Source organism: Clarias gariepinus, chromosome 28 (genome assembly GCF_024256425.1).
Source record: "Clarias gariepinus isolate MV-2021 ecotype Netherlands chromosome 28, CGAR_prim_01v2, whole genome shotgun sequence".
NCBI classification, from domain to species: domain Eukaryota; kingdom Metazoa; phylum Chordata; class Actinopteri; order Siluriformes; family Clariidae; genus Clarias; species Clarias gariepinus.
In genome coordinates this window covers 7,006,164-7,150,342 of record NC_071127.1, presented here as the reverse complement: position 1 = coordinate 7,150,342, position 144,179 = coordinate 7,006,164, and the positions used below count along the sequence as shown (strand labels likewise).

Genomic DNA, 144,179 nt, shown 5'->3' with positions numbered 1-144,179 from the left:
TACACATAATATTTTACAAAGATTTTTGCCATAATTACAATTTACAAACTGTAATGATCTGTATTGTTAGCTCAGTCAGTTCTATTCATTGCATAATGCCTAGCAATTTGTAATTTAAATTTAAATTTAAGGCTTGAAAAGTTCCACAAATGACACACTGTGACAGTTTTCGCACTTACACCAGTGTAGGTCTTACACGAAACATCATTGGAAGTGAGCTCCCAAAGTTGAATAAGTTCAGTTTGGGAGGGTGGGGGGTTAAGATCAGTGCGGAGTGATATAAGGCTAGAAATGACAAACATTGAGGATGAAGTAGTGGTGAAAAGTATGCTTGTCCAAAGCCAAATTCAAAGTCGTTTACAACACGTAGAATGGGTAATATTTTATTGCTAATATTCCAAAATGTTGCATAAAATTTCACCTCTGGATAATTTTTTTTTTTTTTTTTACCTCCTCACTACATCAGTATCGCCATCATTTTACCATCATTACTGAGGATAATAGATCTGATCTAGAGACAAAGTTAGGCTTTATTCGTTTAATTAGCAACATGTAGATACTTACCGTAGCTGACTCTAGCTAGGACTGCTAAGTGTTTATATTGGTTTAATGTGTGTGAAACAGCAGTATGATACAACAGGATTTGTTACCCTACGCAAAACCGATAACGGATACCTTTTTATTAAATACCTGTGCAAATCTAACCAAACATAAATACCCAGCCATGCAGGAACTCATCATCCAGCCTAATAGGCGTAGGTATAAATAACACAAAAGGTCATTAAAACTGTGAGCTGAGATTTTTAGGTCACAAAAAACAGTAATGGAGATGCTTGTTATTTTATACACACTATGGGAAACCTGGGAATGACATGACAAACTACATACTGTAGGATCAGTTAGTATTGTGTGGATAATATGGTGATCCCATTGAAATTTCGTTTTAAGGTTGATGCTACATGTAAATACATTCATGTGTAGCTACTTGCTATATGTAATTTTAGTCCTAGAGCTATTTCTTACTAATGTACCTACACATCTGAAAAAATTACATAACTGATAATATTGTCGCATTTCCACTGTCATTCCTTCCTTACATTAGCATTAGATAGCTTAACTCTTAGTATGAATCAGTGGCTAGTTACAGTAACATCATCCATATTTCCCAACTTCATCTCAGGTGTGTTTTCATAAATGTATGCGCTTGAACAGCAGCCTTTCAATGTTAAAGATATCAATATAATTAGAGAAGCTTAAAAAAAAAATGTTTTAAAATAAATTAACATAATTTGTTTTAGTTTTTTTAATACCATTTAAAATAAAAACATATGCTAACAACAACAGGTTTAGCAAAAATCTAGCATTAGCTAAAAGTAACATAATGCGGTCATAAACATATTAAGTTTTACTTCATTCATACTTCATACTTTCCTTACCGAATTATCATATTACTTGTCATATAAACATGGATATCAGTTTTATAACTTACTAATAGTTTTATCAATGAAGTTTATTGAAAAAAATATTTTATTAGATAATGCCTGCTAGTTCCTTAACCACATACTTTGAGTTGTTAAACAAGTACAGTTCCTGTGTATGAGCAGACTCAGCTGTTAACATTAACAATTCATCATCAGATTTCCTCCTGAGTGCTATAAATGTGTAACATACTATCATTTAATACAACAAGCAATTAATATAAATATTTATTCAATTGTTCATTCTCCAATCCTTCCCATGAACTTGTTCCAGGTGGTTAACAGGTGGTAAATAGATAGAAACGGTTCTGTGCTTGACACGCTGATGTACAGACTAAACATGTCACCATGCTGTACTGCCTAACAAAGCATATGAACTCATTGGAAAACCATGATCTAAACAGAACTTTCTAGAAGCCTACACAAATATTTTAGTCCAATTCTGACTACAGTGATATTATAGATTAGCGCTTTGATCATTTTCCAGTCCAATATCTTTTTAGTGGTCATGATATAAAGACATTGATGTTAATTCACAATCTATACCACTTTATCCTGTATACAGGGTCGCGGGTGGGGGATGGCTGGATTCTATCCCAGGAGGCTCATTCACACACTATGATTCAATTTGGGAACACCAATTAGCCTAACCTGCATGTCTTTGGACTGTCTGGGGAAATTGGATTACCAGGAGGAAACCCACCAAGCATGGGAAGAACATGCAAACTCCACACACTCCAAGGTGGGAATCAAATCCAGACCCTGGACATGCAAGGCGACAGTGCTAACCCCTAAACCACCCTGCTGCCCCTGTAATGTTCAATCAATGAAATACATAATTATTCACAGCCAGGTTAGAGGGACATTATCCATGATGGGGTGGCATGCTACCAACTAGGGAGGGGGAGGGCTAACTTGTGATTCCTCCATTGCATGTAAAGCCACCGTATCTTTCCAAACTAATGCTCTAGGTTTGTCACAGGGCTACATAACACACTTTGTTATTCACCATCGTTTGATTTGGGTAGTGTTGCTAAGATTGAAAGGGGAAAACGAACACTCTTTTCCACAGAACAAAGTTTCTCTCACCATTTACATTGAAGTAACTATAAACAGATCGTTTCCCCACCAGACGCTTGTTATTCTCTCTTTTAAAGACAAGAATGTTACTTGTCATATTACTAAGGAAGTTAAGAGACTCCTCAAGTTTCTGCATGTTTAATGTGACTGTCGTGAAAAGGATCAATAGACTTGTATACAAGCTCACTGGCAGATTCTTAGACCCAAGATCCTCAGGCCTATGTTTTTCTCATCTAAGTGGATCATTAATACTGTTAAACAAATTGTCAAATAAGTGAGAGATAAGTAAGATGAATGGTGTAAGACGTGAACAAAGAAAAGTACACTACTTTGACTCATGTAGGTCGGACAGCCTGAAAGACTTCCTCGTCTTCATCTTTATTATGAAGACCAATTATCATTCCATCTGGTCTAGACACTCCTGGGGTGTATGCGATTTACAGGTTCATATCACACACACACACACACACACACACAGAGCGGCGCGGTGGGTAGTGTTTTGCCGCTTCCCAGCTTCAGGGTTGCTGATTTGATCCTGAGTCTGTGTCTGTGTGTGTTCTGCCCACTTGTCCAACAAATACGCTGGTATGTGGAATTGCCCCAGGTGTGAAAGTGTGCACGTGGTGCATTGCACTGGACTGGTGTCTCATCCTGGGTGTGTTCGCATCCCATGTCCAGCTTTCCTGGAATAGACTCCAGATCCACTTGAGCATTGACAAAGGATAAAGGGCTCACTGAAGAGGCAAGAATGTCTCACACACACTCTGTTGGACATCTTTTTAGGATGTGGATTAGTTTGCATGACCTACTGTTGTACAACATCCTCTTAGCAGTGAAAGAAAGGAATTTGTTATGTGACCAACTTGTCTGGTTTAAGCAAGACACTGAAATATCAAACATGTAACACGATTTAAATATACAGTATGCACAAAGAAAAACATCTTAAAATATATAAAATAGTAAATTCAAATAATTTTTTTTTTATTAATAATAAAAAAAATTGTGATTGTTTATAATATAAAAGGCCTCAGAAAACATTATTATTATTATTATTATTATTATTATTATTATTTCTTATAAATGAACCTTTATAATAAGTTATTACCCCTATTATTTCAAGCCACATGAGGTGTGTACGTGTGTGTGTGTGTGTGTGTGTGTGTGTTTGTTTTCCCTTACAGCCACTCAAAAAAGTGGCCTGGCTTTCAAAAAGACAAACAGTGTAATAAAAAAATATATTTTTTATTTAGGCTATAATTTCTTATTTTTCTACGAGGGTTTTTAAATACTTCCATTACCTTTAAGCTAGTTGTATTAGCTAGTTAGAGTTATAAATAAATAAATAAATAAACAATGTTAAATTAACTTAAATTTTTGCGTGCGACTGCTATGATTTATGGACCAGACTGATAATTACCCAGTGAATAATCCATTATGAGAACATTAATGAAAGATCAACATGCTCATCTTTCTAATATGTTATTAGCCTTTTATATCTAAGCAATTTGCCTTTTTTACTGCAACAAAGACATTTTTACTTTCTTTTTTTTTCTTAAAAAAAAAAATAAAAATTTCTTCCCAGGCAAATTTAAAAGAACAAACTTCCCCATCTTTGTTGTAGAACTTAAAGTAACAGCTTTAGCTCTGACGGCGCTGATACTGGAGGCTCCTTCCCTAAAATGTTCAGCATCTTATTCTCAGAAAGCACACGGCCATGTGAATGATTTGCTATACAACCAATATTGCATTAGAATGAGGGCAATAATATAAGGCAAATGCTATTTGCACCCAGGTGTCCATAGGCAACAATGTCATTTGCACCTGGAGTGGATTTAGGCCATATGGCTATTCGTAACCATACTATTTACACCCAGATGTTATATAATCACACCCCAACCCTATTTGCATCCTATTTTAATGGTAAACACACTTTGATTGGGTGAGGGAAAGACTCCATTTATTTATAAATTTCAGTAAAGCATCTGTATATATGCATGTCACTAAAAACACCCAGAATATCTACTAACCCTAATTCATTCTCTTCTTTCTCTGGGGGAAATGGAGTGGGTGTAAATAGCCGATAGCTGCTGTGTGGCTATTCTCACCAGGGTGCAAATAAAGACTCCGATAATTTAATGGACTATAAACCTGTGGGCTGCCACACAGCTGGAACTGCTGTTATATACAGAAAAAATAATCAACCGCTTCTGACCAATCAGAATTGAGGACACAACATAACTCAAATACAGAATTGAGTTATAACATTACACTTATAATAAATAAATAAATAAATAAAATGTGAAGGAATAAAGAATGTCAGCAACTGAGCAAACATTTTTTTAGTGTTATACTGTAGAAGTGTTTAACCTGCACATTTGCTGTACAAATATATTTTATGGCATGTGTATAAATAGTAAAATAATAATTTTGCATTAGACTTTACCTGTAATAATACAATTGTATAAATAAAAAATAAGAATGATATGATGTATAATTAAATACTATTGTATTATTAAATGTAAGGTCTAATGCAATTAAAACCTAATGCAAAATTTTATTTTTATTTTTTTAAATAAAATTTTGTAATTTAATGCATTTTTTTAATGCAACTAATTTTTTTTAAGTTTAATTGAATTTCAGTTTATTTTTTTTCAAGCTGTACACAAATATTTTATAGCATGTATATGCCAGCTTAGAATATTGCATTAGACATTACATGTAATAATACAATAGTGTAAATAAATAAATAAATGAATATATAAATGAATGAATAAATAAAATGTGATGACATAAAGGATGTCGTACTTAACTGAGCAACTGAACAAACATTTTTTTAGTGTTATAGAACTGTTTAACCAAAACATTTAAATTTTCCAAATTAAAACTGTTCATTTATTTTATATTAGTTTTTTTTACATTTGTACAATAATACAAATGAATATTATAGCATCTATATACCAGTTTAGAATATTGCATTAGACATTACATGTAATAATAAAATTGTGTAAATAAATATACATTATTAATTTGTTCATTTATTTTTTACCTAAATCTTAAAAATAAAAGCTTTAAATTTTCAGAACAACTTAAATGTTTGAAGGTGTTTACTGGCACCCTTGAGAGTAAAGCTCATGTTCACAGCTTTTAGGCTTTGATTGACAGCACTTGTCGTCTCACTGTCTGGATGCCATTAAACATTGCCTTCGGCTCAGCTCCTGTTTCTCATTAAACGGAGGAAAGTGGTGATGATTTAAACCCTGAACAACAAAACACTGCACTGATCCACAGCAGATCTGCAGTAGTATATTCAGGAGGTTTTCATATGAGGCAGATATTTAGAAATTCCTTTGAGATTAAGTGTTAAATGTAGCAATGCTGCGCTGATATATTCAATAATTTGTAATTTGTTTTACATCTTGCGGATGCTGCTTATAATATTTATACGACTGTTTTCAGGCACATGGTAATTAGTGTATATTTTAAGCGATGTTAAAATCTAGGTTCTGATGGGTCAGAAGGTGTTGATTAATTTTCTATAACAGCTCGTCTGATTGTGGTGCTGCTACAAATAGCATGTTTATGTTAATGAGCTCTTTTGAATGCAGTATTGCTTCCATAGTAACAGCTTCCACCTGGACTCATAATGTGCCCCCAGTATCAGTGTGCCATTTGTATGCAACGCACAACAGAATTTACATGCAACATAACCTAAGTTATGCAAAAGTATGGCAACCAAATAAAAGCATTCGGGTAAGCTATTTAAATGCAAGAAAAATGAAAACAGATGGAAAATCTGTATGGAAAAAACACTGTATGTCAAAGTTAGAAGTGATGTCTGTGGATGCTGCATTGACAGTCTGTTTTGATTTTTTTTCCATAAAGCTCTAACAGCAAGTCATGTTAACTCTATTTATAGTTAATCTTTCTTTTAACTCAATTTAGATTGAAAATAATATTCTGATTGAAATTAATCATGTACTAAAAAGCAGGCAGACTGGAAAACTTGTACCTGCCATGTGTCTGTCTGTGGTATTAAATTATAAAAGAACCTGTGAATAATAATAATAATAATAATAATAATAATAATAATAATAATAAATATCTCTGAATAAATCTAAACAAAAGGGTTTATTTTTATACAATACTTAGATCTGATATCTAATTTTTAATTAGACAAGCAATGTTAATATTCCAGTCTTTTAGTGTGAGTTAGCTGGACTACATGAAGTGATTTAGAAACTTTTTTTTGAATAACATTATTTATAAGAGTCAGTTAATGAATTGGGTGGGATGTACAACTTAATATGAAACATTGATAGCACTTGATATGAGCAAACAGCCTCCAAATCAATTCTGTTAGGGAGTACAGAAAGTGTTTGTTGCATGACAACATTTGACTCTAAATGCTGTACATTTGAAGAATTAAAATTAGAGTACACAAACGTAAAAACACAGTCTTCAATCACAGTTTGTCAGTGCTGTCAGTGCTGTTGTATAAAAGCAATATGTGTTCATGGAGTTGTTAAAGGAGATCCCTATCCTACATCCATTTTTTCATTCATTTATCTACTGTATACTGCTTATCCTATACAGATTTGCAGGATGCCTGGAGCTTATCTAAGAAAAACCTAGGCAGGGTGCCAATCAATCACAGGGCACATATGCACACACAACACACTTACACACTCATTCACACACTAGGGGCAGTTTGGGAACACCAGTCAACCTAATCTTTGGACTGTGGGAGGAAATCTGAGTACTCGGAGGAAACTCACCAAGCAAACTTCACACACACAGACCAGGAGAGGGAATCAAACTCAGACCCTGGAGGTGCGAGGCCACAGTGCTAACCACTACTGCACCCTACTTCCTACCCTAATGATATTGCTGTTAGCCTTTCATCTGCTCCTGTTGAGTTGTCGCCACAGTGCACCATCCAAACCATACACAAATCGGCACAGGTTTTAATGCCGGAGGCCCCTTAAGACACACAACCCTCCTGTTTTATTCACATCCAGTGGCTGAGGTTTGGAGCGTTGAATCTGGGCCTTACACATGGCAGATGAGAAACCTACCACTAAGCCACCAGTAATATTATTTATTTTAGGTTTGGCCGTTATATGAATATAAATACTGACATACCTCAAATTCAGGAAAATATAAGCTTAAATTGCTTATGGAAAAAAAAGAAAAATTTTGTGCAGGAAATGGAAGTTGACTGGGCTGCCGCACCCCCACTTCCAACATCTGTGCTCTTGAAACGTCCCCCTTCTCCTTCCACTTCCTTGTGTGAGACTGTTAGGTCTAAAACACGCCTAACACATTACCCAGCCCTTAACATCACTACTCACTCCTAATTTCCATGAGAATGACCTGGAACAAGCGGAAAGCCTTCGGTGGATGAATGTTCCTTGTGTTTGTCCCCTATGGTGTTCCACACTGCCGCTGTGTGTCTGACTGCAGGCTGATCTGCTGCTCAGAGTTACAGCAGCCCGAGATAACCGAGGATTACAACTCTTCTTCATCTGTTACAGACTTCTGATCCTCAGCAGGATGGAGGGAGAGAGTTCTCTTTCTAAAGTGCTGCTTTTCCTGCTCATGGTGCTGTGTGTTCCTTACACACACTCATCTGAAATGAAAGGTAGGATTATTTCTAAGCTTTATATACATTTATATTTACATCAGAACTGTAAAGTCACTTACATCTGCATCATCAAAGGCTAAGAAAGTGCATTTATATCATTGAGATGTTCTAAATAATTCCATTAGGTTAAATAATCTAGAAAATCTAATTAACTCTTGATCAATTAATAATTTATAGTGTACAATTTATTCTGTTTTCTGGTGAACTTTTACTCGGTGTATAGTGTGTAGTATAGTTTTATGTACAAATCCTGTTATAAAAGTTTATTTTAGGAATTAATTGTGCATTATTGGGTCCTTACAAATAAAAAAGTTTTCAAAATATTATTTTTTAAACATAACAGAAAAGAAATGTTACAGAACAGTGTTTGTAAAAGTAAAAAGAGCAATGTATTAAAAACAGATAACTATTCAGACACACACACACAATGAAGGCTGCTGGGTTTTGTTACAAAAAAAAAAAAATCACAATTGTAACATTAAAAATCGCTTGCAATGTGCTCAGTAAAACTTATCAGCTCATTCCTTTATAAAGCTACAAATCGTTTCTAAACACTAAACTCTTAAAGTGTTTCAGGTTTTGTTTAGTTTATTACTTTTTTATTAAGCTTTACAGTTTGATTTCATTATTTATGACGCCGTCTTTGCTCTACAGCTGGGATCTTACACTGAAATTGCGTTAGGTCCAGTAAGTGAACCCACCACACCAGCTGAGCTCCAGACAATTTACATAAAAAAATCCTAAAATGTACATGAAAACATGACTCTATGCATTTCCCAGACTGAAGTAGTAAGTATATATTTTAGAATAAGTAGGCATGAAGTAATCCTTAAGACAGTTGATCTGATTTAATGCTGCTCTGTTCTGTCCTTCAGGTTTGCTTTGGTTAAAATGAATTTTAACTCAATCAATGACAATCTATGACAAATGAAAACAAAAAAAAAGGAAATTGAGTTCATCTCTAAATCTGCACTGAACAAACATTCCTTTCAACATTACTCACTGTATTCTGTCCACTGTATTCTATGAACGCTCATTTACGCATTGTTGGTTGGTGAGTGAGAGAGCGATGACCCGTGCGCTCATACTGGCCCCTGAGCTCATTGAATTTCTGCATCCTTACCTCGGACTGCTGAGGTTAAGTGTCGTTATTTTGTATTGACGTTTAATGTTTCCACTTTTGACAACCACAACAGATTCCAAACAAGTGAGACTTGAGGGCTTCATAGAGCTCGATGTGGATGAACTAAAATTTATATTTTCCCACTTTTTCATCTTGGAAATCACAGTTTTCAGTGTCTGCTTTGCTATTTTTTGTGAATGTTAATTGTTTTTTACTCATTAGAAGTAACCTCTGGTTGCTTTACTTGTACTGTAAAAAAGTATTTGCCCCCTTGTGATTAGGGTGCTTTAATACTATACATTCCTATCTACCTAGACTTTACTCCATTAGTCCATTCTGTTTGAGCAATGTGAACACTCTGTACTGTGACCAAGTACAGATCAGCATACCAGGCCCGGGTCCACTTGACAAGGTGAAACTGTACCACCGGGAAGTGGACATCTGTTTAGAATGAGACTTCATTATAGATCTGAAAGGGACAAAAAGAAATGTCAATAATATTAAGCATAGCGGTCCTCTTCTTCTTGTACGTATTGATGGCTATCAAACCAACTGTTAACACCTTCTGGTTCATCTATAGACCTACATAGGCACTGTAGGCTGAGCACTGCATCAAAATGATTATTTAATGATCTTTCTGTAAGGATGATTTACTGTTGGCTCACATGACATATCCTCTCCTGGTTTAGGCTTTTTTTTTAATTTCTGAAAATGTACATTGTTGATATGATCAAACGTAATAAAGCGAGAGCATGGTCAACGGCCCTTTATTGGGCACTAAACAGAACCAGAGTCAGGAGAACCGGAGTGGAGATCAGTTGCAGGAAATCTGCAACAGCCATAAGACTTGGTATGAGCTGGTACAAATGACACAAAGCGTGTACTTCTTAATATGAGAATGGAATCACTGGGCCTATGATTGGTTACAGGTGTACACCAAACATCAAACATTGAGGTGGATGAGCTACATGAGCAGTAGACAAGATCAGGTTTTGTTCCTGAACAAGTATGTATCGTGATCCTTTTGTACTCGTGTATCGCCGAGATGTTTACATTTGAAATTATGAAAATGTTGCAGTTCCTCTCTAATCCTACAGGTGGTACACTCTAATCTGTTGACACATTGTAAGGCAGCACAGCATCCTGTGTGGCAGGAGCAAATTATTAACCAAGTTTCCTTAGAATTGGGATAAAAATTTTTTAATTGGGATGTTCATAAAATCGTAATACTTATAGAATCGCAATACAAATCGAATCGTCACCTAGGTATCATGATTATAATGTATCAGGAATTCCCTGGTTATTCCCATCCCTAATGAGCACAGATTTTAAACTGGACTTTTTGGACTTTCTCCAGTCTTCAGCAGTCCAGTTTTGGGTGAATCCGTGTCGACCTCAAGGTTTAAGCTGTTGTGCATTCTGGATTGCTTTCCTGCTCACCACCAAGTAATTATTTGAGTCACCATAGGCTTACACTTATAGATCTCTCCTATCAAAAAGGTTTCAGACTCCTTTGCACACCAGATGTTTTTTGTGTTTCACAGCATTCTGGTTAAATTCTAGAGACTACTGTAGAGATCAACTGTTTTTAAGGTACTTAAATCAGCCCATCTGACACCCTGCCATGCTTAAAGTCACACAGAGTTCACAATTTCCCATTCTGATGTTTTTTTTTTAATTATTATTATTATTTTTTTTTCCAATTTTCTCCCTAATTTAGTGGTGGCCAATTCCTCCCCGTCACTAGGGGGCTCCCACATTTAGGCTACTACTACCACTCAGCCGGGAGGGCGAAGACTATCCCGTGTTTCCTCCGAACCGCGTGACATCAGCCAACCACATCTTTTTTCGAACTGCTTGCTCACGCACCGTTAGGGGCGGAGTAACACACTCGGAGGAAAGTGATAGCCGCTCCTTCCGCGTGCGCGAGCTCACAGACGCCCCTGATTGGCTGTAGAGCTGTGACCCATTCTGATGTTTGATGTAAACATAATATCTAAAGCTCTCGACCTATTGTGCTTCTGCCACAAGTGTTAGTGGATGGAGAATGTATTTACAGAATCATAGAACACTTGCGGTAAACATCACTAACGTGGTTTCTCTCCACCCCTCGCATGCAGTGATCGATGCGTTGGCGCTGAGTGGTGGAGCTCGTATGGCGGCGGCAGTGGAGGATTTGATGGGAGGTTTGGAGAAAATGAAGGAAGTCTACGTGACCTCCACATTCCGTCTACCTTCTAAACTGGGCGGCGTTCTGTTCGGAATCTACGGTAGAGACGACGGCAAGAAATATCTGGAGATCACCGTCATCGGCAAGATCACTAAAGGTACTGAGAGTCTCGCTAAAAGTCTCTTATACACATGCTGAGATAGTGCTGCTCATGTTTATATTATGTATGTACTGTATACACCTAAATCAATATCTCACTGTCTCTCTTTGCCACACTCTGTCTCTATGTCCCCATCTTCCTGTCTGTGACTCTCTCTCTCTCTCTCTCTGTTTTTTTCACCTCTGTCTATCACTTTTTGTTTATGTCTCTTTTGCTTTATCTCTCCTTGTCTCCCTTTACCTGTTTGTCTTTTTCTGTCTTTCGTTGTGTCTGTTTTTCTCCCTTTCTATATCCTGTTGTCTGTTTTGGGTGACTTGTCTCTAATGGTCTTTCTGTCTATGTTTGTCTTTCTGTTCCTCTTTCTGTCTTTTTGTGTCCCGCTTTGTTTGTCTGTCTTGGTTTTTCTCTGTATCTTTCAACATCTTCCCCTGTCTGTCTCTTTGTCTGTCAATCTGTCGCTCTTTGTCCATCTGTCTGCCTTATCCCCATCTAGTGTTAATAAGATATTTGCGCTCTAACGGGAAGCTCCACTCCGTGAATCTGCACAACCCTGTCCTCTCTGATGGACGGAGCCAGTCCCTCATCCTGAGACTGGCCGGACTCAGACAGAGCCACATTAGCTTTGAGCTCTATGTTAACTGCCGTCTGATTGACTCCGCCCATGGGCTGCCCTCGTTAGCCACGCTGCCTTCGAAGGTGGAGTCAGTGGAGGTCCGGAGCGGAGAAAGGAACTTCGCCAGAATGCAGGTGTGAGTCTAAAGCTGAGAAATTGTCTTATGCTGAATCTGTTCTCATTGAGACAGCATTTTGATCATGAGGGATTATCTGAGCAATAAGACAGTGACATTGAAACCTGGATTGTGATTTAGGTTACTCCACTCCTGTTTCTATTTTAATTGAAAAAGTCTTTTTTCTTACTTTTCACCTTAAAAGTCACTCAGAGCACTGGGAAACATTGATTCTGTAAAGACGAGGGAGATGTTGTCCCACTTGGATGTGACCGAGGACAGAGAGGACTGAGATAAGAAGTGAATAGACACAGTGCTAGCTTCGTTTTCTTACCTCTCTAGTTTATATTCAAATCAGATCAAATAGAAAACATGTTTAAAGCCCGCATCAACTTGTTCAGATATTTAAGACTTTTTATAAACTGCTGTGGTGATGGTTCAGGTGGTTAAGGCTCTAGGTTGTTACCTTTTGGGTTTGATTCCCACTCTCAGTGGGTTGCCACACCACATACGTCCCAGCCACTGGATGCAATTCCAGTCCCAAGCCCAGTCAGGAGAACTTGAGGGTTGGGTCAGGAAGGGCTTCTCATTCTGCAGATGTCAGAGATGGCATATCAGATATCAGACCTTGTAAGCATGGGCAAATATAGCAATTGGATTTGGAAAAGAAATGGACTTTTGTCTATTTCTTTATGTTTTGCTTCCAAAGAGCTAGACTTTCTTTAGTAGTCTTAAGGAATAGCTCTCCAGTCTTTGGCATGTTTTTGACTCCTTGTACCTGAGTCCCTGTACCTGACCAGCAGAGATGGTCAGAGTACATGCATCCTGTAATTAAGTAAAAGTAGAGATTCCCTAGGGAAAATGTTACTTAAGTAAAAGTAGACCTCCTCCATTTACATGTGTAGTCAAGTAAAAAGTATAGAAGTACTTCTCTCTCTCTCTCACTGCTTCCCGATTGTAAACGTGGCATTTTTTTTACCAGTGGGTTCAATGAGCTTTAATATATGTGTCTACAACAACTAAATGTTTCGTCAGTTATGTCCCACCTCTGGTTATCTCTGACAAGTACAAAGCACTGACACTTCAAACTCTTTATGGAATTGGTCTTATTTGTTAAATAACACGAGCAAATAAATCAGTTTATAATTAGTCTTTTAGTTGTGTGAAGAACCTGTCGTACAAGAGCATTCTGAGTCATAGAACGCTGTCCAGCTGCCCAGTGTTCAGTTATAATTCCTAGATGTAAATATCCAGATTATATTCATAGTATACTGTGTACCAGATTATATTCATAGTATATTGTGTACCATAGTATACCAGTGATTCATGATTCAGGATTTATGCAATAAAAAAAACTCAATGCTATGGATGAATATATATATATATATTTTTTTTTTTTTGTGTGTGTGTGTGTGTGTAGGGTTCAGTGGAATCTCTGAAGCTGGCTCTCGGTGGTTCTCTCCCTGAAGCTGGACTCCTCACTGACTGCTCACTGCAGGGAGACTCAATACTACACAACACAGGTACACACACACCACCACACCACACACCGTAAGTGTGTGTTAGCTGGTGGCGTGTGTCTTGTGTTGGACTGTTTTCCACAATGTGCTGTTCTGATTTGTTGATGCCCTCTTCTGGTCATCCCCAGTAATGCAGCCACATGGATTTACAGCCACATTCACTTTCACACTAAAAGGCGTATCTTTGTCTATTGAATAATTTAGCAGATGCTTTTATCCAAATCCACTATTCTGTATAAGAGACACTTGCTGCTAATCGCTGTGACTGCTGGTCCACTACTCCCTTCCTGCTCAGTTATAATGATTTTTACAGTTCTGATCCACGGACGTCAGTGATAGAGCTCTGTCTCCATATCTCCCGAATTAACATCATTATGAGTGACACATGGCGTATTTATGCGGATCCAAAGACTTTTTCATACACATGATTAGCTCTGGAGTTAAATCAGATAAAGCAGCTGGTCACCTGTTTATCTCTGTTTACTAAAATCACAGCATTGTACTGATTGTCTGATGAACTACAGTTTAGTTTTGTCATCAGTGTGTGTTGTGTAATCATGCTGTGTGCAGTAAAAAGTCTTATGTAGTTATGTTGTGTGTTTCAGTGGGCAGTGATGTTAACACAATCCTGGGTGAGTGACACTGCTGTTATTACACCAGATATTACACCTGATAGTACACCACTTGTTATGCCTGATACTACACTTCTTGTTACAGATATTACACCTTTTATTACACCTGACATTACACCTCTTATTACATCTGATATTACACCTCTTATTACACCTGACATTACACCTCTTATTACATCTGATATTACACATGTCATTACACCTGATATTACACCTCTTATTACACCTGTTAATACACCTAATATTACACCTATTACACCTCTTATTACACCTGATATTACACCTTTAATACACCTGATATTACACCTCTTATTACACCTGATATTACACCTCTTATTACACCTGATATTACACCTTTAATACACCTGATATTACACCTCTTATTACACCTGATATTACACCTCTTATTACACCTGATATTACACCTATTACACCTTTATTACATCTGCTATTACATCTCTTATTACATCTGATATTACACTTTTTATTACATCTGATATTACACATGTAATTACACATGATATTACACCTCTTATTACACCTGTTAATACACCTCATATTACACCTATTACACCTCTTATTACACTGGATATAACACCTTTTATTACATCTGATATTACACCTTTTATTACACCTGATATTACACCTTTTATTACACCTGATATTACACTCCTTATTACACCTGATATTACATCTCTTATTACATCTGTTGCATCTCTTATTGCATCTGTTACACCTGATACCACACGTCATTACACCCTTTCTTTTCTAAAAAAAATTTTCATGTTTGTGAAGCTGCCTTAAAACAATGACCACTGTTAAAAGCGCTATATAAATAAAATTTAATTGAATTGAACCTGATATTACACCTCTTATTACACCTGATATTACACCTCTTATTACTCCTGATATTACACCTCTTATTACACCTGATATTACACCTCTTATTTCACCTGTTATTATACCTTTCATTACATCTGTTATCACACATTATTTCTTTTTACTTTCTAACTGTCTTCTCTTCCTTCCTTCTTTATTCTTCCATCTTTTCTCCTTTTTTCTTCTACTTTTCTTCTACTTTCCTCTTCTTACTTTTGCTATCTTCTTTCTTCATCTCTTCTTCTCTTGTCTGTCATCTCTCCAGGTGATCACACTAAAGCTCTGATTGGTCAGATGGTCATCTTTAATCAGATTATGGGCAATCTGAGAGAGGACATCAGGGAGATGGTGAACTTAAAACAAACACACACATACATATACTGTACACACACACACGGGAAAGATAGCGGGATGAACGAATAATAATTAAAACCAAATATTAGAAATGTTGTCTTAAAAACAGCACTTTTCTTTTCTCAGTATCTCAGTGGAATGTTAGTGACAGGTAATAACCGTGTAAAAGTGGTGTGTTTGTTGCCTTTTCACTCCAGACCAGAGAGATGTCTTTAATCAGGAACACCATCCTGGAGTGCCAAGTGTGTGGTGAGTGATGGAGAGCAGATAGAACTGCCAGAGACTCATGCCAGAGCAAAGCATAGAAAAGATTTATTTAAAACATTGGAACAATAATGACACCTTTGAAAAAGGTGTTTTTTTAGACATGTGCAATCTCTCTCTCTCTATCTCTCTCTCTCTGTTCCTCTCTCAGGTTTCCATGAGCCTCCGTCTCGTTGTCAGTCAAAGCCGTGCTATGACGGTGTTGCGTGTGTGGATGTGTTGGAGTTTCCGGGGTATCGATGTGGCTCGTGTCCTGCAGGCACTACAGGCAACGGCACACACTGCCAGGACATCGACGAGGTTCCTCTAAAACACACAGAAATCTTGATCTTTTAAAACATTACTTACTATTCATCTCTCTTGGTCTCTCTCTCTCTTCCCCAGTGTGCAGCACAGCCGTGTTTTTCTCCTCACATGTGTGTGAACAGTGTGAAGGGATTCCGTTGTGAGCCGTGTCCCCAGGGGTTCTCCGGTCCCGAGCTGAGCGGAGTCGGCATGGAGTTCGCTCAGAACCACAGACAGGTCTGATCTCTTTCATTCTGAGAGGAGAGGATTGAGTTCATCAGCATCAACATCTCTCTCTATTAGTCTTTTTGTCTTCTCTTATTACACTTTAGTTGATGTGGCCATGCCATGATCATGCTTGCATGTGTGTGTTACAGGAGTGTGTGGACATAGATGAGTGTGAGACTGGCGCCTGCGTCCCCAACTCTGTCTGCATCAACACAGCCGTGAGTTAAAGCTTACAACCTTCCACAACCGCCTGTCTTTAGTGCTTTGCCCTCACTTTCTCCATTTTTATACATAACAGCATGTCATAAGACACTGAGCTATTAGATGGGTCTGAGTTGTGTTAAGATGGTGATGATAATGATAGATTCATGTTTGTGTCTGTCACAGGGTTCATTTAAGTGTGGCCAGTGTAAAGTAGGTTTCGTGGGCAATCAGACATCAGGCTGTTTCCTCAGGAGAGGATGTGCTCTACTCGGCTACGATCCCTGCGACGTCAATGCGCACTGTGTGATGGAGCGCAGCAGTGATATCTCCTGTGTGGTGAGAACTCTCACCGCATTTCAGACACTTTCCATACTTTCCATATTGCACTGCGAGTCACATTTTTATAAAGCTCTTTATGAGACTGAGAAGACAACTAATGGAGATTTCTGAAATTATTGGAACTGGGTTAAGAACTGTCCAATGCACTATTAAAATCCACAAAACTGCACAAATAAAATGTTTTGAGACAAAAAAAAACAAAACAAAAAAAAACATTGATTATGATTAGAGATCACTTGAATGCTTGATTTGGTTGCATGATAAAAAGTGGACATTTAAAGCTAGGATTAACAGTGAAAGTAACTCACAGGATTGGGACTAAACAGCTGTGTGTCCACAAGAAAACTACTTGTTACTGAGACTCATTTGAAAAAGGTTTCAGTTTGCTAGGAATCATAAAGATTGGATTTTGGGGCAATGAAAAAGGTCATGTGATCTGATGAGTACTATTCAAGAGTGATGGGCGTGTCAGGGTAAAAAGGGAAGCACATAAAGCGATACACCCATCATGCATAGTGTCCACTGTACAAGCCTCTGGAGACAGTGTTATGATCCAGTGTTGATTCAGTTGCTCAGGTCGAGACTTAGCAACGTTATGTGGCAATAAAATGACGACCTGAATGTACTGAATGACCAGGTTATCACATCTATGGAGTTTTCTTTCCTGATGGTACGGCTGTATTCCGGGAATCAGATTGTGAAAGAGTGGTTCTGGGATAATGAAAGGTGAAAGTGGTCCATCGGCATATCTTCCTGGGTAATTTTATCATGTGTAGAGAGCACTATAGATCGCATTAATACAATATCATATTATTATACTTGTTTCTAAAAACATGTCTGAAACATAGTTCTAAAAATATATTTACCAGGGAATGGTTATAAATAAATACCTCTTTTATAAAAAAAATAAAAATAAAGAGGGCATTAGTTATAGAAATAACCAAGAGACAAGGTATCTTACCACATGATGCTCCCACCAGCATGCTTCACTGTTCAGACCATGTGTAATACTATAAAAAATGAACAAGAATAATTAACAGTGGTCTGTGGGATTTTCAAAGATTGGGACATAAAACACTGTATATAACCAAAAACAACATAGTATTGTAGTAGTCTTTTTGCGGAGGAAGGAGGGGTGCAGCCGTCCTCCTGAGGCGGACCGGCCTCCACAGAGTTTAATGTTTCGCTGGTGTTGGGCTGATAGGGAGCGAGACAGTCCCGGTGGAGCACGACCACTCGCGACCGCCACGTCAACCGCACCCGGTAGACTACATCGGAGCGCTGGGCCAGTACCGTGCAGGGGCCCACCCAGTGAGACATAAGCTTAGGCGAAAGCCCCCTTTTTCTTCCGGGGGAATACACCCAAACCTGCTCCCCAGTAGCAAAGTCTCGTCTCTGGCTGTGGGTGTCATACACGCGGCGCTGCTTAACACCGGCGTCCGCCAAGTGTCTACGCGCCAACTCGTGGACACGGAACAGTTTGTCTTTTAGCGAACAAAAATAATCCAACCCCGGCTTCGTGGGTAAATCCACTTGTGGAGGGGGGCTGAACACAAGGTCCACGGGCGTGCGCAATTCGCAACCGAACATTAATGCCGCTGGCATCAGCTGTGATGACTCCTGCACTGCTGTGCGATAGGCCCAAAGCACGAGAGGCAAATGTTCGTCACAATCCTTCTGCCGGGCGCTGGTAAGCACGGCGAGCTGGGTGGTGAGTGTTCGGTTGAAACGCTCCACGAGGCCGTCACTTTGCGGATGGAGGGACGTGGTACGGGTCTTTTTCACCCCGAGGCGCTCGCACACCACCGCAAACACCTCCGCCTCGAAGTTACGCTCCTGATCGCTGTGCAACTGTTTCGGGGCGCCGAAACGGCTGAACACCTAGGGCCCTTCTTTGCCGTGCAGACGTCGCATCTGTGCACAAAGAGTTTGTTATCAGTGTGACAGCCTGGCCTGTAGAAACGAGCGTGCAACCGCCGCAAAGTTTTCGTTACCCCGAAGTGTCCCATGGACCATCCCTAACACACGTGCCCGCAGAGTCCGCGGCACCAACAGCTGAAAATACTCGCCAGTGCCGCACGACCGTTCCCAGTGGCGGTAAAGTAAGCCCCCCCGCAACGTTAGTCTGTTAAACTGTGAGTGGAGAGCTTTTACCTCTAGGCCCAGGTGAGCGACCGCGGTATAATCCGGTCTCCGGCCCGCTTTAACCCAACCTAGTACCTGCTGCAGCGCCGGATCCTTCTCCTACTTGGCAATTAGCTGATTACAGTCCAGCTGTGGCACAGGCGCAACGACTACCAGCAATGGTTTAGGCAACGCAGTAACTCGGCTACACGTCGGCTCGGACACCTGATTACCGACGGGGGCTCCGGAGGACTGCGCAGGAAGACTGTTCTGACTCATGGGGTTCGGAGAGTGCTCGACGTCGCAATCACCCGCGCGCGCTTTCACCCTCTCGCAGTACCGACAACGCTCGTTGCAGCACGGCCGACGGGATAAAGCATTGGCGTTAGCATGCAGTTTCCCCGCTCGGTGCTGAACGATAAAATCGTAATCTTGCAACCGCTCGAGCCAGCGCGCTAACTGTCCCTCAGGCTCTTTAAAACTAAGCAGCCACACTAGCGAAGCGTGATCGGTCCGCAGCAAGAAAGACTGCCCATATAAATACGGCCTAAAATGTTTAAGAGCCGCGATGACCGCTGAAGTAGGCGATAGCACGCTCTTTGCCCTCGGAAACCTAAACCAGGACAGCCCCCAGCCCTACATCGCTTGCTTCCTGTAACTGGGTGAATGCACACGCGTGCACCCAGTCCCAGCGAAACGGCTGGTTCTTTTTCGTGCAGCGGGCTGGCGATCGTGGCAAAAATATTTACGAACTGGCGATGGTAAGAGGCTAACCCGAGAAAGGTGCGTAGCTGCGACACTTTTAACGGTTCAGGCCAATTTTGTACCGCAGCAATTTTGGCTAGATCGGTGGCAATCCCTTGGGCGCTAATCATGTGTCCCAGAAATACGGTCTCTTGCTGCAACAGCTGGCACTTTTTGGGATTGAGCCGCAAATTCGCCCGCCGGATAGCTAAAAATACCTCCCGTAGGGTAGCTAACGCGACCTCATATTCCTTGCCGTGCACCAGTAAATCGTCTAAGTAGACGACACAACGGTTGCGAGGAATATCTGCCAATACCTTCTCCATCAAGCATTCGAACGTAGCTGGAGCGTTACATAGGCCGAACGATGATAACCCCGACACGGTGCGAATGTTCAAGGCCGGGTCCGGCAGCATACAACCGCGCTCGCCGCACTCCAATAATCCCCAGCAAAACTTTGTCCAGGCACGTTGTACAGTTCACGTAGACCCCTGCGCGATTTCCTAAACGTCCCGACCGGAAGTTAAATCCAGCCGTTGGGGAAACAAAAACGGCTGTGGGAAGCGGCTTCCCCTCAGCGCCCCCTGAAGCTAGTTTAACGGCTGCTGGGGTATGCTGTCCTCAGGCCTGAAAATGTTGCAGCGGTAGTCCGGCGGCCCTTGGCCTCTTTACGGTCACCCGCGCCGAACCGGAAGTGGAGCAACTCCTGCAGCTTTACCCAGTCCTTCCGCTCATCAGCCCGGAGGTCCTCCAACGCCCGGAGCGCGTCGCCTTCCAGCGAGAGGGCCACCCGGACGGCGGTTTCCACTGGGGACCAGCCCGCGAAGTCGGCAAGCAGTACGCCACTGTGCCACCCAAATGCTGCTGTCTTTTTATTTAACTGTACTTATCACTGTATCAGTGACTTGTATTTGTCACTTTCATTAAACTTTCTAATTTGTGTTACATTATTCCAGTTTATTTTTAAAGTTCATTATTTCTGTTGACTTTATCTAACACACAAATGGTACTTTGTGTCTCCCTCAGTGTAACGTGGGATTTGCAGGCAACGGAAACATCTGTGGTGTTGACTCTGACCTCGATGGCTATCCTGATGAACCACTTCCCTGCATTGATAATGATAAACACTGCAGAGCGGTCTGTTTGTTTTTTTATTTTATTTTTTATTTCTTGATTCCCCCTTGTGTTAATTTCTCTTTTTTTTTTTATAAAATCTTTTCTTCTGGTTTATGGATGCACTCTTACAGGATAACTGTGGCTCCACACCAAACTCAGGGCAGGAGGACACGGACGGTGATGGTGTTGGAGATCAGTGTGATGAAGACGCAGATGAAGATGGGATAAAGAACATGGAGGTTGTTTTAAAAATGTTCGGTGATAAGGATATAACGTATGATAAGAATGAGAAAATTTTAATGTTGTAGAGTTTAGCGCAGAGAAAGACGCTGTTGTATTATTGCAGGATAATTGTCGCCTGGTGCCCAATAAGGACCAGCAGAACTCTGACTCAGACTCATACGGTGATGCGTGTGATAACTGTCCAAACGTCTCTAATGGAGATCAGCTGGACACAGATGGTAATGGTGTGGGAGACAGCTGTGATAACGACATTGATGGAGACGGTATGCATCACACACCAAGACACACTGTATTCTTATGGTGTAGGGCAGTGATAAGGTCGTGGATTACTGGGTTACTGTTTAGAAGGTCGGGTTCAAGCCCCCAAACTGGCAAGTTGCCACTGTTGAGCAAGGCTCTTAACCCTATCTGCTCCCGGGGCATAGTAACCTGGCTGACCCTGCACTCTGATCGCAACTTTTTAACTGGGATATACTGTCACTGTAGCGACCCCTTGTTGAGAGTAGGCCAATGACATTTAATTTTTTTCATTTAATACCCTTTATAAGGAGAGCAAAGAATAATCACTGGAACAGTATGATTTGTCTTTAAAATGCTGTATAATCATCTTTGATCATATATTTTTTTTACAGGAATTCCTAACATGCTGGATAACTGCCCAAAAATCCCCAACGCCATGCAGATGGACAGGGACAATGATGGAGTCGGAGACGCATGTGACAGCTGTCCTGAGGTCAATGACCCGACTCAGGTTTGTGCCTTCTCATATTAACTCATATGTTCTTATAAACACTGTGTTGGCTCTGTTGAAGTCTTGATTGGCGGCACGGTGGTGTAGTGGTTAGTACTGTCAACTTGCACCTCCAGGGTCTGGGTTTGATCCCCACATCTGGCCTGTGTGCATGGAGTTTTTTTGTTCTCCACGTGCTTGGTTGGTTTCATCTGGGTACTCTGGTTTCCCCCCACAGTCCAAAGACATGCAGATTAGATTATCTGCCATTCCAAAGAGACCAGTGGGAGGAAACCAGAGTATCTGGAGGAACCCAATAAACAGGGAGAACATGCAAACTTATAACACACACACACACACACACACACATACACACAGAGCTAAGGACGAGATTTAAACGCCCACCCTGGAGGTGTGAGGCAGCGGTGCTGATCAATAAGTCACCAGGAAGCCTATGAAACCAGGACATATTGTGAAACTGAATCTTCACTAGTACATGCAGCTCTGGAGAAGAAATAAACACTTTCTTTGTTTGTAGTCAGATGTTGATAACGACTTGGTGGGAGACGTCTGTGACACCAACCAGGACACGTGAGTTTCCCGCTATTTCACTACTTTAAAGCCAGTCATATTATTTTTAAAAACGTGATGTAATGGAGTGACGTGAGTACAAATATTCCATTAATGAAAGCACTAGGACACGTGACCTGTTTGCTCCAACGCTTAAAGTGTAATGTGTGTAACAGCGTACAGTGGAACCTCGAATTACGAGTATAATTCGTCCTGGAAGCGGGCTCGCATTCCAAAACACTTGTAAACCAAATTTAATTTTCCCATAGGAAATAATGGAAACTTAAATTATTCGTTCTACAGCCCAAAAAAATAAAGACATAAATATAATTAATACAAAATATAAAGTAAAAACAAAACAAATTAACCTGCACTTTACCTTAAAAAAATGTAAACATAAATCCCGACAGATAAGTGTTTTCGTTTGTGCACGCAGGGTATGTGTGTGTAAAATGTGCGCGCACACACACACACAAACACACACACACATTATAACGGATAGACCGTTTTAAAAAACGTTTAAAAATTTGCAAGGAACATTCCTAGTCACATTCGCTTGAGCGCATACTAACAGGATCACTACTGTAAGGTAAAACAACAACAACAAAAAACTAATTAAACAGTTCCTCAACAATCGCGACAGAAAAAAGTTTGTGTGTTTGTTTGGCAACCTAAAAAAAAGGGAGGCTGAAGGGGGGCTCGCTCGCGTTTACAGCCCCCTTCTCTCAGGTTGCCGAACAAACACACAAACTCTCTGCCTTACACAGACACAAACACACACACTCAAAAACACTGCAAGCACTAAGACCCAGCAGGGGAGACGATAGGTCTCGGCTTTACAGCTCCCCTCCTCTCAGGTTGCCAAACAAACACACAAACTCTTCTCTGTCGCGACTGTTTTCAAAGTTGAGGAGCTGTTTAATTTGTTTTTTGTTGTTGTTTTACTTTACAGTAGTGATCCCATTAGTATGCGCTCACGCGAGTGTGACTAGCGATGTTCCGTGCTAATTTTTAAACGGTTTTAAAAATGGTCTCTCAGTTAAGGTGTGTGTGTGTGTGTGTGTGTGTGTGTGTGCGCACGCACATTACACACACACATACACAGCATGTGTGTGCGTGTGTATTCACCCAGCAGGAGAGACGATTACCTACAATTCTGCTGCAAGAGAGAGAAAAACTGTTGGCTCACTTGTGATGACGTGACGCTCGGTGTTAAAACAAGAAGCGCATGCGTGAAACTTGGTGCTCGTAAACTAAGACAATGCTCGTTTTTCAAGTCAAAAATTATTAAAAATCGTTGCTCGTCTTGCGAAACACTCGTAAACCGCGTTACTCGTAATCCGAGGTTCCACTGTAACAGGTTTTGTGATGTTCTGTACCGTGTAGGGATGGTGACGGTCTCCAGGATACGAGGGACAACTGTCCTGACATCCCCAACAGCTCCCAGGTGGACTCGGATAATGACGGGATTGGAGACGAGTGTGACGATGACGATGACAACGATGGCGTTCCAGACACTGGACCTGATAACTGCAGACTCGTACCCAACCCTAACCAGAAAGACTCGGACGGTATACACACATCTTCCATCTACACACATGCACTCATCTTACAATACACACAAATCTACATACAGTACACACTTACAACACACACACACACACACACACACACACACACACACATGCGCACACAAATACTGTATACACATACAGTTATTTTATACCACACACACACATATTATACCACACACACAAACACACACACATATCTCACAACACACACACATCTCACATCACACATACAACTATATACACATACACTCATCTTACAACACACACACTCACACACACACACACACAAACACACACAGGCTTACCAAACACACTATTATACACATCTCACAACACACTTATATCTTACACCACACACACCTTTAATAACGTCACAACACACACACACACATAACATACATATACATACACACAAAGCTTTAAAGAAGGAGTAAAGACAAATAAGCAAAGAAAGAAACAAAGAAGTGAAAAGAAGTAAAAGTTTAAGCAATTATAAAGAAAATGAAAAAGATTTAGTTAGAAAAAGGAAAAATTAAGAGAAAAATGAAAGAAAGAAAGAAAGAAAGAACAATGTTAATGTTGTTGTGATTGTTTTTTTCAGTAGATTATGCTCAGTAAATATTCCTGCATTTTTTACCTCTCTCCTTCTTCTCCCTAGCTGACGGAGTTGGTGACGTGTGTGAGAACGACTTTGATAATGACAAAGTGAGCGACGCGATGGATGCCTGTCCCGAAAACGGTGACATCACCATGACGGACTTCCGCGCCTTCCAGACGATCATCCTGGACCCACACGGGGATTCCCAGATCGACCCCAACTGGGTGGTGCTGAATCGGGTGAGCTCTCGGCTACATCACAGTCCCAGCGGAAAGACTCATGCCTTATAGCTTGATCTGGTGTTAATCTGTTTACCTGCATGGTCGTGTTCATGTCCTTGTTCATCTGTAGGGGATGGAGATCATACAGACCATGAATAGTGACCCTGGTCTGGCTGTGGGTAAGACTCCTGTATTATATGTACTGTACGTTTACACATGTGCCTCGATGATCTGTTTGCTGCTTTACAATGATTGTGGTGTCCTGTTGACATGTTGGTTTCCTCCAGGCTACCCGGCGTTCAACGGCGTTGATTTTGAGGGCACGTTCCATGTGAACACAATGACAGATGATGATTATGTGGGCTTCATCTTCGCCTACCAGGACTCGTCCAGCTTCTACGTGGTGATGTGGAAGCAGACAGAACAGACGTACTGGCAAAACCAGCCCTTCACTGCACTGGCTGAACCTGGTCTGCAGCTGAAGGTGAGCGTTTAAAACAGCAAAAAATAGTGGTGCAGTAGAATGTAGCAAAGGATAACAGATCTGAAATTGTCTATGCTGTAAGCGACCCCCGGATGATAATAAGTACTGCCTTTATGACACAAAGTTTAGGACTAAAATAATTTTCAATACTTTGAAAAGATAATAAGAAATGTGAAGCATGTGTTTAATGTCTCTCCCTGTATCTGTCAATCAGGCAGTGAAGTCCCGCACAGGTCCGGGTGAATATCTCCGTAATGCTCTGTGGCACACCGGCAGCACACAGGGAGAGGCGACGCTGCTCTGGAAGGATCCGAGGAATGTGGGATGGAGAGATAAAACATCGTACCGCTGGAGCCTCAGCCATCGACCGCAGGTCGGCTACATCAGGTAGAAATGACAAATTATAATTATAAGGAATTTCAATTATAAACAAGTCCAGCCAACAAATCATATAAAAAATCCAGCACACAAAAAAATATTTTCAACTAAAAAATTAAACAAGTCTGACTAAAAAAAAAAAACAAATAAACAGGTCCAATAAACAAATCACATAAAAAGTCCAACTAACAAATCAAATCAATATGTTTAACTAACAAGTTAAACAAGTCCAACTAAAAAAACAAACAAATAAACAGGTCCAGCCAACAAATCACATAAACAAGTCAGAAACAAAAGTTCTACATGCAAATCAAATAACCAGATAAAATAAGCGAGTACAATAAGTAAGTCCTACAAACAAATCAAAGTTGAACTCAAACACAAATCCAATAATCAAACAAATTAAACAAATCAATAAAGTCCAACAAACAAATAAAAAACAACCCCAATAAACAAATCAAATAAACAATCTATCCAATTAATAAAATAAACAGGTTTAACTAAAAAAACAACAACAAAAAAACAAACAAAAATAAACCATACAAAACATAAAACATAAAGCCAACAAACAAGTCACATAAACAAGTCCAAAAACAAGTAAAAAAAGGAGTCCTACAAGCAAATCCAATAATCAGATGTAAAAAGCAAGTTCAATAAACAAGTCCAACAAACAAATTTCATAAACAAGTTCAACAAATTGAAATAAACAAACCAAATAGACAAGTCAAACAAAATATAGCATAAAGTATAAAGAAGTCAAAGCAAACAATCAAATAAACAAAACAAATAAAGAAGTCAAATCTACAAGTGCAAAAAGTTGAAAAACAACTGAAACAAACAATTTGAACCATCAAATTTAATAAACAAGTCTAAAATGCATGTTAAATAAGCAAAGCAAGTAACTAGTAACTGAAACATGTCTTTGTGATGTAAATTAAATTATCTATTCTGTGTGTGTGTGTGTGTGTGTGTGTGTTTTCAGAATTCGTCTGTATGAAGGTACTGCTCTGGTCGCAGACTCCGGCGTGGTGATCGACACCTTGATGAAGGGAGGACGTCTGGGTGTTTTCTGCTTCTCACAGGAGAACATTATCTGGTCTAATCTGGGTTATCGCTGTAATGGTGGGTAACTCATACTGAAACTTCACGCTGTATAAATTTAACCTACAGTAGATAAACATTTGTATATAATTACAGTAGCTTAGTGCGTAAAGTACAAACAAATAAAACACCTCTTTCTTCTGTGTCTTTTCAGATTTGTTCATATATCTGATACTGTAATCTTAAATGTGTGTGTGTGTGTGTGTGTGTGTGTGTGTGTTTTCTCCAGATACAATTCCAGATGATTTTTACCTCCACCACAAACAGATGAACATCAGGGTGGAAGCGTAGACGAGTGGCTGCGCCTTTAATCACTGCATCATGCAACCTGACGTCACTGCAGTATACAGTGTGTGTGTGTGTGTGTGTGTGTGTGTCTGGATAGGATTTTTTTTTTTTCTAAGCCAATGATTGTCTCTTACCTACCTGTTTGTAGTTAGTGTGTTGATGTGATATAATTAATGTTACAAGATGAAAACTTCTAGAAATACATGCCAACTTGATAAATAAGCGGAGCAACTGTTAACATCTCTGTTAGATAACATGAAAAGCACCTTTAAATAATCCATATTCTGTGCATTTACAAAATAGAAATTAGAGATGGTAAGAAAAATCGATTCAGTGATTTTTTGTGATTTATTTGTGTGGATTTTAATACATTTGAATTTTTACATTTTTACATTTAAAAAAATGTAAGATGTTGCAGTTTCTCTGTAGTCACACATTGGCAGGCAGCACAGCATCTTGTTTAGTAGGAGCAAATTATTTGCTGAGTTTGTTTAGAATTGCGACAAAATCTAAAAAAAAAAAGTTAAATATCTAATTGGGATTTTTAAAATTAAATCTTGATATTTACAGAACCGCAATACAAATCGAATCAGGACCTGGGTATCGTGATGATATCATATTGGGAGGTCTCTGGTGATTCCCATCCCTACTTGAAATGTCCTCTGACCTACAGGCCCCGCCCTCTTTCTGTCCTAAACCAATGAAATAGCAGGATTTGCTTTTTAAAATACGATAGAATGACACAGATGAGAAGTAACACATTGTTGACACGTCATCTCACTTAAATAAGTTTCCCTAAAGTAGTGAAATTATTTTTTATAATTGAATTTTAAATGTTTAATAAGTGTCAGCAATGGAGTATAACACACTGTAGAGCTGTTTCTGTCTTACAGGTGAACTTATAACAGGAGTTTATACTATTGTGTTTGTGTGCTATGATGGTGCTAAGTCAACCTACTCCTCAATGTGTGTGTGTGTGTGTGTGTGTGTTTGAGATATTCTCATGTTATGGTTTCTTCAATTGAAATTAATAAGACTTTTATAAATAAACGTTTATAAATAAAAGTTAAATAAAATACTATTAATGCTTGTCTACATTCATATTGCAAAGTATATAAGGAATAAAACAAAAGGGGGCGGGGTCTGTGTGCATGGAGTTTGCATGTGCTAGGTGGGTTTCGTCCATGTAGTCTGGTTTCCACCTCTAGTCCAAAAACATGTAGATTGGGCTAGTTGGCGTTCCTAAATTGCTGGCAATGTGTCTCCCGTGACCCCGTATACATAATAAAGCGTTAGAGATCATGAGTGGGTGAGTTAGTGAGTAAAACACAAGGTGGTCGTTCCTTCAAAGTAAAATATTCAGTGAGGCTGTGGTGTGATTCAGCTTGGTGCAAAACTTTAACATCGTTACTGTTAAAAGCTGAAGTGCTTTAATCCTCTCAAGGTTTCTTCCTCATCAGGGACGGTCTAATCATTTTGATTCATAAACATATTTCACCTTTGCATTTCCATAATTTTCTTTTGATTGTGTAAAGCTGCTTTTCGACAATGACAATTGTTAAAAGTGCTATATAAATAAAATTGAAATGCTTAATTGAATTTTATTCCTTTTACACTATAGCAATTTGTCAGTAGAATATTTTATTAGATTGTAATAATACTATGTTAGACCAGCCTGTACCACTAGAGGGAGGTAGACAAAGGTTGAATGATATCTAATCAATGGTGATGAGGTTCACCTGTGGCTGAGTGTATTTAAGGAGAGCTTTACTGATCGTGTGCAGACTTTAGTCCTTCTTGCTATATGTTGGTGAGGATAGAGGTTTTGTAATCCTGAATCTTTAGTTAGTCTGTGATCCTTACATTTTTTTTTTCTTTCTTTCCATTTGCTATAATCAGCCAAATACTACATTTCAGACTTTTCCCCTTATTTTCTCCAAGTGAAGGAATAACCACAGGCTCCTGTTGAAATTAACATAAATGATTGTAAGGTGACAGCAATGAAAAGTAGTGTAGGTGTTATAATTGCTGTGATAAACCTGCACATGCACACATGCCTTTGTCATAGGGCACAGTGGTATTACTAAAGAGCACTACAACTCTGATCAGAATCAGAAGTGAGTCAGAATAAAGTAATAAAGGCCTATGAGCAAGGAGAACGTCCATGAATGTTAAATAAATGATCACATTATTATGTATTTTTTATGATTTGTCTTCTGCTACTGTTTAATAAGCATCTGCAATGCAACTCTTTATATGTCTGTATACTACAGGAAATCACTGAACGAGGGTAAAAAGCGCAAGATGCTGTGATGTAATCTGGCACATAACTGCTCAAAACTTCACTTCTCCTCAACATTTTGATTTCATTTATGGTGCAGATTTAACTTGAGGCAAATACAGAAGGACTGGCAAAGTTACATTTCAAGCTGCCAGTTTTGCATGATGCTGTGACAAAATCTGGCTGGACAGACATACAGACAGAAATGTTCCTGAGATTGTTTCTGGTACCTCCAATGTATGAAATGTAAAGATATCTTTTGAAAGACCGAGTTCAGACTAAAGACAAAACATTATTTTTATATATATATAAATGGATGTTCTACACTGCCTGGCAAATAAGTTAATAAAATTCACCACCTGGATTTAACTAGACTTTAACAGTCTTCCATTGGATAGTTACTGCAGTGATTAATACAGTTCAGTTGGCAACAAGCTATTTAATTCTGACTGATGCAGTGACTAGCTTCTCATTTCTTAAACAACCATGTCAGAAGATATATCCTGTGATTATGGCAACGATGTTACTCTGTTTCAGAGGGGTCAAATTATTGCTTTTTATTAAGCATGAACAAAAAATGCTTAAAGATGCGAAAGATGATTCCTTTAGATGTCCGTACAGCTGATTCACCGGCATTTATCTGTAAAGAATGTCTGAAGACCATGTTTTTTTTGGGTATTTTTTAAATCATGTTTATTACTTGTTTTATCTTGAGTTAACCCATCATCCAAAGTCTTCAGTTTGTAAGGAAGCATAAAAAATGGACTTAGAAAAAGGTGATGATTTAACCTGTGATGGGTGGATCAGGGTAAGAAGGGGGTAGGGCGATGAACCCATCATGCATAGTGCTTACTGTACAAGCCTCTGGAGACGGTGTTATGATCTGAGGTTGCTTCGTTTGGTCAGGTCTAGGTTTAGACTATGTGCCCAAAAAATGAAGTTAACTGATGACCTGAATGTACTGAATGACTATTTTTTTTCCATCCCACTGCAAAACAGTGTGTATAGACCTTTAGCCCTTACAGCATACTAAAAAGCTTCTCACTTTTCTCTGAGGTGTAAACAAATAATAATAAAAAAAAAATCTAAAAAAAATTAAATTTTTGATTTGGAAAAAGAATTTATCTGAGAGGCAGAAACTAATCTTGACAAATGATACATGGAATTTCAGGATTTTTATTATATTCACAATGTCACCAAAACATTGAGATAAATAAATATCAGAAAAAATGCCTCTGTCTCTGATCAGAACCGCACAATTATAATAGAGATGGACAAAGAGCCAGTGTAGATGTACAGATTGCATGCAGACAGGACATTAGGAACACAACAGTGGAATGTAGCACTACAGACAGAACTCTAATGGTAAGGTGAGACAACAGTGCAATAACAAACATGTGAATGCTGACGGATGTGTGACACACACACACACACACACACACACACACACACACACACACACACACAGATAAAGGAGAGAATGAGGGTGGCCCTTTACACATATTTCAACATGGCATGGGGACTCTTTCTCTTCTGCATATTTGCTGCTCAATGTAAGTAGACCAAAATATTACATGGTTTATCTCAAACACAAGGGGCTCCCAAGGTAGCCAAAAAAGACATCTATAAATACCATAGTCTAATTTATAATGTTTTTAAAACTGTACAGCAAACATTACAGAAAACACTCATTGATGGGATCAAATTATTGTGCTCTTACCTAACACAAGAACATTTAAATTGTATCAATGTACCAGATCTGGAGATGTTCCACGCAGAGATGATTTCCTGATGATGAGTTCAATCATTTTAAAATTAGTTTTAATTCTGGTCCAATTCTGACTCTATGATGAGCAAAGATAAAAGTCGAGTGGTATTGGGTCTTTTTTATTTTTAGGGTTATTTGAAATGAAATGAAAAAAACATATTACATTTCATTCAGATGTTTGTTCCACAAAGTACAGTTTTACCTAGAAAACAAAATATATTTACTTGACGCTTCACAGCCATACACAGTATGATATGCAGTAAAATGTTTGTATAACCACCCAATATCTAAAAAATACATAAATTAATGAATAAACAAATAAAGAAATAAAATATGAAATAAGAGAATTATATTAATATAGAAAAACTTTAACTGAAAAATTTACAATATGTACAAAGTTGCTACTAAAATATGATTAAACTAGGAGTGTATGAGATGTTAAGTGTATGTTATAATTACTTTTATAATTACCAATTGCTACAAATTGAATTTTATTTCAACCAACATTGATTTATATAGCACCTTCACAGCATTAAAAAATGACAATAAAATGTCACTAAGATAAGATTTTATTTAAGATAGTCTTTGTTCTTTTTTCTTGTGTGGAGGATAGTTATTATAAAATGTTACACTAATTTATTATTTTCGTAAGAAATAAAACAAATAACGATGTGGTATATGTGTAAAGTTATGCAGAATAAAAAATCTGTTCACTATTTTTTTTTATTTTCCTTTTAATGACTAATCATTTCTACCTTTTTTTTTTAAACATAAGCATTTACCCAGACATGTGTCTCAGTGAGCATTACATTTTAACTTCTACTTACATTTTATGAATGAAATGTAATAGAAATAGCAATTACCAGGACCCTGAAAGTGTCAATAAGGTCTGATTATAAGTGTCTTCATAGTTGATTTTTATATCGATTGATTTGATTTGTTTTACTATTACATGCTCATCACAGGTTATCTTTTTAAGAATAATATATGAGTACATAAAAATTATTACAATTTGACATGTTTACACTCTAGAATATTATTTTTGTCGTATGTTTTTCAGGCATTTCTCTCTCAAACATCGTTCAGTATCCCGCAGTAGTGAAGGTGTTTCGTGGTGAAACGGTCTCACTGACGTGTGATACGCAGGAAGTTTTGTACAAATGTGATACAATGTTCTGGTTTAAAGTGGATCAGAGAACCGGAGAGATGATGTTGAGCAGAGCCGTTCACACGGAGAAGAAAGAAAAACTGTGTAAAGGATTCATCTATAACACGAACACGACTGATTCAGGAACTTACTACTGCTCGGTTAAACAAAGTTTTATAGCTTACACAGGCAACGGATCCACTGTAATCATTACAGGTAGAGTGTGTGTGTGTGTGTGTGTGTGTGTGTGTGTGTGTGTGTACAATATAGGTAAAATAAAACGATTTGAATTTTGACATCCAATATTTAATTATACAGTGTAGTTGATGCTTGTGATCTTGTGTGTATTAATACATTATTTAGTGCTGCTTGAGACACTTATAGTAAATCATGTTGTGTACAGAGCGCAGTCCTCGTCCCAACATAACGGTCTATGTCCCGAATGTGAGTGTCGGACCCTCGGTCTCTCTGCAGTGTGTGGTGATGGGGGTCGTCCCGTCCGAAGTCAGTGTGTCCTGGGTTATAGATGAATCAGAGATGACCGGGTGGACGGAGTCGGGCTGGACACACACTAACGCCTTAGCTGTAGATTACACACGTGCTTACATCAGCGTTCCCTCAAAGAACTGGACGGAGGCTCAGAATGTGGAGTGTGTGGTCGAGGTGGACGGCAGACGCTTCTCTAAATCTGCTAAAACAGGTGATGATAAATAATCTTAGCAGTGTTAGCAATAAAGACGTTTTAAATGTTAGCCAAGTTACTTCATTGCTGCTAATATTAAACTATTGAGGTGTTGAGTCTGTACTTAAATGTGATTTGCTTCTGTGTGATTTATAATTTTTTTTCTTTCTCTTTGTAAATAATTTCTCTGCACAGGTTCCAGTCAGACGTGTTTGCTGTTCTTGTTCTTTGGTGTGGGTTTGACCTTCATTACTCTCATCACCATTATAGTTCTTTGTGTGCTGTAGTGGAAGGAGTCTCTTGCAGTTAAAATTGAAATAAACACACCTACTGCACAGGTTGAAGAACTGATGCATGTTTATTTTCCTTAGGAGGCAATTAGAGATCACAGACAGCAGAGGATTGATTATATTCTCCACATGATATTCCTTGGCTGTAAAAAAAAAAGCGGGGGGTGGGGGGGGGGTTAATTTTTTGTATTCTTCCTTGTTTTTTTTGGAAATGAAACATAAGTATGGACCTGAACTGCATTTGAGAACACAGAAGCACTGCTTTAAACCAGACTTTTGTTTTGCCTGCTTAATCAGAATGTCCAAGAAACTTGTGTGTATACAGATTTAATAAAATTAAATAATTATAATGGGACAAGTGATATTATTCAAAGTTTTTTTTCTTGATTGGAAATTTTACAGGCGTATCCCAGAAGATAATAAGACGATGTACAAGAGGCATCATTGTGGAAAAAATTATTACTCATCTTTTTTTTTACATTTGAACAAAAAGTGTCATGTCCAAAATTATACATACCCTTCTCAATAACCTTTATTGGCTATTACAGCAATCCAAAGCTTTCTATAATTGCTGACCAGCTTTTAGCATGTCTCCATTGGTATTTTTGCCCATTCATCTTTAGTGATGAGCTACAACTCTTTCAGGTTAGAGGGTCTCCTTTCCATCACCCTGATCTTTAGGTCTCTCCACAGATTCTCAATTGGAGTCTGGCTGGGCCACTGCAAAAAGTCAATGGTTTTGTCTGCTAACCATTTCTTTAACACTTTTACTGTGTGTTTTTTGGGTTGTTGTTGTGCTGAAATGTCGACTGGTGCCCAAGGACAAGTTTCTCTGCAAACTGCCTAAGGTTGTTGTTGAGTATTTTGATGTATTGCTCCTTTTTTATGGTGCCATTTACTGTGATTAGGTTCCCTGAAAAACACTCCCAAAACATTAGGTTCCCAGCACCATGTTTGACAGTAGGCCAAATGAAGGCTACATCATTGTGGCCTAACAATTCAAAGTATGTTTAATCTGACCATAAAACAGAAGACCAGAAGTCTTCTTCTTTGTCCAGATGAGCATTTTCAAAGGCCAAGCGGGCTTTTGTGTGCCTTATCTGGAGAAGTGGTGTCCACTTTGGGCTGTGTCCGTGGAACCCAGCGGTGTGCAGTGTCTGTTGGACTGTCTGCTTTGAGATGTTGCCACCAGCAGAACCCAGATTCATCAGGTTGACCTTGGTTGTGATTTATTTATTTATTTATTTTTTTAGATTAGGCTTTTTGGTGTGACCAATTTGTCTATAGTAAATGTCCCACCACAGTCATAAAAATGGAAATAAATACAATAATCACCATTGGACCACAGAGGTTCATGGATGGGTGGATGGATGGAATATTTTACATTTATGCTATTTGGCAGATGCCCGCATCCAGAGTGACTTACATTTTTATCTCATTATACATCTATGCAATTGTGGGTTAGGGGGCCTTGTTCAAGGGACCCAGCAGCGACACCTTGGTCGTGATAATGGGGTTAGAACCTGGAACCTTCTGACCAATAGTCCAATGCTGTAGCCACCATATATATTTGGGGACTTATTTTACCTTTATCACTACATTTCTGGGTAAAATATCATCATAGTTTCTACTCCACTATGTTATACAACATCTGTCTTTTTTTTTTTTTTACTTATGAGCAGAACAAAGATGTCAGTCAGGGTACAGCACAGATTTTATTATAAATTATTTGCTTTGACCCGCTGCTCTTTCACCTGTTAGATGTTTCTAATTAGTGAACACAGAATGTTACTCTTACAAAGTTAGTGCTAGAAACTGCATGACCAAAAAATGTCCTGAACTAATTACTTTCATACCTATTTGGACTAGTTTTGCATGCTGCAAATGGTGTCGATGATGAGTGAAGTTCTACAATTATGATTTCAATAATTTCAAATACTTTGATTAGAGTAATATTGTAACAGGACTATCTCTACCTTTTTATTCAAGTCCAGGATTTGTGAACTTCATCCACCACTGAGCATGGCCAATAACAAATGTGCAACTAAAAAGCGACGGCACACTGAGTTAAGGTGCGGATGTGTGATGGCCCCTGAAAACTCCAGCTACTCTCACTCTGAGGCGTGTGGTTAGAGCCAGGGGAGCTGCAAAGCACAAGATCAAAGCAGATTATGAGAGAGTGAGCAGTTAACATACGACTATGTGCATGGGATCGAACTCATCAAAAGGAAGTTGAGCAACAAATAGCGCAACAACTAAACCAAGTTATGATATACTAAAAAAATAAGTAAATAAGTGAACCTAGTATCACAGGAGCACAAACCACAACCTTTCACACTACCAACAGTCATCTAAAGAACCGATACTAATAGTACAGGATGAAAACAAAACTGATATATTATATATAAGATGCCACAGACCAGACTCTGAACAATCAGAATGTAAATTCTGATTGTTCAAAATGTGACGATTAGTTTTGTTTGTTTTTAATAATAGATTGAAAATGGGTGTTTGATTGATCATTTATGCAATGAAAGTATGGAAAGGGTGTCCAGTGTGAAATAAAGTCTTTATAGCAGAAGAATCTTAATTTAAGTGTCAATTTCTTAAACAAACACAAGACCAGACACATGCTTTTCTATAATGTGTATTTCTATGACGTGTGAAAACACATTAATCTGAAAGCCTGGTTTCTGTGAAGTTAGGACAATGAGGACTGCAAAATGCAACACCAAAATGGAAAGGCTAACAAACAAAAGCAGCTTATTACCGTGTGTGTGTTTTTTCCTTGCCTCAGCTGTTGAGTCAATTTTTCAACTTAGCTAGGGTTTTATTTAATTATTTAATTTATTATCATTTAGACAAGCTACAGAATGGTGTCTGATCTTTGCCAATAGTGGGCCTCATACATACAGTACCTCCATAACATTTTTCAAGGCCTGTGTACAGCATTTTTACATGATTTAAATAATTAGATACACTATTTAGATACACTTCCAAGTCATAATCCTTTAATGAAGGTCTTTCTTTTGTGCTTGCCCAACAATATGGCTGCATGAAAAAAGTGATGTTACTAAATATTTCCTGCACAAGGTCTATAGTTTCTGCTCAGATTCAGGCAAATGCTGCAAAAACTGATAGGACAGCTCTTCACACCACGAAAGCAACTCAAGGCAAAGTAGTTAGTCAAGACCATGTCTAATTTAGGAGATTATAAACAATCATGTATCAAAACTTCATCTAATGCAGAAGTTCAAGACTCAGGCTTTTACTACTATGCAATTTTACACTAATATATATATATATAGTGTAAATATATTTGTAAATGTCAACAGTCATTGTTACAGGTGAGTTTCAGCAGGAGGCCCAGGTTCCATTTCCACCCAATGTCCAAACCCCGGCCATACAGTGTTGGTTCCAAGCCCGAATAAAATAGAAGGGCTCCATCAGGAAGGGCACCCGGTGTAAAACTTGTGCCCAGCAGCTGTGGTAACCCCACGACAGGAAAAGCTAAAAGAGCGTCAAGTCTCAACTTTCTCCATTAAATAAAACATTTACTTAGATTAAATAGTCTGCTGAAGTTACCAACATGTTCTCTGTATCTTTTACTTTCTTGCAAAAAGTTGGATATTCTTGTTTGAACCCTGGCCATATTAATCAGGTACTATTTTTTTTATTTGATTTTATTTTTTTCTGCATGTAAGATTGTGGGATGGGTAATAACCAGATCATGTAAATCTGTGAACTCATACACTGAAGGAGAAAATGGAAAATGTGTTTATTTAATTTTCAAATTTTAAATAGATTTGATATAATTTATGCTTGTAGAAAAAAAGCCACACAAATTAGCATATTCATGTTATCAACAGTAGCCTGTTGAATAAAGGGGGGATGTGTGATGGGCCCCCGCTCCCGTCGGCTACACTCGCATGAGGCCAGTGTGGTTGAAAACAAGGCGGGCTTTAAAGCGAAGTATTGAAGCAGAACATGAGAATCTGTAAGAAACATAAAGGACGGTGCATGGCCTGATTTTTTTTTTTTTTTTTTTCCAAAATGAAGTTGAGCAATAAATAACTGAAAAACCGAACTAAACAATCTATCATAAAAGGGAAAAACACCAGAACACCAAGTGTTTGTCTTGCACTCAATAAGCTTAATAATCTGATCTAAGTCTAATTTAAAAAGTCTTAAAACAATGAGTATTTGTAATTTGTCTCTCCCAGTTGCTTCTTAAAACAGTATATGCTCAGTAAGCATTAAATGTCCTCAGTGTTTCAGTCAGATTTTTGAACAATGATGAAGTGCTGTATAAAGAAATGCTTTTGGTCTGAATGTGTTTCTTAATGTTCCAGTATCAGTGACTCTGACAGTATTTTAAATTTCAACTCAAATCACAGGTTTTTATTAATGCACTCATTATAATACTTTGTTGTTTCTATATTTACAACACACACACACACACACACACACACACACACACACACACACACACACACACACACAGGAACATTATATAGCACATAATCTAAACATCTAACAAAAACAAATCCTGATTAATGTAAGGCATCATTTCTGAAACAAGTTGATTATTTAGCATTTACTGTTTGGAAGGAGTCTCCAGTGTCAGCAGTTTAACCAAACAATATTAACTGTAATTATAAATGGATACAAAGTATTTTAATTCTTATTGCCTTTACATCTATGTGATTTCATAGTACATATGTACAGTATTTTGTACAGCATCTTGTATTATGTAGTTATGATCCAAAAAACATTATATAAATTTATGTAAATCTATTACATCTTCTATAAAATTCTATAACAGAAGACTTTTATTTAATCAAAGATAGACTATTTTTGCACATGTACAGTTTATAGTCACCAAGTAAAATAATAAAATGTTCAGTGGTCATTATAGTAGATAAAGTACTGATTGATCAAAAGCTTGCAATTTTTTCTACACTCAATATGGATTTCAGTAAAAATGTAAAAAAACTGAGCTGAAGTGAGAGGTGTTGGTTATAAAGCCTGATGTGGTTAGAACAATGAACCTCCGGCTGAATGTCCGGTAACAAAAGGAACTCCTTAAAACGCAACTGTTCGCATTTAATATGTTTTCATCTCACAGGACTGATATCCTGCCTCAGAAGTTTGTCTATTTATAATATGATGAGGTTTATCATATTATATGTTTAATATTTATTTTATTTTTACATAGTTACTGTATATAATAAGTTAGTTTAGTTGTAGTTTGGTTTATTATTAGACAAGTCTAATGTTGGCTTATTCTAACATATATACCATGCATGAATGACCTCGTTGAGTTCACAGCACAGACTTTCACTCTTTTACAAACAGTGTTTTTCTGCTGTTTTTTTGTTCTTCTTTGTAAGAGGCAAATGACGACTTCCACATAACAGGCTGAAAAAAGAAACTTACTGAGCACTTTAGCATGGCAACCCGGCTGCTGCTCTTCTGCTGTGTTTTCACTTCAAAAAGTAAGTTTGCATCTTTTCTGTTCTTGCCATTTAAAAGTTTAAAATAATGGGAATATAAATATATTGTTTGCCAGGTATAATCAGGATATCATAGGGTTTTAAACAGCTGAACAGCTGAAGGTTTGATTGAGATTGCATTACAAACATAATAATTAATGTAAATAAATATTACATTAATGTAAATATATATAGACTTGATGCAATAAATTCTCCAAATTACATTTGTCTTGTTAACTTAAAAAATTATTTATGAAGGTTAAGTTGTCTGCGTAAAAGTACCCTCATAACCAATAAGTATATTTTTAGCAATGACTTCAAAAATGCTATTGTAATTTTTCTTTTTTAATTTTTGTCTTGTAGCTTCTCTCTCATCCGTGGTGATTCAGTCTCCTGAGTTCATCAGTAGCTCCGTCGGTGAATCTTTTACATTAAAATGTGCTCGTGACCTGCCGTTTACTTACTGTTACAGCTCAGTATCCTGGTTCAAAGTCAATCCAAGAACCGGCAAACTGGATGAAGTCAAACAAGCCAATGATGAACTAGTGGATGATAAAAAATCATGTAGTAAGACATTCACTGATGTTGAAGTTAAAGACTCGGGCGTTTACTACTGCTCCATTTTAAATGATCAAATGGTTTTTATTGGCAAAGGCACCAGAGTCGTCATTACAGGTGAGTTTATTTAAGTTACGTTAAATTTACTTTGGGAAACACTAGAGATTACCCAGATACATATTTAAAAATAGCCTAAACCTGAGCTTTAAAAAAAAAAGTTTATTAGCCACTAAACTGATCTCAAATACAATATAATAAATCAGTTATATATTTTCAAAACAATTATTTTCACTATTTGATTGAAAAAAAGCCTATTAAACAATATCAAGGTGAAAATATAATAATAATAATAATAATTATTATTATTATTATTATTATTATATATAAAGTAGTAAAAACTATTTTTTTTTCTATAAAAACTATATTTATTCGATGTATGTGTGTGTTGTAGAAAAGGGTCCATTACAGCCATCCATCATTCCGTACACACCACTGGAAGTGGAAATGAACGTGGACGCTTTCTCTGTCCTCCTGCAGTGTGCTGTGATGGACGCCGTCCCCTCTCAGATCAGGGTCTGGTGGTTGATTGATGGAGAGGAGCGCACAGGATGGACAGAATCAGGCTGGACACGACACGACGAGTCAGTCTCGGAATACACTCGAGCTCAAATCATCATTCCTGCAGAGGAGTGGATCAAAGCGGCTCACACCATCGAGTGTGTGGTGCAGTATGAGAACATGAGCATTTCCCAAACTCTGCAACGACACAGTAAGGAAAAGTTTATTGTCTTTTAATTGTAGAGCTAAGTAAAACTGATTAGAGGGTATAAAGGTAATCCTTAGTTTAAGTGCCTGGACAGGCAGAGTTTCTAAACGTAAAAGTACAAAAAAAATGCTTTGAAAACTAAGAATAAGATTTTGACGTGTTATTTAAACTTTTACTTAAATATTATTCCTCAGCACCTTTTTCGATAATGGATATATTTTGTTTTGTATGCATACATTTGTTTATTTTATATATCACTAGCTAGAGATATAATTAAAGATGAAAAGGGCAATTGCCTGTAAGTAATAATAAATAATTTTTAATTAAATTTAACTGATTTAACTGTTTTTTTTTATTTCATAGTTTTTATTTCATCAAAAATAAATTTAAAAAATGTTAAATTTTACTATTTAAGCATGTTTTAATATAGTGTATTAGAGTACTGAAGCAGACATTCACATCGATAATGCCAGTTTTATCCTAAATCATCTATTCCAAACATTTTCAAATGTTTTTTTTTTTTTTGTACTCAAGTCTCTTTTATGGTACAAGTGTAATTTTTTTTCTACAATTTTAATTTCTCTCATAAAATGAGAGGCTCAGTAATAAAATGCTAGATATTCAAATTATGTAAAAAAATATATTTAAGAAAGTACATTTTAATGTTATGGAAATTAATATGAAGCTTGTCCATGCATGAGGTTTTGTAGTTGTGTAACCATACTGTATTAGGCCAGATGTCACATTGGGGCCACCCAACAATTTTCACACCTTTTTGAAATATTTTGTTAAAATTTTGTTGTTTGGTAGTAAGACTAATTTATTACCAAGTTCACTTTTTAAAAAGTGCTTCTATATCTCTTTTTACAAACATACAGTATAAACAAATCACTGCACCTACTCAGGTGTGAGTTAACATTAAAGATGTTATCTGTACAGTCTTGTTTAATTAATGCTGAAAAAATGGTATATTAGACATTTCCTAAAATAATTTAATGTTATTCATTTAAAAAAATTAATATATACACTATCGTTCAAAAGTTAAGGGTGACTTTCTAACTCCATGATGGTTCCTGATTTTTATTTCTTTCTACATTGTAAAGGAATGCTGAAGGCGTCCAAAAATGCATTAATCTCCTTTGAACAGTTGATATTGAGATGTTTCTGCTACTTCTGCTCTGTAAAGACTTCATAACGCCTCTAATCTGAGGTGCTGTTAATTGGTCATTTTCAGGCTGATAACTCTAAATGAACTTCTCGTCTGCGGCAGAGGTATAAATAACAACTAACTGTTGTTTTTGTTGTTGTTACGTAATTACCTAATTCCATATGTATTATTTTATAGTTTTGAAATCCCCAGTATTGTTGTAGAATGTAGAAAAGAAATCACTAAACAAAAACAAAGAAATTTGCGTGTAATCCCAACGTGATCCCAAACTTTTGAACGGTAGTGTGTGTATGTATGTATGTATGTATGTATGTTTGTATGTATGTATGTATGTATGTACATACACACACAGTATAGATGTGTGTGTGTGTGTATATATGTATATGTATGTGTATATATGTATGTGTATGTATGTGTGTGTGTGTGTGTGTGTGTGTGTGTGTGTGTATATATATATATATATATATATATATATATATATATATATATATATATATATATATATATACAGTAATTATCTCTAGCAGGTAACTCAGACTCAACGTGTTCATGGCTGCTGTATGGAGGCGGCGGCAGCGTCTTCACCATTGCCGTGACGCTCGCTTTGATTCTATGTTTACGGAAAGGTAAACAAAATCACGCCTTGATTATTCAGCAAGTATCTTCAAATCAAATGAATAAATGTTATTTAAGATTATACAACAAACGTGGAAATGTGTGGGTGTGACATGTCTGACATGACTCATCGTTAGGACATGAACATCTGTGTGTTTCATCAACAGCATTAATTCTGCACTGCTGTAATAGTATTTTGATTGAAACACTTGAATATTAGCCATATATATATATATATATATATATATATATATATATATATATATATATATATGTATATATATAAAATAACCTTTAGAAAATGTACTAGGGTAATTAGCCAATAAACTTGTCTTAGATTCAATATATTAATGTGTATATATGCACACATCAGGAAAAGAAAAATAATATGAGGTAAATTAATCTAATATCATCTAATATCATGTTTATAAATATATAACATAGCAATACTTTTCCTAAAGAGTGTAAAAAAAATTTATGTACACATCACTTTATACACTGAATGTGTATAAACAGTATGTGTGTGTATATCACCCAGTTAGAGTGAATAATAATAATAATAATAAGAAGAAGAAGAAGAATTGTATAATTATTAATACAGTTATTGATGATAAACTGTTGCAGTTGTTCGTCACTCTGTTTAATCTTTTTTTTATTTTTTTTTGTAATAAAGTTGAGTTCTGAGTGTAAGAGCAGACACTGTTCTCATCATTGTTCTCACCTGTACCTGTGTTTCTACAGAGAAACATCCACACAGAATGATTACAGAGCAACCTTCTACCATAACGGTATCAATCCTCACATGTTTCAACATTTACTTTTATCAAACTCCATGTGAAGTTACTGACATGATCTCTGTATGTTTTGCTTTCTTGCAGGAAGTTGAATATTCTTGTGGGAACTTTGACCATGATGATTAGCTACTGACAAATTAACCATAGTCAATACTCAAAACAATGAGACAATAAAAACTATTGACTGTAACCTGATAATTAAACATACAAAAAAAAAAAAATAGATTCGAGTTGAAAAGTAACTTAAAGTTAATTAACTTTTACATTTTAAAAAAAGAATCTTATTTTAAATATTAGTTTTTATGTCAGTCATGTACACTCACAATTCTACATTTGTATTTTTTATTAATAAACAAGTATTAAATATTAATCAAATAAATGTGTTGAATGAATAATAATTATACAAACTAAATTACAGCTATGGTAGCAAAAGTTTTGTCCTGTGTTTTGGTCCTGAGGCCATTCATGTGGGGTCGCTTCCCAGCCAAGGGAGTAGGTTTACTCACAGTTTTTGCCTAAGAACACAGCCATGAATAAAGACTGGTACAAAAACATATTCCGAGAGCAACTTTTTCCAACAATCTAAGATCAGTTTGGTGATGATGATTGCCTTTTTTAAGATGATGGAGCTTCTCACCATAAGGCAAAAGTGATAACTAAGTGCCTCAAGGAACAAAACATGGAAGATTTAGGAAACTCCCCAGATTTTAATCCTATTGAGAACTTGTGGTCAATCCTTAAGAGCAGGTTGGACAAACAAAAACCCACAAATTTTGACAAACTCCAAGAAGTGTTTATGTAAGAATGGGTTGTGAAGTTGATTGACAGAATACGAGAGGGAATTGTAGAGGTCTTGAAAAAGAAGGGTCAACATTGCAAATATTGAGTCTCTGCATAAACTTAATGCAATTGATTTAAAAACATTGAAACAGCAGACTTTGTGAAAAATTATATTTGTGTCATTCTCAAAACATTTGGCCACAGCTATTTCACAATATACACGATGAAACAGTATGCTTCCAAACAGATGGGAATTTATTTTACAGAGAATTTTGTAATTATCATACGCTTAGGCCATGGATAAAAGCCAGATCATGTGACTCTATAAATAAAGAACTCAGACATTGAATGAGACAAATCAAACTAATACACATGTCTGTACTTTATGTGTTTTGTCATTGGTTTTTCACCCATTTCTGTAACTATAAATCATCAAGTGTTCAGTATATTGATCAGCAGATCTGTCATGCCCTCTGCTGGACAAAGTGTAAAGAATTTTCTGATTACCAGAAAGTTTTAAAGGCTATAAATTGTTGCATTACTTTGAGACATGGCATGTTGGACTGGAAGAACTTGAGTGTCCTACACAGAACCCTGGGTGAAATTAACCTCAACTCAGTCAACCCAGATTTACACCTTTGAGATGAATTGGAAGTGGAGTCTCCTCAACATCCGTGCATCAGTGCCTGAGATAACTATTGCTCTTGTAGCAAAATCAACATAAATTCCCATGCTCCAAAATCTAGTGCAAAGCATTCCCAAAAGAGTGGACCTTTTTAACTTTGATTATGATTACATTTACAACCCACACGGAAAAAACCTATATAAACATATATGTTTTAATATAGGTTAGATATAGGTTTTTAATATATGTGACATATATAAAATTGGCTGTTTTCCTATATTATATGTACATATATGTGTACATATATACGTGCATATATGTACCTATATATACATGCATACATGTACCTATGTGCATATATGCACCTATATTTTTACCTAGATATTAGTAAAATTATAAAAATCCATAGCTGCTAGACAACATAAATAAAAGCCCAAAATGTAGAAAATCTTTTTCTTTTAAGAACAATCAAATAAAAAAAGAATAGAGAATAGAGTACAAGAACAAAAATAAGACAAAAAACTCAACAGGAAGAAAAAATATATATATATATTTTGAGGACCTTCTCAGCTTCGTGAGCTTTGAATTGATAGATGTGCCTGTCTGCCCTCGGGTGGCTGCCGGCCACTTCTTCAATGTAGCATCTAGAAAAGAGAAAAATAATAAGACAGTTTAATAATAATAAATGATTATTTATTAAAACTTCAGATGACAACAATTAGTGCCACGAGGTTATTTGCTACACTATATGTTCTACAAAATAGAGGACTACACACCTTATAGCGCAATACCCCAGAAATGTGGCTTTAAAGGAAAGGTAGAATTAAGAAGTGAGCAAGCGATGAATTAGTATATAGGTCCCAAGCAGATACAGTAACAATAATGGGTGCCCTACCTTATGCAGTCTCCAATGCCTAATAAACGCGACCAGCTGCTCCCTCTCCTCTCTGGTTGGCTTCCCACCTTAAAGTAATATTTCAAAATTATTATTAAAGGGGGGTAAAATTAAGGTGGAGAAAGCAAGAGTTTTTTTATATACACATCACGTTTTCTTGAGGTTCAAGATAATACAAAAATGGTAAGTAAAAAAGCGATGGCCCGCACACAAACATAATTTATTCCACAGAACATGACTGACTTGGTTTTTTTTTTATTTCAAGGACAGAAGAGACTAGGAACATGTTTTGTACCATTCAGGTTGCAGCAAAGTCTCCGAGTCGAAGGTGCCCAGCAGCAGATTCCGCACCATGGCAGTAGCAGAGGTGGCAAGGCGGGCTGCTCTCCACGCTTCTGCCTGGCAAAACAACCCAGAGCCCTTTCAATCTAAAAAATAATTTCACATCACAATATTAATTTATTGGCAAGTTTTAAAAACTTTCATGTTTCATACTGATTCTTGCTTAGCTTCCCAATAGTTAATAGGATTTTATGTATAAATGCAGATTAATGATAAAGCAACCATAATCTAAAGCTATCCAAAACAAGGGGAAATACTTTAGAACATTTATAAACATCTGTAAACTCCATAAGGCATTAGCTTAGCCACCGGGAAATATCATGTTTGTGCTACATACAGAAAGGCAGCATGTTAGCATGATTTACCTAAACTATGTAAATGGCATTGAAAGCCAATGTGTCACACAAGCTGACAAGAGCTAGCTGAAGTGAGGAAAATATTTACTAATATTAGTTTAATATTATCAGAATAAGAGTTATATAAGACTTAATAACTTACCCAGTGTGTCCTCCTGGATTCTCTCTTCAAAATGCTCCCGTTCGTCGTCAGGGCCACACAGTCTTCTTCTGAGGTAAATGTAAACTCCTCCCACTTTCCAGAACATTCTGAAGAGTTTCCTTAGCGCGTGTCATCCAAACGTGCAGAAAACTGAATCAGTGTGTAAACTCAAGCCTGTCTTTGTGTGTGTGTGTTTCATGCCGGTGTCCGGGGGCGTGGCCTAGTATGTAAATTAGCCGGACTGATTTCCGTGTGATTGGCGTGTGGGCGTGTCCTGCCTCGGGTCATTAGCAGATAATGCGACAGAAATTCTAAAATGTGTATAACTATAGTTAAATTCCATAACATGCCAATTACATGTGATACCAATTTCACGTGCTCGCACATAAGTTTTTTGCTTTTTTTTTTTTGTTAGTTCTTAGTTATTGCCTTGATAATAGAAAATATGAGCGCATCATGTATGAGTTGCCAAAGTGAGATATGAGCTAAAATGACCAGATCCTGCCATGAGCTATATAGGAGACATATCTTGTATGTACATATAGGGCTTATATGTGGATATAAAGAAGCAATACAGGAGACCTATATGGCCTGTATATGCACCTCAATTTTGCCTATATGCAGCATACTGTATCTATGCATATATACTGCATATAGGTTTTATATATGCGCATATATCCTCATATAGGTTCCTTCCATGTGGGAAAATTTGAATACAGGAATGTTTGTTGCATCAGGGAAGAAAAACCCCATAGATGTGATAACCTGGTCATTCAGTACATTCAGGTCGTCAGCTGACTTCATTTTATTGCCCCATAACGTTGCTGAGTCTTGACCTGAGCAACTGATCAACTCCAGATCATAACACTGTCCAGAGGCTTGTACAGTGGACACTATGCATGATGGGAGCATCGCTTCATGTGCTTCCCTTCTTACCCTGACACGCCCATCACTCTGAAATAAGCTCAATCTGGACTCATCAGGTCACATGACCTTTTCCCATCACTGCTAAGTCCAAGCTTTATGTTATTTATACCAGCTTTAAAACTATAAAAATTTTCTTCCTGTTTTTAAGGCCTTGAAACTATTCTTGATCCAACCAATTGATTCATTGAATTCCACAAAGAATGCAAACTAGTTAAATTACTAGTTAGGCATTTTTATCCTTAACATTGATAATGCTTCATTTATTAAGTGTTGCATGAATGGTATGAGTTTAGTTTGAACCAGTTGTCACACAAGGAGATTTAATTATATATTGTAAATCACTGTGTTCTAAATTCTGCCATTGTTTTAAAATCCAGAGCATTATTATTATTATTATTATTATTATTATTATTATTTATTTTAATTAAAAACTTAATTTATAAAGTACATTCAAAAGCGAGCTTGCCTCTGAATTAGTGTTGTATAACGCATATCCAAAGCAAGTGACTCAAAAGCACACAGGGTGTAATGTAACTGAATCAGGCAAACAGATCAGATTTTGTTTTTCCCCTGTAAGGGATTAAACCCATAATGTCATGCTGCCATTTTTACTGCCTCTCAATACTGAATATTACACAGTAACTGTCATCACACCATCATTAGGAAAGGAACTCACCATGAGCTCATGTGAGTGCATGTCCTGATGTGCGTGTATATGTCCTGATGTGCCATCGTTACTATTCATAAGCTAACCTTTCAGCGACACCATTTTAAGCAACGTGACAGAGTGCATTCATGGTTCGAGCTGTAAACCCTACATACATGTAATTGTTACAGGATGCTGCCTTTTCCCCCAATTTTTTCCACATATTATAGTGTTAAAAACTAAGACAAAACTAGCTTTACCTGTAATTTTATAGCTTGCGTCCTTACTAAACTAACTCCTATAAGTAGGCCTAATAATAATGTTGAAGTATTAAAAGTGTAAATTCACAATAGAAAAATAAGAGAAGAAGCATAATAAACTGTACCTGTGTGTAACCAAAGTGTCACTTGGTCTTCTATAAAAATACTGTACACCTGTTCTTGTAGGCTAAGAGTAACTCTCAACACCAATCTTCATTATTGAGATACGGTAGCTAAAGGTAACTTTAAAGGAGCTGAAGTGATCCACAGGTCATAATTTCACAAAGCCAGGTTTTATGAATGGAAGAAAGTCATCACCAGGGGAAAAGATCCATATAAATTCTTGTTTAGGGTTGGTTGATTAGCATTTTGAAAACTAGGATATAATGTTTTATTCTTAGTTTGGGGTCATTGTTGCGTTAAATAGTGTTGCACCAGTCTAAGTCTGGAGAGGTTTTCTTCTAGGATGTTCATTTTATTGGCTTCATTCATCCATCTTTTAATTCTATTGCCAGTCTCCCCATGACAGCCACTGAGAAGCACCACCATAGTATGATGTTGCCACCACCATGTTTCATGAGAATGGTACATTGCCGGGCATAAAAGATGTGGTGTTTCAGAAAAGCAAATTATTGGCCTGCATTAAACAAAAAAACACAACTAAGAAGATTGCTAAAATTATGGAACTGGGTTAAAAACTGGTTAATGCATTATTAAAAATCTAGTGATATAGTGTTAAATCTTCAACTTACATGTCCATAAGAAAACCACTTGTTAGTGAGACTAATCAGAAAAAAAGTCTTCAGTTTTCTAAGGAGCATAAAGACTGGACTTTGGAGGAATGAAAAAAGGTCCCATTATCAGCATTATCAGAGCAATAGCATTGACGTTATAGTGTTATGCTGATGTCATAGTGCTTTGGACCTAATAATGTAATTGGCGGTACAGTGGTGTAGTGCTTAGCACTGTCACATTGCATCTCCAGGGTCCGGGTTCAATTCCCCGCCTTTGGGTCTGTGTGCATGGAGTATGCATGTTCTTCCCATGCTTGGTTGGTTTCCTCTGGGTTCTCCCACATCCCAAAGACATGCAGATTAGCCTGACTGGTGTTCCCAAATTGCCCATAGTGTGTAATTATTGGCTGGAGGTCATAGCATGGTTGTAAAAATGGGAATAACTACAATGATAATCACTATTTGGCCTCCACGGTCATCCCTTTTGGACACTCACTAGATGGATCGAAGGAATAATGTAATGCAATCACCTTACATTATAACATTTTAAATATTTTACAATGTGTTCTAATTAAAAGGTGCTGCGTGATAAATATGCACTAGGTGAATTACTCCACAAAGTAATTTAAAAACTTTATTATTAAAGAGTTTAAATACAACAACAACAAATTATTAAAGCTTATATAATATACATATCTCTTTATATACTTATACTATATTATAAAAGATGATGAGTGCTTCTGTAAATCAGTTTCAGGACTGGTTCAATCGTGTAATAGTTGGGTACTCAGAAACACAAACTTATTGTGCCAGTGACAGCCTCATTCCTCCTGAAGTCATGGAACAAAACACCTAAAAAGCGTATCGACCTATACCAGTTGAATAACTATTCATTAACAAGAATTAATAGAAATCAGCCAGGATGTTATTGTGAAAGGTGTGAGGTTTCTCATGTTGATGCATTAAATATGCTTGGTTCACGTATAAAAATGGGTCCAGCGCACTGAGAGACAAAGCCATTGAGACTTCAGTGAGATCTGACAAAGTTTCGTCACAGAGATTTGGCAAAAATGGCTCGAGGTAAGGCTTTGACTTGGTGTTATGTTACGACTTTGGCATTTCAGTGAAGAAATGAGGATCTTGATGTTGGTAGGTCACTGAACTACAGGTATGGCTGGTATTAAAAAATAAAGGGTACATCCAGGCTTGACTTTCTTCTTGACTTTTCTACTTATCAGTTTATGGACATAAAGCTAGACTTGTGGTGGTAACAGTCACATTGTGCTTCATTTTTTAAATACGTAATGTACACCAATGTATTGCTTCTCTTCTTCTACAGTGTTGGTGCTGCTCTCTGTGGTGGTGGCGAGTCTGTTCTTTAATCAAGGCGCGACATTTGAGACCCAGCGGCTCTTCAACAACGCGGTCATCCGTGTGCAACACCTTCACCAACTGGCTGCCAAGATGATGGATGACTTTGTAAGCTTGCTTCAGATTGATTTAAGCCTGGTTTACACCTACAGTAGGAAACGTGTTAGCTTTAAGCTTTAAGTTTGTTGTATTCACTAGCTGAATCTTGTGTTGTGTTGCAAATCTAAAAGGAAGAAGCTTTGTTACCTGAAGAACGCAAACAGCTGAGCAAGATCTTCCCCCTGTCATTCTGCAACTCGGACTCTATCGAGGCTCCGGCAGGCAAGGACGAGACCCAGAAAAGCTCCGTAAGTCACAAAGCTGTATTCATTAACAATAAATAATGAAGCTTGCTCAATGTACTATATACTGTACATCAGTAAGTCAATATAACTCTTTTCATGGCCATAACTGTTAAGTTTGTTTTGTCCAAGGTGCTGAAACTGCTGCACACATCTTATCGTCTGATCGAGTCATGGGAGTTCCCCAGCAAGAACCTGGGCAACCCTAACCATATCTCTGAAAAGCTGGCTGACCTGAAAATGGGCATCGGTGTGCTTATTGAGGTGAGCAGGAGAGCAACGGATGAGTAACTGCATGTAGTGCTGTGTTGTACGCAATAGAATGTAATGTGTGTTTATTTACATCAATAATGAAGATCTCGTGCTATCTCCATCAGATATGATTTGTTTAAATGAATGTGCCATCGATTATTTCCTGATAACCGCACGTTCTGTTTGATTTCTTACTTTGGGTCCAATAGGGATGTGTGGATGGACAAACCAGCCTGGACGAGAATGACGCATTTGCTCCGCCCTTCGAGGATTTCTACCAGACCCTGAGCGAGGGGAACTTGAGGAAGAGCTTCCGTCTGCTGTCTTGCTTCAAGAAAGACATGCACAAAGTGGAGACTTATCTCAGCGTGGCCAAGTGCAGAAGATCCCTGGATTCCAACTGCACCCTGTAGGGGGCGCGTTAGAGTGAGCACAATTTAGCCACAGCCTGGGATCTGAGACAGGTTTTGGGTTTTAGACTTTAGGATTTTTTTTTTTTTTGTAGTATTCAGGTGTGGTTAAACGTATTAGCCTTTTTCACTTATAACTTTATGTATTGATCCTGCTCACTAAGGAGAATTCCTCTCATCACACATTTTGCAGATTTCTCTCTCCTTGCAACTTCAGGGTTGTAAAATGGGACCAATTTCACAATGGTGCTACGCAAAAACAAATTCGGCTTTATATTAAACAATGACCAAAAAAAAAAAAAAAAAAATCTGATTAAAGTACAGTGTTAACTATGGAGTGGACGAGTTTGCTCCTGGTTGATAAATGTAAAATATTCAGTGTTAATTTTTTTATTAGAGTCTAAAATCTTCATTTAGTATTCAGCTTTGTCTACTCCTGTGTATGTGAATCTGTTTTTTTTTGTTTTTTTTGTGGATTTCTAATAAATCTAATCTATGCATTAATATCTGATTATTTGTGATTTATTTGTTTTTCCTTGGGTATCTAAGTCTGGGAAAGACTTGTGAGTTCAGAGCTGACATCATTTTTAGGCACAAAAACTAACCTGCATTAAATTATTGTTAATTAATGCAATAAAATGACATTATCACATTAAAACAGAATTGTGTTAATTGGCAAACCTGATTGATCAGAAGGGGTTTAATTGTCCATAACAGCATCTCAGAGAGTACAGATTTATACAACGGGTTTAGATTAAATCATTCAATTGAACACAATTGTTGAAATGGTGACAGATTCTGTAAGAAGACTTATTTAACATCTATGGAAGGAGTCTCCAGTGTCAATATTTTCAACTTGGGGAAATTTTTACAATAGAGGAGCTGTGCGGTTTGGTGACCATAGGTAGCAGGAGTAGCTCAGTGGTTAAGGCATTACACTACTAATCAGAAGGTCTTAGGTTCAGTACCACCAAAGTTGCCACTGTTAGGCCCTTGAGCAAGGCTCTCCACTGCTCAGATGTATAATGAGATAAAAATGTATGGCTGTCTGTCAAATGCTATGGCATGTAAATAAGTGGGACCAATTTCACAATTGTGCTATGCAAAGAAAAAAAAAAGAATCTGGCTTTAAAACAGAAAACAACAAAGAATATATCCAGGTCCATTGCTTTTGACTTTGCCAATATTTGATAATTTGATTAAACAAACGTGTTAACTTTGGAGTGGAGTATGCTCCTGGCTGATGAATGTGAAATATTTAGTGATAATTTTCCTATTAAAAAGTATTTACTCTTCATTCAGCTTTGTGCATTCCTGTGAGACTTAAGACTTGTCCATTGCTGTCAAGTCCTTAATGTCTAACTGGGGCAGGCTGGTGAGCAAGCAACCGTTTAATAGGTTCTGTAAAGTAAATTATAACAAAGTAATTATTTGTGGGCATTCCACTACAATAGATAGATACTTAATTGATCCTAAAGGAAATCCCAGTTTGATTTTTTTCTTTAGATAAATGGATACTTTATTGCTCCTGAAAGGAAACAAACTAACAAGCAAGCCTAACCAAACACAAATAAGATTCTTTTTAATAAATAAATTAGTTTGCATGCATCTGTTAATGAATATATTTCACTTAATATCACTATCTGCATAAAAGTGCACCTGGAGTGGTCCTCACAATGACAGTTACGATGGAACTATGTGAATCGACTGGGATAAGAACACAAAGAAGGCGTCATAAAAACTTTTACAAAATCTCCACAGCAACCAGTAATCCAGTAAGCACAGGACAACCCTGAGGTGATCGCCTTTAACGATGATCCATGCAGTCGAACCTGAATCGGCAAGTTACGTCCTAATCAAAACACTGTCATGTCTCTGAAATCAGGACACATCACATGAGGGGACACCAGAAGTTACTTTATATATACTGTAAAGATGCTGCAGGAACCAATTCAGGATGGAATACTTTATTCTTTTAATGCAGTAACCAGTTACGCATATTTATATACATTTACTTTCTTTCGTACACAATAATCACTTAAAAAAACAAGAACAAACAAAAACACAAGACGATGTAACATGCTTCTCAAGTAACCACTAATGAAATTAAAACCAGTAATAAATACCCACTCACTCATGCTCTCTTTCTCTCACACACATACAAAGTTCTCAGTACCCAAACGTTAAGCGGTAAAGAAACAATAAATACAACACAACATTGATGGCTGTTAGAGAACATAACATCCTTTAAAAATAGTCACTCCTTAAATTCACACTGCCTTATAAATAATCTGCCAAAAAAAAAAAAAAAGAAACACACTACAGCTTTATTTATTTATTTATTTTTAATCGGAATGAAGAGCCGCGGCGACTCAGCTTAACGTACCGTCTGGGTGATTCTGCAGCCTTTTCATTGACAGAAGAATAATTCAATACTTTTATCTCCTTTAGCATCTAGTTCCTCCGGCACCAGTGTACAATCAATTCTTCTACCAAACAGTGTTTATAAATCTTTTACCGGTTTTTCTCCCATGATGCTGCATGCGTATCCCAAACCCCTTCCTTCTCCGGGAAAAGGTTTAACATTAACCTATTTGGCAAGTGAGGCATAACTCAATCCAAGCTTATGGCTGAACAGTTAAGGGGTTGAGGGTCTTGCCCGGGGGACCAACGTAGGGCCCCTCGATCAGTCTTTGGACATTTTAAAATAAAAAATCATCCGGTCATCCTAACCAACATACAACCACTTTAACCGCTTAAGCTAAACCAGAGACAGAAAGCTGCACAGTGGAGGGTAGACGGCATCACCGAAACTGCTCTGAAGCTCTTGCAGAAAGGTCACAGGTAAGGGGTAGGTGTCCAAAAAACATTCAAGACTCCCCCCTCCTTCGCTAAGGAAAGTGAAGAAGCAAAAGGCAAAGCGGGTAGTGTGTTGAGGATTAACAAAGCAAGAGAGAATCATCGTCACTGGTTTCTGTTCTAGCTGTAGCCTCTAAGCAGGCGTCAGGAATCTGAGCCGTGTGAACCATCCCGCAGTGTTCGCAGGGCCCGTCCCGGATCGCCGGTCTGCTTTGGAGCGAGGGCGCGGTAGTGGGCGCATCCGTGTCGGTTAAAGGGACGAGGAGCTCCACGTCTTCATCCTCGTCTTCTTCGCTCGTCGTCCCGTTCTGCATCTGTCTCAGAGGGCTCCGGTTCTGCTGCGCGAAGCGTGAACCGAGGGACATCCGGACCCAGCGGAGACCACGCGCCACAAACGAGCCGCGCCCGGCGGGAGGTGGGGGTGCTATTTCGTCGCTCTCGGGCACGGCGTGTGGGGCAGCGCTCGCAGAAACAGACACAACGGTGGCGGTGGGAGGGGTTTTGTGAGGCAGGAGGGAAGCTGACGCTCCGCCCACCGCCCCCTGCTGCTCGCCCTCCGAATCATCCGAGTCGCGGCGGTCTGAGACGCGGGTCGAGCTTCCGGCGCTGGTAGCGGCGCTTCCCAAGTCCGTCTCCGCCCCTGCGCCTGAGGACACCAGCGCTAAGGAGGCGGAGTGGCGAGAACGTGTGAAGTTGAAGAGGCGCCGCCAGACATTGCCGTGGCGACCAGAGGAAGGCAGCCGGATGGAGGTGAAGCCGAGCTGAGAGCGAACGGCCAGCCGGAGATTCTCCAACACAGAAGCCTGGGGGAGACGAGAGAGAAATTTTTTTTAAAGGACTTATCAATAATGGATTTATAAAAAAAAAAAATTTGTATGCCAAGGATAATGTTTGGGGGGGGAGGGGTGGGGGGGCCATGTATAGTCAAAAAAATAAACACAAATAAAAATGTAAAAAGTGAAAACACAAGTAGGTTGTCTCACCTGATTGCCAGAACAGACGGGGAAATCCTCCACGGGTGGGATCAAACCCTGAGCGATGAGCTGACCGTATGAGGGAGGAGCTTCTCTCCTTAGTAACTCTGCCTCAACTCTGGACAACTGTGTCTCAAATGACCTAAAAAAAAGAAAAAGATTAATGAGCTAGAATTTTGTTTTTTTAAATAAATTATATACAGTCAGTGCACAAATTATTAACTAATTCGAGTTATGTATTTCCACAGATACGAACAAATCATGTAAGTAACTCATGTATATTGTACAAAAATAGACACCGAGGGGGTGCGGAAGAAATGAGTCAGGCTGAATGATTTTAGTGAATCAGTCTGGAAGCACAGGGATAGAAAATACTGTCAGGACAGTTTTACAGGACAGATGAGTTCAGAGTCCAATAAAGGGGAAAACTGCCGTGAGACAAAAAGCCATCTGGGATTCCCCTTGTGATTTAAAGAGAGAACACTCTTTGACATGTTTGAGATTAATTTTCTTTTTCGTTTTTTGGCCACATGATGGCAGTGTTGGGGAAGGGCAAAGAGATTTAGTCAAGCGGGTTAATGTGCTTTGTACGCCTTTGCCACAAATAAAAAATATAAGACTCACTTTGTCAGACTTGAGAACAAATCCAACTTACTCGAACAGAACTCGTTCATAAGTCGGGGACGACGGGTTTACTGACCTGCGCTCAAAGCTTCTGAGAGAGTAGAGTTTGCAGGTGCAGCCGAGTGCGATGACGAGCAGCAGGCCGCACACCAGGCTTCCGATTACAGCGGCGGCGATGACGCGTGTCGGCACGGCGACGGGGCAGGCATCCTCGTCACTGGCGTCCCCGCAGTCGTCCTGCGCGTCACACACCCAACTCTCGAACACGCATCGGCCGTTTCTGCAGTGGAAGTTCCCGGGCTGGCAAAAAGCGCAGTTCTTCTCGTCCGAGCCGTTGGGGCAGCGGTTCTGATAGTTGCAGCGGTCAGATCTTGGGTAGCACGCACCATTTCTCGAGCAGGGGAACTCGTCTTCACCACATCCGCTGCAGTTAAGCTCGTCTCTTCCATTGGCGCAGTGCCAGTAACCATCGCAGCGCTGCTGCTCCGTGTAACAGCCCCAGTTTCCTCCACACGGCATCTCCCAGGGCAAACAAAACCCCTCGACCTGGTACGTAGCGTTGAACCCTCGAGCAGTGTTGATCTTATCGGCATAGAAGTGCACCCGGAGCTGCCCTGACGAAGAGATTATCGTCGTGGCGGAGGTGCGCGAATCGAGGGCGGTCAGAACGCGGAGGAGCCGCCTGGGCTCCGCCTCCAAGCCGTCGTAGACTTTTACAAAGTCTCCGTAGTAACCGGTTCCATCCAGTTTGAAATCCAGGAAGCGCAGGACGACCCGGCGGCGATCGCCTGTATCGATGAGCCACGTGCAGTCGCTGCCCGGAGGATAGAAGTCTGGATAGTTCGGAGAGCTGAACGTGCCATAGAAGTTTTGCAGGCGGAGCTCGGAACACGCCGGGGCATCGCAGTCGATCTCGTCGCTCAAGTCCTGGCAGTCGATGGAGCCGTCGCAGCGGAGGGAAGGCGGGAGGCAGGTGAGGACGCGGGTGTAGCGGGACACGCAGGGGAACTGATCAAACGAGCACGGCTGGAAGGAGAAGATGGACGAGGAGGAGGACGGGGGGTTGGGGTGAACGCACAGCTCCTCGTCCGAGTTGTCCCCGCACTCGTCCATCGTGTTGCACCTCCACGACTGCGGGACGCACTTCCCGTTCGCGCAGTGGAACTGATCTGACCCGCAGCTCGCCTCCTCTGACTTTCCTGGGGAGGAAAAAGAAACGGGAATAAATACACGCTTCTTAATCAGACTGCAGTGTTATATATAAATATATACTCAAACTCCATATTCCCTAAAAATCTGCATTTCAGGCCTAGTCCAATAAAAGCAACAAAACTTTCCAAATAGAAATATCCAAATCACAAAGCAACGATTTTTGCAAGCCAAGTCAATTAAGTAAAGCGTTTGTTTGAAATCGACTTAATAAACACAATCTCACACCTTCATTCTACACGTTCTCTCTGAAGGTAAGAATAAATACAACTTTTAATCGCACAATAATAAGCGTGTATTAAATTTTTTTTAGATAAATCAATGGTTGTTTTTTTTTATATATTTTTTTTATCTGCATCAGTTGTTAGCAAGTTTACAATACAGCCAGTGCCATCTTTGGTAATTAAAGTATACTTTTATTTTAAATAAGTAGTGCATCTTCTCTTCCTGTAGGCCAACTGCGATGAAACAGAGCCTACAGTACATGTTACCTCAAGCTCGGTCAAATAAAAAATTTGTTTGTGTGCACAGACAGACAAAAATTCCAAAAACCATTTTCCATTACTCAATTACGCCCCCTTTAAAAATTTTATTTTCTCACAAATATCTTAAATGTACAGACATTCCCACTTTTACTAGTTTTATTATGTCTATAAATAGATAAATATTTACTCTGTTGTAGTTACAAGTGAAATTTAAAAGTCAAACAAGGGTCGATCGTTTAAAGCAGATTTAAAGAGCTTAAAATAAATGTTTCTTCAGTAAATATACGCTGATTAAAATATTAGTAGACAGCTAGAGAAGACTAATCGGTTCGAGGTTATTGGGTTCCTTTTTTTAAACAGTCAGGGTTTTGCGTGCCCACGTCTGAGAGCGGAGACCAAGCCGTGTCCATTCATCCAGTCACAAACAATAATCTTACACAAACTTGCTCTTTCCTCAAAATTCTCTAAAGAACAACCCACTGTACATGCTCAAGGCCTGGAAACCATTAAATATTTATAAAAGGCAAATGCAGACAGCAAAGCAAGCAAGACTAAATCCAGAACGGAGGGGGATGGTAATGAGGGATGTGCAATAGGATTATGCAACCCGGCCTCCTTATAAATAGCAGTGTTTTATTTTCTGCGCTACCTGTGATGTAAGAGAGCCTGAAGCCCTTGCCGGTAAGCGTGTCGTCAGAGTGGAATTTAATCCACACGTGGTCCTGAGAGGAGATGTACGGAGCCGGGATGGACGAGCCACATGCTCGGTACCCGTCCAGGTTCTTGTAGGTGCCGATGGAGATCCAGTCCAAACCGCAGCGGTGCGAGCTCTGGATTTCAAAATCCTGAAAACTGAACATTAAAAAAGGTTTAAAATTTAATTAGATATAACGACGAGTTGACAACCCTCGGAAGTGGGTCTCACTTGGGTTATTACAACCTGAGTAAGCAACACAGACCCAGGAGCTGATAAGATTGGTACAGTCAACCCCGGGAATTGGGGATTACGCTCCTAGAGCACTCAGAAATTGTATGTGAATTTTGGATATGGTCAAAAATAAATCAATCTAGTCTAGAAATTAAATGCCTATTTTTATAGTTACATTTAGGCATTCGGCAGACGCTCTTATCCAGAGCAACTTACATTTGTATCTCATTATACATCTGAGCAGTTGAGGGTTAAGTTGCAACTTAGTGGTTGTGGGGTTTGAACCTGGGATCTTCTGAACCGTAGTCCAATGCCTTAACCACTGAGCTACCCCTGACCCATAGTTTCATTTTAAACTCAACTTAATACATTATCCTTATAAAAAAAACAACAACAACAAAGGAATGTAAAGGTAAACCCGTATATTGCTGTGTGTCCCGCAGTGCTAAAATGTAAAATACAGATGTTAACCCTATATGTACAGTTACTCATACAGTTGTTTCATCTTTGGTCTGCGCTGTCGTTTTCCTCTACAGTCGTTTTGTGTTCTCTCTACAGTACTAAAAGTTTTATACAGTGTTATATTTAATAGGAAAATTTGCCTGAATTTACATTAATATTTATTTATTTATGTTACAAAAATTAGTAAATAATATTGTGCTCAATAGTTTAGCATTAAAACGCATGAAAAAAAAAGGCATAAAAAAAGTGTTCTTACCACTTATATTATAGCAACTATGAACTTGTTTGATCTCTTTTTTTCGATAATTAGCTGTGGATAAACGCTAAATTAAGCTTTCCTGTTTCCGTGGCTCATCTTCTGGACAAACTCCGGTGAACAAGCTGTTACTATAGAAACAATAACCTATTTATCACCAGGGTGCATTAATATAAACCTGAGATCCGCAAACACACTACTGTTTAGATCACCTGTTTGAATTTTTTTTAAATAAAAAATCATCACGCCCTTCAGTTTCATCATTGGATCTAATCTAAAACACGTCACCTGCACTCGGTCTTACACAGACGAGTGTTCACAATCTCAGAGGACCAGACTAAAAACAATGTTCTCCCTGCTCGAGGGCTCTTACAGTTGTTCATCGTCTGTGCAGAGTGCAAAAATCACACCCCGTGGGTGCAATTCTGTACTGGTTACCATGGTTACCAAGAGAACGTCGCTATTACTGATGCGGACGGCCTCAGAATGACCAAATCGCACAAACGGCGTTGTGTAACGTGTGAGATATTGTCACGTGGCCAGGATCCTGATGTAGGAACTACAGTAACGTGTTTGTGTATATATCACACACACACACACACACACACACACACACACACAAATAACGAAACAATGTCCAGTGCAAACATTAACACAAGATACTATTATCTGAAACAGTGTAAAACTGTGACTTTGACATGTGTGTTAATGAAAGTTCAGTATGAAGTGTGTGTGTATATATACATACAGATATAGGAAAGATATAGTAATGTTCTGCTGTGCTATAAAGATGTGTGTTTGTGTGTGCATTAAAATTAGACTTCGGGTGTGTCTCCACATCAGGATGAGGATTTCAGTCTTTAAACTGTTAATGCCTGTGTTAATGCCTTTTGAAAAACTGTGTGTATGTTAATATGTGTTTGGGTGTGTCTCTTCCTCCAGGTGAGGATTTCTGTCTTGAGAGCAAGTGTGTTAATCCCTTTTGAAAAACACTAAAAGACATTATAGTGTGTGTGCGCGTGTGTGTTATAATGTATTGTCACCTCTGTAATCGAGAGTGAGACACTACTACTACTAAGTGTGCTAATGCCACTTGTAAAGTGTGTGTGTGTTTTGGTACCTGATGGTGATGATCTCTCCAGGATTTGCGCGGATGTTCCAGCTGCAGTTGATACGAGACGGATACTCAAAGGGCCACCCAGGACTGGTGATCACACCGCTGGAGGCCCTGATCTGCTCCACCACATCTCCACAGGCTACAAACACACACACACCTATAGTTATAACTACTAACTATTTAAAATAAATAAATAAATAAATTAATTAATTAATTAATAAAAAAAAATATATATATATATTTTTTTTTTGAGGACAGAACCCTCACCGTTTGAGATTCCTGACACGTAGACATTATCACCGTGCTGCGAAGAGAACCCTTTACCTAAAAATGGGAACAATAGGGGAAAAAAGCTCAATCAGAAACAATTATACATCAGCATCTGTGTACTCAAACATTTGATTTTGACAGGCTACAGATTGAAGCAAAACACTTTAGAAAGTTTGACCTCTGAGATTAATAAGGACAGGAATCACCAGGGACGACATAAATTGCAAAATGATTTACGAGACTACAACAGAAATATCACGTTTTCCCTATCATCTCTACAGTCTAATGCTGTGTTAATGACACCAGGGAACCTTTTCAGAAATTTCCAGAAACTACTTCCCACTTCTTTTTTTGGTGTACATGTGGCCTATAGAGCTACCAGTCAGTGTTCAGTAATTTCTGATACAAACACAACCCTGAAGACATCTTATACACCCATATAATCCATGCTGCTATTTCTTCCTGCCTGCTTGCTTGCTTTTCGCTCTGCCTTTCTGTGGAGTGGGGAATTGTAAGACGGCCAAATGCATCTTTCCTACCGGGAAGTTGGAATCATCCCATCTCCCACATGGTCATGAACGCAGCAGGACTATCCGAAACACGTCATAGACCTCCTCAGTAGAGATTTATTTTAGAAACCTAATCGAGTCAGATAATGGACTATTGACCGGAAAAAAAAAGTTTGCTCCTCTGGAGACTTATACGTTTAAAACATTTGTGCTTTGATAAAATTAGATAAGATAATAAGATAAGATTTTTCTCTTTTTTTTAAGTGAATAAGAAGACTACAGTCACATCGTTCAGTTTTCTACTGGCTCACAAGATTTAAGCCTGCAACCTTTTGAAGCTAGAATAAATTAAACTGCATCTATTTTCAACAAACCAAAATATCATGGATTGATATTTATCAGGTTTATTATTATTATTATTTACAAAACCATTCACTATTTCCAAACATTCCATAAAAATTATAAACAATATTTACAAGAGAATATTTGCATGCCTGTGAGAAAAGCAATATAACCTGTGACAAAACAGTTTTTAGATGAAAAAAAAAAACTAACCTAATGTAGGCTCCAGGGATTTGTGCATGAAACTTGAAAGAAGCGAGTGTGACAAGATTACCAGAAGAACTCATTCTCCAGCACACTCAGTTGTTTTACTTATAGTATTGTGCAGAACTAACAGAAACAATACCAAACAAATGCCAAAAACAAAGTTACTTTTGAAAAGAAATGTCTATAGAAAAAGTTAATAAACTTCTAATATATAAGGAGCACTAAAGAGTCTTGAAATAAACGATCAAAATCTGGTGTAAAAACACTTTGCTTGAAGATACAGATTTGTATACTTTTATAAGTAAAACATATGTCAGGTTTTACTAAGTGTGCTGGAGGATGAGTTCTTCTTCTAAAAATGTAATGTAATATGTTGCTTACTTTACAGGCATGCAAATATTCTTCTTTAACGTTATGTATTTATTAATTTATTAATTAAAGAAATGGTGAACGATTTTGTACATTATTTATACAACACAGACATGATAAACACATAGAAAATTACAAAATCTGTACCCAAGATATCGCTGAGCCTAAGTCTTTCACACAGTACTGTATGTAAAAAAAAATTAAAAATAAAGATACAAATCTATTTTAAAAAAATATATATTAAAATAAAAATGCGCGAGTGTGGCAAAGTTACCAGAAGAACTCTTTTATGCTACATACTTTTTACACGAAATCCTCTTTTATGCTAGTACCGACTGTGACTCTTTATGCTCTTTATAGAAGTTTATATATCGTCAGCCAAGATAATAATGTATACACGCTTAATACAAAATGTTGCTATACAGTATTTATTAATATATGATAATATTATGATATTACTTTTACTCCTCACAATACTAACTCCAGCTCCCTAAGTGGGATATTGGGGGGGGGGGGGATATATATATATATATATATATATATATATATATATATATATATAATTTGTGTATAAGGTTCTGAGTGTAAAATAAATCTGGTTTTTAACTAGAGTTGTTTTTTTATACATGTCATAGAACCAGAAGTTAAACCTAACACTTTGTGTAAATAGTAATAACTGATTACAAACATATTTTAAAAATGTATAAGGTTTGCAGAGACCAAAAGTTTTTTTTTTTAACAATGCAGATTTACTTTGCATGATTATATAAAGTGAACATGGTAGAGTGTGTGTGTGTATGTGTGAGTGTAACAGAGAGAGAACAATAGAGGTTCTTTGTTCTTTTGACTTCAGCTTCAATCCATCCAGCTGTTAGTGAGCGCGCGCACGCACGCGCCCTCTCACACGAGACCATCTGTCCCTAAAACACTCTCGAGCCCTTACTTACATATTAGAGACGCTTTAGTACTTACTGAGGAAGACCATGCTGAGAATGAAGAGCGAGTCTGTCCATGATGAAACCGTCTTCATGCCCCAAAGGCAGGCCATAATCACCCTCTTCTGCCTCTCTCTACTTTATAACTGTCTGAGGCTTGGGTTTATTTTAGTCTGAAATCTAACACACATTGATTTTGTCCAGACAAAAAAATGTTTAAAAATAATAATAATAAAAAAAGCCACACACCCACAAGCAGTGTGTTTAGGTAGACATGATGCTGAATAAACACTGCAGACAGTTAGTTATCTGGTGTGGTGGTAAATCAAACAAGTGTGTTAAGCGCACAGATCAATTAGTAGGTATTATAATAATAAATAAATTAAGTAATAATTATATATAAATACATAAATAACTTTTTCACCTCAAATTTTGCGAATACTCGCTCTTGAGACTAATAGGTGCACAGACACGAGAGTGAGCATTTCAGATTAAAAGAAATAATCAAAAAGAGGAAGTTAAAAAAGAGAGAAATCCTGAGGTGATTGTCTTAGCGACGGCTAAGTATGCTAGCTCGAGCTGCGTTAGCATCGAGCTAAAAACAACACAACTGAAAACTGACTGGAGACAGTCGTGTAAAAGACTTAAATACGAATTAAACCACGTAGAAATAAACCCGTGACACAATTCTAACCTAAGTTTTTAAACTCTAGATGTGTGTAAACGCGTGTTAGCTAACTCGCTAGTCCGTTTTCTTTGCTTTTCACTAAACGATTCAGCTGCACCAAACACTGAGCTAAACCGAAATGTAAAAAAATATATATATATATATATAAAAAAGCAAATAAGAGTAGGCTGTTTGTAGTTTAAAAAAGAATAATGAAATAATCCGCTTTGTTGGTCAAAAAAATAAACAGAAACAATAACAATAAGCGGTCCGTTATGCGCGTTTCTGCTCCAAACAAAGAGCCGGTGACATTGTCGGCTCCGCGGCCCGCACACAATAACCCCCGATACATCCGGGAACTTCACCACCCTGCCTGCCTGTCTGACTGGACTGCTGAAACATCCGGGTACTGCACCGTGGACGCGTCCCAATCTGTACACTCCTCACCATAGTCCCTTTGCAACTACAGTACAGCACGTTCTTTTGTGATTAATAGTTATGTTGTTGTTGCTGTTTTTAAGACTGACAGGCTGTATGTTATAGTAGGCTATCCACTGCTGTGAAAAAGTATTTGCCCCCTGTCTGATTTTTCCACATTAAAATGAATCAGATCGCTCCCACATCTACACATCCTGTGTACAGGAGACTTGGAGATACACACATAGATACACTCATTAACTTAATCTGCATGTCTTTTGGACTGTGGGAGGAAACTGGAGTACCCGGAGGAAACCCACCAAGCACAGGGAGAACTCCATGCACATAGAGTCGAGGAGGTGCACGGCGACAGTGTCAACAACTAAGCCAGCTATTAAATATAATTATGATTTTTAAATAGATATCTAATTTACATAACCAGTGTGTGAGAGAAGCGTACGACCTTAGCAGGCTACACAGTGCTGTGAAAATAATAAATTAGATCACTCTCACTCATCATGGTTGCAGGAGATTTAGGTACACCCTGGATGGGCTGCTAATCCACACACACACACACACACACACACACACACACACACACACACACATACACAGACTATGGAAATGCAGATTAGCCTATTCTGCAAGTCTTTAGACTGTGGGAGAAAACCCACCAATCACTCATTTACACTCCATGCACACAGACCCGAGATTGGAATCAAAGCCGCACCCTAGAGGTGCGAGGCGACGATCACTCTCGCACTTACCCCTTCACACCCCCCACTCTGATGCCCCTGAGGGGAGTAAAATTATTTACACAGTACTGAAAAAATTATAATATCAAGTTTTAAGTATCATATAATACCAAGTATCAAGTTTAATCTTATAAAAAACAATGAACCACTGTTTATATTTATATAAAACTCAGGGGCTAACACACTTGATTAAAAGAAAACACACAATATTGGGTGAAACAGCCATGCAGGACTTATTTAACAAAGAAAATGTATAAGGACAGTAAGGAAACCTGAGCCATAAAGAGACAGAAGTAAAAAAGGAAAATCAAGACATTATAAATTCCACCTTATAATTAAAAGTCCACTAAAGTGGATCAGCTTCTGGTCCTGAGAGAGAGAGAGAGACAGTCAAATATTTAAAGGATTCTTTATTTGTATGACAAATATGGACATTCATATTTTTAAAGCTCAGAAGCAAGTCACAAAGTAACAACAGAAATAAAGATATATATATATATATATATATATATATATATATATATATATATATATATATATATATATATATTATATATAAATATATATATATTTATATATAATATATAAATACTTAAGTTGAGGGTTAAGGGAAAGTGGTGGCTCAAAGGGCTAAGGCACTGAGTTACTGATCGGAAGATCGGTGGTTCGATCTCCAGCTCCACCAGGTTGCCACTGTTGGGCCCTTGAGCAAAGCCCTTAACCCTTTTCTTTTCCAGGGGCGCCGTATCATGGCTCTGACCCCAGTTACGCTGGGATATGCGAAGAAGGAATTTCACTGTGCTGTAATGTATATGTGACAAATAAAGGCTTTTTTTTTACCTGCATTTGACTGTGCAGTCATTCTGTCCATCTGTCATCCAGTTTTTGTGATCCCTCATTCAAAAATGTTTTAGACTGAGCTCTGAGCTACAAATGCACAGCAGAAGTGAGTCTGGCACAACCAGTTATTAGGTTTGGGGGCCATTACTTTTGTACATAGGTCCAGGCAGGATTGGACAGCTTTTTTCCCCTTAATATCCAGAGCGACTTACATTTTTATGTCATTACACTGAGCAGTTGAGGGTTAAGGGCCCAACAGTGGCAACTTGGTGTTTGTGGGTTTTTGAACCTGGGACCTTCCGAACCGTAGTCCAATGCCTTATCCAATCATGACAAATATGCAAACAATAATAAAACAGGAAGGGGCAAATACTTTTTCACGGTACTGTATCAAATATATATATTTTTTTGGATGGTTCAACATTTTAATTATTATCTTTTTTTATATTTTTTCCACACCAGTCTTTAAAACTACAAAAACAAATCGTTCTGCAGTTCCGACTGTTGCACCACTAGAGGGCAGCACTGTAATGAAAGATTTATTGCACCTCCTTAAGAAGGTTCTATTGACCCAACGTGCAGTTTATGTTCAGGAAGAAAGCATGTCACGTGATCTGGCCACGCGTTGGCGCTATAAAGCAGACAAAGGAATCCTGGTATTAAAATGTATCTGTTGCAATCAAATCAACAAGGACATTTTCAATGTTAGCTGATAAAACTGAGAAGTCCTTTTCACGAGACAGATCATCAAACTGTCCCCAATCACCTGGTGTAAAATACCACCAGGCTCCAGCTTTGTACAGAGTGACACATGGAGATAAAAAGTGAGAAGAATGTTACACACATCACTGAAGCTTTTAATGCGAAATGGCAAACGCTGACTTTACACTCGGACACCTTTTCACATCCACTCTACTTATTGTAAACGTGGAATAAAATACGCACAATAAATTCAACAATGTGGTTTTGATTACTCTACACGACTGTGCAAAAGTATTGACCCCCATCATTTCTTCTTATTAAACTAAAGAAGTGAGAACAAATGTGTTACTGCAACAGACTCTAAAGGTACAATTTAAAAAGTGCTTGTTTATGTAACAACCTCAGCAGCGACCTCGTTTCCCCTCTCGTCTGTTCCAACCACTCAGCATTATTCAGCATCACCAGTACACTAATCATCTGTCATCATCTGCACCTGTTTCTCACTGGTTTATACCTTAAGTTAGATGCTTTTTATGCTTGAATGAGTCATAGGTCACTGTGCGGCTTAACAAACAAAAAACATTCCATGGAAACTGCTCAGGTGCAGAGACTTGGATGAGAGACAAGACAAAAAAAAAATTCTTAAAGGGAGCCTAGAGAACTATGAAAACCTGAAGACTACATAAAAAATACAAAAAAGTCTGGAGGTCTGGAAGAAAAATCTAAAGAAATGAGGGGGTCAATACTTTTGCACAGTATCGACCCTCCACATCTAAATCCAAGTATAACCAGATATTTCTATGCAGATGTTCCATCAGTTGGTGTTGTGATAATGGTGGATGAGAGCTGTCATGCACATCACACACACACACACACACACACACACACACACACACATATATATATATATATATATATATATATATATATATATATATATATATGCCTCATGTAGCCTTAACATATTGACATATTAATATAAATTTATTACATTTAGACTTTATTTATCACATATACATTTCTGCACAGTAATATTGTTTATTCTTGGCATATCTCAGCTTTTTTATTAGTAAGCTTTGGTCAGAGCGCAGGGTCGGTTATATGCCAATTTTTATTATTTCGTTTCTGCCCCAGCCACAAAATGTTGCTTTGTATAGCTTTCTTTTCCACTAAAGTCAGTGTGAGCATGACGACATATGATTTTCATCATTTTCATCTTCATCAAACCATTCTGCATAGACTCTGCGCACTGTGGATGGGGCGGAGTCATCCTGGAAAAGACCACGCCCATCAGGAGGAGAGAGGTGTTTCGTCATACACTTGAAGGGACCAAGCAGAAGCACTTTGCGCTGCTTCACACACTTAAGAGGTAATAAATCCTGTAAATGCCATCAGTGCCATCCTGTTATTGTGAAAACTTACATTCTTATTAAACTTTGAATTGATACATTAATAAAAAGTCAGAGAGTGTCTAAATAAAAATTGCCTAAGGTTAAGGGAGAAATAACACGAAGTATATGCTTGACAAGGAAGTAATATGAGTGAAATAAAAGTATAAATGTGCAAAACAATCTGGCAACGTCCTGAGTTTGATTGTCTTTGTGAGCGGCAACAATCCGCCATGCTGCAGCCTGCTGGACCGATAAACATCAGCATGTCTGATGAAAGCTTGTCAACCCGGAGAGTGCCTCTTTTTTTTTACAGCTGATGACTGACAAGTGTGCAATCTCTCAGATGCCACGTTTCCTTCCCCAGATGTTTTCGAGTCTCTCCTCACTCGTTATCTTGTTGGAGTTTTTGGGTAAATAACATTTCGTCTGAGCCGTGCACTGCATTGTAGTCGAACATCGCGACTGATGCGTCCGATCCTGACAGCCATCTGTGCAGAATAGCTTTTTGCACAATTAGGAGTTTTGGAGTTTTAGCATTAGACCCAGTCTCGTGCATCACTCTTGGAAACATGCAGCGTGCACGATGAGTCCCGTCAACAGAAGTGCCATATGGATTGAAGAGGTGCTTTATGGGAAACATATGGGCAAAGTAATTAACAATTACACCAAGTAACTTCGCCAAGTTAAATAGCAACTCCGGAGACACGTCTTGCTGATCTAAAGACTGTCTGTTTGCTTTGCTGAAGCGGTGTGGCTGGTGTGCGTTCACACTCATCACTCTCACATTTTATTCTCTAATATTCTGCACCTTTTTGTTGGTTAATCGACTAAACTGTGAAATTAATGGTGTCTTTACATCTTGATATAAATTATATTTATTAGCACAGCGGCATACAGTATTTTACTACTTTAACCTGAAGCATTACAAGATTACCAAGCTTTTAACATTAATTAAGACTTAAATAATCAAATAATCACTATCCTTCCTTCCTTATTTTCCAATAGCAGCAACATGTTGAGTTCCATTCCCCTCTACTTTACAGTAGTTTGACTTTTCCTTTAACTAAAAATGACACCTTGTACTTCTTTTCTTGTCCATTTGTAGTGACACTTAATGTTGTGGGGAAAAAAGTTATTTCTCGTTATTACCCATAGCTACAAACAACCAGTCCATCTGATTACTAAACAAGAAAATAACTGATTCAACTGAAACTGTCTGATTCATTTATTAGACTTAGATTATGTCATTCATGTCTCTTTCTCTGTTGTTTACATGTTCGGATAAAAATAGCAGAATCTTGAATCTGTTTTTCATTGTTTTTTATTAAATCTATCTATCTATCTATCTATCTATCTATCTATCTATCTATCTATCTATCTATCTGTCTGTCTGTCTGTCTACATAGCTGTATGTCTGTCTGTATATTTATTCGTCTGTCTGTCTGTCTCGCAGTCCACATATCTGCCTGTCTCTCTCAGTCTACATATATCTATATATCTATCTATCTGTCCATCTTTCTCTCAGTCTACATGTCTGTCTGTCTGTCTGCCTAAATATCTATTTCAGGGGAGACAGAAGCCTACAGACACACCAGTGCAGGTGTATATTTGTCAGTTAGAGCACGACCAACACTTTGTTGTGGAATAAAGAATGAAGAACAAAAAAGCGAAGGTACTGAATAAAACTGATCATTATTGTGCTGCTTTAATTCTCTTCGCTTTTTCTTTTGTTGCTGTTGCACGCATCACTCATTTTCGTCAGAAGTGTGCATTTTTCCAACAACAAGATCAAGATCCTTTAAAAAAAAAAAAAAAAAAGGGCCTGCGTGGGTACAGCAGACAAACACAGAGCCCGTATCAGAGTAATTACTCCTTATCTGCTTATATGCAAGGAATATAATCTGTTTCGGCTAAAAGAGGCATTTCTGATCAGCTGCGTCTCGGCGGAGCCGTTTAGGAATTCGCGGCATTTTTTATTTGATCTAATCACTCCATCGAAATATTTGTGACACACAATGATATCTCGCAGCGGCAGGCTGACATCCATTAAGCAGGAAGCACGGGTAATTTATTAGCACTTTATCGGGACCTGAAAGGGCCTTTCACTCGGAGAGAGGAGGAAAAGGAATAGTTTTTTCATTGATACCGAATGATTTATAGTGGTCAGTCGGGCAGAAAAACAGTGTTTTTAATTAAAACGCATGCTTCCAATTTCAGCCAGAGAGCTTTATCACAGGAAATTAGCATTACACTACGTTCCTGCATGTTTTTAGCTAGCATAGCAGAGACAGAAAACTTGACGAGTAGCAAACAATAAGACAGGTGTGGATGTTTTAGCGTGTTTTTTTATGCTAGAATTGTGACATAGTGAGAGAGAGAGCACAAATATAATCCCTAAAATCAGCAGTGTCTCAGCTAACATGCTAATTACTGCACAGAAACACAAGCAGCTAGAACCTGAGGGGACACAGGGACGCTAACACACATGACCTCTGAGAAAAATGTGTTTGAAAGCGAATGGGGGAATGTTAGTGATTCTTCGCATGGCTGTTTAAGCTCGAATGCTAACACGTAGCGATCGGCACAGGGACTTTTGTCTTCGCCGGTCTGCCCAATTAAGTTGAACTCCCACCACTAAAGCTGCCTTCAGGCTCTGATCTAAAGCTGGATAAGTCCAGAGTAAATCAATATGAGCATTGTAAAGGTTAAATGGTGTTACGTTTACGCACGCTGTAGCGACGCCGCGAGTCTGCTCTGAGTCTAACAGTGCTTTATTACACACACGTTTTCAACTCTTTGAATTTAAACATTTTGTTTTAGAATTCCTCTAAACCCCGGAGTTCTTCATGTTTCTAATCCAGCAAGAGTTCAGCAGTTAGTCTGAATCAAAAACCCTGTAATGTTCACACACACTTTCAAAAACAATAAAACCACTGACATCAGTGTAATTACTGACACTAATTACTAGCCGCAGTAAGCAAACAGCTCAGCATGCGCGCACACACACACACACACACACACTCACTGTACACATGTGCACATGCAAAAACTAATAAAATAGTTGCTTCTTATTTTAAACATTTTTAAAGCACCAAAGAAGGGGAGAGGTATTAAATTAAATGTGGTGTCTTTCTAAAATTAAATGTTAAAGAGAGTGAGACAGAAAGACTAACAGAAAAAGAGAGAATGAGATGCGGCAAGAGAGAGTGAGAGACAGGGAAGAATGGATGAGACATGGAAGACGAAGACATGGAAGGAATAGAGTGAGATGGGGAAAGAGAGAGAGTGAGACACTGGAAAAAAAGTGGGTGAGACAGGGAAAAGGGAGAGAGTGAGACGGAGAAGAGAGAATGAGACAGGGAAGACAAAGAAATGGAAAGGTTGAGAGTGAGACAGGAAACAGAGAGTGAGACAGGGGAAAGGAGAGTGAGGCAGGGGAAGAAAGAATGAGACAGTGAAGATAAAGAAAGGGAAAGAGATAGAGCAAGATAGCAAATAGAGAGTGAGACACTGGAAAAAGAGTGAGTGAGACAGGGAAAAGGGAGAGAGTAAGATGGAGAAGAGAGAATGAGACAGGGAAGATAAAAAAAGGGGAAGGTTGAGACTGAGACAGGCAAGAAAAAGGAGAGTGGGAGAGACAGTATGAGCATAATAAAGACCTTGTGAGAATAATAAAAATACATCAACCGTCTCTCTCTTTCCTGATTTTCCATCTTCTACTCTGATTTTGTTGCACTTGTTCTCTCTCTCTTTCTCTTTATCTCTCTCTCTCTCTCTCTCTCTCTCTCTCTCTCTCTGTCTAAAGCCGATCTACAGCATCTCCAGCGTAAAGCTCTTCTCATCCCTCTCCATCTCCTCAGCAGCGTCTCATTATTCCGTCTCTCCTCTTCTCCCTCCTGTCCCTCTCACTTGGCAGTTAGTTACAGATTAGCTTCTAGCTTTAAGCTCTTATCAAACCCTCGGCTCCTTTGTGAGGTTAAAGGTCAAAGCGGAGGTGAGTGTTTCTCCCCCAGTTTCTCCCTCGAGGTGTCTATGTGAGACGCCAGTAAACGGTTCAAACCGAGACCGGGGAAAGATGTCACTTTTTCCTCCTGTTTAACGGTTCTGGATCCGTAAAGGGATTTTCACGAGCAGACTTAGAGACTCAAATGAACCCGACACAGTTCATTAAAATCTTATTTACTGTACGCGGCTGAGATGATGCTCAGCTCTCAACACTTTGACGCAGAGGCTTAGACGATCGAAAATGGCCCTGCTTCTCCATTTGTGTTTTTCATACTGATTAAAAGAGAGAGAGAGAGAGAGAGAGAACTATTTGAGATTGGTGTGAATGTTTAAGCGGTGGCCCGGGGCGGAGGGACGGGATACTGCGCACGTTATGAGCAACACCGTGTACCTCGTGTTCTTCTTTTATTAAGCGAGCGCTCATCCCAGACTCACTCTTCCTGAAATGGTCTGTAATAAAAGAGATGATGGTAACAGACATCACGTTCCGCTTACTTGCTCGTCCTGACACGCTGATGTAATTGAGACAGAACCGAACAGATATAATTACAGTGGAAGTTAATTACTGCCTGCAGTGATGCTCAAACATCGGCTAATTAACACATCAGCTCCGCCGCTGCTAAACTGTCACTGTGGCATGGAGTGTGTCTGATCTGAAAATAAACAGTCAGGCGATGGCTGCGACTGGAGTTTGGACGTCGGTGTGAATCCGTTCTGCCTTTATTACCAGCAACTCCGTGACCACCGTAATCACCACCAGGAACCACAACAACCGTCCTGCTGAGGTACCATGAGTAAGGTAAATATCACCTGGAAAGGTACACGAGTGACATAACAGATTAATAAATCATAACACACGGCAAACAACAGACAGACAGATGAACGACTGGATGAATAGACGGATAGACAGATGTCCAGATTAATGGTCTGGACAGATAAGACAGACAAACAGATGGACAGATTGGCAAGCAGACAGAACGATTTAAGTAAATAGCCACATAGGCATTAACACAAAGAGAAAGACAAATGCACAGACAGGCACAAAGATAAACAAAGTGACATACACAACCAGAGGAATTGACCAACAGACAGACACAGACGAAAACATACAGTACAGCCAGACAAACTGACTGACAGACACATACACATGTGGACAAACTGACAGACAAAGACATAGAGCCAGACAAACTGACAGAAAGACAGACATACATGCAGACAAACACACACAGCCAGACAAAACAATAGACAGACAACAAATTAACAGACAGATACAGCCGAGAAACAGACAAACACACGCAGTCAGAAGAACCAAGAGACAGACAGACTCAGACAAACCTGCAGACAGACACAGCCAGACAAATACACACACACACACACATACACACACACAGACACATAGCCAGAGAAACTGAAACTAACACACGGCTAGACAAACAGGCAGACAGATGGACAAACACAAATAGACAGAAAAAACAGCAAACAGACAGACACAGGCAGAGAAACAGACAGACAGACAATCAGACAGAGGGGAAAACACAGAACAACAGAAAGACAGAGAGAAACAGTAACAGACAAACATACAGACACTTAGACAGAAAAAAGCATACAGACAGGCAGACAAACACACAAACACTCACAGACAAACAGATGTGCAAAGGCAAGCGCACTAACAGACACACACACACACACACACACACACACATAGACAAACTGGCAGATTGATCCATGGATTAGTGCAAAAAATATCTTCAAGGTTATAAGACAGTTATATCTGTAATGAGTCCAGTTACCTAACGACATGCCAAAGCCTTCCTGAACTTCGACCCCCCCTGCGTCTGATGGGAGAGATGAGAGACCCGGCTGAGACAGTGTGTGTGTGTGTGTGTGTGTGTCGGATGGTAATTACGGACTTTTTCCTTTGATAATCCAGCTAGCTGTCCCATAGGGAGCTAATTAAACAGCAGGGGCATTCATTAAGCGTGCACCTGTCTAACCAAGATAATGAAGTGCACAAAGTTCACCGGAGCTGAAAATGTCACCGACGTCTCCGTCAGCGCCCAACAGCTCAGATTCATCAGCGAGCCGTATTGTTTATCTCACGCTTTATACATTTCCTCCCCCGAATCCATCAGGTGCCGCGGTCGCTTTAGCTTTTTATCCCATTTATCCGTCTGCTGAGGAGCGCGCTCTGGGATTTAACTTCTCATTCTATCTACGGTACACTTCTGCGCTGTTTCGATTACTAGCGCGTGGTGGACTGGACACTCCACTCAGTGTGACACGTGTTCTTCTCAGTGGCGAGGGAAGAAAAAAAACACAAAGGCTTGTGAGAGAGAGCGACTGTTAATAGCTGCTAGGAAGGGCGTTCAAGTCAAACCGGGACTGCGTTTTATTTTCCTCTTGAGTTTATTGCTGCTATATCATGGATTAACTTGGCTGCAGTAAAACATCTGAATAATGGAAGTGGTTTAAAGAAGGCTGTACTGTATGTTCGTGAATGAAGATCCCGGCTAAGGTGACTCACACTGTCGTTATTCCCGTAAACATTCATCAGCGAGTAGAACTGATATTTAAAAATCGATGGGTAACTTAAAGAGTCGCGTCTGTCTGTGTGAACTGTACATAAAATCATTCACCAGCACCAATTTCAGATCAGCTGGGAGTTATTCCCACATCCCGCATACAATCCTGACCTCCTGCTAAATATTTCCTCATGTTTGGGCTCTTAAAGGAGCTCCTGGGAGGCCAGCGTTTCAGATGTGAATCAGACAAGCAGTCCGATCATGACTCTCGTGTACTGAGAGAACTTTCTACCTTGATGGTGTCCGAGCACTAGTGAAACCGTGGGATAAGAGCATTAGTGTAGCAGGGGGTTATATAGAGACATTCTGTACAATCAAAAGTCCCGGTTTGACTTGAACAATGCTTGTGTAATGCAAGCGCACAGCACACAGCATTAATCATAACTAGTGTGAAGATAAAAAGCATTACATCATGTGTTTTTACCCAAACACAAATATGAGACTTAACATTGAGGTCCTCAGGATAAAATGAGCTTACTGTGGTTTCTAGATAACATGACAAGCGTTTTTTATTTGTTTGGTTTTTCATTCCTGAGGAAGATAGATAAAAAAAAAAACGAGGAAACAAAGGTTTTTAACTGCTGTAACAAAACAAGCGATGAACTTGTCTCGCAGCCATTCAGCAGCACGGACTCTGGAGCTTACTGTCAATGGATAAAAAAATAAGACGTGTCTTTGTTTAAAGGTCCCCTATTTTTACTATGTCTTTAAGAAGTTCCCAGAGGTTCCCAAAAGTGTCAGTGCATGTTAATGCTTTAACTGAAATACTCTAACCAGCACAACAAACTCTGGTTTTACTCCTCTGATGAACAAGAAAGTGGGAGGGGCTCTTCTTATGTGAGGTCACAGTGGGGGGGAGGGGGGGTGATCTAGTTAGCTGGTTTTAAGGCCAATAATGGAAAAAAGACAAAAAACAAAGAATATATAGGCTACTGTATAATTTTATTTTATTTTTTATTTGTTTGTACATGTGCATCAAAAAGTGTATAATAGTTCACTTTTCAGAAGAAAAAAAAAAAAGTTGCTAATCTTGGAAAGAAATAAGACTTAGACCAGTCTGTCATCGATTATTTTTCCTGGAACATCGCGGCTCATCACACAGTGTTTGGTTCCTCACTCATCAACTTTATTTAATCCAGATGTGACGACAGTCTGCTGTAAATTTTACCTGTAGGAAAAAGAGAGGAAAAAGTTTTTTTTTTTTTCCCCAGCATGACAATTTGACATTAATTTGTTGAAAAGTATTTCATATGTTGTGAAATTTGCAGCATTATACGGATTGGTGCATATGTTATTACAATAACAAGCGGCTGTTGGTTTATTGTGTTTTTTACGCATACGGTTGGCTAATTTGACAGTTTGAGAAAATGGACTTTGTGTCTGGAAAGAAATGGTTGTTTTATTGTTTTATTAAATTGTAGAGATTTATATAGGAAGAAAACAAGCGCGAGAGAGAGAGAGAAAGAGAGAGAGAGAGACAATCTGTTTATAGCCAATAAATAAAAACTCTAATAATCTTGTTGTTAAATAAATCTCGCCTAATCACGCTCGATCTCACACACTTGCTGCCTACTGAGATGCAAATCATGAAGCTAAAGACACACACACACATTCACATGTCCTCTGTTACGTCTGTCTCTGTCGCTCGTCCTCGGCGATTACCTCCCGAATGCCGATCTCCCCGCGAGAGAGCGAGGCGGCCATGTTTGCGATGATTAGCAGGCCAGCCCCTCGAGGCTTTCATTAATGAGGCTACACACAGAGTTAACAATTCATAACAAATTTTAATGCGGCGCCTGAATTAATTACGCTCTCGGTCAGAGACGCAGGAGGCTCCCTCGTCTGCGTCTGACCTAGCGAGAAGTCCGCTAATGATTCTTTTCAGGTTTGGCGCTTTACACGTGTAATTAACTCCCATTAATAGCTAGATAAATGGAGGACTTAAAAAAAAAAAGCAAGGTGATGTCTCAATAAGGGTGTGCAGAACTGCGCTGCTACTTCCCTCAAGAAGAGGTGTTGTTTTTTATTATATTCGTTTATTTAATCAATTACTAAATGCTAATGCTAAGCTTTACTGTTATAAAAGTCAATGATGTGTCTTAATCAGCACTGGAATTGACGTGTAAGAGAAACATACTGAATATCAGGTCTTAAACAGCATTCATTTCCTCTGTGTGTGTGTGTGTGTGTGTGAGTTAAATATGACTTCCATGTTACAATGCAGGTGAGTGAACAGATGAAACATACTCATACTATGTAAAAAAAACGTATTATTTTGAAGTATAATATATATATATTTTTTAATCAAATATAATTTTGGGACTCTTTGGACCTGATTCACCACACAGCACTTCACAGCTGTAGGTGTGCGTACGTCATTCTTTAAACGGCTCGTTTATTTACACATAATTTGTTAGGAATGTTTTTTCTTTTTACAAAGTTACATGTGATTCTTTTTTTTTCGCAATTCGATTATTTAGACATTTTCTCTTTTCATAAGAAATTATTTATTTATTTGCTTAAATACACACGATTCAGTTATCTACTCCTAATTCATTTGAAAAGATTCACTTTTTTACATTTAATTAAATTACACATAATTCATTTATTACAGGATTTGATTACTTTTGTGGGATTTTTTTTTTTACTTTTTCATGCTTTTATAATATTCATGTGATTTTTCCTCCATACCATTTTCACATATGATTCTTCAGTTATTTACACGTGAGTGTTTTTACACGTCTAAGTAACTTAGTAATACTAAGTTTTTTATTTGCAAATATTCATTAGAAACTAATTGCTTATTTACATGATTGTTTATGCACAATTCATTTAATTACACCTGAATTCTTTAAAAAAAGGATTTAATTTTGTCATTTTCTTTTTACATTTTTATATTCATGTGATCTCAAAATGTGACCCCCCCAAAAAAAAGACAATTCATTTATTTACAAGTGATTTTTTTTACACATGACTATTTAGATATAACTAAATAATTTTTCTCTTTTTAGTTTCTTGTGATATTTTCCTCCCACACAATTTATTTACTTTCACATATTTTTATTATGAATAATTATTTTTTTTACATGTGATTTTTTTGATGATCTTTACACACAGCCCTTTATTTATTTATTTATTTATTAGAAATCATTCAGTTACCTTTGCATGTGATGTTTGTATATGACTGACTAAGTTTCATATTTCACAACACATTTATTTTTCCATAGGTTGAAATGATTAATGTACAGCACGGCGGCTTTGTGGTTAGCACAGTCACCTCCAGGGTCCGGGTTTGATTCTCCCTCGATTCTTTGTGCATAGTGTTTGCATGTTCTTCCCGTGCTTGGTGGGTTTCCTCCCACAGCCCAAAAACATTCAGATTTGGCTTATTGGTGTTCCCAAATTGCCCATAATGTGTGTCCACAAAACGTAAGACTTATTACATGTGGTTTCATTTTTCAGGTATGATTTTCACATCTCACGTTAATAATTCTTTGTCACGCGTAATCACGTATATCCTCATGTCATCTGAGAATAGTCAGGGCATTACACAATAAATGAACTGCACCTTCGCATATTGTTCATATAATGATGTGAAAAACGTATGATCACATGTGAGAAGTGTGTCGTTCCTCCATGAGTGAAGAATGTTATTGTTTTATTTTATCCCGTTCCCTGAATTATTGACATTACTTCTGAACCAGACCGAAGGAACTGTTTGTGTTTGAGGGAAAGAGTGATCGGTATTGAGTGTGGACTAAAAGTGAGTGCGGACGTGTGTGAGTGTGTGTGTGTGTGTGTGTGTGTGAGACTTCCTTCGCACCCCTGGGACTTGCTCTTTCCCTTTCCATCAGCTACTATTTTCAGGGGGCGTGCAGTAATTTCATGGCTCGTTGAGAGCGAGCAAAACCTCACTGTTCGCTTCCACTTCGCCTGAAGCCTTTTAATGAAGTTATTAATCCAGCAAACAGAAAACTCTCTCCTCTCTGTAACGGCGAGGTGCATAATTCACGCCGCTCGTCGGCAGCCGTGCCACAACAAACCGTGTAATGACAAATTTATTGTTTTTTTTTTTAAACCAAGAACTTTAGCAAGTGTGACCTGTGAGGCAGAGACAGGATGTAGTGTCTGGTTTCTCCTAGTGTTTCTGCTTCCTTTGGTATTGCTGTACCTGAGGAAAGATTACAGAAGTAAACATCATGCTAGCTCGAGACAACTGATTAGACGCTTGGAATTTTGATGATTTCTTGACTGTTATCGATAATGTATGTGAACTAGACTGGTTTTTCCATTGAGAGACTCAGACACTTATGGCTTAAATTGCCTTTTGGGATCAATGAGTAAGTTTGGTTGAGTTTTCGAGGTTTTTCCAGGAAGATCTTTTCATCTTCATAAAGTTCCTTTAAACAGAAAATACAAATATCGTAACAATTTCCTATGAGATCAAAGGATTACATGATAATTCTTCTGTAATATTTGGAAATCTCACAATGTCCATTGGTAGACAAAAAACTAGCAACAAGAATAAGATTTACGTCTCAGCCAGTTGAAATATTCTGAGGTTTTTTAATTAATTGCTCAGGAGGTCACATCTGCTTTTGCATTGGTCTAACAGATAAAAATTTATTTAAACAAATTGTAGATGTACTTTATTACACAAGAAAATGAAAGCAAATCTTGAAAATTCAACAGAGGCACCAGTGACATCAACCAGTTTCCTCAAACAGCCAGAGATGGAATGTACTGTACAGTGTTCTGAAGGAAGGCGTTTGGGATATTACTGAGAACCTCCTGAATCTGTTCCTCCAAGTTCTCCAGGGTATGTGAGGTTTTGTCCTGTGGACATCATTCTCCTTTGCCTAGCCCCACAGGAAAAATCACATGAAGTGAGATCTGGACTTCCAGGCCATTCATGACGGCCGCGTCTTCCCAACCAACATCCTGGGAAGTGCTGTTCTATTATTATCTGTTATGTTCACTATCCTGCGTGACCATAAGGTCGCCAATGTTCTACAGCTATTACATATTGCCTAGTTCATTTTCCCCCACACTGTACAGTATATAAACCGGTGTGTAATCAGAGCGCAAACATACATATTGGACTCAACATCAGTGTGAACATCAGAGCAGCTTCAACTAAAACCCCTGAAAAACATTCTGTCTATGTTCTTATATACACAAGTCTCAGTATTAAAGAAACAATAAAACTAAAGCAATTAAAGTTGTCGAATAATTACGGAGCTCATTTGTGTGTCTGTGTGTGTGTGTGTGTGTGTGTGAGAGACAGAGAGAGAGAGAGAGAGAGTATATGTGTATTTTTTTAAGCAGAAAGGTGTCTGAGATCATATTTTGCCAATTTATTTTTTATCAAAGGAACTAAGAATGAACTTCAAATACATCCCTTGTCATCCCTCAGGCAAAAACCTATGAAAGAGAAAAAAGGGAAAAAAATGTATTCCGTGCACCTCATCACATCCCATTTCATGCCATAATTATATCAGATATGTTTTTGAGGGTCTTCGTGAAAGGGAGAAGGTGATGTCGGAAAGGTGCCTTAAACTAGCAGCATCATGTTACTTTACTTCCCTGCTCGAGACCAGATATTCAGACACAGAGAGGAAAATTGTGTATTGAGTAGTGTAAAGGAGCTCGCATATTTTCTTATTTAAAAGGTCTTTCAGCATGATTTAAACTTGTACCTACAGCAGTCATGTGTAAAATGCTGCAGTTAGTGTAATGAGAAAAGTGTCGTAGACTCAATAAAGTGCTTCAATTCATTATTTTTCTTTGTTATGATATTATATTATGATGCAGAACATGCCTGAAATAATCCCTATTCCTCTACAATCTCACATCAATCTCTTTAAATTTATCACTTTTAAATTATTGATAGCAATTTGATGGAAGTTAGGGGAGGAGTGATACTGCAAGCTATTTTTTAGAACCTGAACATTAACACCTTATGATTCAATTATATACCAGCAAACTGGTGACAGGATCATGGGCACCCAAGGCTTACCCATGCCTTTGGCGACCAAGGGCAAGACCGCCTGGTCCAATCCCACACAAAAGCACAAACTGCACAAGTCTGATACATGGAAGCCCCACCTCTCACGTGACAACATCCAAAGTATCCACCTGGAGCCAGACACCACAGCCTGCTGAGCCACACAAAGGTCCTCTAGAGCCACACTCCAAGGGACCAGAGCCAGCCTCATGGCACAAAGAGAACCAAAAAACCAAGTGGTTATTTATAATGTTCTCTCTCTCATCGTTTATACCCCTAAATCCTGTATACAGGGTCGTGTGGGGCCTGGAGCCTATCCCAGGAGACCAAGGGCATGAGGCGGGGTACACCCTTAGACAGGGTGCCAATCCATCGCAGAGCACTCACTTAAACTATGATGCCGCATGACTCAGCTCAAGAACATCATGTTATAGAAATTCCTAATAATTGTATGTTTTTCATTTGAAACAAACAAACAAACAAACAAATAAACCAACAAAAACTGAATGTTCTGTTGTTGCAAAGCTCACTCTTAAAGACACCACAAAATACCAACAACAGTAACACAGCAAAAAAGCTCCAGTCTGTTTTTTATGTACAAGGCAGTTCCAGCATTACGGCTGTGACATTTGGACTCACATTATTAAGCAAAAAGCCTCAAAGCATGGACAAGCTTAGGATCAGGAAAATACATTTGCATAAACCTTTATGTAATCTCTTAGACTAAAAAACAAACAAATCCTCGAAATTCTCATGATCATTTACATGCTGAGAACATACAGCATTTTATCACTTTTATAGACGTGACATTAAACAGACATGCTTTTACGAGAGAGTACAGGTTTTCTACAAACTCTGTAAACTTTAAACACATCTGCTGGAAGTGTTTCACTTGTACCGTGAAAAAAAAAAATCAGATTTGAAACACTACAATAGGGTTAACGATGTGACATTTTCATGTTATGGATTCGACGTGTGTCTGAATCAGTCTTCTACAAGCTTCATAAAGAATTTACACTTAAATAGTGTTTTAACATGAAACATTTTAAATAGTGATTATGAAATACCTAACTATGAAATTATTAAATCAGTGATTATTGCTGATGGTTTTTTTTTGGTCCTTTCCTTTCTCATTCTTTTCCTTTGTCACTTTCATCCCTTTATTGCCTCTTTGTGCTTTTAAACTTTTAGCAATCGACATTAAGGTTTAAATTACGTAACAGTTGAGTCACTCTAAGCTCACTCTATGTTTTATAAAAGCCCTATGAATTATGCATACTTTCCCCCCTATGGTAAGCTTGTCTTTTGCATGAAATCGGCTTACACATTTATACATATAAACAAAAATCTCACCATTTGGTTAAATGTACATTAAGAATGCTAACCTGTTTTTATACACTTTTATACTGACCTCCTAACAGTTCAGGAACATAAGATACAAGCATAATTGCATGTAAATTATAATTTTTTTTAATTACTTGCAAGTTTGTTCATGTTTTATCTTGCTTCCGTCATGCTTAAGTACTACCGCCTGATAACTCCTATGCTCTCGCTGTTAATTAATCCATCTCACCTGGTTTATCGACTCAGTTCCACATGAAGCTCTTTACACATGAGCACACAAACCAAAGAAGTGTCCACCGGTTGTACAGCTCCCCAGGTAACAGATATCAAGCTGAGAACACTGTCTGCACATGATGAGTTGATTAAACTAAGTCTGCAAGACTATTAAACTAATAGAATAGATTGAATTTTATATAGTAACAACACAATCCCTCTGACTGAGGAACAGTTTCTTAGTAACACAATTTGGTGGCTAAATCTTGTGAAAATGGTTCCTCATACTCCCAGAACCACTCTTAGCTGACAGGAATTACCCAATCGCAGGGCGCGTTCACGTCCTAACAGACATAGTATCTTTAACAGTTATCTTTTAACAGTCCAATATATCTTTATATATTTTATAAGAACAACCTATAATGCACATGCAAAACATACACATACATACAAAAGCATTTATCAAGTTATTTGTGAGCATTTACACGATTTTTTTTTACTTGCTTGTGTATGTTTTACACATTACAAGACTAACCAATGTGAACCTTAATGTACAGGAATGAAATTACTATTGTGCATTGCTGCACTTTTACAGAATATGTGAAACATACTTTATTTATACACTGCCTGGCCAAAATAAAGTCACCATTTGAGAAGGATCACATCATTGGGCTGCATCAAGCCAAGAAAACAACTAATTAGATCTGAAATACCTGAAACTGGGTTTAGAACCATTTAACACATTATTCAAACCTGGAAATATAGTGCTAAAACGTGATGGACCATCACGTATAGAGATAGCTTAAACACACAATGTGATAAGAACTCTGGAACTTAGAGTTCTTAGAAGGACTGGAACTTAACCACTGTGTGGCCATAGTTTATTCAGTTGCTTTGGTTTAGACTCAGCAACTATATGAGGCCATAAAATGAAGCCAGCTGACGACCTGAATGTTTCGACTGACCAGATCATAACATCTATGGAGTTTTTTTTTCTTTAGGGCACGGAGCATATTCCAGGACAGATAGTGTTGTTGTTGGTATTTCGGCTGCTCCCGGCAACGGGTCGCTACAGCAGACGATCCGGTCCGCACACAAGCTTGGCACAGGTTTTACACCAGATGCCCTTCCTAACACAACCCTCTCATTTTATCTGGGCTTGGGACAGGCTCTTCATCCAGTTGTTGGGAATCTAATTGTAACCCGGGCCCACCGTATGGCAGGCGATGATGATGACACCAAATCGCTAGTCTGAAAGATTTTAAGTTGGTGGAACTTTAAGGTGACAGTTACTGTTACTTAGGGACTTACAGATACTTAAAATATTAAATTTGTTCAGCTAACTTGTAAAGTGTCATTTCTACAAACTCATAAATACCAAAAAGTTCTAAATACTCATCAAGGTCTATTAATTTGAACTAATTGTAATTATTAAAGTTAACAGTACTCAATATGTTTAATTACTTTGAGCATTAGGGTTTACAGTGTAGCTCATTAAGCGCTGTTCACAACCTCATTAGATAAATAGATCCTCAGATATAAATACGATATTAAAGTTGTGATTTTTTTTTTTTAAAGAGCAAGTGGGAAAAAATGGCGGTAATACAGTCGATCTGTCTACAATACAGTCCTGTCAGATGCATGGAGGGGGGGAGGGGAGGGGTGATGAGGGGAGGGGGCGGGGCTCAGATACGGTGCACCTGGCAACGCTGTACGGGACGCCGAAAGGCTCAAAAAAAAAAAAAAAAAAAAAAAAGCGTCGTCACCCGCGAAACAAAAAGCGCGGCGCGTTCGCGTGTCCGCTGTCAGTGTGCACGTGAGCGCCGAGCGGGACTGAGGGCGCCGGGATTGAAAGCGCGCGCGCACACACACACACACACACACACACACACACTGCAGGTCGGCTCTGGTGTCGCAGGAGCGGGTGGTGTTTGTTTGTTTGTTGGTTGTTTGTTTGCTGGGTGTCCTGAGACTGTGTGGATTGAGAGTCATGTCCCGGAGGAAACAGAGTAACCCGCGCCAGTTCAAACGCCTCCTGAGCAGGACGGCTCACCCAGGTCACGGAGTTTATATTATCAGTCTACTTCACTCATCTCTCACTCACCATCAGCATGTCCTTATGCATGAACGTTAAGCTCTGGCTCTGGGTTAGAGGGGCATGCCAGCGCGCGCGCGCGTGTATGTGTGTGTGTGTGTTGAAAAAAAAAATCATCATGCATTATAACATTAACTTGATAATGATGATGATGATGTTTCTTCTTCTTTGAAAATCTTTATGCACTACTTTAAGATGCTGTTGATGTGCACTAATATATTTGCCATTGTATTTATGTGTGCATGTGATTATGTGTTGTTATAACAAAAATAGTATCATATTATTACAAAATGACATTAACTTTTGGGATCAAAATGATAACGATGACGTTTCCTTTTCTATCTTTTTTGTATAAGCGCCTTACACTAAATAAGACCGCTTTGTTAATGCATACAAAATCCACCAAACTGAGGATTGTTAACACACACCTAACCGTAACTTAAATCAACTTAATTAAAGATTAGGAAGTAATCATTTTCTTTATTGGACAAGTGAATATATTTTGCTATTATTATTGTTAAACTATTTATGAACGTATTATAAAACATAAAGGTAGCGTCTCAGGGTGACATCGTGAACGTGACATCTTTACCGTCTTTAGTTTTTCATTTTCATGCATTAAATATTAAGGTAAAGTTTTATCTGAAAGTCAATCAAAGATACGTCCTAAAGTACACAAGATGTCCCCGCGTTAGAGTGTGCTGGTTAATCATATAACAATTTTTTTTTTTGTAATTACTGTACATGTGCTCTATACGTAACTGTGTACCAGTGTAGGAATAATCTACACTAGCTCCAATACATGTACATTTATATATTTAAAAAATGGATTTAAGGCATAATAAATGAAATATAATTAGTAAAATTAGTATAAATTGTTGCAGCATAATTACCATGATAGATTTATTCGATTGTTATTTCTGTTTCTGGGTTTTAATGCTAATTTTCTAAAGCGTGTGAAGACTCTTCACCAGTCAGCTCTATTACAGATGTTACAAAGGACAAAAAGGTCATTATGTAGTTTTTTTTTTTTTTAAATCTCCCTCCAACGTATTGCGCCGTTATCTAACCCATGGAGATTGCCCCACTATTTTTATATTTTGCCTATTCCATTCTTTGGGTGTCCCTCTGGTGCACAGATAAAGAGAAAGTGCTGAAAGAGCTCCATTAATTTGCCCTGATGACTGCAGTGATAAGGGCAGATAATGGACTTGATAAAGCATGCGTCTGTGCTTGCGTGTGTGTGTGTGTGGGAGAGCAGAGATATCATCACACACACGATTATTGCCATTAAAATTCCAGCTCTGCAATCTGCGCCGCACTGATAATCCTCTCCGGACGATAAGACAAAGAAAATCTTCTCTCTTTATTAGGTCTTCTGGATATTCTGATAATACTGTGATAAATTCTGTATTTCTCCTGACCCTTCATTTTTCTCCCCCCTGCAAAGATCTCCTTTTTCTCTGCTTCCGAACTCTTATGAAGCGATAGGGTCATCTTTTCTGTTTTACTCCTGCTTCCACCCCCCCTTAACCCTCCCAGCACTGGGGTTTTATTGTAATAAGAGTTAGATCTGAAAGGCATATAGTGAGCTAGGAGCATATTATCATCCGTTATCAGTTCTTCTTCGCTCCATTGAGCCGAACCAGCTGTTATTCCCACCCTTATCGCCCAGTTTGTGACCGGCGGGGCAGTAAATATGCCCCCTTTGGTGGGATAAATCTATGACAGTGGATTAAAAGAGTGTGATGAGAGGAAGCGCTGCAGCTTCTTCTGCGAGAAAAAAGAGATGCTGAGATGCGAATCTTAGTTTTTTTATGTCGCTGCTGATGAGGTACTGAGACGTGCATTATTTAAAGCTCAGAATACTGTGGTAAAAAATAACTAGTCGAAATACATACATAAAAGAATTGTAATATTGATAATGTACAAACTTTAAGATGTAAATCGACTGTAAAAAAAAAAAAAAAAAATAATAATAATAATACTGAAATAAACTATTTTAATTTCACCTGTCTAAATTATTATATTATTTTATTTGCTTCTTAAATTTTTTATAATGTAGATTTAAAAAATATCCAGTCGGAAAGGATGACAGGACATTTTTTTTCATTAGGTGCACTTTTATTTTCAGTCATCTTTCATCTTCATGCATAATATATTTCATAATTATTTTTATTCTTTATTTTACGACAGTAATGATTGCTTAATTCAAAAGATGTGACTTAATTTTCCATAACAGCAGTATATTTTCCTTCCAAAATTGCAGGTTTATATTAATGCACTCCTTGTAATCTGTAAATGGTTCCTATAGAAACTCCTTAACTGTAACATGTAACTATAGTAACTATAAATCTAACTGTAAATGATATAATAATAATAAGTGTTAACAACAATTGCAATGGCAGATTGCTGTGGTATATAAGGAGCAAAACACTTCTGTAAAGAATTGAGTTCATGGTGATAAGAGTAACTCCACTTTATCACAACATTGTGTAAATTCATTCATTTCCTGTAACGGCACAACGCCGGGAGTTTCATTCCTGCACTTTGTGTTAAAGTCCTCTTATCTATGAGAACTCGTGGACATTAGGACAAAAAGAGTTTTTTTTATAGTGTGAGTGTGTGTGTGCCCTGCGGTGGATTGTCACATCGTTCAGGGTGAAACCCACCTCGTGCCGCAGGTTCCCTGGGATAGGCTCCACGCTCCACGTGACCTTGTGCAGGATAAGTGCTATAGAGAATGAGTAAAGAAACTGAAAAAATGTAACTGTCTCTACTTAAACCTTTCTTAGAGTGTGGTTTAGCCTTTTGTACATTTTGTGCAACTGTATTGTTTGGTTTTTTTTTATGCAGTTTGCGGGTCATGTGACCAATTGAATGTTCGTACACATTATACCTCACTTATAAAAAGTAATATGAAGTCAGTAGATAAGATTTGTATTGTATTTCCAACCATGAGTTGAACAGACTGAAAATGTCTTGTCAGGTGTTAAAATCTTAAATTATCCAGGGGTCAGGTTTCTACTAGAGAGCCAGACCGCACAGTAAACGGTGTTTAGTCCGGGTCCGTGTGCATGAAGTTTGCATGTTCTCCCCATGCTTGGTGGATTAGGCTAATTGGCGTCCCCAAATTGCTCGTAGTGTGTGATTGATGACCGATGGTCCTACCACGGTCGTAAGAATGGGAATAAATACAATGATCACTATTGGACTACAAAGAGGTTCCTAGTTGGATGAGTTGAGAATTAAATGACACTCGTTATGGGCGCACCCAATTCAGTGTGGCAGTCTAACAAATGCAAGAATCATGGGAATTTTGATGAAACTGCAGCTAGGAAGGAAAAACATGATTGTGTGGAAGTTTTCTGAAGTTATTTGCAGACTGATTGCTTAGCAACTTAAACATAAAGAGAAAATATAAAGTATGAACTGATGTAGTGCTTTACCTCATACTGTCAAAAACGTCACTGAATATGAGCATTAACACCCAGAGGTATAGCAGGGCAAAGCTAACACACGTTCTCTGAGGTAATTTATTCTAAACAAGCTTTTGTTGTTCATTATATAGTGATAACTGACGTACTGTGGAGTACTATGGGGGTAAAGGTAACAGTCTACGCCAAACATTGTAGGACATTTTGGAAAGGATTAGTTGTCATTCTCCAACATGAACACCAAACTGTTTTCAGATCCCTTGAAGACAAATGTCTCCACAAGGGATACGCAATTTTTTCTGCCGATTTATCGTTTAACCATTTCTCGCCTCAACCGCGTAGCAACAAATCCTCTTTCTCCTTATTTGTGAATATTTTCTGTCACTTTGCTGACATACGGCTGTCAGAATATGATAAGTTTCTTTCATTATTATATCCTTTTTCGAGACGTCAAGGTTTGTCAGCTCATCTTTATTCTGTTTTTTTTCTTCTTCTTTTTCTTTTTTTTTTCCCAAAGCCATTTTGATTATCTTCATCTGCCAACTGTCAGCGCTCCGTCTCTATGAGATCGGCGTAATATAAAGCAGGGTTATTGTGTGCCAGCTTTCTCAGCAGCATCTGTTCAGCACTAATGAGCTATGAAGTGCTGTGGCTCACTGGCCTACGAAGCAGGAAGGAGATGGATATGAGAGCCAGAGGAGCCAACTGTTCCTCGACGCTTTTATAAGCACTGCAGTGTCATAACAGTGATGTTTATCAGAGTTAGGAAGTATGAGACGCAGGATCAAACTCTAAGTCTAACATTAATGTAGCATTCAGGCCTAAAAGAAAGATAAAGCGACTGCTGGACAGCTGCCAATGTTAAAAGAAAACTCAGACATTGAGTATGCCATTTGATTAAGACAACAGTCCACCAATTTGATTGGACGGTAATTGGAGTGGCGTTCCAAGAGTGCTGAGTGCTGATACTTTGGTAGAGCGGTAGAGTTAGTGACACTATGAGCACACGTGTCAAATGATACTGTTTTTAATAAATACAAAAAAACTTAAGTCAAAAAACTTTTGACTTAAAACATGAAAGCGCATCAGATAAAAAAAGATGAAAGGAACTGAGGGAAACCAGTTTGACCAGCTGTACCTTTAATGGGAACCTACAAATCACTGTGAGCTGTAAAGTAACTATAAAGTAGAGTTGCCAATTTTGCACATTTTTCTTTTTCAAATCAGAATTGATTAGCCAGTTCTAAAAAATGATAAGACGTGCAATTTTACTCAGTTTACAATCAATTTAAACAGTTCTGTCACCACAATTACAGCAAATTTATTATATAAGTTAATGAAGCCCAAATAGTTCGAAACAATCGAACAAACAGGAATAAATAAATAAACAAGGCTTTCCTAAATCAAATTCTATAATTAGAATCCACAGCAAGTCTGTCCTCTTGTGGTGAACAAGTTAATAGTTACATGAGCCACGGAGAAATATTACAAAAAAATTAACTGATTAATAATTAATCCTTAACCTTCCTATCATAATGTTTATCATGAAGGACATCTGTTTCCAATCCCATATAATTTCTTATTCATACATAAATTATGTAAATAAGCAATATCGCAATAATGTGGTTGTACTAAGTATTACCATGGGTGTGACTGGCTACTGTCCTGCACCTTTGGCCAAATCGTAGGAGCGATAGTTTACTTTATACACATTTATAGTTATGTTTAATGACAGTGAAACAAGTTCCTGTTTTCACTTAGATAATAAAAACTACTCATAGTTAGTTGATTCTGATTGGTTAGAATGAGTTGATTAATTTCTTATACTTCACGTTTATATACTCAGTCGTGTATAATAATGCACTTGCTTTATCAATTCTGGAGCAACAGTGTACAGTACACAGAGACGTTTATGGGGGACACCCCCGAAACTGATTACAAACTTTAGCTTCTCAGCTGATTTAGAAGGTGATGATGATCAGGTATGTCCGATGTCCACTCATTACTCCTATCCCAGGCTTAATCGAGACAAAGTTACATTATGTTTAACAATATCTGTGATCAACAGCACCATTTCTGAGGAGGGGGGCAAAGAAAGGATGTTTATTTGACAGCCCATAATCACTATCAGTGATGTCCAGCAAGCAGATGTTTATCACTGACTCCATCATTGAACCAGGAAGCTCGATGCTAATCGATTATCAGTGCTTTTGAACAGAAACAATGATGCAATCGTTTAGTCTGGGTTACACACTTAAAAAAACTGTCTTTCAGTCATTGGTGTCTTTGAAAGTACTAGACAGAGCATGGATTTTTAAATCGAAGCCTTTTCACGTTCTTGTGAAGCTCGTCAGGGTCAAGACGACAATACTTGTGTCTTTAACGTTAGCTAGAAATGAAAGAAAGTTAGAGAGTTTATATTTTTACTAGTATCTGGTTTGTCTTTTATTTGAAATTAAAACTAATAAATTGTGCCTAGTCATGTAATTATAACAAACTTTAAATATCTGTAACCTAGTTAGCTTTAGGCAAGTCTGATTTAGGCATGTAACCTACAGTACGTGGAGGCAAGGAAGCCTTAGCTTATGGTTTGCCTTGACTATTTAAGCATTCACATCAACTTACAAGTTCATGTTTTTTATATAAATTAATTACTGACTTCATTCATTCATTTTCTATTCCGCTTACCATGTGTACAGGATCGCAGGGCCCTGGAGCCTATCCCAGGAGACTTAGGGCACAACACTCCCTGGACAGGGTGCCAGTCCATCCCAGGGCACACATCCACACACTACAGACAATTGAGATGCTATTTAGCCTAAGAGGAAGTGTGAGAGGAAACTGGAGTACACAGAGGAAACCCACTAAAGCAAACTCCATGCACACAGACGCGAGGCGGGAATCGAACTCGTACCCTGGAGGTGCAAGAAATATTAAAACAGACTGCCTACAAGTAGCTTTGGATTTTGCTAAATTTTTCTAGCTGCTTAGCATGTGAGGTAGTTAGCAAGGCAGGCTAAAGCTTTTGCCATTTGTGCTGGTTAGCAAGTTGGTAGTTAGCAAGATGGTGTGGCTAAATAGTTTTAGCCACATTGTATACAGTTAGCAAAAGTACACAAACTCCATACTCAAGTAAAATGTACAAGTACTAGTAGAAGTACTATTTATAATTTTTTTTTCTCAAGTAGAAGTACTACATGCTCTAAAATGTACTTTAAGTACTCCTCAAGAAAGCGTTTTCTGATGAAAGTGAAAAAAGTGGCATTTTAAGGTATTTTAAACACAGTTAAGGTGAAAGTGAATTGAAGTGATTTGGGGTGAATTCTCTATGTAAAATGTAGTGAGTAAAAATACAGGTTTTTCCTAAAAAATTTATTGAGTAGAAGTAAAAAGTATCACATAAGGGAAATACTCAAGTAAAATACAGATACTAGGGGGAAAAAAAACTTACGTACAGTAGCAAAGTATTTGTATAGTACTTCATTAATTGCTATCTCTGGTTAGCAGGCTATTTTTTGCTAGTTAGCAAGTCACTTTAAATGGACCTGGACAGCTTGCATAACTGTAAAACTTGAAATAATCGCTTTTGTTGTGCTAAAAAAGATTTTCTAAACTTTATAGACAATTTATAAAGCGCAGATTGCAATTTTATGAACAGAGTTTGGCTGAATGATTGGCGATGTAGAGAGGACGATACACTGGGATTTATTATTGTCAGGTGCTTCAGTCATTGCAAACTCTCGTGCACAAGCAAGTCTCAAGAGAATAACTCACTTTCTTTGAAATTTAGCTCGCTGCTAGTTAGCAAAGATTATGTTTTTTCTCTGTAATCCTATCGCTAACCCCCGATCCTCCGGCTCATGCTAAGAAGCAGCAGATGAGACATCGTTGTGCTGATACAGCGGACTGGGGAAAAAGAGAGCGACGTTGTGAAAAAGCTTTATTATGCTGCAGCGTTTCAGCTCCTATTCATGTCTCGCTGCTGTGTAATCATTCCTCCTAATCTCATTTACAGATACAGCAAAACAAAGAGTGTGTAGTGTGTGTGTGTGTGTGTAGTGTGCGTGTGTGTGTGTATTCGTCTGTGTAAGGGAGAGAGAGAGAGAACAGGCGGGGATTAGGAAAAGCCAGAGATCACTGATGGGAAGAATCGCATGAGAACATATTAAGGGGAAAGTTTATTCAATACAAATGTGATTGATGTTCTAAACAGGAACATGAGAATATCAGTCTAGACATACATGTACGTGATGTTTCGTACAGTTATAGATAACATTAGAAATTGACATTCAGAAGTTTTTTAATTGGTGTATCAAGGTGTTGAACCACACAAGTGAGCTGACCAATCAGTCATCACTTCATCTATGCATCTAACGTAATGTCTAACCTACATGTTCCTGTACTCACTTTTTTCCTGGTTGTGAGGCTGGATTAAATGGGACTTTAGTCCGTCACGTCAACTGTAATGTTTCCTGGAGGTGGAAGGAAACTGGAGAACCCCAGAGAAGCAAGCAAGTGGAACATGAAAAAAATCAAACTGCGGAGTCTGGAGGGCAATTTGCTCTGTTGTTTTGGTGAAGCTGTCTAGATATGTAGTATTTTTTTTATTCTAGCTGTTTGTCTGGCTAGCATATCCTGTAATGCTAAACCCAAATTTCTGTTATATAATAAAAGGCATTCGCTGAAAGAGGGACTCATGACTAGTTCATTATTTAATTTAAAACAGGACAGATAAACCAGTATAATGGATAGAAAAAAAAACATGTCCAAACCAGGATTCATCCCTCAGTAGAAGCATCCTCATCTTTGGTGGTTTGTGTTAGCGAGATCTAGGCATCATGCCACCAAGGCTGAGGCGTCCCACATCCTGTGCCAAAAAGACCCGCTGCTTGATTGATGCAGTGTGTGCTAGTTCTACAGGGAAGCATGCTGAGTCCAAATTTCATACATATACTCTCTCTCTGTCCCTGTCTCTCATATACTGTATATACACAAACACACACTCAAGTAAACATCATACTGACAGATAATCCCTGGGATTTACAGTTATCTCAGAGTTTTGAGTATTTCTAGTTGCGCTCCAGCTACAACCGTGAATTAGCTACTTGATTAACTTGTGTGTGAATTGTGAGGAAAATGATCATATTATGCTAATTTCTGCTGAAACAGCACAATATAATTTTTAGTTTAGGTATGAACCTCAGAGAAATGAGCTACAAAGCTAGTTCAATAGTTAGCCATGGTGTTATTTCACCAGTGTAAATATTTTAGAATGTAAACTTTTAAACGTGAAAAGATAGAGTATATTGTAGATTTTTTGGGATTTTCGGGATACCTCGGGAATACGAACCGTCCGCTTCAAGAATTTTCAACCTTCAGGATATGAAGCATTTAAGCATATGAGCAAACGAACTGAACGCTGACTAAGTTGCGCGTCCAGTGGAGCCTTGGATTACGAGCATAATTCGTTCCAGAAGCAGGCTCATATTTCACAACACTCCTAAACCAAAGCAAATTTTCCCATAAGAAATAATGGAAACTCAAATTACTCATTCCACAGCCCAAAAAATAACATTATGTTATAAAATAACATAAAAATAACTAACACAAAATAGAAAAAAACTGAGCTGTATATATATATATATATATATATATATATATATATATATTAATGAAAAGAATGTTTTATCGGAAAAATAAAGGTACCAAGGAACATCATTAATGACACTCGCGTGAGCGCATACTACGGAATCACTGCTGTAAAGTAAAAATAAAACAAAATAAACAGCACTTTACATTTGAAAAGAATCGCAACAGGCACACACAAAATTAAATATGTTTCACACAAACACACATTGTCACAGTGTCATAGTAAACAGCGTGCACCGATGTTGATTATACCAGTAAGAGACGCGCACTAAGACCCAGCAGGGGAGACAATTGCCCACAATTCCGTAGCTCAAGAGAGAGAAAACCCATTGGCTCAGTTGTAATCATGTGACGCTCTGCGTCAAAACAAGAAGCACGTGTGATACATGATCCTCAGTGCTCGTAAACCAAAACTTGTTAGTTTTCCAAGTCAACATTTATTTAAAATCTTTGCTCGTCTTGCGGAACACTCACAAACCGCGTAACTCACAATCCGAGGTTCCACTGTACCTTTGTGACCTGCTCAAAACTAGTTTTTGCGTCAGTGAAAACCTAAGCAAAGTGAGTTTACATATATATATATATTTTTGCATTTTGTGTGAGAATTAGGAAAAACACAGCACCATGAGCTCTAAGAATGTTATCAAGGATGGTAGCAACAAGAAAAGGGAGGCGCTTTGAGTTTGTTTTTTAAAGCAGCTGATGCCAAGAGGAATCATAACTTAGGGATTAAGTGAGGTTTAATGTCTATTTAATTTATGTCTTTTCTAAATGTTTTGGTTGTTTTTATATGCAAAAATATGATTCTAGTGTAGGAAATTGGTAATATTGGTAATATTTTTGGATGGCTGGATTGGATTATCTGCATTTACATTATTTTCTATGGGAAAATGTGTCTCACAATACGAAATTTCGCCTTAAGAACTCACCTCCAGAAAAGATTAAATCCATATGCCGAGGTACTGCTGTAAATACCTCACTGTATTTAGTTTAGGAGAAAACAGGTAACAAACGAAAAGCTTAACTTCAAAGCACTTCTTGTAAGTCATTGTGGATAAAAGCATCTGTCAAATGCCTTGATGTAAATGCAACATGTGACAGTTATTTCATGTTGTTTTCTTCTTGATTTTTCCTCTTTTGTCCTATAGGACTGTTTGAGAATGGACAAGCGGACTTGGACGACAGGGACTATGAGGAGAAAGAGATCCTGAAAGATGAAGAAGCGACTGTAGACCAAGAAACGCAGTCCCCTTTAGACTCTGAAAACGTCCAGGTTAAAAATGAGGATGATTCCAGCGCAGGTGAGAGCGCAGGCCTCAGATTAGAGGCATTATGAAGGATTTACAGAGCATGAGTGGCAGATACATCTCAATATCAACTGTTCAGAGGAGATTATTGTATATTTTGGATAAACGCCTTCAGTATTGTTTTACAGTCTAGAAAGAAATCAAGATCAAGAACGACCACAGAGGTGTGCCCACACTTTTGACTAGATAGTGTATATTTCTCGCAAGCTTTTCGAATTTCTGTATTATTTGAGGGTTTTTGTGAAATCAAAAATTCGTAAAAAAAAAAAAAAAAATCTGGTAAATTTTAAATAAACTGAGATATAAAGAGTTAATAAAGTGGAAAGCAGCCCGAATCCAGCAAGCATAAAGTGATTAAACACCTACATATTTAAATTCAGAATCACAAGATTAAAGGCGGTGTCTCGGGTCAGTGCTGAGATTCGACCTTACAGCCATGTGGATGTTGGTGGTGAGAGTGTTCGCTCCTCACTAGCACATCCTAAACAGTGTTCCGAGTAAACATTAACATTAGTGTGTTTGTTGTTGCCCTCGGAGAACATCATCGGCTCTTTGAACTGAAATTCAATTCCTCTTGCTCGATCCTCAGAAGTGTGTTCATAATTTGCCGTACTCTCTCTCTCTCTGCTGCTTTTTATTTCTTGCTTACATATGATGAATCTGCTCTTTGAAACGCCTCTGCATTTCCTCTCAAAAGTTCGGCATGTGGAAATTAGAGCGCGTACACCTGTTTCGCCTCTCAGCGAAGAATTTTTCAAAAGAGCGAGCAATCTTTCGTTGTTGTTTTTTTTTTTGTCTTGAATTGGCGGAACGACATACGTGGGCATCTTTTGTTCTGTCTGAAAGGGATCCAGGCAGGCGAGCTCGTTTGAGGAGTCGGCACGCAGATTGTAATTTATTTTAGTTTCAGGCTGTGCTCCGTGTTTTGTCGTAAACAAGAAAGAAGGCGTGATCGCTCGGAAACGGAAATGAATATTTATTATTTTGAGGAGTTTAGAAGAAGAGTCTGTTTTCTAATGTCCTGACCGTGAGTCTCTGAAATCGTACAAAGCAAATGTTACTTTTTAAACCTTCACCTTGGTCTACCTTAAGTAAATAAGGAGTAGAATGAGCGCTCCTAATCTTCAACTCTCAAAGTAAAGGCTTCTCTAATTAGGAAACACTCTGTTATAATAGAAGAATTCTGTGCTCTGATTCTCCAGAAGGTGTTGATTTAAATTGTGCAGTGACAATTTATAGGTTTATATTGACGCATTATCGTTTCTATAGTAACATCTCACTCAAAGCACACATATTGCACTTTAAATGAATAGAAATGTAAAAAAACTTTCCAAAAACTTCTTATTTCATACGACTAATTCACAAGTTTATGTTGTTTTGCCTAAAACGGTTTTTGCTAACCTGCGTGTGTTTGTGTGTTTGTGCGTGTGTGTGTCTGCACCAGAGGCAGAAAATCCGTAATCACTGTTTAATTAAGGAACCGTCCTATAGCTTCATTCCGTTCCTCTGCTGTAATTAAACATTTCCAATAAGTTTAGTCACAGAGCTTAACACACAGACTGAGTGTGTGAGGGAGTCACTGATGTCTCTCTTTCTCTCTCTCTCTGTGTTTCTTTTTAGAAATCTCACACTCACACACATACACATGCTCGCACACACACATATGAGGAAATATAACTTCCAGACTGAGTTAGGGAACTTTTGCCCCAGTTCAGCTCTTTTACACCTTCTTCAGGGCTGTTGAAGTACTTTAGAACTCTTAATATGTGCTTTATTATGGTTCATGACCTCTTAAAGACTATTTAAGGGTTCCTTTATGCTGGGACTACGTTTAGGCTCCCGTAACATGTTTTACGGCTAGTTAGTAGATCTTGTAAGGGAGTCATTTAGTGCACCTTTTGGGCTGATGTAGGTTTTCTTTAAGGCATTTGAGGGTTCTTCAGGGGACCTTTGGGGTTTCTTTAAGGTAACTTTAGTATTTATTGCATCTTTAGGATTCTTTTCTTTTATATCTTTTGTGTTCCTTTTGGTTATGTTTAGGGTTCTATTAAGACAGCTTTAGGGTTTGTTTAGGCAATCTTTTTGGCTCCTTTAGGGGTCCTGTCGAGTATCTTTGGGGTCCATTTAGGGCATCTTTAGAGATTATTTAAGGTATCCTTGGTGTTTCTTTAGGGTATATGGGGTATATCTCCTGTAGGGTCTCTTTAGGTTTCTCTCAGGGTCTTTAGAGTATATTTAGGGCATTTATATGGTTTCTGTGAGTATTATTAGGTTTTCTTTAGGGAACCTTAAGAGCATTTTTAGGGCTCCTATAAGTATCTTTATGGTTCTTTAGAATATATTAGATTTATGGGATCTTTATTGTTCCTTTGGGGCATTTTTAGGTCTCCTTTAGGATAGCTTTACAGTTCCTTTGGGACATGTTTGGGGCTCCTGTAGTGCATCTCCTGTAGGGCATTTTTAGGGCTTTTGTATGATACCTTTAGGGTTCTATTTTGGGCTCCTTTAGGTCAGTTTCATGGTCTCTTTATGGATGCTTTAGCATTCTTGTGCTATACACATGATTTTGTTCGTGATCACATATCCTAATATCTTAAAGTTTGACTCTGTAAATCAACAAATATTAGAAACGTATACCTTACCCATTGCCTTCTCTGTTGAACAGGGGAAGCGGGTGGACATCAGGAAGCAAAAAAAGAAGTCAGTGAAGGAGACAGTGGAAAATACCCGGGGAGCCCGACGGTGTCAGAGGAGTGGGATGGTCCCAGTAAGTTCTCTGTCCATTCCTGGTGATGGGTTCATCCACTGTAGATTGTTTATTGCGATTAAAATTATAACTAGATATAAAAGTTTGTTTAGACAAACTTTAAGTTGGCTTGAGAAAGCCGGAGATCGAAGTTTAAAAGTGTGAAAAGTTTAAAATAGTTTAAAAAGTTAAAAAAGTTAAAACAGTTTAAGTTTAAAAGGTTTAAAAGACAAATAGATAGATAGTGTCAGACAGATAGACAGTTACAGATATATAGATTGATAGATAGATTTATAATTGAGTCTATTATATGGAGTCTATTATAATTATTGGTAAGGTTACTGTACCAGAAGAATAAATATAATCAGACGTGTGTGTGTGTGTTATTTTAGCAGCCATGTCATTCATTCAAAATTCATCTTTTTTTGTTTTTTTTTGTTTTACTTGGAGATTATTTGATTCATCATTAATCATAATCAAACTCAGGGTTAGAGTGTGGCTTAACCTACAGCTTTCTAATGACAAAAAATCATCACTATTGTGTGATTAAACATTCCTTATTAAACACTAAGCAGCATTACTGATCATCTCCAGACCCTGAGCTCTTATCTGCTTTATATCTCATTACAACAATGCTCTCTCTCTCTTACACACACACACACACACACTCTAGTGATACATGATTAGATAGAGCTTTTTTTACCGTAACAATCCTCAGTGCAGTTTTTATCAGATTATGTTTTTTTTCTGGCCCCTGGTGAAATTTGAGCCCAGAGCTGTATTATGCTACTTGTGTGTTCGTTGTGGTTTTATGTGCCTGTGTGTGTGTGTGTGTGTGTTCAATTCATGCTTAACCACTCCAGATAAATGATACATGGTTTTCACAAGTGTCTATCTGATTAAACAGTATTGTGTGTGTGTGTGTGTGTGTGTGTGTGTGTTATTTTATCAGCCATGTATACAACGTAACTGTAGTTTGTCTTTTGGATCGTTGCTTGACTATTGCAGCTTTTATTAAGAATGTTCTCGTTTCAGCTCATGAAAGAAAGTCGAGTATTAGAATTGTTGTCATGGTGATGAAATGGCTCAATCTCCAAGTTACTGACGTCGCTAGCGATTGTACTGATGGAGAACCAGCGCTTTTTGGAAATGGTTCAGCCTAAGGCACAACTGGCACCTTTAAAGAGAGAGAGAGAGAAACAGAGTTCTAGAAAGAATAAGATTCAAGGGAGCAAGAGAAAAGACAGTTAAACAGAGAAACACACACACACATAGAGACAAAAGTAAGAGACAGATTGAGTTTAAAACAGTTTAACATGCCTCTGATAGCAGTTTAATATGTATGCATTGAATTAATGTATAGAATTAAAGAAAAATCAATAACATACCTACAGTATATAAAGCATTAAAATAAATTATATTAGAACAGGGAGAGACACACACAGAAACAAAGAGAGAGAGACAGATTGAGAAAAACAGAGAGACACACAAAGAAACAAAAAGAGAGAGAGACAGAGAGACACACAGAAACAAAATAAGACAGATAAAAAGAAGACACAGAAATAAAAAGAAAAGACCGACAGAGAGAGACATACACTGGAACAAAAAACGAGAGACAAATAGAGAGAGACATAGAAACACATACAGAAACAAAAAGAGACATAGGCAGAGATGAAGAGACACAGAAACAAAAGGAGAGACACAGAAAGACATAGACTGAGAAAGAGTCACAGAAACATAAAGATAGGCACAGATAGATAGAGACACAGAAACAAAAGGAGAGACACAGAAACAGAGAGACATGTACACCTACAGAAATAAAAAGACAACACAAACAGAGGAACTAAAATAGACAGAAAGAAAGACACAGAAACAAAAACAGAGACACTGATGGATAAAGACACAAACACAGAGAAACAATAAGAGAGACTGCGACACACAGAGAGAGACACAACTGAACAAAAAGAGTCAGAGACAGAGAGGGGAACAAAAACAAAAGGAAAGAAGAAACAGACATAGAAACAAAAATATAGCCAGAGAAAGAGAGAGACACAGAGAGACAGAGACAAACAGAAAGGGCAATGTTGTGTTTGTTTGGTGAATTATGGTACACTCAGTCCTCCATACACTGTTAGAAAGGAACACAATTTTTCCTGTCGTATTAACAGTATGTATGTTTGTATGTAGTATCGGCCACACTTTGATCCTCATTTTCTTTGAAGAATTTTTCCAATTTCCGGAAATTTCAGCTTGATGTATTGTGGTCAGATCGAATCGTCAGACAGTGATGCTGGAGTTAATCCCGCTTCTAAGCCGACATCAAGCAGGAGGAAACACACTTAAGCTGAAGTTCAGAGTCCTGCGTCGCTCAGACACACCTGCTCAGTATTTCCTCTTAAACTACGCACTCAAGTCTGAATACACACTTTAGTACACACTTCACGCAACCAAGTGCTGACCTGATTCCTACTGTGGATCGAATAACGTGTCTGATTACGGGCGTACTTTAAAGGTACGGCGCGGATGAACTCGATCGGTTTCTAGGTTGTGTGTATGGAAATTCTCCCAGACTTTCTCACACACTGCTTGTGTCCGTGATGAATTAAATACAGCGCGCGGTGCAGACGCCTGTCATCTGAATTAAAACACCAGCTCATAATAATAAGAATGCTAATAATAATATAGATAATGACACTGATAAAAGGGCTAATCTGCGCCGAACAAAGCGGTGTGTTGTGCGCTGATTGCCTGCGTCGTCGCCGTATTCAATTAGGCCGCTCTCACTGCCGTATTAATCATCTTTTCAGCAAACAAGCCGGCATTAATTAAAGCGGAGCCGGCGGATAAAGACATGTTGCTGGATCATCATTCTGTTTATCAGCCGTGCACACACACACACACACACACACACACACAGTGCCTCATATAGCTTGTAGGAGTTTTTGAGCTACGTATTCAAAGCGTGCCAAAAAAGAAACACTGGAATTTGTCTCTTTTTATGGTTTTCAACTGAAAGGATTTAGAAAGCGAATCAGCGGACGATGAATCGTATTTTTATTTTTTTTAAAAGCAACGAGACAATGATTGATGCATAGTGTTTACTTGTAATTTAATTCTTAACATTGCGGTAAATAACATTGCGGTGTTTTTCTTACTTGTTTATAATTGTAACATATTTTACATTAAACAACATTTTAGATATTTTAAAGCACATTTTTAAAGGTGTATATAACTTTTGTATTCATTGACATAGTAAGGTTTATGATGTATTTAGCATTTGGTATGGAAGGAGTCTGCAGTGCCAGAGCATTGCGACAGTCGGCGGTAAGTTGTGACTGAGATTTCCGACACCTTCAGGACGTAAAGGTTTCCGCGCAAACTTAGGTTTCTCTGCAACAAGACAATGGATGTGTTGTAGTAATGTGTCACAGTCTAATTTAAACATTACGTATTATGCAAAACTTACTTTATAGTCATGTTTAGACGTTCAAATGTGGGCGTTCAAAGCAAAATGTGAGGGGAGAAAAAACTTTCCCTGCTTTTTTTTTTTTTTGTTGTTCGAGCCCAGGGTATAAAGAAACAGATTAGAAAAGAAAAGCCCCCCTCCCCCAGGGTTATTGCTCAGCCATGAGGTTTGCTGGAGGGGCGTGGCTCACCGATAGCTCATTTGCATAGACACTGAAATGGCCTGTTCAGATGAGAAGTAAAATAAAAATGTGAAAAAAATGCATTGTCTGAGGGGTGTTTATGTATTTATTTAACATTTACAGCATATAAAAGACACCCTTCTCCAGATTGACTTACATTGTTACAGTTGAGGGTTAAAGGGCCTTGCTCAAGGGCCCAACAGGGACAGTTCGGTGGTGCTGGGGTTTGAATTCGAGACCATCCAGTGCCTTAACCCCAAGCTACCCCTGCCCCTGTTTAAGCCACACTTTTTACGTGTTTGTATAGGGACACGATTGACTTCTGAGTATATTATCTATTTATTTCATAATTTTCCGATCCGATGAGAGCACAACGTGTAGTGTTTTTTATTTTATGCAGCTCATGTCAATGTGAACCTCCGCTCGGGGTGATGACCCGGTCCTGACTCAGAAGTTCTGAGTTATGAGCTTTAATCAGTCACAGTGTAATTTCACTGTACCGTGTCTCCTTCTGAACAGGATATTCTGACGAATTTGAATATTGTTTAACACACACTCAGTACAGCAATTCCCATTTTAAATCGAACATATTCCGGAATAAACAGGATCACCTGAGTGGAACGTATTCACTTTTGACAGATGGTGAAATAAGAGCTGTGTACTGCACCCGAGCTCTGTGTGGTTCGTCGGGCGAGTCCATCAGAAAGACTCACTCCCACAATCCTTTTCTTCTCCAGCTGCTTGAGTCCAAACACACTGGTTCAACCAGCCACACTAGACCGCCATCGCCCTCTCTTTATTCCTTCTTCCCTCTCGAAGAAATCACAGTGGAGTGGAGAGAGAAGTGAAATCCCACCACAATGAGCCTGAGAAATATCAGAGTGGCGTTCTCTCTTTTTTTTTTTTTTAAGCCAAAGATGGGCCGTCTCCCAAATCCTCGCGCCCTATCAGACAAATTAAAGTAAATCAAGCATGAAATGAAGCAGGAGAGCCTGGAGATAAGGTTCCTTTAAGTCCTTCACTACAGATTAGACCACTGAGAAAGAGAGAGAAAGAGAGAGAGAGAGAGAGAGAGAGAGAGATAGTGTAGTGGTCAGGGGGGTGAAGAGAGAGAGAAAGAGAGAGTGGAGGAAAAACGAAAGAAAGAGGACAGATAAAAGTAGAAGATAGAGTCTGTTTAATTTAGCATGTGAAGGAAAGGAGGTACAGTGGTCAGATGTTTGGAGAGAGAGAGAGAGAGAGAGAGAGAGAGATGGCAGTGAAGTTCAAATGAGTGAACTAACTATGAATGTGTGCATCAGTGATTTCACGTTGGTGAAAGAAAATGTAAAATTTCGCTCAACTAATTTAAAATCATTTGCTCTAAATGCATATGGATAAGGATAGTGGATTTAGTATTTGCTTTATTTTGTTAGGAAAAAGGTTTTTACGGGGTGTCTGGTTGAAGCTAGACATTTGTGCAGGACAAAATGGATGTGAAACTCATTGGGGAAAAAAGCAGCCGTGTTCATAAGCAGCGTTCATTTATTCCTCTGTAGGAACTGCCTGGTCTGGGTCACCGGGGTTTAAAGGAGAGCTATTATGCAAAATTCTCCTTTTAGACATTTTTAGACATCCAGTTAGGTTTCCAGTGTGCAAAACCACGAGAAAAGACAGAACAAACAAAAGGAATTTTTTTGTATTGTCCAGGGCTCAAACAAGCCAATTAGATTCTTCCCCTATTGTGACCTCACATAGGAAAAGCCCCTCCCCTGGTTTGTTCTGTGGAGGGGCGTGGCTCAGCAGCAGCAGTTAGAGCCATGAAAAAACATTGCATTATCTGAGGAGCATTAACACACACACACACACACACTTGAAGTACTTGAATACGTAAACCTTTAAATTAGGCTGCAGTTTGGTAAAGTTTTGCAAAATAGTGTCCAGAAAAAAATTATTCTGTTAACAAATGTGTCACAGGTAGGTACAAAAAAACAAACAACAACAACTCAGTTCTAATGACACTTTCATTCTCTTGATTGTTTACTGATGAGGTCACTCTGAAAGTAACTGAAAGTTTTTTTTTTTTTTAATGCTCTTTATGTCCTCGTAACTTAAGGTTTTGGTTTTGATAAAGAAAAGACAACAGAATATTTGATATTGTATTTTTCTTGTACAAACCAAATAAGACATTATTTATTATCATTATAATTTTATAGACTTATACATATATAATTTTATAACTATAATTATATTATCTTTTATAACTGTATAAGGGTGAGTCAAAAAGTATCCGCGTTATGGTCGTAGAATTAATTTAAATAATTTTCTGGAAAAGACTAAACATAATTTACACCATAGTATACACCATAAACAAAAATACACCATAGTTTTTTTGCTTTTCAATACTCTTTGTCCGAAGTCAACAAGCTTTCGTATTCTCTCATAAAAAAAAAAAAAAAATGTTTTAGGCTGAGCTGCGAGCCACACGAGAATGCGCCGCCGTCTTCACTTCTTCATCAGAAGTGAATCTTTGTCCTCGTAGGGCTGTTTCCAGGAGACGGAACAGGTGAAAGTCTGATGGAGTGAGATCAGGACTATAGAGAGGACGCTTTAACACCTCAAATCAGTTTTTTAAGAGTGTCAACAATGTGGGCAAAAGTGTGCGGACGTGCATTGTCATGTGAGATTTAATTAGACTGTAACGAGCACTCCTGATTGTCGAACCTTTTACCGGATGGTGTTCCAATACTTTTGACCCTCGAGAATCCCCAGAAACTGTAAACATTGATGGATTTTCCAGCTGATATTCGACTTTTTAACTTAAACGGTCTGCGATTGTTTCAGTTTCAAACTTTGCCATTTACTCTCAGCCTCGTAGTGATGAATCCGTGTCTCGTCACCATCAGTGTTGGGGGACGTTACTTTTTAAAGTAACTAATTACATTACAATTATCGGGGGTGGGGCTTGTAGGACTTTCTCACTCACACACACACACACACACACACACACACACACACACACACACTAACAGATTGGGAATGACTACTGTCTGCCTCCTTGATTACATACATTGTCTGAATAACGGATTACATTTCTGAAAAAATAAGTAAATAACTCAGTACTTAAGTGGTGGACCTAATGTGTTAGATTACTCGTTACATCAAAAAAAGCAATCCAAGTACTCTACCTTACACCCAACACTGGTCACCAGTAAAGATTGTCTTTAAGAAACTTTTACCTTCCATAGACAGGAGCACCAGGTACACTCAGACCACAAAAACAAAAAAACCAATCATTGCACGCTTTGTGCAAAATACAAAGTGGGGCGTCCATTTTTGCTTACACTGCAGTTACAAATAAACTGATGTAACACGTTCACACCTGCACAGCAGTGACTGGGGAGACAATATGCTCAAACAGAAAGCACTGATAAGGCAGTACAGGAGTTTTAATATAAGCGGAGTACGGATTTTTTTTTTTTTTACTCACCACCATATATTATTGTCATATATATGCATATTATTATAATTATTTTCCATTAATCAAAAAATGCTTTCTGTTCTGTAAAGATCTAAATATCTGGTGTTTTTCACAGAAGAGCTCGAGGCGGTCAGCATCGGAGCAGAAGCAGGCGTCCGTCCCCGTCAGGCGCTTCCTCCCGGCACCACATGGGGACCGTTCACTGGGAAAATAGAAAGATCTACAGGAGGAAACGACACCGTATGTCTCTTTTTTTTAAGGATTTACTGACATGTTGTAGTACTCTGTATAACGTAATGTATCATAGAGTGCTGGTGAATTCTCGATATGGTCAAGTCAGTTTGTCATAATTTGTTATAGTTTATAAACTAAAAGCTCATTTACAGGTTACAGGACCTTGGACAGCGGAGACGATCTGTATGAAAATGTGTCACTGTTGATGTGGTGAACTTTGTTGATTAAGGAGCTTAGTAGCAGTCAGAGGTAAAGATGTACGTGAGGGAATCTTCGACTAAAGCGGCTGTAATGTGAGTGATAACAGTTAAGTCATTTCGTTTCATTGGCGTTCCACAACATATAACCATAAACGGAGAACAAGAATCAAGTCGTTCATTAGTTTATGAAAAAATGTAATTGTTAAAAACAAAAATTTGCTATTACTTGCTAAAATACATTAAAAAACCTTACTCAGAGTAAAGCTTTAAGAGAGAGAGAGAGAGAGAGGGACGAGTACAGTGAGTACAGTGTTTTAGTGTCCAGTTGAGGAAGTTGAGGTTTCAGAGAAATAGAGCGTGCAGAGTGAATCAAGTGTCAGAGAAAGAGATGAGTGAAAGTGTGTGTGTGCGTGTGTGTGTGTCACGGGTAATCTGTGCCCGTGGCAGGTTCCTCTCTCTGTATCGCTGAGCTTTTGTTGTTGCTCCTGTCAGAGTGGGGAGAGGCCGATGGAGGCCTGCGCAGACCTGATAAGGAAAAAGAGGATTCAGCAGGAGAACGAGCGAAGGAGAGAGAGAGAGAAAGGAGTGCTCTCTGTCTGTCTCTCACTTCTCTCTCTCTCTCTTTCTGACCCTATGTCTGTACAGAAGTGTAACACACAACACACACACACACACACATACAATTTCGTTTAAGTTGGAATGACCCATTTAATTTTTTTTACTTTTTACTTTTCATGTTTAAAAATCACACACACACCTGCTGTGCACAGAAGAGTCTGTAAAGGAGATATTAGTGATTTAATGTGGATCAGAGTGCCGTCGTACAGTGGATCTGTGATTCAGCTGTAGGTTGTAACCGTTTGTGATTTTTTATTTATTTGTATTTTTTAAAAAGCGTGAGGCTCACTGCTATGAAACCCTCAGCGTACTGTTCAAAGCTCCTGACACCAGATCTTTAACCACACACACAAAAAAATTTTTTAAATTCCTTTCTGTGCTTGGATCAGGAAGCAGTGTGATGTGTGTGTGATAGTGAAAGTACAATGAGACTAAAGATCAGAGCTCACGCTTCAGCTTCTGCTCTCGCAGAGATCCACGAAAATCCCCACAGGGACGAGACGGGATAAGAGAGCTCGCTAACAATGCGGTCATTCAAAGAGACATGCACACACATACACACACAAACACACACACTTTTTTATTGAATCATTTATTAATGACTATATTTTGGCAGTAGATTAGGTCATAAACAACCATTTGTTCTTTAAGTGAGGAATAAAACACTGTGTTGTGCTGCTGTAGGAAAATAATCAATGCTGAGGTGGTGCATTAAAAGCAGAGTTAAGTTAATTATCATAAATTTGATGAGGGAGGAAACTTAGGGAAACAAATACCCCTTTTCCACCAAAGTGAACCAGGTGCTAGTTCCCGTCTGGTGCTACTGCCGGTTCCGAGCCACTTCAATAGGGAACCTCCCTAGAACTGGCCTTGTTTCTCCATGGGCTTGAGAGTCACGTCATTACGTCACTGTATGCGTCCACTGTATATATTTCCCAGCAATGCTAGCAGCAAAACAAATTAGTGCCATGCACAACAGCAGCAACAACAATGGCAGACTTGAACATGTCTTTGCGAGCGGTTCTTCTGACTTCATCATTACTAGAAAGCACTTGAGCCGCCCGTTGCATATTGAGTTTGTTTGGTAAAGCTGGTAGTCACAAACTTCTAGTTGGTTGTGATAGTCCCCTGACGTAAGCAGTTCTTTGTTCTAGCCCAACGAAGTGTTGGTGCCGCCATGGAACCAGAGGACCGGCGCTGCCTCAAAACAAAGAACTGGTATGAAATTGGTCAAAAGAGGGGTTCGAGAAAGGGGGAAAAGAGAGGGGGAAGTATGTGAACGTCGACAGAGTTGAAGGAAAATAGCAGAAAACACTAACAATCTCTAGAACGTTTTTCTATTTCATTCCTATAATGGCATGTTTATTCATGTTATCACTTGGACCTATGAAGTCATTTCCTCACTGTATCTTGAAAAAAGGAAAGGAAAAGAAAAAATGCAGCATACAAAAATATCCCCCCAAACATTTAGTTCTAATGTGTGGCGTGGCAAGTTTTTCTTTTTTCCTTCTTAATAACAAAACCTTTATAAGTCCAGTCAAACGATATATTTGGATATTTACAGAACAGTACACTGTATAAACTTCAACTGTTTAATTAAAGGATGTGAATGTTACATTAATTCATGGTGGTGGTGCTGACAGTGTGCTTAATGGCGTTTAACATCTACGACAACATGACGTAACAATCCGCAAAGCTTTAACTGCTCCCTTCCAAAGTAGGGCTGTGTATTGGCAAGGGCCTCACGATGCGATACGTATCACGATACATGGGTCACGATACGATAAATCACGATATATTGCGATACAATACATATTGTGATATATTGCAATAGTTTGTATTAGTATGTGTGTCACATTATATTGACAACTTGATAAAGTAGGCAGACGAGTTAAAATTCCAATTTATTTTCCATCCATTCCAATTCATTAGAACGGCACAGTGTGATTGAAGTCCATATTGTTATAAAACACAACACTTAAACATTCAACTAAAATGTATATGCCACTAAAGTTACATATAAATTAAACAATTTCTAAACTAAAATAAATTTAAGCAAAAAAATTTAAGTTTATCAAGTAAACATAAAACTGGAACATAATGCTCTAATATGAGGTATTCATTGTCACCAAACTGTTAGACCAAAAACTCTCTCGCCTCCAAACTATTAGAAACTTAAGTGTAGTATCGATACTTGAGGTTTGACTATCGATACACTATCGTAAAAGAAATTATCGCAATAGTTAGATGTATCGATATTTTTGCACAGCCCTATTCTAAAGTCTGACACGGGTTTGAAAATGTGTTGCAAAGTAAAAGCTTTATATTTGAGTGACAGCAGAGACCAATGCCTCCGCGTGAAGGAGTTACCATTTATGGATAAACAAGTGCAATTTAATATAAACATGTGAGCTGTTTTTCTACAAAGTTAATCAAGACATTCTGAACGATCACGATCCAGAATTCAACATCACTGTGGTGTGTATAAACACAATCCATCACTCAGTGTAAGACTGAGACTTGTCTGTGTTTGCTCAGGACTTAAGTACTTGTTTCCTCTCCTGGTTGTAGGTGCCGCTGGTCCTGACTGGAGGTCCACCGTGGCTGATGAATGTGATGTGGGTCAGCGCAGACGACTCCAGGAATAACTGTGTGGTTTACAGTAAAGGTAAACGTCATTTAATAGACCACCTGCTTTGTGGCTTTTACACGACTGCTGCTGTAACAGATACTGTACATGTCTCGAAAGAGAATTTTAAAAGAATGAGTGTGGTGTTTTTGTCTTGTTCTGACATTGAAGAAGGTGTGGCCTCTAGTCCTGTCAGTCATAGTGAAAAAGGCGGAGTTTTTGCTTTTTGAGTTCCAGTGAGGGAGGAGTGGTCTCTGTGTCTGTACGTGTCAGTTAAAATTAAAAAGGTGTGGCATTTGAGACTCACTGACAGGAAAGGAGGTGTGGCCTCTAGTCCTGTCAGTCAAACTAAAGGAGGCGTGGCCTTTATGTCGAGTCACACAAGGAGGCGTGGCCTTTATGTCCTGAGTCACAGTGAAGGAGGCGTGGCCTTTATGTCCTGAGTCACAGTGAAGGAGGCGTGGCCTTTGTCTTAAGTCACAGTGAAGGAGGCGTGGCCTTTATGTCGAGTCACAGTGAAAGAGGCGTGGCCTTTATGTCTTGAGTCACAGTGAAGGAGGCGTGGCCTTTATGTCTTGAGTCACAGTGAAGGAGGCGTGGCCTTTATGTCCTGAGTCACAGTGAAGGAGGCGTGGCCTTTATGTCTTGAGTCACAGTGAAGGAGGCGTGGCCTTTATGTCTTGTGTCACAGTGAAGGAGGCGTGGCCTTTATGTCTTGTGTCACACTGGAGGAGGCGTGGCCTTTATGTCTGTACATTTTATTTCAAATGAAAAAGTGTGGCCTTTGTGACTCTGAAGGAGTCTTGAGTCATACTCAAGGAGGTGTGGTCAGTGTGTTTTGAGTCACAGTGAAGAAGGCGTGGCCTTTGATCTTGTCAGTCACGGGAATCTGCACAGACAAGGCCACAAATGCAGACACCCATAAATGCATTCATTGATCATATTTTTCTGTTTTTTAAAAACGTTCCTGTGAACAACACAGCCTCCTCCCTGACTCCTACTGTATCTGACTCCTCCTTGCTGCACTTGTGGTGTTATTGAGCATGAAGATAACTCTATCAACCTCTCTCTTCCTCTTGACTGTTAAGAATGATATTTCTCTTGAACCCTTCCGACTCTTTCATTTATCTCTAGTGGCTTAATTGATTAATCTCTTCATGGAACATGTGTAAGTTTGCAGTGAGAACAACTCCAACACAGCGAAAAAACGACCAGAGGAAAGAAGAGATTTAGGAGCCGTTATCACTTTTAATCGAAGAACAAAGAGACACAGAGGGAGAATAATAGCCAAACATCTCCAGCAATGTCATACTTCATTATCGGCGCAGTCGAACAGCAGCGTGCCTGCGAGGAGTCGCGAGCTTTAATTAAAAGACATGGCATGAAACCGAGGGGAGTTAAACAGGGAGTCGTTAACGAATCAATGGAGGAGAGAAATACGGCAGAGGAACTTGTCAAGCCACAAGGAACACCAGAGCGTAAAAACCTCCTTGGTCCTGAAGGTCTCGGGAAATTCAAAGTTAAAGCTTTACTATATTAGTGATGCTGCAAAATCACATTATAGTGTGGTGTGACATAATTGGCTACAGTATGCATATCATTATTTACGGTATAATGCTGAGCCCTAATGGTTGATGTTACCCATAATGCTATGTGAGCACAAGTGGCCAATAACACGGAAGAATGTATTATGAAATGAATTGTGTAATCTATTAACTTTCTGTTATTTTTTAAAGATATTGCTGTGTCTAGAAAAAGCATGCGTGGTAAAAAGCGGAGGGAATGAAAAAAAGTGTTAAACGAGTGTTTTATACCTGCTCTCAATCCAGTCGGAGCGATTTCTCTTATCTTGAGAGACTGTCACGCTGGAAGTGTCAGGTGCAGGGAGGAGGGAATATTTGAGATCACAGAGCTGCCGGATGCTATGAGGTGTCGTAAATCCAGGGTTTGATCACCGGAGATGAAGGGACGAGGAGGTGACAAGGCTTAAAGGGCTAAAGCTTTACTTCATTTCGGTCATTAGATAGTGTAGACCTCATCATCCTGGCTTGGATTGATCATCTTTCTCTCTATCCGTCACTCCGCCCAGCTCATATTTTTCACTTCCTGTCGGTTTGACGGATGCTAGTTGGGGGAAGTCAGACCTGGAAATGTAAGAAAAAGGAAAAAAAGTAAAGATGCTATGGTTAACGTTAGTCACATTGGAGATGTTGTAATAAATTGAAATTGTAATAACTTTATAAAGGTTTGGGTTAATTTGTTAATACATGGGATAATTTGTTTAGAATTGTAACAAAATCTGAAAAAAAATGTTTATTATTATATATACAAAATCACAATACAAATCAAATCGACATCTAGATATCATAATAATATGGTATCAAGTGGCCCCTAGTGATTGCCATCCCTACTATGTACTCTTATTAGTTGAGCTGTTTAGTCATTTCTGGTATTTTTATTGTTTTCTAGTAAAAAAATTCTGATATACACTAGGTTCCAGTTTAAAATAAAAAATAGTGCTTTTTCATATAGCGCATCCATTCTTGTTACATATTTGGTGCTTGGATACAGAATATATGCTTTCATATGATATATTCTACCCCAGCTAATAAATGTAACACAAAAAATGTGCTATTTACAGTGTTAATGTTGTTTATTCCCTAAACTATAAGGAAATTCTCATACTTACCCATCGTCTATACTGCTTTATCCTGGATACAGAGTTGCGGAGGGCTGGGAGCCAATCCCAAGAGACTTGGGGCACTAGGTAGGGTACACTCTGGACAAGGTGCCAATCCATCTCAGGGCGCACACATACAGTACACACACTACAGGTAATTCGGAAACAGTAGTTAGCATAATCTGCATGTCTTTGGACTGTGGGAGAAAACTGGAGTGTTTGGAGGAAACCTAGCAAGGTGGGAATCGAACCCGGATCCTGGAGGTGCAAGTTGACAGTGCTAATTACTAAGACATATAAGGAAATTGTTGGAGCAAATTTTGTTCAAATTTTGTCTCCTAGTTTAAGTTGTACACAGGATTCGCTTGTTCAAACTTCGCTTTGTGCTCAAGAGAGTTGCCAGATCAGACAGGGAAATCCCAACTTGGAAGTGCAAAGCCCTACCCACTCTAATGATTAAAAATAAATGAATTAATTACATAAATAAATAATATCAGTATTAGAACTGTAGATCAATTATACATGCACTAAAATTAACTAAAATAATTGAATTGTTTATTACTAGACCAAGACAGCACAGCATGATTATAAAGTAGCCTGATTATTATGTGAATGAAAAAGTAGTCCAAGACCATGGGCAACAGTTCCAAGTGTTTCTCTAATTCTTAAGTTTTACAATTAATAAAATTAAAGTAAAATGATGTCTTTAATTAAATTTTTTTAGCCATTCTTGACTCATCTCTATTATACGATTCAAACCATGAGTTCTGTGAACCCTTGCACCCCTACACAGGGCGGCCCAAACCTCTGGAATCGCTGGCATTATCTCAAGATGGCTTCAGAAAATGGACCTGGACCATCTTTAGGCTGAACTGAATTCAGTAGTCCAAATCTGAATCGGGTTAGGACTAAAATATCGCCGCACTGCATTGGAACATCATAATTTATAATCGATTAAGACATGTTCAACACTCTTGTACTCAGTGTATACACAAGTGCCTTGAAGAAAGAGCATGTGGTGTAATTCGGATGTTCTAATTCTTAATGATGAATTCAAAAAAACAAAAAAATAAAAAAACATTTTCCAGGCCTGGAATATCATCCTTATGCCAAATTTGTCATATCAAAACATTTGTTTTCCTGCAATATTTTCAGGTTTGTTAGTGAATATTCCGTTCCCTGATCGCCTTGGAACAAACTTCAAATATAGGAATAGGACTTTTGGGAACTCCAGTATTTAGCAATTGAAATCAGTCCTTATTAATTAACCCTGTAGTAAAATTCTAACCTTACTGAACTCAAAGTTCCCACCATGACGGCTCAAACAGTAAAGGCTTTGGGTTACTGATTTGGGAGGTCAGGGGTTTAAGCCCTGGCACTGCCAAGCTGCCACTGTAAAGCCATGAACAAGACCTTTAACCCTGTTTGCTTCAGCGGTGCTGCATCCTGTCTGACCCTGGGCTCTGACCCCAACTTTCTTAAGTATTGCCTTAATGCACGAGGGCAACCCTTATAGACGTGAACCATACACAGCTGATCTACACCGCATGATCTGAATCCGGGAACTGAACCCGACTATCAGAATGAAACGTGTTTGTAGCCTGGGATGAAAAAAAAAAGTTTTGTCCTCCATAGCTACTGTAGATTTTCCATTTCAAACAAATGTACAGTGGCTGAATTTTTATATAACTCATTAGTTTAAACCACATAAAGACATAAAATAAGGCATAATTGGGGTGTGAACCGCTAGCTGTTTGCTATGCATCACTTTAGCTAACCAGCTAAGTGGAATCATGGAGTTGACATGGGAGGATGTGTAGGATATGGATGATGGAATTTAATCCAATGCAAAGTAATGTTAGCATATAAATTACCGTTAGCCATCTTAGAATTTCAGTTAGGATTAAACTTGCGGTAAGTGATGTAAGTAGTGTTCAGCCAACAGGCAGATTCCATTCATTCTGCACATTTTCCCATTTATGGATTTTAATGGTTAAGTCAGCTCCTGCCAAGATGGCGATGACCAGATCTTCCACAGTCAGGCTTCAAAAATCCCTCTTCATGAAAACCTTATTGAGGGTTTGTTTGGTTCTTAAACAATCTGTAAACCCTAATGCTCAAAGTAATGAAACATATTGAGTACTGTTAGTTTAAATTAATAGACCTTGATGAGTATTTAGAACTTTTTGGTATTTTTGAATTTGTAGAAATTACACTTTTCAAGTTAGCTGAACAAATTTGATATTTTAAGTACTTAAGTAACAGTAACTGTCACCTAAAAGTTCCACCAACTTAAAATCTTTCAGACTAGCAATTTTGTGTGTGACGTCATCAGGGCAATAGTGCACTGGTGGCTCAGTGGCAGGTGTTTCGTCTGCCATGCGAAAGGCCCGGGTTCGATTCCGAACAACTGGATGAAGTGCCTCTCCAAGCCCAGATAAGATGGGAGGGTTGTGTCAGGAAGGGCATATGGTGTAAAACCTGTGCCAAGCTTGTGTGCGGACCGGATCATCTGCTGTAGTGACCCATCGCCGGGAGCAGCCGAAATACCAACAACAATTTATTTGATTTGCAACAACTAAAAAAAAAAAAAAAAAAGACAGTGTAGGGTTCAGTACTGATATGTGCGTGATGGAGGAATATAACGCAAAACAAACATTATGGGTTATACCGTTTTTACTCAGTTGAATAAAGCGGATTCTTATTACAGCAGCAGTTCCTATTAAGTATTGTTTCATAAACACAACAGTTGTGTTGTAATAAAATCTGAAGAGACAGCCGGGTGTAATGAACACGGGACAACGGTGGGGATGAGTAAGGGATGGATAGAGGAAGGAGGAGGAGGAGGAGGTGAGTCTGTCTATCTTAAGCAGAGCTGGCTCACTTCTCTCCATATTCATATTCTCCGGCAGCTGTTATCGCTTAAAAAGCTTTCTAATTACAACAACAAGACAAAAAAAACAAACTTCTGGATGCAGTCCAGCCATAAGAAATGATAAAATAAGCCTTCATTCTCTCTCTCTCTCTCTCTCTCTCTCTGTGTCTCTCTCTTAATCTCCACAAAGCACCTTGGAGTCTGTTCACCCAAATACATGCTAATGAACGAGAGAAGTGCCATTCGGAGATGCAGGTGTCACGCTCGATAAGAAACTTCTGGATTTTTAAAAAGCTGTGGCTAATGTGGGTGAAACCACAGGCAGGATTGTTTTTGGCCTGATAACATTCCTCGTGCGTGCAGAAACACCAAATTCCATCGTTTAATAAACAGCCCGGGACTCATTTCATTAAGAAGAGCTCAGGGGGAGGGGGAGGGGGATTCGACGACTTCGCCAGGCAGCGGTCTGTGTGTGTGTGTGTGTGTGTGTGTGTGTGCGAGTGTGTGTGAGCATCCTTCGTCAGTCCTTCCTTTCAAAGTCTTTGCAGTAGAGCCTCTTATGTGCTGACATATCAATCAAAAAGCTTATCGGTGAATGGGAATCGAGGTCAAAGGTCATCGCTGTTGCGGTCAAACAGCTTAGAGGAAAGAGAGGGAGAGAGAGAAAAAAAGGACAAACAGGCAAAATAGAAGAGAATAGAGAGAAAGGGGCGAGGAAGTCGGTAAAGAACAAATAAAAAGCAGGGAAAAAGGTAAGATAAAAAAAGGGGAAAAAATAGAAAAAGGTTGAGGGATGGAGATGTGAGAAAGAAAAAAAAGTGAGTGCAGAAGATACAGAAAAAAAGACCAAGAAAGAAAATTTAAAAATGAGGCAAAGTGGATGGAGGGATCAGACCTGTCAGTCAAAGTGAGCTTAGTTCACTCACCCAGTAAAGTCCTACTCCTTAGCTTTTTGCTTTTCAGGGAAAAAAATTATGTCAAACCTTGAAAAACAAAAAAGTCTCAAATTTAAAGATCTTTTTTTTTTTTTTTTTCCGGTTTGAGAGTGAGACCGTGGGTGCCCTTCATCAGCACCCTGTCCCTGACAGACGATTGGCCGAGCCTCACAGAAAGAGTGTGTGTTTGATGTAGTGCGCATTACAAGGACACAGGTGTGAGGGGCAGATGGGGCAGATGGTGCAGGTCTTTGATTTATGGTGTGAAGACACAGTGTGTTGGGAATCCTAGTAGTGCATACAGTGAGCACATGCTGGAGAGTGATAAACAGAGTCACGGCCGTAGAACACGTTATCGCCTATTCTATACAGAATGTATGTACATTAGCACTAACAGGAGACAGTAAAAAGATTTTAACCTTCATAGTTTGGTAATGGAAATGGGGTATCATATGGTAATGCTTTTGAATTAAGGGTTCTGAGCAGTCGGAAGGCGTCGATTTATTTATTTTATTGACAGCATGGTGTCTGGGAATAAAATCTTCTGATTGTAACAGTGTGTTCAGCGGTAGGCTGGGAGGTATAATTTTGGGAAAGTTTTTAGGAGTTTCCAGAATTAGCTTAAAGCAACTGCTTTATGGTTGATCTTTCAAAACTCCAACGTGGAAAGACGTGCACCTGCTATCATCTACTGTTTCCAGAAAATTCCATCATCCATCACCCAAGTGCCACGCGGCACAGAGCGCCCCGTGCCTGCTCCTCCAAAGAGAGATCAGCTGTCTTTGGAAGAGAGCAACACTTCAGGAGAGGATAAAAAAGTTGTTTGAAGCCCCATACTACCCCAACCAAACAGAAAGACCTCAATGACTTGGTGAGAGACCTTGGTCTCATGAATCCAAAGCCGAGCTTTTGACGTTGAGACTCAAGAAGTGGAACTTGCTAGATGAAAGTGTGCATGTAGCAGATCAGAAAAAGCATCACAAGTATTTTTTAAGCTTCTTCAGCCGTCAAGAAGAGCTTTGCTTCTGCAACGATGTGACTGGTTTGTTTAAAGTAATTGGAATTTCCTGTAGCCCCAGTAAGTTGCGCCTTTTGATTGACAGTTCATGCAGGAGCCTCAAAGCTGCGCTGCTTCATTACGGAAACGTGTATCCATCTTTCACTGGCTCACTCTGTGCAGCTTTGAGAAGAATACAGCAGTGTTAAAATCTTGTTAGATGATGGGGGTGATCAAGGACTTTAAAATGGTGGCATACCTAATAGGTCTCCAAAGCAGCTTCACCAAGTATCCATGCTATATTTATCTATTGATCAGCAGTGACACTGCGGCACACTAACCACAGGTGAGACTAGCCAGAGCGAACTGTATTTGATGTGGGCAGAATCAATATTAAATGGGAGCCAATAGTAACCCTCAAAAAGTATTGCTTTTGTAACCAGAATCCAATCAACCACCTGGTCCATACGGAAGAAAACTAATAATTTCAAGGGTCTCGGATTAGAGGTCGACCGATATATCGGTCGGCCGATATTTGTCATTTTTTAATATATCGGCATCGGCCAATATCCTTGTTTAGTAGCGCCGATTTAAAGTCAGGCACATCCGCGGGCAGTCCCATGTTATTGATGCAGTGGAATGTGCTGCTGCCGCGTGTGAAGGACCCCAAGCCAAAACTTCAAGAAAAGATTCAACAGTCCTGAGAGATAAAGGTAAGGCTTAAATTCTGATATTTTAAAGTCCCATAGTCAAACATATATAGCGGACCAGCCTATACCTCAGTGTACCTAGTTTTTAACATGTCCACATGCTGTACAGATAGACTGGAACGCTGCCTGTTAACTGTTAGATTCGCGACAAAAACACCAACACAAAAATCCTTTCAATTTGCGGTTCGGGAGTTCTCATCCATTGGTCATATGGTGTGGAGACGCGTGTTTTTACAGCGTTCAGCAATAGCCAATTTAGAGAACTTTCAGTGAAGATGGGTAGAGTGAGGAAGACTCAGGGACTGCAATTGAGTTAAAATTGAAGCACATTCCTTTTTATATTGTTCTGTAATGTTTACATAATTTCCTTCACTCAAAAATGAGGGGTTTGCTGCTATGTTATTTGAACTAAAATAGATTTTTGATGCTGCTAAGTCTAGTGCATGAAAACCTTTATTCACAGTTGGTTACTTGAGGACTTTGTTTTATATAAAAATGCAGGAAATTCCAAAGAGCAGAAAGTTAGAATGCACTTCAGATGTTCTGTGTCATTTATACCGAACACAAATGTTGCTGGTTGCTAGTGTTTCCGCACGTCATTATAATTTTTTTTTTTTATTATGTTTTGTATATATTATATATTCAGTTTAATTGATTTTTATTTATTTTATTTATGTTGTATTTATTTTATTTAAATGTATATTTAAGTTTATTCATGTTCCAACAAACTTGAAAAATTCTGCTAGATAAATGCTCGAAAACATTTATGTAAATGATTTACAGTTTTTTTATATTACCTGTTTTATTTATAAGTCAGTGTTCAATAAATTATGTTAAGTTTAGAAATGTTGTGCATCCACTCGTTATTAGTGTGACCTTTTCATGCAAATGAAAGGAAAAACTTCAAGATATCGGCCCTAAAAATCGGCCAAAAAGATCGGCAGCACATATCGGCCATCGGCTGACCCTGACCTTTAAACATCGGCATCGGTTATTAAAAAAACCCATATCGGTCGATCTCTATCTCGGATCACAGCTGTTAATGCAATAGCTATGTCCGGGTAGCGTGATCTATGCGAGATAGTTACTTTATGCATCACACCGTTAGTTAACTAAGGCCGTTAGAGTTTACTGAACCCATTCAGAGAAATGTCATCATAAAATAAAGCACTTTTTAATAAAAGAAAATGAATGTATTTGAAAAAAAAATATTAAAATTTGGAACAAAAGGATTAGATAATAAAAAAAAACTGCTGCAGCAAAAGAGTCTGAGTAATTGCTTTAAAAAAAAGTAGTAAGGTGCACCTTAAAAAAAAATGTCTCTTTAAGCTGTGCTTCCTCACAATACTGGGAAGGTCTTACTTGTGAGCCGTGAAAGGAACTTGAACACTTAGTCACGAAGTTCTTGTCCGTCCAAGACATCAGCGTCGTCCATCTTGAGTGTCACTGTGCGCACGTGCACAGGAGAGCACGCTAAACTTTCTCTCCTCTCTACCATGCAGCAAAAAAAAATCTACTTCTCTTCAGTGAAACGACTTAAAAGTAATATATATGTATATAAACATTCCAGACTGTAGCACAATAAGAATAACATCTAGAAAACTTACTAGAGTACAAAAAAAAACAATTTACATCCCATATTAACATGGATGCTAAACATGTAATTAACACTGTAGCTAATACACACTACAACTCTCCTAATATTTTATATAACAATAAAAAAAATGCACAAATACTGCTTACCTATTTTCAAGAAATGACAGTTTTAAACATGTAGAAATCCCAGTCTGTAATGGCTGCGCACGTGCACAGGAGAGCACGCTAAACTTTCTCTCCTCTCCCTCAGCACCGGCACCAGAACACTCTAAACTGCCCCTAGTGGTTACCAACGGTCACAGCCAGATGCTGAATTAAATGAAATGAGAAGTACTGTAATAAACAAAAATAAACTTCCACTGGGATGGCTGTTTAACCCTGCCTGTTAATAGGTAATAAAAATGATACATTATTAATAATAATTTTGATTATACAGTAATTATACACTAATACATTATTAGTGTTGACTGTGTGACACCATCAGCTGAACATTCAAGAAAAAAAAAAAAAAACATAAGTTTATCCCCAATTTTGGGTAGGGTTACACTTTCACCATTGCACATAAAATTGGGATTGATGAAAAAGTTTGTTAGAGCACTTGATATATAATGAAGCTGTGTTATTTGTTGACCCATATATAAAGGAGATACAGTAATAGAGATGCATGGAATGTTCTAAGAACCTCATCAGGACACAAATAGGTGCATGTTGTGCATAGCTTTGTTGCAGTGGTTCAAGGATTCCTTGGAAATCACAAAGCTAAAAAAAATACAGTATGTGGAACCATGGTGCAAAACTTGATGCTCATCTTGACAGATTTAAAGACAATATGGGGGTGTACTCAGAGGAACAAGGCAAACGCTTCCATCAAAACATTCTTGACTTTGAAGCTTGCTACCAGGATGCACACAATGGAAACATGGTGGGTGACTACATTTGGATTCTAACGTGAAAGCATAAGCGTAAAGCAAGAAAAACTACTCACTTTTAAACTGGCTTATGCAGTTTAAAAATAGATGGTTTTATATGAGTCTAGGAAACAGGTTCAGTTTGGCGTGCCTTGGGATCCGAGTCAATACAGTCAAGGTATAATGAAAATTTTTCCTATTGATTTAGATAAAACGTAATCTTTTTTTAATGCTATTGTAAAATGTTCTAACTGAGATTGTACATGTTCATATTTATGCTAATACAGTATGTGGCAAAATATACAGGACTGAAAGTCGCGCATCCTGGAGGTGCATTTGCGTTTGTGGATGAGGCATAGTTCCAGCGGCACATGTTCCCCGTAGTGAAAAGGTAGTCATGTTGTGCAGTTGTTGGAAATGGAAGTGGTCGTGAACGGGGACCGAGTTTAAAAAATCAGAACAATTCCATCCTGTACCCGTCCCATTCCCCCAATCTTACACCACCTGATGGCTACTTGTGGGGAGTGTTAACGGAGTCCCACTGTGTTTAAATGTAAAGCTCCGCTAAGAACCATGCCTGAATTACGCAAACAAATTGTCATATTTATGCAAATACAGTTTTCATGTCAAACAATGGATGCGATTTTAGCAAAAATATGATTATGATATGATAAAAAAAAAAAAAATTGAGTTAAGGTTTGGAATGTGATCATATCCAAAAACTAAACTAAAGCTAAAGAGAAAGAATGTGATGTCAAATGTTAAAAATGTCATTTAGTTATTGTTTTTATTATTAAATGTCCCGTTTTTGAGAAAAATTATTTGCACTTTTACCTAAATTATGGTTGTAACTTACGTAAACCAAACCAGTGCCAGAGAAGTGAACAATCGGAATAAAGCAGAAGTTTTCTACAGTGAAATTATATCATATTGTCAAAGCCATTTTGTATATTGAATTGTATTAAGAAAAAAGAAGAGATATTATCCCATCCCACTTGGTAAGAGAATGACTGTTTTGTCTGCTAAAGTGTAAATGAGAACATAACCTAGATGAAACCTAGTGAACAACCTAAAATCATGTAAACATAATTTGTCATTTTGTAATAAATTAAACATGTATTATTAGCAAATTGAGGTATTAGATGGTTTATATAATTGGGCTTATAATAATGCATTGGTTGATTGTTTAAAACCATGTGGTATTTGGTTGTAGGATACAAAAAGGCGAAGGTTTTTCCTCCTTGTTAAATCGCGGGTTGAACCTGTGCCAGTTATGGAGGTGTTTTGAACAGATAAGAAACAGCAAATGTTTCCATAAAGGGAATAGGTTTTATAGGGTTTAGTCGAGCTGGATGCAGACATCAAGAAGGAAAATGATGTTCCTGAGAATGGAAATGAAAGGAAGAAAGGTTATAAGTAATTATTTCTGAAAAGCCGTAATTGGTTTTAGCGCGGAGAATGAAAACGCCTCTGATGTCTTGGGAACGTTCTGTTTTCTGTTGATCCACAGCAATAAAATGTAGAGGTACGTCAACTGAATAAATTAGCAGAAGATCCTGTTTTACTATGCGTACGCACGTGTGCGTGTGTGTGTGCGTGAGGTGCTTTATCATATTTGTTTTTTATATGTTTTACTTTGTCTGTAAGAACTGATCTGAGCAGATCATCAGCATTTAATGTTGAGTTTGATTTCCCATAAGGCCATAATCTGTTCATGAAAACGTTCCATGAGGATGAGACCGGACCAAAGTTCAGTCGATAAGGAGAAAACGGACACGCAGGTGCTCCGAGAGCTAATCGTTAGAGAACAAGACGAGATAACGACCCTCGTAAATGCGCATCTGCAACAATATGTTAAGGGCTTTAGTATTAAATAAGCAGGCAATGTGCCGTCTTATGGGGAGGAGTTATTTTTTTTTGTCACTCTTCAAAGAGATTTGTTAAGAAGTCCAAATTGCTTGGGTTCATAGAAAGGATCGGCATGATCTGAGTATCACAATGCCATAGAAATTGAATTCAATTTCTTAAAATGTTTCAATAATGAACAGGTTATGGTGGCCACCAGTATGAATGTGATGTGTACAGAATGTGGAAAGATATAAGTTTTTATTTTAAATTTCAAGGCAAAAACAAGTTTTTCTCACTGATTAAACAACAACAACAACAAAAAAATATTTTTTCCATCATATGCACGACTTTTGACCTCCTATGCATGAACTTTTCAGTTGGACCAGAAGGCATCATTACTCCAGGTTCCCATTAACACTTTTTGTTGGTTTCATGTCTACCACAGTGTTTAGACTAAAATGATTCTTTACTGAGAAATTCGAGAAGGCTATGATATGAGGGCATTTAAGTCAAATTAGGACTTCCATCATGAATAAAGGCGTGAAACCAACTGACCTATTTTCAGAAGATTTGAAACACACTACGGTGATGAGCATCTTAACCACAGTGAAACATTTGAATGATGGAAACATTTTAACGAAGACCGTACGTCCGCGAGTGATGAGGGTCTGGTCCGTGAAAATCAACAGATAACTAGAATCAATAAACTTGAAGAAGACACACATCTGTCTGTGGGAACTGTACACACAATCATTCACCAACACCACTTACACATTACAGGACCTCGGCTGGGAGTTATTGCTCCATCCCCTGTAAAAGACATTTCCACGTTTGGGCCATTAAAGGAGTTCCTGGGAGGCCGGAGTTTCAGACTTGATGCAGGCAGTTTGATCCTGGCTCTGGCGAGTTGAGAAAACTCTCTACCTTGATGGTGTCCAAGCACTAGTGAAACACTGGGATAAGTGCATTAGTGTAGCAGGGGATTATATGGAGAAATAAAGGGAGTAATTGTGTTGTGCATGATTAAAAGTCCCAGTTTAATTTAAACGCCCCTCGTAAAAGCAAATGTTAAAGTGGCATTGCTACTCAGTGAACAATTCCTTAATTCTGCACGTTTTACCAAAACCAGAGCACAAACCCAGTCCGGGTCACTCTTTTTTTAATTGTTTGACACGTTGTCAGAGCACAAACGCATCTTTGAACAGCGGCGGCGCACAAGCTTCATTTTTATTGTCCAACAGCCTAATTAGCGCGTGTCCTAATTCCAGCATTTAGAGGCGGTGTATCATGCTTCGGCTCGTTATCTTTCTCTCCAGACTTTTGTAAATAGTCATATTTTAAAACTTTAATCCCCTTAATGGAAGATGAAGGCAGACAGAGAGCCCGTCATTTACTGAGATAAATGTTATCTCCGCCACAAAGCGCTCTTCTTCCCTTTTTCGCCACGCTAATGAGTTTGTTCTTAAGGACTCCTGTGGAATGTTTCATCTGCAGAACCTCAATTAGATAACGCCGCGCTTCTTTCCGAGATGTCCATTCCCTTTTTTTCTCTTTTTCCCCGTGAGGGCAGACAAAAACAACACACGCTGTATCGTCCCTTTGCTTGTTTTCTCATCGCTTCAAAGACGAGCGAGCATGTAGACTATGAGCTCGAAGCGCTGCACTGCGTGTGTCTTCACAAAAGACGCCGGGATTATTATTGTCGTTTCATGTGTTATTTACCAACTCGGAGATTACTGACAAAGTGGAACTTTACCTTATGAATTACCTTATAAACACAAAAAGCCTCATGAATAGACACAGTCCGCTATATGAAAGTGTAAAATATTGTAATGTTAAAATTTGTTCGCTTCCTTAGAGTTGGAAGTGTAAGACCTAAAGAATTTTAGTTATTGGACTGGACCAATCCATCACAGGGCATACACAATCATAAACACACTACCTGCAATTTGGGAATGCCAATCAACCTGCAATGTCTTCGGATTGTTGGAGGAAACTGGAGTACCCAGAGGAAACCCACCAAGCATGCAGAGAACATGCAAACTCCATACACAGAAATCTGAGGAGGGAATCGAACCCGGATCCTGGAGGTGCAAGGCGACAGTGCTAACAACTAAGCCACCGTGCCGCCATCTTCTAGAAGTGACATTATTAATTAAATGAATCAGCACATCCTTTTTACAGAATTCTCAGAACAGTCAGTATTAAATATGTCTTCCATTCCATTTATTAACCCCTCCGAAGATATCAGTCTGTACTTGAATAAATTATGTAGAATAAATTGTCAGGAGAAGAGTTAACTTTATCTAAATGTATCGCAATAAAAATTGCGATAAAAAACTGTTGTTTTTTAACAGTTTTTTTATGCTGAAAAAAAGTGCCTGAAATTAATTTGAAAGAAAACAGATCTAATATTGACCTCAGATGGCAGTGTGATCTGTTTGCTGTTTGTGTCTTGGTGTATATTGTGTGTACATATGCGAATATATTTGTGATTTCTGTAGGAGGACATGTTTGGTGCTCAACCACGAGAAGCGTTATGGAGGGAGAAGAGCTTGCAGTGTGTGTGGTGGACATTTCCTCGAGACTCTCGTCCATCCAGCTCCTTCCTCAACAAGCCGCCATGGCGTCCGTTCTCCCCAGCACCATCATCAACAGTGAGTGTGGACTTTATCCAAGACAGAACAATGAACACGCTAGTTAAAGAAAAAAAAAAAATCTCATGGATTGGATTGGACACACACTTTCTCAGCAGGGAGGAGTTTACACTTTGTGATTTATTTTTTATATTACAAAAAAATACTATTCACTTTAAAAGGTAGATAAAACTGTTTATGGAAACAATATAATTATAAATAAAGTTATAATTATGATTTCATTCATTAATATATTTCAGAAATCTGAGATAAGCGCTAATTTTAAAAACTAAGCACCTGGAGTTGGTTTACTTTGCGCAAAACTTTCTGATTGGAATCTCCAGTGTTCCCCCTACTGTAACCTTCTGGCAACACATGTAGTCTATAGGCAAGTATGTGAACATATCTGGTCACAAAGTTGCCAGTTGACTTTGTGAATGCATGGTTGAACAGCTAGTATATTTCCACCCTAACAGTCAATACCTTACAATTTGTAATCAGGAGTATTTTTCTATTAAAGCATAATGCAAAAGGTCTTACTACTTGCATATTTTGGAGCATATGCATAAGAATTTGTATCAATAATTGATATATACTGTACATTTGTTGTTGTTTGTTGTTTGTCTATTATAGAAGACATTTTTCCCTGTAAGATGTGTGGGATCTGGTTCAGGAGTGACAGGAACCTTCAAGCTCACCTCATGTACTACTGCAGTGGACGAACTAGGGAATCTGACCTGGCTTCGGAGAAACAGACCAACACAAACCATCCGATGTCGCATTCCTGCACTTACCCACAATGCAACATGAGCTTCCTGGGTCCACAAGCTCTAAAAATGCACCTATCCACACATTCTGGTGAGGAGGTTCTGTATTAATAAGTATCCTATATAAAATATGGGATTTACTTGCCGTTATTATCTGTTATCACCCAAATGCGGATGGGTTCCCTTTTGGGCCTGGTTCCACTTAAGGTTTCTTTCTCTTGACAGTTTTTCCATGCCTATTTTGATAATTTTAAACTTGGTGGCACAGTAGCTTAGTGCTTAGCACTGTCACCTTAAACCTCCAGGGTCTGGGTTTGATTCTTGACTCTGTGTGCATGGGGTTTCATGTTCCCACAGTCCAAAGACATGCAAATTGGGCTAATAGGCTTCCCCAAATTGCCCATAGTGTGTGTATGTGTGCCCTGTGATGGATTGGCACCCCATCCAGGGTGTATCCCACCTCGTGCCCTAAGTCTCCTGGGATAGACTCCAGGCCCCTGCAACCCTGTACACAGGATTAAGCGGTATAGAGTGAGTGCATGAGTGATTTTTTTTTTCCTGAAAAGCTGCTTTGCGACAATGTATATTGGCAAAAGCACTAAACAAATAAAATGTTAAATATTCTGTAACAAAATTATAGTTTGCCTATTTTTGCCCATCCAGCTTTCAAGACCGACGAGACCGCTCCTGGGAGCAGTTTGAAATGCACGATCTGTGACTACACAGCCGACACTCTGATGGTCCTGCAGCCTCACATCCTCACCCACCTGTCTCAGACCGGACTCCGGTGCGGTCAGTGCCACTTCACTTTCCAAACGCCTCGAGATCTATCAAAACACCAGGAGCTGCACAGACACGCTAGTCTGGATAGCAAATCCACTAAACAGAATCCGACAGAGTCCCTTAGTGTTGCAAATCTGAATGATAATAAAAGCATCGGAGAAAGTCAACTTCATCAGAACAAGGAGCGAGAGAACAATGAACAGGTGCAGGGGGCTAGCAAGGCTGACACAGGGTGTGGAAGCAAAGCTGGTTTTTCATACAGTAAAGTGAAGTCTGAGCCCTCCAGTCCTCGCTTGGCTTCCTCCCCGATCCAGAATCATATAACTCCAGCATTTCCTGTGCCACCCTTCCTGCCTCATGTGCCATTCTCACAGGATATACCTGCAGTCCCGCAGGCTTCTGAAATACTGGCGAAAATGTCCGAGCTAGTCCATCGCAGGCTACGCCAAGGTGGCAACAATTTCCCTCCGGTAATGTACAGCACGCTGGTTCCAAAAGGAGCGACGTGCTTCGAATGCAACATTACATTCAGCAACCTTGATAATTATTTAGTGCACAAGAAGCATTATTGTAACGGCCCCTGGCAGCACATGAGCAAATCTCATGATTACAGCATTTTGACCAAACCTGCAGTAAGTCCTAAAACTGGGGCAGGTTTAGCTAGCATGCTGAACACTGGCCAGGCATTCGAGATTAAAGGTCAGAATCCCACCCAGTTCAACACTCCTTTAGTCGAGCCTTTTGGTACAGGAAAAGCACCAGAGGAATTCCAAGTAAATGGTAAAAAAACATCTACTCCATGTGACGAGGAGGAAAGTCCAAATGACTCAAAGACTCAAAAAATATCAGAGAGTGAGCTGGACCACAATCAAACAACTTGCGAGGCGTGTAAGATCACGTTCAGCCGACACGAGAACTACGTGGTGCACAAGCAGTACTACTGCGCCACCCGCCATGATCCGCCTGCAAAGCGCGGAGCGAACAACAAACATGTCCAGAAATCATTTCGTACCCGAAAGAGAAGAAAGATGCTCAGTCCTGATCCAGTGATATCTCAGACCTACCCTTATAGTAATTCCTATGTGTCCCAGGATTCAATAGAGAGTCTCAAGGACCAGCTTCATCACCGGTACAGCATGATCCAGGGTTTGGTTCCGAAGCATCCAGAACCTTCCTTGACAGTCACAAAATCAGCCCTAGTATCAAAGTGTAACGCGATAGCTGAGGAGGACGGTGATCCAGGTGATGCGCCGATTGATCTGAGTAAAAAATGCACAATACAGATTGGTAAAGTTTCAGGACTAATGGATTATCACGAATGCGCCGTGTGTAAAATCAGCTTCAACAAAGTTGAGGACTACCTGAGCCACAAACAGAACTTCTGCCCAGGGGCAATCTTGGAGAACAAAGCACCAAACATAAACGATCAAGGCTCGAGAAATGCAAATGCTCCTGATAGTTTCAGTATCGAGCGCTCGGTTCAATGTGCCGATAATTCTACATCTGCTGAAACACAGTCGGCTATAAAGGATGAACACAAGACGATGACTTCTGATAACTATCCGGGTAATGCTAAGAGAATCAGAGTGGATGAACAGATCTGGCCGTATTATGAGATTAAACCTGCTGACTATGCCACAGGGATTTTTGTTCCACAAAACGAGAGGAGGCAAAGCCCAAACGAGGGCACTGAAGGTGAAAAAGAGCAGCGCATGCCAGACGGCAGCCATGTTGGCTCTGAAAATACAGAGAAATCTTTAAACTCCAGTCTTCAGGGCGACGGCAGGCAAGAAAACGCATCTTGCAGTACTTCAATCCCAAACGTCCACTCCACAGCTCGTACCCCGGATCAAGAGAAACCCAATGAGAGCATCTCTTCCTCACCAGCCTCCAATCTGGAGGAGACCTCGACCTTGAAAAGGAGCACAAACGGATCGATCTCTGTGTCGCTTAACGGCAAATACTGCCGTCCCTGCGACATCCAGTTCAACAACCTGTCAAACTTTATAACACATAAAAAGTTTTATTGCTCTGCACACGCCACTGAGCATGTGAAATGAGACCTTGGTGCTGTGTCACGGCCGTTTATACGACAGCAAGAGGACAATCAAATCAGGAGATTTTATCTTCCAGTGGTTTATTAGTGAATATATTTGTTGTGTGTGTGGTATTTTTGGCTCTGTGTGGCGTATTTATTTATTTAATAAATGAAACATTTCCGAGCACTAAACTAAAGCTGGCTTTACACTGTGCAGTTTATAAAATAAAAAATATTGGTTCGGATTTGCTTTTGTGCTTTTAAATCGAAGAAAATAATAATTCTTTGAGTTGTAAGTTAAGAAATGCATCACAAGCAACAAAGTTCTGAGAAAGTGTGAGAAATTTCAGACTAAATCTCAGCGCGAGTGCTCGTATAACGCTGTTCTTAAAGCCACAGTTAGGGGGACGACAGACTAACAGGACAGCTACACGTATACTAGCGGAAATGGCAAAAACTAGAGAAAACATGAATTACGTCGATTTCAATTTGAAGAATGTTTCCATTTGTGACTGTGCTTAAAATGTTTTTTCTTTTTTTATTATTTATTATTGCAGCCCAACCATTATAGGATTATTATTACTGTTAGATTTTATTGGGATCATTTTGTACAGTGTGACAAGTAATGATTTTAAACCATGTCTGATTATTTGCAGTGTAAAATCAGTTTTATACAGATTTGAGCTAAGAAAAATAATTTTAAAAAAAAACAATAATTTTGTCAATAGCACAACAAACCCTTTGCTGTCCATTAGTCTGTTTGGGAATTTCATAAAAAAAAAAAAATCACAAAATTAATTGTTAAGGATGTTTTTTGTTTGTTTGTTTTTTCTAAAAATACTACGACTAATAATAATGGCATAATTATAAATATTCAATAGATTATAGTTTATCGTTGATGTTTTTTATAATTATTACCATTTCAGTATATATTCTTTTTGCATTATGTTTTGTTTATTCTGAAAAAGGTACTTGTACATGTTTGCTAGTTATTTATTCTCTCTTTTTTAAACTTGGATCCTAATGCAATACTTTATAGAAAATGGATCATTAGCAGTATGACAAGTCCGATTTAAGTTTCTTCTTCTTCTTCTTCTTCTTCTTCTTTTTCACTCCGACCCCAGGAATTGTCTATTGAATTCTTTCTGTGTCTTGCTGAGGATGATGGAAAGACGACTTGAAACAGATTTTCATCTTTTCATTTTAACAATAGAAAAATAATGTTGTTTAAAAAAAAAAGTGTTACTATGCATGTATCTGTAATGGAATGAAATTCCAGATGTTTGATCTTCTGATTTTATGTGGCATCTTGATTAAATTTCTAATCTCAGGACTGGGCATATGCACAAAGGTTATTATTATTATTATTATTATTATGACTGTGTATGACTGTGTGTGTGTGCAATCTTAATTTTTTTCACATGACTTGTGGGACTCTAGGCAGCACAGTGTCTTGCTAGTGGAAACACTGTCACCCTACACGGTCCGGGTTCAGTTCCTGTGTGTGTGTGTTCCCTGCAATGGATTGACACACCATCCAGGGTGTACCCGCCTCATGCCCTAAGTCTTCTGGGATGTGCTCAACAACCCTATACAGAATAAAGGGGCATAGATGATGTGTGTTTGACTCTAGCAACAATAGCTCCCCCTGGTGGTTTGCTTAATTACACACATTTTCCCTGTATTTTTCCTGTACTGTATGTTTGTAGGCTAGTGTGTGGGGGAAAAAAATAGCAGTGACCTTAAAGCAGCTGACGAAGACACTCTTAGAGTAGACTTAATGTGTGTTGTGTGTAATTCTCAGGAGTCTCTGCAACTAGACACAAGGTCAATTTATTAATTGTATCAAAGGAAAAAAAATATTTAAAGTACTATATAATGGTATAAATTGTATAAAATTGATGTCCGGATACATTTTAATATCCACTAATAAGCGACAAGATCCAAATCCATTGCCATCCTGACCAGTTAAAAAAAAAGCCCTTACTGACAGGTTTTTAAATTCTTTAAGATTATGTAACATTTTCTGATGACATCACTGTTCTAGTTTTACAAATACAGCAAAGCGTTCCTCCTGTCATCCGACTCTAATGCCAAGAAAAGTAGCGTTTGTTCCTTTCTAGTGGATTTGAAAACCTCAACACAGAAACACCATAAAATAAAGACCAGTCTTTAAAATAAAGGAACAGCTTTATCTCTGATTCCTACGATGCCGTCTTCTCCATCATCCAGTCTGCAAGCCCTGGCATGTCACATCACATGACTATTATAGAAAGTTGCACTTCCTCCATAAGCTGCATAAATATATCATTGACCAACATGCGTGCAAACACACATACTGTACATCCACACACCACATGCACCATCAACAATTTGAGGGCTGAGAATGTTGGGTAGACTTGGACACTTAAATCTAATTGAATACAATACAATTTGAACTGGTCTTCAGGACAATATAGACACACAAGTTTACAGTAGAGAGAAGAAGAAACATGAGTTTTGATATATATGAGAATTCAGATGACATTTCAAAGGAATGTGAGTATGAAAATTGGGAATATCCAGGATCAAGGAATTCCAGGAGCCTAAACCACCAGAAACCTCGGCACTCAGGTACGGTGTACACACTCAAACACACACACGCACACAGACGTGGTTATGATCATTAAATGTGACTGTAGTCGGACTTTTTAATGTGTGAGTCAGACAGGAGGTATATGTCTAGTACTACAGCTAACAAAAAAAATATCAAAACATGTAAACATATAACCATAACAGAATTCTTGATTCTATTTGGTCAGAAGGTAAGGCTTAATTTTCTATATTTAAAAAAAAATGTATAATCAGTAAAATAATGAAGTTGTTTGTAAGAAGAAATTTACTTAACATTTATTGTTAAGGAGTCTCAAGTGTGTACCTTTCCAACAGTTGGTGCTTTCTCCTTTTTTTTTTAGCTTCAAGTGAGATACCAATCAATAAATCAATAAACAAACAAACAAAGAGGCAGGCGAGGGAACAATGTAGGTGAAAACTGAAAGTAATGTAACATTCTTTAGTTGAAAAAATATACTCAGCAAAAAAAGAAACGCCCCTTTTTCAGGACTGTGTATTTCAGCAATAATGTTGTAAAAATCCAAATAACTTTACAGATCTTTATTGTAAAGGGTTTAAACAATGTTTTCCATGCATGTTCAATTAACCGTAATCAATTAATTAACATGCACCTGTGGAATGGTCGTTAAGACCTTAACAGCTTACAGAAAGTAGGCATTTAAGGTCACAGTTCTAAAAACGCAGGACACTAAAGAGACTCGTCTACCGACTGTGAAAAACACCCAAAGAAAGATGCCCAGGGTCCCTGCTCATCTGCGTGAACGTGCATTAGGCATGCTGCAGGGAGGCATGAGGACTGCTGATGTGGCTAGGGCAATAAATCACCATGTCCGCACCGTGAGACGCCTAAGACGGCGCTACAGGGAGACAGGAAGGACAGCTGATCATCCTCGCAGTGGAAGACCACGTGTAACAACACCTGCACAGGATCGGTACATCCGAATATCACACTTGCGTGACAGGTACAGGATGGCCACAACAACTGCCCGAGTCACACCAGGAACACACAATCCCTCCATCAGTGCTCAGACTGTCCGCAATAGGCAGTCCATGAGGAGGAGATGCACTGCAGTACTTCAAGCAGCTGGTGGCCACACCAGATACTGACTGGTACTTTTGATTTTGAGCCTCCCTTCATTCAGGGACACATTGGGAAACATTTTTAGTTTATGTCTTATGGTGTTGACTCTTTTAGTGTTCATACAAATATTTACACATTAAGTTTACTGAAAGTAAAAACAGTTGAAAGTCAGAGGACGTTTCTTTTTTTGCTGAGTATAGTTCTTCACCTTGAGCCTAATTGCCAAATGCAGTGGAGTTGCAGGTATGTTCTAGGTAGGTTCTCTCTACATGTCTAAATCCCTCCAGGATCCCGAAAGGATTCTTCTTTATACGTAAAATTGGTAGATCTCTCACATCTCAATCAGTGGCCAGTTCCTTAAATTAAAATGAAACTGTCAAAGGTCTCATGCTCAAACATCTCCACATGAGTCGGAGTCATTTGGAGCTTGCTGTGGGTGTAATTTGTAAATATTATAAATGCCCTGGCTGACCTTTGGTTCCCACAGACATTGGTGGCCCTTGGGTGACCAAGATCCTGTCAGCAGTTTACTGGTATATAATTTATAGTCAGTGCTAATCTTACGGCTAATCAGTGTATGCAAAGAGACTGAAAGTGAAAATGTCAAGCCTTTTTTTCTGAAGCCAAGAAGTGAAAAAGGTCTGTTTTTATTTTTAGCCACAGACTATGTGGATCATCTACCAAACCTATCTATGTGAATGAGGTGTTCCAGTAAAACTGATAATGTGCTAGGACATGGACTCTATAAACCTCAAGTCTTCACTAAATTCTCAATGTTAAATGACAGTTTTACAGCAATCATGACAAATCAGAACAAAGTGCATTTGAATGAAAACGTTGTATGCATGATGTAATGACAGTGCTGTAGTTGTCCAAATATAGGCTATTGGACTATATTTCTGTAGTTTCTTCGCAGATTACTAAATTCTGCAAGCATTAATAAAAATATAACCCTGTCAAATTGGTGTTGTCTAAGAGCAATAATACACTTCAGAACATTGGAAAGTATTGGTAATCAGTTTTAGGATGGTAAGAGTAAGTCTTCCTCACGTTGGTCCACAACACACCTGTCCATTGTTGATCATTTCCCTATAACAGCATGCCTAAAGTGTTTTATTCCTTACACATGCACTTTATACATACCTATTTCATAGTCTAAAATAAAATAGTGGTCAGCTGGTGAATGCGGACTCTCACACTCTTAGGTTTAAAAAGTAACTGAGAAGAGTAAATTAAAACTTGTATTTGTATAAAGGGCACTCTGCATTAAATAGTCTTGGAAACTACAGTGGTACTTTACTGAAGATAAATGAACAAATGAATGATGAGTCTTAAGCAGTCACTTTAAACATATCCAAAACAAAAACAAGGCTACAAATCTTTTGTTAATGTTAAGAATGAGAACTTGATGAAACATAATGTAAAAGCTAGTATACAGTACGGGTCTTATTATAGATTGCGAGGAGCAAATACCTCGACAATTTTCATTCCCCAGACCTCCTGTCTACTCAGAGACATTTAAAATGTGCTGATGTGGAAATTAGATTAAACTATAAGTAACATGTCTGTATCTGACCCCACTGTAGGAGATAATGCGGCATGGGGCAGATGTTCCAGATTGTTCGCAGTGTGTGCAGGGCTGCTGTGTGTTGTCCTGCTCATCGTCATTATAATATTGTCTGTGAAACTCAACCACATGACAAGAGAAAGAGACCAGTTGCTGATCAGTTGTGACAACATGACTACAAAGAGAGAACGGCTATACACTGGGAGAGATGTCCAGAAGATGTTGGGTAAGCAGTTGGCACTTCCCATATGTCACATCATTCTACATCAACTTTACCAGCTTACCAATTACCCAATAATATAAAATCTATGGGAATCTATTGTTTAATTGCATTTCATGTTCTACCATCATAATGTTCTTCAAATCCTTAGTGAACTATGAGGGATCTCTGTAAACCCCCCTGTCTGGTTCTTTGTGATGATAACGATCTCCTCTTAATTTTTAGTGACAGCCAGAACAGTACCATGTGCTCATGTTTCACTTTGCTTTGGTGTCTGGTTTTGGTGTCTCTACCCCCTGGTCATGTTGTTGTGTTGTTTCTCTGATTAGTTTAATCTATTTATTGTTTCCTCCTCATTAATTTGTGCATTTATTGCTCTCTGTATTTTTGAGATGCTTTGTGAAATGTTAACCCACCACAAGCCCAACACTGCCCATCTTTAACCCTTTTTCTATGAGATGTGTTTACAAACAGTATTTCGGGGCAGCAGTGGCTTAAACAGTTAAGGATCTGGCTTACCGATTGGACGGTTTGTGGACCAAGCCCCAGTACAGTTGGGTGTTGTATCCTGGCCAACCTTGCACTCTGACCCCACCCAAAAAATTCACTGTACTGTAAGGTACATGTGACACAAAGTCTCTTAAATGAAGGTTGTTTTTTTCTTTCTTACACCATGACTCAAATTTGTTGGCGTTGATATTACTTTTATACCCTTCGCAAATGCAATGCTAGTTAATGGAGCACTTTGCTGATTAAATTGGATAAATATCATCCATACTGTACATGTAAGGACAACAATGTTGGTATAGGTGTGGTGCATACTTTATCATAAGTTAAGCCATGGTATTTGTAGCAGTTGTGTTTAAGGATCTACAGCTTTTTTTTAATGTCAATGATCACACAGACAATATTTCATGACAAATCACGTGCAAGGGTTTATTTACAGTGAAGAGAAAAATACTATTACAACTCTAAATGTGATAACGCGACTAAAGATAAACTTCGGTTTACCTTAATAAAGACTAAAGATAAACTTATCTGACAAATGTGGAAGTGAAACTGTGAAATGTGAAGATTTACTTCTTATATATAAGACTGGAAAAGGAACAAGAACTTGACAGAAATCTGAGTATAGAAACTACAGTGAGATGTACAGTACACAGTATAACTGCAGATCAATCCCTGCTCTCTGTTTCACCCAAATGAGGATGGGTTCGCTGTTGAGTCCGGTTCCTCTCAAGGTTTTTTTCTATTGCCATCTCAGAGAGTTTTTTCTTGCAACCATTGCCCTTGGCTTGCTCATCGAGAACAATCTGATCATTCTATTTTCATACACATTTTCTCACATTTCATAGAAAATACACTGACTCTGCAAATATGAACCCTTTTGCAGACAATACTACACATCAGTGTGAGATGTATTTCATCACAAACGAGAAGAAGAGCTGGACTGATGCCAGGAAGGACTGCAGGTCAAGAGGAGCCGACCTTGTGGTCATCAACAGCCGAGAAGAGCAGGTCATCATACTGTATATTTAAACAGCACAGTTTCACTACACTTTTTCCACATATCATCTTTATTAATAGACCAACATTTCCACCACTTTTCCCCTTTATGTCCTACACTTTCATTTACAGGAATATATCAGCCATTGCTTTAAGGGTACTGAGGCTTGGATAGGTCTGACTGACACCTCCGAAGAGGGGACGTGGAAGTGGGTGGACGGCTCTGCATTGACCACTAGGTAAATACTCACCATACATCTTATTTTTTGATATGCAGTGCTAGAGTATGTATAAAATAAAGAGGACATTCTTTTAAATTCCAAATATGATGTTTTCAGGTACTGGTGGGACAGAGAACCTAATGACTACGATGGTGATGAGGACTGTGCTGTCACTGGAAGCATGTTTGCTGAAGCTGAAATGAGAACATGGGCTGATTATCCCTGTGGTAGTTCTGTACTCGCAATTTGCGAAATGAAAATAAATAAGTAGAGAGTCAGGGATAACCCTTGGAGGGCGCTCTGCACTCATGAATCTGTGTTTTGTGTGAGGGTTTTTAAGTTGACTCTTGCTTCACACTCACTGGTGGGAGAAATATGGCCTGTTGATTAGCAGCCTTATTTAAACACTTGTATTTTGGATAGCATTGAATCTCTTGTGTTTGGTTTGCTTTGGTGGTAAAGTGGTTAATATGCACAGAATATGAAATGGTTCATATTCTTTTGTTGACTTAATTTAACTATACTTGCTGCACTTAGATCATGCATGGAGTATCACAATCTCCTCCTTTAGAACAGAAATAATTGTTATTAAATTAATAGTCTGTATTTTGATAAACTGTTAATTATAGCCGTGTCACAGTCTTTACGGCAAATGTGGCTATGTTTTGAAAAATGTTAGCAAGGTAGCAATGTGAAATTATTATTATTATTATTATTGTTATTATTATTAAATGGGTGCTAATTTACAAAGAGTTGTTGTCATTTTTCTTTGATTGCTGATTTTTCTTTTATTTTAGTAATCTAAAATAAACTTAGGTTTCTGTGAACAAATGAAATTTAGGATTTATTTTAATAATTAGAAGATGGAAAAGGTGATTACATATACATTGAAGATGCCGAGTGTTTTCATCTTAATTCAAGAGTAAGAGGAGATTCAATCACTCTCACACGCACAAGGTGGGGTACACAGGATAACACAAGGTACAGTAATCCATCACAGGACGCACAGACATACACACACTCACATGCTCATTCACTTTATGGGCAAATTGGGAACGCCAATTAAGCTAATCTGCATGTCTTTTGGACTGTGGGAGGAAACCAGGGTACCCGGAGCATCCTAACATGCATTCACAGGAATCACTATTTGTTCTTTCAGAAAAAAACATTTGGTATTTTTTACTTATGTGAAATATTCCCCAAATTGACCAGTAGCAGTTGTGTTTAAGGATCTACAGCTTTTTTTTTAATGTCAATGATCACACAGCCACTTTCATACAGGTAGCAAATCACACGCAAGGGTTTATTCACAGTGAAGAGAAAAATACTATTACAACTCTAAATGTAATAACACGACTAAAGATAAACTAAACTTATCTGACAAATGTGGAAGTGAAACTGTGAAATGTGAAGATTTACTTCTGATATATAAGACTGGAAAAGAAACAAGAACTTGACAGAAATCTGGGTATAGAAACTACAGTGACGGGGGAAAAATATAGAAACAAAATATTATAACTGTGAACAAAATAGGTGATGTTACAAAACTTCACTGACTGTGGAGTTTCCTATAGTCCACATGACCATTCAATAACAAACTGGACTCCATATGAACTTAAAGATGCTATCTCTTGTACTAAACTTCCAGCCTCCTAATACACAGGATGACTGCAGTTCAATCCCTGCTCTCTGTTTCACCCAATTGAGGATGAGTTCCCTGTTGAGTCTGGTTCCTCTCAAGGTTTCTTCCTATTGCCATCTCAGGGAGTTCCCTTTCAAAGGCTACACTCGATGCTGCGTGAAAACTCTATGGGAATATCTTTTCATGTTACCGGTTGTGAAGCATGTATGTACCAAACGCCAAATTTTGGCACCTCGGTCAGATGACGTCATCTGATTAGACGCACCTGCAGGTTATAAATAGTGAGCCGGCAACATTCCTCAGATCTTTTACTTCACCACATTGTGTGTGCGTGTGTGTGTCAGCAAGCATAACTAAAATATAAAACAAGCAGAATTAAAGCTCATAAAACTCACTAATATGGCGGAGTTAAGAGTTAGATGTCCCCCTCCTTGCAAAAATTTCCTTTCGGAGGGCGATATGCATACGTTCTGCTTCTAATGTCTGGGTGAGAAGTACGCTCTCGAAGGGCTTAATAGAGAGTGTGAGCACTGTAATCTTCTCCCCATGAAGCTGCTTCGCGCGCCTCGGGTTCTTTAGGGAACCACGAGCCGCGCTGCACTCATGGGGATCACAAGCAGATCTGGCCGAGGCACAAGAGACGGAGTCCCTCCTTTCTCTCACCCTCTCCCGCAATCCCGAAGTCTCTCCTTCCACTTCACGAGCGCACTCCGGTGCTTCTCGCGGGTGTGTTGAAGAGACTCATTCTCCTGCTTCTGTGGAAATGGAAGTTGCTTCCTCAGAACGCTCCTCTAAAGATGAGAGAGAATATGTGGAATTGCTCGACCCGAGCTTTGAAACCTTCACGTTTGGCCCCTGAACTGGACCAACTAAGTCAAGCTGGTCTCCCAGCCAGCGTTATTGACACTATTCTAGCAACTAGAGCTCCCTCCACTAGGAAAGCTTATGCCCTCAAATGGAATGTTTTCGAAAGTTGGTGCATGACGAAGCATGTAGACCCAGTTCACTGTCGAATTGTTTCAGTGCTGAAGCCTTTTACAACTTCGGAGCAGGAGAAACTTCACCTATTGTGTCCAGTACATGCTCTTCAGATTTACTTCCACCGCACCAGCCAGTGGCGTAAATCAGAGCAGTTCTTTATATGCTATGGAGGCCGCAACCGGGGGGCGGCCGCTACTACACAGATCTTGTCACACTGGGTGAGAGATGCTATTGCTCTCTCCTATGAGGCGCGTGGGCTCACTTTGCCTCTAGGAATCAGGGCTCATTTAACCAGGGGGATTGCTTCATCTATTGCACTAGCAAGAGGTATTTCCCTGCAACAAGTGTGTGACGCGGCGGGCTGGGCCTCTCCGCACACATTTGTTAGATTTTATTGTCTGGATGTTCCTGTCACTCCGGGCTTACGAGCCCTCGACTCAGCTTCCCAGACATAGTTCTGAGACCTCTCAGCCTTGTGCGCACATGCTACACAGTGTGAGGTCCAGACACTCGCAGTGCGGCGACGTTGGTACTCTTGTTCCCATAGCGTTTTCACGCAGCATCGAGTGTAGCCTTTGAAAGGGATTGTCTCGGGTTACTTTGCTGTAACCCAGTTCCCTGAAAAGGCGATAACGAGATGCTGCGTCCCAATGCCTCACTGCCCACGTTGTAGCACAGCCACATAAAGTGGCATTTTAAATAACAGGGAAATGATTAAGGAGCTAATGCTGCTCACCTGTGCACGGAAATATGCCCTATTTGGTTTTACTTGTCCCCACAGACAGTGTTGGTCACAGGGTAAGCTCTCACGGGCATGCGCGTTTGCAACGCGAGGGAACCCGGAAGTCAGTCGGGTCACATGTGCCGGTATAAAGCCGGAACCGGCAAGCGACCCGACACAGAGAGATTTACCACAGCGCGCTGCTTTTTTGAGAGAGAGTTTGTTGGATGGTTCAAAAGGAGTACATTTCCCTGGTCGGATTATTCCTCGTAGAAACTAACAATTCACCTCTCGTTCCGTTACTCGATCTCCCGGATTTGTCATTTATACCGGTGAGGCCGAGCCAATCTCTCCTGTGCATCATTTCACCCATTACAATAACATTGACTCTGGACAATCATACACGCACACACACACCCGCATACATACCACACATTGTCTATATTTGTAAATACTTTGTATATATTGGTTTTGGTGCACCTTGTTTGTTTGTTAGTTGGTTTGATTTGTTTAATAAACTTTGGTTTGGTTTATATCTAGTTATTGTGTCGCGTCTTTACTTGTCCTGCCTTGGTTGCGCAATACCGGAAGTGTTGTTTAAACCTATTTATTACCTGCAGGTTCGTCTAATCAGATGACGTCACCTGACCGAGGTTATATAAGCCAAAATTTGCCGTGTATGGTACACCCATGCTTCACAACCGTCAACATGAAAAGATATTCCCATAGCGTTCTCACGCAGCATCTCGTTCCCGCCTTTTCCTTGCAAGGAAAAACGTCTCGGGTTACTTTGCTGTAACCCTAGGGAACATTGGACTATGGTTCGGAAGATCTCAGGTTCAGATGTGTAATGAGATAAAAATGTAAGTCACTCTGGATAAGAGCGTCTGCCAAATGCCTAAATGTATTGAACCATCAACTTTTTTTTTTTATTGCTCCTGAGCATCCTAACATGCATCCACAGGAATCACTATTTGTTCTTTCAGAAAGAACATTTAGTATTTTTTACTTATGTGAAATGGTTCCCAAATTCACAAGTAGCAGTTGTGTTTAAGGATCTACTGCTTTGTTAATGTCAATGATCACACGGGCACTTTCATGCTCATTCACACGCAAGGGTTTATTCACAGTGAAGAGAAAAATGCTATTACAACTCTTAGCCTGATAATGTGACTTAAGATAAACTAAATTCAACTGACAAATGTGGAAGTGAAACTGTGAAATGTAGAGATTTACTTCTGATATATAAGACTGGAAAAGAAACAGGAACTTGACAGAAATTGAAATTTATTTCATATGTTGCTCATCATATACGAAATATTATAGTTCTCTCATGTGCACAAAACAAATGATGTTACAAATTTGGACGGAACATACTGTATGGCAGAACTTTTACTTTCTGATTGCTGGGTGTTCAAGTTGTGCATAAAAATGGTTTAAACTAAGAAATTATGAAGTGAATTGCAAACTTCTGTGACACATTTTCTGTAAATGTTCTTCAGGAAGCAATGAGCAAGTGACTCCAGAGTACGGCAGACATCTTTTTGACGCTATGCCAAGCAGGATCCAGCAGGTTTTCAACAATAAAGGGATTTAATCTGAATATTGATTCTTGTCAGTAGACACTTATATAGCAGACGGCATTAGGCATTAGGCATTAGAGCCGCCAATAAGCACAATGACAATGAGGGAACAAAAAAGTCAATCTTTGTGCTAAGACTAATATTACTGATATTTTGGGAAAAGAAGGCCTGGCTTATAGTCTCTGCTCTAATTTAGTCATGTCGAAACAGGTGTTGGTTGTTCTTGAGGAGTTGGATTTGCCCCCTTACTTCCATATTCACTTCCACATTTTTGACAATTTCATACTCCCAACTTTGTGAGGACAGTCTGGGGGACGGCCCCTTCTTGTTCCAACATGACTGCATACCAGTCCACAAAGTAGGGTCCATAAAGGCATGGATGAACAAGTTTGGTGCGGAAGAACTTGACTGTCCTGCACAGAGTCCTGACCTTAACCCGATAGAACACCTTTGGGATGAATTAGAGTGGAGACTGCGAGCCAGGCCTTCTCGTTCAACATCAGTGTCTGACCTCACAAATGTGCTTTTGGAAAAATGGTCAAATTGCCATAAACACACTCCTAAACCTTGTGTTGTGGAAAGCCTTCCCAGAAGATTTGAAGCTGGTATAGCTGCAAATATTAAACATATTGATGTTACTCAAGGTTATATGCATGTGAAGGCAGGCAAGCAAATGTTTTTGACAATATACTTTATTTACATTACATCTTCCATTTTTGCTCTACGCCTCTGTCAAGTCATATTGTGAAATTGTATAACATAAGTCTTGCTTTTGTTTGCTTGCCCATGGCTTAATGCTAAAGCGTGGATTAAAAATAAAAAAAAAAGAAAATCAAGAAGAAAATATAGTGGCAAGCAATGATGATCAGGCCCAAGCAACTGAGCTATTGCTGCCTGGGTGCACTACACAACCTGCATTCTGAGCATGTTAAAACCTTCAAAAAGCTCTGAATGCCTAAAAAAAAGCAGCATTATACTATATTTTCACTCAATATGACATCACTCAGGAAGTTATTAGCCAAAAGTTAGCTTATTTTCAGCTTAAGGCATCATCATGGCTAAACTGTTTGAGACTGTCCTAATGGAAGCAGATTCCAGCCTGCATCCTGATTTTCATGACATTTTGTGCATGTTAAGACCTTGACAAAACCTTGGATAATTAAAAAAAAAGTCCTTATAAGAACAATAGGTTCATTCACACACTTTGATGTCATAGGGCTGCGGTCATAGTGCTTGGGCCCTAATAAAAACCACTTCAAGAAAGACATAATTTAAGTTAAAATACCAGGTTTAGTTTACAGTTATAGGAAGTATCTTCTTCTTTGTCTTTCGGCTGTTCCCTTTCAGGGGTCGCCACAGCGAATCATCTGCCTCCATCTAACCCTATCCTCTGCATCCTCTTCTCTTACACCAACTGACTTCATGTCCTCTCTCACTGCATCCATAAATCTCCTCTTTGGTCTTCCTCTAGACCTCCTGCCTGGCAGTTCCAACCTCAGCATCCTTCTACCGATATATTCACAATCTCTCCTCTGAACATGCCCAAACCACCTCAATCTGGCTTCTCTGACTCTGTATCTCCAAAACATCTAACGTGGGTTGTCCCTCTGATGAACTCATTCTTAATCCTATCCATCCTTGTCACTCCCAAAGAAAACCTCAACATCTTCAGCTCTGCTACCTCCAACTCTGCCTCCTGTCTTTTCTTCAGCGGCACTGTCTCTAAGCCGTAGAGCATCGCTGGTCTTACCACTGTCCTGTACACCTTTCCTTTCATTCTCGCTGATACTCTTTTATCGCACAACACACCTGACACTTTTCTCCACCCATTCCAACCTGCCTGTACCCGCCTCTTCACCTCCTTTCCACACTCACCGTTGCTCTGGACCATTGACCCCAAGTACTTAAAATCCTGCACCTTCTTTACCTCTGCTCCCTGTAGCCTCACCGATCCTCCTGGGTCCCTCTCATTTACACACATGTATTCTGTCTTGCTGCGGCTAACCTTCATTCCTCTGCTTTCCAGAGCATACCTCCACCTCTCCAAATTTTTCTCCACCTGTTCCCTGCTCTCGCTACAGAGCACAATGTCATATGCAAACATCATAGTCCATGGGGACTCCTGTCTTACCTCATCTGTCATCCTGTCCATCACCAGAGCAAACAAAAAGGGGCTTAGAGCCGATCCTTGATGCAGACCCACCTCCACCTTAAACTCTTCTGTCACACCTACAGCACATCTTACCACTGTCTTACAGCTCTCATACATGTCCTGCACCACTCTAACATACTTCTCTGCCACTCCAGACTTCCTCATACAATACCACAGCTCCTCTCTTGGCACCCTGTCATACGCTTTCTCTAAATCCAAAAAGACACAATGCAACTCCCTGTTACCTTCTCTGTACTTCTCCGCCAGCATCCTCAAAGCAAATACTGCATCTGATGTACTCTTTCTAGGCATAAAACCATATTGCTGCTCACAAATGCTTACCTCTGCCCTTAACCTAGCTTCCACTACTCTTTCCCACAGCTTCATTGTCTGGCTCATTAGCTTTATACCTCTATAATTGCCACAGCTTTGCACATCTCCCTTGTTCTTAAAAATTGGCACCAATACACTTTTCCTCCATTCCTCTGGAATCCTCTCACTCTCCAAGATCTTGTTAAACAAACTTGTCAAAAACTCTACTGCCACCTCTCCTAAGCACTTCCATACCTCCACAGGTATGTCATCAGGACCAACAGCCTTTCCACTCTTCATCCTCTTCAACGCCCTTCTCACCTCACTTCTACCAATATTTGCTACTTCCTGTTCCACAACGGTGACCTCTTCTACTCTTTGTTCTCTTTCCTTTTCCTCATTCATCAACTCCTTAAAGTAATCCTTCCATCTTCCCATCACCCTCCTGGCATCTGTCAGTACATTTCCATCTCTATCCTTAATCACTCTAACCTGTTGCACATCCTTCCCATCTCTATCTCTCTGCCTTGCCCACCTGTACAGATCCCCCTCTCCCTCCTTGCTGTCTAGCCTAGCATACAAGTCCTCATATGCTCTTTGTTTGGCCTTTGCCACCTCTACCTTCACCTTACTCTGCATCTCCCTGTACTCCTGTCTACTCTCTTCAGTCCTCTCAGTGTCCCACTTCTTCTTAGCTAGCCTCTTTCCCTGTATACACTCCTGGACTTCCTCATTCCACCACCAAGTCTCCTTGTCCACTTTCCCCTTACCTGATGATACACCAAGTACCCTCCTACCTGTCTCCCTGATCACATTGGCTGTAGTTGTCCAGTCAACTGAAAGCACCTCCTGACCACCCATAGCCTGTCTCAACTCCTCCCTAAAGACTTCACAACATTCTTCCTTTCTCAGCTTCCACCACTTTGTCCTCTGCTCTGCCTTTGTCCTCTTCGCCTTCCTCACCACCAGGGTTATCTTACACACCACCATTCTGTGTTGTCTGGCTACACTCTCCCCTACCAACACTTTGCAGTCACTGATCTCTTTCAGGTTACAACGTCGACACAAGATGTAGTCGACCTGAGTGCTTCTGCCTCCACTCTTACAGTATATGTCACCCTATGTTCCTGCCTCTTCTGGAAGAAAGTATTTACTACTGCCATTTCCATCCTCGTTGCAAAGTCCACCACCATCTGTCCTTCTACATTCCTGTCCTGAAGGCCAAACCTGCCCATCACATTTTCATCACCTCTGTTCCCCTTACCAACATGTCCATTGAAGTCTGCACCAATCCCCACTCTTTTACCTCTGGGGATGCTCTGCATCACTTCATCTATCTCACTCCAGAATTTCTCCTTCTCTTTTAACTCACATCCTACCTGTGGGGCATAACCACTAACAACATTAAACATTATCCCTTCAATTTCCAGCTTCAGACTCATCACCCTATCTGATACTCTCTTCACCTCTAGAACATTCCTTACAAACTCCTCTTTTAGGATAACTCCTACTCCATTTCTTTTCCTATCCACACCATGGTAAAACAATTTGAACCCTGATCCTAAGCTTCTAGCCTTGCTACCTTTCCACCTGGTCTCCTGTACACACAGTATATCCACCTTTCTTCTCTGCATCATATCAACTAACTCTCTTCCCTTCCCTGTCATGGTCCCAACATTCAAAGTCCCTACTATCACTCCTAAACTCTTGCCTTTCCTCCTCTCTCTCTGCTTACGAACACGCCTACCTCCTCTCCTTCTTCGACCAACAGTAGCCCAATTTCCACCAGCACCCTGTAGGTCAACAGCACCAGTGGCGGTCGTTGTTAACCCGGGCCGCGACCGATCCGGTATGGGAATTATATTCTTGATTCGCATCATTGATTTGGCAAATGTTTTACGTCGGATGCCCTTCCTGACACAACCCTCTGCATTTATCCAGACTTGGGACTGGCACAAAAAGACACTGGATTGCGCCCCCCCGTGGTTGCATTAGTTATAGGAAGTATATGAGCGATATATTAAACAATGTGAGAGCCTTGAATCTTGGAAAGGAAATGACTCTATAATGTAATATGTAGACAATGTAGTCATTCTGCCATGATATATTTAATCACAAAAGAGACAAAGAGCTAGAATGATGTTACAAGGACTGCAGCTCAAGAGGCCCCGACCTTGTGGTCATCAATGGCTGAGAAGAGCAGGTCATCATATATTCAAACAACACAGTTTCAATACACTTTTTCACATCTCGTCTTTATTAATAGATCAACAGCTCCGTTTCATCCCTTACGTATCCTGAGGCTTGGATTGGTCTGAAGAGGGGTAGTGTCTGGCTCCGCACTGACCATTGGGTAAATGCTCACCGTGCACCTTGTTGTTAATACAAGGTAAAAGCGGAAATTCTGTTTTCAGGTACTGGTGGAACAATGAACTTAATGATTACAATGGTGATGAGGACTGTGCTGTCACAGGAATCAAATTTGCTGAAGCTGAGTTTTGAATGTGGGGTGGGAGTATTTCTGTACTCGCAATTTGCGGATAGCCCCTGGAGGGCGCTCTGCACTCATGAATCTGTGGTTTGTGTGGAGACTTTGGAGTTGACTCAAAACCTCATTACCCTCCTTGTCTTTTCCAATCACGCAGTTTTCAGCATCAGCAGTATACTAATCACCGGCTCTGATCATCTGTCATCATCTGCACCTGTTTCTCACTGGTCTATGTCTTAAGTTAGGTAGTTTTTTATTATTATTGAATGATTCATAGATCACAGTGTGGCTGAAAAACCAAAAACATTCCTCTGAAACTGCTCAGGTACAGGGACTGAACCAAAAATGAGATACAAAAAAGTCCTCCAGGAAGCCTGGAGAACACACTATGGACAATTTGGAAATGTCTTTGGGCTGTGGAAAACCAGAGTACCTGGAGGAAACCCACCAAGCATGTGCGACCACGCAAACATGCAAACCCATTCACGGACCAGAGCCGAAAAAACAAACCATCAACCCTGGAGGTGTAATGCAGCAGTACTAACCACTATGCTTCTGTGCCACCAGATACAATCAATTACCTTTTTTTTTTTTTTTGGTACTTGACTTTAAAATCAGTTTCCCATACAGTACTTTTAAGGTACTTTTCAAAATATCTAAGATTCCAAGCCTTTCAAGAAAAGCTCAGATTCTCCTCTGTTTACATCATTCTTCCACATGATGGCACAAAGTGCACAGTTACTGATCTGTTCATTCTGCCTCTACAATCAAACACTCCAAGTCCAATCCAAGCAGCCGTACTTACCCCAAAATCTTTATACCAGTTTTAAATGAACTCTTTAAGGAAAAAGACATGTTTTTGTGACTCAGGAGTGGACCAGGGACTCTGGAGCTGTGAGACAGCCAGGATACCTGATATATCAC

General features: G+C 38.9%; 5 protein-coding genes, 1 long non-coding RNA gene and 1 pseudogene across 6 annotated transcripts; 5 read left to right on the top strand and 2 right to left on the bottom strand.

The window, feature by feature from the left end:
• The first annotated feature begins 7,984 nt into the window (after window positions 1–7,984).
• On the top strand, window positions 7,985–28,619 carry thbs3b (thrombospondin 3b). Its single transcript, XM_053490153.1, has 23 exons — window positions 7,985–8,199; window positions 11,446–11,652; window positions 12,149–12,402; window positions 13,804–13,906; window positions 14,509–14,535; window positions 15,680–15,762; window positions 15,966–16,017; window positions 16,184–16,332; window positions 16,417–16,554; window positions 16,695–16,763; window positions 16,933–17,085; window positions 20,983–21,093; window positions 21,204–21,311; window positions 21,419–21,578; window positions 21,948–22,066; window positions 22,584–22,636; window positions 24,002–24,186; window positions 24,848–25,026; window positions 25,139–25,187; window positions 25,296–25,492; window positions 25,707–25,879; window positions 26,853–26,992; window positions 27,201–28,619. The coding sequence occupies exons 1-23, from the start codon at window positions 8,112–8,114 to the stop codon at window positions 27,260–27,262; spliced, it is 2,859 nt and encodes a 952-aa protein (XP_053346128.1). The 5' UTR covers window positions 7,985–8,111; the 3' UTR covers window positions 27,263–28,619.
• A 9,937-nt stretch (window positions 28,620–38,556) lies between these two features.
• Window positions 38,557–42,964, top strand: LOC128515603 (uncharacterized; annotated as a pseudogene).
• A 6,578-nt stretch (window positions 42,965–49,542) lies between these two features.
• On the top strand, window positions 49,543–51,345 carry gh1 (growth hormone 1). Its single transcript, XM_053490020.1, has 5 exons — window positions 49,543–49,610; window positions 49,870–50,009; window positions 50,132–50,248; window positions 50,375–50,506; window positions 50,704–51,345. The coding sequence occupies exons 1-5, from the start codon at window positions 49,601–49,603 to the stop codon at window positions 50,905–50,907; spliced, it is 603 nt and encodes a 200-aa protein (XP_053345995.1). The 5' UTR covers window positions 49,543–49,600; the 3' UTR covers window positions 50,908–51,345.
• Window positions 51,346–52,855: 1,510 nt separating this feature from the next.
• lrp12 (low density lipoprotein receptor-related protein 12) lies at window positions 52,856–63,436 on the bottom strand. The gene is made up of 8 exons (XM_053490124.1): window positions 62,875–63,436; window positions 62,488–62,630; window positions 60,086–60,142; window positions 59,822–59,957; window positions 57,705–57,907; window positions 55,438–56,560; window positions 54,747–54,879; window positions 52,856–54,566 (listed from the first exon to the last, which is right to left on the bottom strand). Exons 2-8 carry the CDS (start codon window positions 62,561–62,563, stop codon window positions 53,844–53,846), a joined length of 2,451 nt encoding a protein of 816 aa, XP_053346099.1. The 5' UTR covers window positions 62,564–62,630; window positions 62,875–63,436; the 3' UTR covers window positions 52,856–53,843.
• Window positions 63,437–83,272: 19,836 nt separating this feature from the next.
• On the top strand, window positions 83,273–126,318 carry zfpm2b (zinc finger protein, FOG family member 2b). The gene is made up of 8 exons (XM_053489741.1): window positions 83,273–83,430; window positions 93,703–93,855; window positions 96,527–96,628; window positions 103,830–103,954; window positions 107,338–107,434; window positions 122,449–122,601; window positions 123,214–123,438; window positions 124,011–126,318. Exons 1-8 carry the CDS (start codon window positions 83,364–83,366, stop codon window positions 126,188–126,190), a joined length of 3,102 nt encoding a protein of 1,033 aa, XP_053345716.1. The 5' UTR covers window positions 83,273–83,363; the 3' UTR covers window positions 126,191–126,318.
• On the bottom strand, window positions 107,061–110,374 carry LOC128515648 (uncharacterized). The gene is made up of 3 exons (XR_008356690.1): window positions 110,085–110,374; window positions 109,210–109,539; window positions 107,061–107,414 (listed from the first exon to the last, which is right to left on the bottom strand). It is a non-coding gene; the product is annotated as an uncharacterized LOC128515648 (long non-coding RNA).
• A 2,184-nt stretch (window positions 126,319–128,502) lies between the features above and the next one.
• Window positions 128,503–133,786, top strand: LOC128515884 (CD209 antigen-like protein A). Its single transcript, XM_053490125.1, has 5 exons — window positions 128,503–128,781; window positions 131,449–131,655; window positions 133,043–133,167; window positions 133,288–133,394; window positions 133,494–133,786. The coding sequence occupies exons 1-5, from the start codon at window positions 128,661–128,663 to the stop codon at window positions 133,645–133,647; spliced, it is 714 nt and encodes a 237-aa protein (XP_053346100.1). The 5' UTR covers window positions 128,503–128,660; the 3' UTR covers window positions 133,648–133,786.
• The last annotated feature ends 10,393 nt before the right edge of the window (window positions 133,787–144,179 follow it).

Excerpts from the sequence above, each read along its gene's own strand:
- zfpm2b (XM_053489741.1), top strand. The coding sequence starts at position 83,364 with ATGTCCCGGAGGAAACAGAGTAACCCGCGCCAGTTCAAACGCCTCCTG. Across the intron at positions 96,629-103,829 it reads AGAGGAGTGGGATGGTCCCA|AAGAGCTCGAGGCGGTCAGC; the intron begins GTAAGTTCTCTG and ends TGTTTTTCACAG. Across the intron at positions 123,439-124,010 it reads GCACCTATCCACACATTCTG|CTTTCAAGACCGACGAGACC; the intron begins GTGAGGAGGTTC and ends TTGCCCATCCAG.
- LOC128515884 (XM_053490125.1), top strand. The coding sequence starts at position 128,661 with ATGAGTTTTGATATATATGAGAATTCAGATGACATTTCAAAGGAATGT. Across the intron at positions 128,782-131,448 it reads CCAGAAACCTCGGCACTCAG|GAGATAATGCGGCATGGGGC; the intron begins GTACGGTGTACA and ends ACCCCACTGTAG. Across the intron at positions 133,395-133,493 it reads GGCTCTGCATTGACCACTAG|GTACTGGTGGGACAGAGAAC; the intron begins GTAAATACTCAC and ends TGATGTTTTCAG.
- thbs3b (XM_053490153.1), top strand. The coding sequence starts at position 8,112 with ATGGAGGGAGAGAGTTCTCTTTCTAAAGTGCTGCTTTTCCTGCTCATG. Across the intron at positions 15,763-15,965 it reads GAGAGGACATCAGGGAGATG|ACCAGAGAGATGTCTTTAAT; the intron begins GTGAACTTAAAA and ends TTTTCACTCCAG. Across the intron at positions 16,333-16,416 it reads ACTGCCAGGACATCGACGAG|TGTGCAGCACAGCCGTGTTT; the intron begins GTTCCTCTAAAA and ends TCTCTTCCCCAG.
- lrp12 (XM_053490124.1), bottom strand. The coding sequence starts at position 62,563 with ATGGCCTGCCTTTGGGGCATGAAGACGGTTTCATCATGGACAGACTCG. Across the intron at positions 56,561-57,704 it reads CAGGCTCTCTTACATCACAG|GAAAGTCAGAGGAGGCGAGC; the intron begins GTAGCGCAGAAA and ends TTTCCTCCCCAG. Across the intron at positions 54,567-54,746 it reads CCGTCTGTTCTGGCAATCAG|GCTTCTGTGTTGGAGAATCT; the intron begins GTGAGACAACCT and ends CGTCTCCCCCAG.
- gh1 (XM_053490020.1), top strand. Across the intron at positions 50,249-50,374 it reads ACGAGACCCAGAAAAGCTCC|GTGCTGAAACTGCTGCACAC; the intron begins GTAAGTCACAAA and ends GTTTTGTCCAAG. Across the intron at positions 50,507-50,703 it reads GCATCGGTGTGCTTATTGAG|GGATGTGTGGATGGACAAAC; the intron begins GTGAGCAGGAGA and ends TGGGTCCAATAG.